This window comes from Grampus griseus, assembly GCF_964374135.1.
Source record: "Grampus griseus genome assembly, chromosome: X".
In the NCBI taxonomy this organism is placed as follows: domain Eukaryota; kingdom Metazoa; phylum Chordata; class Mammalia; order Artiodactyla; family Delphinidae; genus Grampus; species Grampus griseus.
In genome coordinates, this window is record NC_138999.1 from 11,882,002 (window position 1) to 12,026,180 (window position 144,179).

The 144,179-nt window shown below is 39.9% G+C and overlaps 2 protein-coding genes and 1 long non-coding RNA gene across 4 annotated transcripts; 1 reads left to right on the top strand and 2 right to left on the bottom strand.

The window, feature by feature from the left end:
• Positions 1-21,709: 21,709 nt before the first annotated feature.
• Positions 21,710-37,765, bottom strand: FANCB (FA complementation group B; the record flags this gene model as incomplete). The annotated part of the gene is made up of 8 exons (XM_082681480.1): positions 36,812-37,765; positions 33,485-33,637; positions 32,338-32,424; positions 26,868-26,996; positions 24,341-24,507; positions 23,232-23,674; positions 22,874-23,111; positions 21,710-22,124 (listed from the first exon to the last, which is right to left on the bottom strand). The coding sequence occupies exons 1-8, from the start codon at positions 37,742-37,744 to the stop codon at positions 21,710-21,712; spliced, it is 2,565 nt and encodes an 854-aa protein (XP_082537606.1). The 5' UTR covers positions 37,745-37,765.
• Positions 37,766-45,134: 7,369 nt separating this feature from the next.
• Positions 45,135-105,203, top strand: MOSPD2 (motile sperm domain containing 2). Of its 2 annotated transcripts, XM_082681108.1 has the most exons (16): positions 45,184-45,245; positions 45,403-45,472; positions 56,006-56,133; positions 59,888-60,043; positions 61,907-61,993; positions 63,424-63,578; positions 67,215-67,275; positions 70,001-70,039; positions 75,286-75,410; positions 84,582-84,758; positions 89,289-89,401; positions 91,908-92,004; positions 92,784-92,880; positions 93,510-93,639; positions 102,026-102,128; positions 102,712-105,203. In XM_082681108.1, exons 4-16 carry the CDS (start codon positions 59,998-60,000, stop codon positions 102,847-102,849), a joined length of 1,368 nt encoding a protein of 455 aa, XP_082537234.1. In that variant the 5' UTR covers positions 45,184-45,245; positions 45,403-45,472; positions 56,006-56,133; positions 59,888-59,997; the 3' UTR covers positions 102,850-105,203. The 2 variants fall into 2 exon arrangements, with proteins under 2 accessions (XP_082537233.1, XP_082537234.1); XM_082681107.1 differs by lacking the exon at positions 56,006-56,133 and having other exon boundaries at positions 45,135-45,245.
• On the bottom strand, positions 92,906-96,666 carry LOC309839361. The gene is made up of 3 exons (XR_014298505.1): positions 96,600-96,666; positions 96,050-96,131; positions 92,906-93,024 (listed from the first exon to the last, which is right to left on the bottom strand). It is a non-coding gene; the product is annotated as an uncharacterized lncRNA (long non-coding RNA).
• Positions 105,204-144,179: the final 38,976 nt, after the last annotated feature.

Consider the following 144,179-nt stretch of genomic DNA (forward strand, 5'->3'; position numbering starts at 1 on the left):
TAAGATTAAGCTTATGTATTCCTTGGTTTTCCTTTCATCACCAAAGATGTTGGGATAATGCAGGGCAATATACTTTTGGGTAGGATTTACATCAATGGAAGCACAATGCCAGCAGAGATGGATGACCTTGTAGTTAGCCATCCAGAAAACACATCAGACTGTGAGGATTTTATGGAATGACAACAAGATGATATTTGGAAACTTGAATTTTCCCCAACACAAAAGTCTTGACTTTGACAATACCATAAAGTTGCTTATCACCTTGCCTTTCAGAGTGTGACCCATGAACCAGAAGCATCAATATCACTGCATGTTAGACATGCAGTCTCAGGTCCCACTCTAGACCTGCTAAATCAGAATGTAGAGTTGAACAAGATCCTCAGGTGATTTGTACATACATGAAAGCTTGGGAAATAACGGCATTATTACACTGTGAACAGAAAGATGACAAAGAGAAGTCTGTGAAGACATGTCCCCTGAAATGGTCAAGCTGATTTGCTGCTTGTTGTAATGCACTGGCTCTAGCTATACATCAGAATAACCGCAGAAGCTTTTAAACTGATGCTAAGGCCCAAGGCAGAACCTAGACCAACTGGATCAGAATCTTCGGGGTGAGGCTTAGGATCAGCAAAGCCCTTTAAGAAGTCCTCAAGTAATTCTTATCAAAAACCATGGCTGAGAATTATTAGTGTAAAGCAAGGGCTAGGGAGAGGAGGACTGAGAATTCATGTTTAATGAATATAGAGTTTTGGTTTCACAAGATGAAAAAGTTCTAGAGATCTACTGCACAACAATGTGAATATACTTAACACTACTGAACTGTACACTTAAAAATGATTAAGACGTAAATTTAATACTATGTGTTTACCAGAATAGGCAAAATCATTCAGATAATCAATTTTAAATTATTTGCTTTACTATACACAGATATGTTATTTGAATTTTTAGAATAAATTTGGTTTTCTAAAAGGGTTTTGAATGTAATTATAGTATGGGTTCACCAATACAGTAAAACCAATTTTTCGATCAATAAATATTTCAAAATTGCATGATTTAAATGCTTTAGACCCCTGTTTACTGTCCCAAGTGCTCTGGTTTGAACTTCTCTCTTTGTGTATACGTATCTCTCTGGGCCTTTCTTCATGGGCAGCAACAGGTCTGGTGGAGGCTCCCTGAATCATCAGGCAAAATTCCAGTATATTATAATACCACTTTAATCCACAACCACCCCAACATGAATATCCTTAGAGTTTACCAGATCCCCGAAGAGTCCTGTTATGCAAAATTAAGAACTCTTGCTTTCAGATGGTGTCCCTGCTGGGTACAGTGCCCCATAAGGGTATTCCTATGAGACCCCAGGAATACTTTTATGAATTAGTATAGCATATAGCTCTGTGCCACTGTCTCTCCCATTAAGACTGCAAGCTTTCTGAAAGCTGTGGAGAGTCATATTTATCTTTAGATCTCTAGCACCTACTTATATATTTGGGCATGACAACGTATTCAATGGAACATCAATAAACACATGACTGGATGAAAGATCTCCATATCCTCTTCCACTTCACACACTATTGATATTTTGAAAGAGACAAAATGTTTTCTATAGGCACATCATTTGGAAGGATTAGAGCACACACAGGATGAAAAAAGAAAACAGAATTCCATTCCTTTTCTTCTCAAGTAATGTACTCATGTGGAATAAAGACGTAGTTTTCTAAAAGGGCTAACTTTTCCTGGAATTCCAAGCTCTACTGCACTGACTCCCAGCCAATGACAAACACTTCAGAGAATCTCAAGACTTCCTAGAGACGTCTCAAAGAGAAGTTACTTAAGGGTTATTTAAAGAACTAACAATTTCATTTAAGAAACTCCAAAATATAAATGAGCAATGGTAAATGCAATAATTCTGGAGAGTGATAGTTCTAACAAAGACAACTGAAAGGTAATAAGAAAGAGAGACTCAGGTATTTAGATATAGTTGGAGGCAGTAGTCAAGAGATAAAACTCAGCTGGGGCCAGCAATCACCTCTAAGAGCTCACTCATAGGATTTAAGATAACATGGTGCACAGCAAAGGAAACCATAACAAAATGAAAAGACAACCTACTGAATGGAAGAAAATATTTGCAAATGATATGATCAATAAGGGATTAATATCCAAAATATATAAACAGCTCATACAACTCAATATCAAAAAAACAAACAACCTGGTTAAAAAAAATTAGGCAGAAAACCTGTATAGACATTTCTCCAAAGAGGACATGCAGACAGCCAACAGGCACATGAAAAGATGCTCAACATCGCTGATCATCAGGAAAATGCAAATCAAAACCACAATGAGATTTCACCTCACATGTGTCAGAATGACTACCATCAAAAAGAACACAAATAACAAATGTTGGTGAGGATGTGAAGAAAAGAGAACCCTAGTACACCGTTGTTGAGAATGTAAATTGGTACAGCCATTGTGGAAAACATTATGGAGGTGTCTCAAAAAATTAAAAATAGAACTACCATATGACCCAGCAATTAAATTCCTGGGTATATATCAAAAAAAACCCCAAAAACACTAATTCAAAAAGATACATGCACTATTATTCATAACAGCACTATTTATAATTGCCAAGATACGGAAGCAAACCAAGTGTCCATCGACAGATAAATGGATAAAGAGGATATGGGTGTGTGTGTGTGTGTGTGTGTGTGTGTGTGTGTGTGTGTGTGTGTGTGTGTGTGTGTGTGTGTGTGTGTGTGTATACATACACACAATGGAACATTACTTGGCCATAAAAAAGAATGAAAATTTTTCCATTTGCAATAGCATGGATGACTTGGAGGGCATTATTCTAAGTGAAGTAAGTCTGAGAAAGACAAATACTGTATGATATCACTTATATGTGGAATCCAAAATAATACAGCAAACTAGTAAAAATAACAAAAAAGAAGCAGACTCACAGATATAGAGAACAAACTAGTGGTTACCAGTGGGGAGAGGAAGGGGGGGAGGGACAATATAAGAGTAGGGAATTAAGAGGTACAAACTATTATGTATAAAACAAGCTACAAGGATATACTGTACAACACAGAGAATGTAACCAATATTGTATAACTATAAATGGAGTATAACCTTTAAAAATTGTGAATCACTACATTGTACACCCATAACCTACATAATACTGTACATTAACTATACTTCAATAAAAATATTTAAAAAAATAACATGGCCCAGATCGTATAAATCTTTCGCCTTTTACTAAAAAAAAAAAAAAAAGGCCCACATTTCCCAATGTCTCAATATTAATAAACTTATACTTTTATTGAACTATACATTTTTTGTAAATTTTTAAAACAGTAAGTGCATTTTGTTAATATAAAACTGTCAGAAGACATGGCACTATATTATTACAAACTGACTTTATTACAAACTGACCTTTGCTCTTTCACCACGAAGAGCATAGTGGTGAAAAAGCAAAGGTCCTGGAGCTACACTGGATGTCAATCTTGGCTCTGTTCCTTACTATAGCTATATGACCCTGGGTGTAGTACTAAACCTGTGTGGGTCTCAGTTTCTTGATTTGTAAACAAGAGATAGTTAATAGAGCACATCTTATAGCAGCATTGTCTAATAAAACTTTCTGAGACTAAGGAAATGTTCTATTCTGTACTGTCCAAATAGTAGCCACTAGCCACATGTAGCTATTGAGCATTTGAAATGTGGCTAATGCAAGTAAGAAACTGAATTTTTAATTTAGTTTTAATTCAGTTAAATGTAAATAGCCACACAAGACTACTGGCAATGTCCTGGAAAGCACAGTTTCAGAGTTGTAAGGATCATATGGGGTAAGCATTCAAATCCATGTCTGACACACAATAATCAATATATGTTAGCTAGTGCTATTGCCCAGCATATCACATTATAGAAAACTAGTACCCAAGCGCAGATTACAGTTTTATTCAACTCTTTCCCTAAATTTTATGTAATCATTTTTCCTACTATTTATAGTTCCAGACTAATTCTTTCCCCTTCCAGGTGGCACTGGCTTCAGGAAACACAGACCAGTCTGCAAACCAAGCCCCATCTCCCCTTGTTAGGCTCAACACATGTACTATATGGTCACTTTCTCTGAAGGTTTTGAAGACTGTCAGAACACATTTGGTCCTGGCTCCCTTCGGATGGTACCCGCTGCCCCCACTCCCAATGTTTTGACTACATTTACCAGAATCTTTCAAGTGTTACAGCATATTAATTTCCTTTTTGGATAATGTATCAGAGGATTTTATTGTCACACTTGACATAACCAAATTAGTCATTCTACACCTTAAAACATTTTATCAGGCTTATAAAAACGACACTAAATATTTCCATCATCTTGTTTTTTGTATGAGGCTACAGTGAAGTTTAGAAAGGTTATCTTTTGCTCCCTGGTATATATTAAAATGCAACTACTCATGTTCTAGCACATATTTGTTACCTTGAAAAAGGCTGCAAGCTCTAAATCAATAAGGCTGTTCATCTCTTTTGATACAGCAATACTACTCTATTTCCAAAACAGTCTCATAATATCACATTTGTTTTTCCTAACACAAAGACTCCAGAACAATCAAAATTGGTAAAGATTCCTTTCTCTTCCCATTGGAGAAGATATAGCTGAGAATATGAGAAAAGATGTCAGAAGAGAATTATAAGTCTGAATTCTCCTGCTAAGTAACACAATAGATGTGGTTCTTACATTGATAATTTTATATTCTAAAACACGAAATATGGAGAAATAGTTAAATAATCTGACATATACCTCTAACCCAATGAGGAAGGCATCATTAAACAAGTGGCCTGGTGTAATACCAGAGGAAAGCTAAGGAAGACAGAAAAGATAAAGAATTAAAAAAAAATACAGCTTATCTCAGATATAAACTACTATCAGGTATGGACTAATTTGAGTTGTAAACTTACAAAAAAAAAAAAAAGAAAAGAAAAGGACAAAACAGGAAAGAAGCCTAGCAAGCCACTGCCCAGAAATAAACTGTGGGGAGTGGGGGCAGGGAGGGGCAGCTTTTGCCTACACTGCTTTTAGCAGGTACAAGCACCCTGTTTCTGCAGGAAACTCTTCCTGTCCTGGGACTGCACATGTGTGGACAGTCAGCTTTGTTCTCTGGGATTCTTTACCCCATTTCAAGCAGTGAGAAATGATTTCAGCTGCAAGTAACAGAAACCTTGACTTCTGTTACAAGGAATTTTTTTTTTTTCCTGAAGTAATGGGCAGTCCCAGGAAACGGTGAGCTTACATTCAATTCAGTGGCAAAATAAAACAATTTTTCAGTCTACAGTGTCAGATTCATTCTAAAGCCTAATTTCCTGTGATTCTCTCAACTTCTCAAGTTAGGGCCACCTACTTCCAGCAGGACAGGAAAAACCTCTTCCTAATTGGACTGAGGGGAAGAACCAAGCCCTTCCCCTCAGTCTGATTCGGCCCAATTTAGGTTTTGTGCCCAGCCCAGTAACGGCTGCCTGGGAAATGTCCTGCACTAACTGGCTTAGACTCGTCAGGACTAACCTCTGGAACTGGGGATGGAGTCCACTTACCCAGTCACATGAATGGTGGGAAGGAAGTTTCCTGAGCAAAATGAGAGCTCTGCTATGAGAAAAGGAGGAAATTGATGTGGACCAGGCAATCAACCGATTGCATCACACTTACCTCCCACTCCTGGCGGACTTGGTATCTAGTGCTAAATGCTTTGGCTGGATACTAAGAGTATGTTTTACTGGCCCATAACACTGCTTATACTTTGTGGGTAAGTGACTGCTGCTGTGGGGAAATGGATAATCCAAGACGAAGTTAAAGATGCTAAAGAAGTTTCCTAGCTGAACTCAGGACTATTATGTTGACCTCCAGTTAGGCACACAGGCACTTGTCCAGTATAGCTGCTCACAAGTGTAGCACAGGAAAAATCTGCATAGTGAGGGCACAGCAGGTCTGATTTTCTGCCCTTATGAACATTCACTACCTCAATAGTGCCTGCCATGCTACTGAACAAAAAGGCAACACAGGATTATTGAAATAAGATCCTAGGAAATGGCCACACTATTAGCACTGTGAAGAAACTCAACACAGTAGGATTTTACAGGACAGGACTATTTTGTAGAGTCCATAAGCAATTCAACTCAAAAATTGAAAACAGAAAAAAACTTTGAAGGATTCAATTAAATACACTGTTTACAGATTAGCATTCTTTCCATTGCACCATACTGTCTTTAGCAGTAAAAACCTCAAGTTCCCCAGAGAAGATTAACCAGGAAAGAGCTCTCACTCTCAAATTCTTAGGATGTTAAGTAATGTTTTCACAATTTGAATAGAAGAAAAAGGATACCTTTCAACATTTGGTATTAGCCCAGTTTTGCGGAAAAAAAAAAAAAGGAAAGGATACAAAGCTTTGCTTTTACTGAGAAGGGCAGGCAAAGAAGTTAACTGGATCTTTTCCTTCCTGAGACGGGGAGAAAACTGAGTGGTCAATTCTATGTAGTACAAAGAGATGTTATCAGGACAATAGAAGATTCACTTGTACATTATTAGAATTCTTAAAGGGTTTGCTGATTTAAAAAAAAAACCTCTAACAAGGTTATAGGATCAAGTTGCTTGCATGCAACCCCTTAATTTGGTTTAACATTTTTTTTCATACTGGGGACAACATTAATGAGCTGCTATGAAGGATTAAACCATATATATGTATAGGTATGAATATTACTGTGGGAGGGGTATGTGTGTGTTTTCAAGCTGTTTGGTATACAGTTGAAGGAAACAATAGCATAATAACTGAGGCAGAAGAATGGGTAAGGGACCTGGAAGACAGAATGGTGGAATTCACTGCTGTGGAACAGACTAAAGAAAAAAGAATGAAAGGAAATGAAGACAGCCTAAGAGACCTCTGGGACAACATTAAACGCAACAACATTCACATTACAGGGGTCCCAGAAGGAGAAGAGAGAGAGAAAGGACCAGAGAAAATATTTGGAGATTATAGTCGAAAACATCCCTAACATGGGAAAGGAAATAGCCACCCAAGTCCAGGAAGCGCAGAGAGTCCCAGGCAGGATAAACCCAAGAAGAAACACACCGAGACACATAGTAATCAAATTGGCAAAACTTAAAGACAAAGAAAAATTATTGAAAGCAGCAAGGGAAAAATGACAAATAACATACAAGGGAACTCCCATAAGGTTAACAGCTGATTTCGCAGCAGAAACTCTACAAGCCAGAAGGCAGTGGCATGATATACTTAAAGTGATGAAAGGGAAGGACCTACAACCAAGATTACTCTACCCAGCAAGGATCTCATTCAGATTCGATGGAGAAATTAAAAGCTTTAGAGACAAGCAAAAGCTAAGAAAATTCAGCACCACCAAACCAGCTCTACAACAAATGCTAAAGGAACTTCTCTAAGTGGGAAACACAAGAGAAGAAAAGGACCTACAAAAACAAACCCAAAACAATTAAGAAAATGATAATAGGAACATACATATCGATAACTACCTTAAACGTGAATGGATTAAATGCTCCAACCAAAAGACACAAGCTTGCTGAATGGATACAAAAACAAGACCCATATATATGCTGTCTACAAGAGACCCACTTCAGACCTAGGGACACATTCAGACTGAAAGTGAGGGGATGAAAAAAGATATTCCATGCAAATGGAAATCAACAGAAAGCTGGGGTAGCTATACTCATATCAGATAAAATAGACTTTAAAATAAAGACTATTAAAAGAGACGACGAACAACACTACATAATGATCAAGGGATCAATCCAAGAAGAAGATATAACAATTATAAACATATATGCACCCAAAAAAGGAGCACCTCAACACATAAGGCAACTGCTAACAGCTCTAAAAGAGGAAATAGACAGTAGCACAATAATAGTGGGGGACTTTACAACCTCACTTACACCAATGGACAGATCATCCAAAATGAAAATAAATAAGGAAACAGAAGGTTTAAATGACACAATAGACCAAACAGATTTAATTGATATGTATAGGACATTCCATCCAAAAACAGCAGATTACACTTTCTTCTCAAGTGTGCATGGTACATTCTCCAGGATAGATCACATCTTGGGTCACAAATCAAGCCTCAGTAAATTTAAGAAAATTGAAATCATATCAAGCATCTTTTCTGACCACAATGCTACAAGATTAGAAATGAATTACAGGGAAAAATATACAAACACATGGAGGCTAAACAATACGTTACTAAATAACCAAGAGAACACTGAAGAAATCAAAGAGGAAATCAAAAAATACCTAGAGACAAATGACAATGAAAACATGACGATCCAAAACTTATGGGATGCAGCAAAAGCAGTTCTAAGAGGGAAGTTTATAGTTATACAAGCCTACCTCAAGAAACAAGAAACATCTCAAGTAAACAATCTAACCTTACACCTAAAGGAACTAGAGAAAGAAGAACAAACAAAACCCAAAGTTAGCAGAAGGAAAGAAATCATAAAGATCAGAGCAGAAATAAATGAAACAGAAACAAAGAAACAATAGCAAAGCTCAATAAAACTAAAAGCTGGTTCTTTGAGAGGATAAACAAAATGGATAAACCATTAGCCAGACTCATCAAGAAAAAGAGGGAGAGGACTCAAATCAATAAAATTAGAAATGAAAAAGGAGAAGTTACAACAGACACCGCAGAAATACAAAGGATCATGAGAGATTACTACAAGCAACTCTATGCCAATAAAATGGACAACCGGGAAGAAGTGGACAAATTCTTAGAAAAGCACAACATTCCAAGACTGAACCAGGAAGAAATAGAAAATATAAACAGACCAGTCACAAGTAATGAAATTGAAACTGTGATTAAAAATCTTCCAACAAACAAAAGTCCAGGACCAGATGGCTTCACAGGCGAATTCTATCAAACATTTAGAGAAGAGCTAACACCCATCCTTCTCAAACTTTTCCAAAAAATTGGCGAGGAGGGAACACTCCCAAACTCATTCTATGAGGCCACCATCACCCTGATACCAAAACCAGACAAAGACACTACAAAAAAAAAAATTACAGACCAATATCACTGATGAATATAGATGCAAAAATCCTCAACAAAATACTAGCAAACAGAATCCAACAACACATTAAAAGCATCATACACCACGATCAAGTGGGATTTATCCCAGGGATGCAAGGATTCTTCAATAAATGAAATCAATAAATGCGATACACCATATTAACAAATTGAAGAAGAAAAACCATATGATCATCTCAATAGATGCAGAGAAAGCTTTTGACAAACTTCAACACGCATTTATGATAAAAACTCTCCAGAAAGTGGGCATAGAGGGAACGTTCCTCAACATAATAAAGGCCATATACGACAAACCCACAGCAAACATAATTCTCAATGGTGAAAAACTGAAAGCATTTCCTCTAAGATCAGGAAAGAGACAAGAATGTCCACTCTCACCGATATTATTCAACATAGTTTTGGAAGTCCTAGCCACAGCAATCAGAGAAGAAAAAGAAATAAAAGGAATACAAATTGGAAAAGAAGAAGTAAAATTGTCATTGTTTGCAGATGACATGATACTATACATAGAGAATCCTAAAAATGCCACCAGAAAACTAGTAGAGCTAATCAATGAATTTGGTAAAGTTGCAGGATACAAAATTAATGCACAGAAATCTCTTGCATTCCTATACACTAATGATGAAAAGTCTGAAAGTGAAATTATGGAAACATTCCCATTTACCATTGCAACAGAAAGAACAAAATACCTAGGCATAAACCTACCTAGGGAGACAAAAGACCTGTATGCAGAAAACTGTAAGACACTGATGAAAGAAATTAAAGATGATACCAACAGATGGAGAGATATACCACGTTCTCGGATTGGAAGAATCAATATTGTGAAAATGAATATACTACCCAAAGCAATCTACAGATTCAATGCAATCCCTATCAAATTACCAATGGCATTTTTTACAGAACTAGAACAAACCATCTTAAAATTTGTATGGAGACACAAAAGACCCTGAACAGCCAAAGCAGTCTTGAGGGAAAAAAACGGAGCTGGAGGAATCAGACTCCCTGACTTCAGACTATACTACAAAGCTACAGTAATCAAGACAATATGGTACGGGCACAAAAACAGAAACATAGGTCAATGGAACAAGATAGAAAGCCCAGAGATAAACCCACACACCTATGGTCAACTAATCTATGACAAAGGAGGCAAAGATATACAATGGAGAAAAGACAGTCTCTTCAATAACGGGTGCTGGGAAAATGGGACAGCTACAGGTAAAAGAAGGAAATTAGAACACTTCCTAACACCATACACAAAAATAAACTCAAAATGGATCAGAGACCTAAATGTAAGACCGGATACTATAAAACTCTTAGAGGAAAACATAGGAAGAACACTCTTTGACATAAATCACAGCAACATCTTTTTTAATCCACCTCCTAGAGTAATGGAAACAAAAACAAAAATAAACAAATGGGACCGAATGAAACTTCAAAGCTTTTGCACAGCAAAGGAAACCATAAACAAGACCAAAAGACAACCCTCAGGCTGGCAGAAAATATCTGCAAACGAATCATCGGACAAAGGATTAATCTCCAAAATATATAAACAGCTCAGGCAGCTCAATATTAAAGAAACAAACAACCCAATCCAAAAATGGGCAGAAGACCAAAACAGACATTTCTTTAAAGAAGACATTCAGATGGCCAAGAAGCACATGAAAACCTGCTCAACATGACTAATTATTAAAGAAATGCAAATCAAAACCACAATGAGGTATCACCTCACACACACCAGTCAGAATGAGCCTCATCAGAAAATCTACAAACAACAAATGCTGGAGAGGGTGTGGAGATAAGGGAACCCTCTTGCACTGTTGGTGGGAATGTAAATTGATACAGCCACTATGGAGAACAGTATGGAGGTTCCTTAAAAAACTAAAAATAGAATTACCATATGATCCAGCAATCCCACTACTGGGCATATACCTGAGACAACCATAATTCAAAAAGACACATGCACCCCAATGTTCTTTGGAGCACTATTTACAATAGCCAGGTCATGGAAGCAACCTAAATGCCCATCGACAGACGAATGGATAAAGAAGTTGTGATACATGTACACAATGGAATATTACTCAGCCATAAAAAGGAAAGAAATTGAGTCATTTGTTGTGACGTGGATGGATCTAGAGACTGTCATACAGAGTGAAGTAAGTCAGAAAGAGAAAAAGAAATATCGTATATCAACGCATGTATGTAGAACCTAGAAAAATGGTACAGATGATCTGGTTTGCAGGGCAGAAGTTGAGACACACATGTGGAGAACAAACGTATGGATACCAAGAAGGGAAAATCACAGTGGGGTGGGGATGGTGGTGTGCTGAATTGGGTGATTGGGATTGACATGTATACACTGATGTGTATAAAATTAAAGACTCATAAGAACCGTCAGTATAAACAAACAAAGAAAAAAACAACTAATACTAAACTTTCTTTGGGTTATTTGTATTGAAATATGTTAATATAAATGTTTCAGACATTACATGAAATTTCTAAAAATCTTATATGTTTTGGTATAATGTTATAAGTCATACTTCTACTTATTACTTTAAAATGTATGTCTCAGAAATAAGTAAATTTCCTTGTCAATTGCATTATTATGAACTTTCATCAGATCTTTAACCGTGGTCATTTTTAAGTCTTTTGTCATTCCCAGACAGTTCTGGGTGTACTGTGATGCTTTTGCAAAAATGTTCCTATAAAAGGGTTTCATCTTCAAGAAATTCATGGAAAAGACTCTGACAAGTACAGGTTTCTGGTAACTGACTATACTGGTGAACTGAATGAATAAGCATTTTCAGAACTCTAATGGAAAACTGAACTCATGAAAGTGCTAACAGAAGATCAAGATGAGAAAAAAATGATTATATGGGACTGAGTGAACTGATGAGGATGATTAAGATTTTTGTGACTTTCTGTTTGAATAAAAAAAAACCCCACAAGGACTCAGAGGCAAAAAATATACAAATCAATGTTCACTGGAGGGGGGCAGAGGGGAAGATGGCGGAAGAGTAAGATGCGGAGATCACCTTCCTCCCCACAGATACACCAGAAATACATCTACACGTGGAACAACTCCTACAGAACACCTACTGAACGCTGGCAGAAGACCTCAGACCTCCCAAAAGGCAAGAAACTCCCCACGTACCTGGGTAGGGCAAAAGAAAAAACAGAGACAAAAGAATAGGGACAGGACCTGCACCAGTGGGAGGGAGCTGTGAAGGAGGAAAGGTTTCCACACACTAGGAAGCCCCTTTGCGGGCGGAGACTGCGGGAGGCTGAGGGGGAAAGCTTCGGAGCCGCAGAGGAGAGCACAGCAACAGGGGTGCAGAGGGCAAAGTGGGGAGATTCCCGCACAGAGGATCGGCGCCTACCGGCACTCACCAGCCCAAGAGGCTTGTCTGCTCACCCGCCAGGGCGGGTGGGGCTGCGAGCTGAGGCTCCGGCTTTGGTCGGAGAGCAAGGAGAGGACTGGGGTTGGCTGCGTGAACACAGCCTGAAGGGGTTAGTGCACCACGGCTAGCCGGGAGGGAGTCCGGGAAAAGGTCTGGAGCTGCCGAAGAGGCAAGAGACTTTTTCTTCCCTCTTTGTTTCCTGGTGCGCAAGGACAGGGATTTAAGAGCGCTGCCTAAAAGAACTCCAGAGACACGCGCGAGCCACGGCGAGAAATGCGGACCCCAGAGACGGGAGCGAGCCGCGGCTGAAAACGCGGACCCCAGAAACGGGTGCGAGCTGCATCTAAAAGCGCGAAACCCAGAGACGGAGCACAGGTCACTATCCACACCTCCCCTTCCAAGAGCCTGTGCAGCCCGCCACTGCCAGGGTCCCGGGATCCAGGGACAACTTCCCCGGGAGAACGCACGGCGGGCCTCAGGCTGGTGCAATGTCACGCCGGCCTCTGCCGCCACAGGACCGCCCCGCACACTGTGCCTCTCCCTCCCCCCACCCGAGTGAGCCAGAGCCCCCGAATCAGCGGCTCCTTTAACCCCGTCCTGTCTGAGCAAAAAACAGACACCTCCAGCGACCTACATGCAGAGGCGGGGCCAAATCCAAAGCTGAGCCCCTGGGAGCTGTGAGAACAAAGAAGAGAAAGGGAAATCTCTCCCAGCAGCCTCAAAAGCAGCGGATTAAAGCTCCACAACCAACGTGATGTACCCTGCAACTGTGGAATACATGAATAGACAACGAATCATCCCAAACTGAGGAGGTGGACTTTGAGAGCAAGATTTATGATTTTTCCCCTTCTCCTCTTTTTGTGAGTGTGTATGTGTATGCTTCTGTGTGAGATTTTGTCTGTATAGCTTTGCTTCCACCATTTGTCCTACGGTTCTATCCGTCCGGTTTTTTTTAAATTTTCTTTTCTTAATAATTAAGTCTAATTTTAATAACTTTACTACACTTTACCTTCTTTCTTTCTTTCCTCCCTTCCCTCCTTTAGACAACGAATCATCCCAAATTGAGGAGGTGGACTTTGAGAGCAAGATTTATGATTTTTTCCCCTTTACCCCTTTTTGTGAGGGTGTATGTGTATGCTTCTGTGTAAGAGTTTGTCTGTATAGCTTTGATTCCACCATTTGTCCTAAGGTTCTATCTGTCCCCTTTTTTTTCCTAAACAATTATTTTTTAATTTAATAACTTTATTATACTTTATTTTAATTTACTGTATCTTCTTTCTTTCTTTTTTCCTTCCTTCCTTCCTCCCTCCCTACCTCCCTCCTTTCTTTCCTTCTTTCCTTCTTTCTTCCTGCCTTCCTTCCTTCCTTCCCTCCTTTCTTTCTTTCTTTCTTCCTACTTCTACTACTTCTTTCTCTCTACTTTTTCTCCCTTTTATTCTGACCTGTGTGGATGAAAGGCTATTGGTGCTGCAGCCAGGAGTCAGTGCTGTGCCTCTGAGGTGGGAGAGCCAACTTCAGGATACTGATCAACAAGAGTCCTCCCAGCTCCACATAATATCAAATGGCGAAAATTTCCAAGAGATCTCCATCTCAACACCAGCACCCAGCTTCACTCAATGACCAGCAAGCTACAGTGCTGGACAACCTATTGCAAACAACTAGCAAAACAGGAACACAACCCCACCCATTAGCAGAGAGGCTGCCTAAAATCATAATAAGTCCACAGACACCCCAAAACACAACACCAGACGTGGACCTGCCCACTAGAGAGACAAGATCCAGCCTCATCCACCAGAACACAGGCACTAGTCCCCTACACAAGGAAGCCTACACAACCCACTGAACCAACGTTAGCCACTGGGGACAGAAACCAAAAACAACGGCAGCTATGAACCTGCAGCCTGCAAAAAGGAGACCCCAAACACAGTAAGATAAGCAAACTGAGAAGACAGAAGAACACACAGCAGATGAAGGAGCAAGATAAAAACGCACCAGACCTAACAAATGAAGAGGAAATAGGCAGTCTACCTGAAAAAGAATTCAGAATAATGATAGTAAAGATGATCCAAAATCTTGGAAATAGAATGGACAAAATGCAAGAAACATTGAACAAGGACCTAGAAGAATTAAAGATGAAACAAAAAATGATGAACAACACAATAAATGAAATGAAAAAGACTCTAGATGGGTCAATAGCAGAATAACTGAGGCAGAAGAACGGATAAGTGACCTAGAAGATAAAATACTAGAAATAACTACTGCAGAGCAGAATAAAGAAAAAAGAATGAAAAGAACTGAGAACAGTCTCAGAGACCTCTGGGACAACATTAAACGCACCAACATTCAAATTATAGGGGTTCCAGAAGAAGAAGAGAAAAAGAAAGGGACTGAGAAAATATTTGAAGAGTTTATAGTTGAAAACTTTCCTAATATGGGAAAGGAAACAGTTAATTAAGTCCAGGAAGCACAGAGAGTCCCATACAGGATAAATCAAAGGAGAAATATGCCAAGACACATATTAATCAAACTGTCAAAAATTAAATACAAAGAAAGCATATTAAAAGCAGCAAGGGCAAAACAACAAATAAAACACAAGGGACTCCCCATAAGGCTAACAGCTGATCTCTCAGCAAAAATTCTGCAAGCCAGAAGGGAGTGGCAGGACATACTGAAAGTGATGAAGGAGAAAAACCTGCAACAAAGATTACTCTACCCAGTAAGGATCTCATTCAGATTTGATGGAGAAATTAAAACCCTTACAGACAAGCAAAAGCTGAGAGAGTTCAGCACCACCAAACCAGCTTTACAACAAATGCTAAAGGAACTTCTCTAGGCAAGAAACACAAGAGAAGGTAAAGACCTATAATAACGAACCCAAAACAATTAACAAGATGGGAAGAGGAACATACATATTGATAATTACCTTAAATGTAAATGGACTAAATGCTCCCACAAAAAGACACAGACTGGCTGAATGAATACAAAAACAAGACCCATATATATGCTGTCTACAAGAGACCCACTTCAGACCTAGAGACACATACAGACTGAAAGTAAGGGGATGGAAAAAGATATTCCATGCAAATGGAAACCAAAAGAAAGCTGGAGGAGCAATTCTCATATCAGACAAAATAGACTTTAAAATAAAGACTATTACAAGAGACAAAGAAGGACACTACATAATGATCAAGGTATCGATCCAAGAAGAAGATATAACAATTATAAATATTTATGCACCCAACATAGGAGCACCTCAATACATAAGGCAAATACTAACAGCCATAAAAGGGGAAATTGACAGTAACACATTCATAGTAGGGGACTTTAACACCCCACTTTCACCAATGGACAGATCATCCAAAATGAAAATAGATAAGGAGACACAAGCTTTAAATGATACATTAAACAAGATGGACTTAATTGATATTTATAGGACATTCCATCCAAAAACAACAGAATACACATTTTTCTCAAGTGCTCATGGAAAATTCTCCAGGATAGATCATATCTTGGATCACAAATCAAGCCTTGGTAAATTTAAGAAAATTGAAATTGTATCAAGTATCTTTTCCAAACACAACACCATGAGACTAGATATCAATTACAGGAAAAGATCTGTAAAAAATACAAACACATGGAGGCTAAACAATACAGTACTTAATAACCAAGTGATCACTGAAGAAATCAAAGAGGAAATAAAAGAATACCTAGAAACAAATGACAATGGAGACACAACGACCCAAAACCTATGGGATGCAGCAAAAGCAGTTCTAAGAGGGAAGTCTATAGCAATAGAAGCCCACCTTAAGAAACAGGAAACATCTCGAATAAACAACCTAACTTTGCACCTAAAGCAGTTAGAGAAAGAAGAACAAAAAAACCCCAAAGGTAGCAGAAGGAAAGAAATCATAAAAATCAGATCAGAAATAAATGAAAAAGAAATGAAGGAAACGATAGCAAAGATCAATAAAACTAAAAGCTGGTTCTTTGAGAAGAAAAACCAAATAGATAAACCATTAGCAAGACTCATCAAGAAAAAAAGGGAGAAGACTCAAATCAATAGAATTAGAAATGAAAAAGGAGAGTGACAACTGACACTGCAGAAATAAAAAAGATCATGAGATTACTACAAGCAACTCTATGCCAATAAAATGGACAACCTGGAAGAAATGGACAAATTCTCAGAAATGCACAAACTGCCAAGACTGAATCAGGAAGAAATAGAAAATATGAACAGACCAATCACAAGCCCTGAAGTTGAAACTGTGATTTTAAATCTTCCAACAAACAAAAGCCCAGGACCAGATGGCTTCACAGGCAAATTCTATCAAACATTTAGAGAAGAGCTAACAACTATCCTTCTCAAACTCTTCCAAAATATAGCAGAGGGAGAAACACTCCCAAATTCCTTCTACGAGGCCACCATCACCTTGATACCAAAACTAGACAAGGATGTCACAAAGAAAGAAAACTAAAGGCCAATATCACTGATGAACATAGATGCAAAAATCCTCAACCAAATACTAGCAAACAGAATCCAACAGCACATTAAAAGGATCATACACCATGATCAAGTGGGGTTTATTCCAGGAATGCAAGGATTCTTCAATATACGCAAATCTATCAATGTGATAAACCATATTAACAAATTGAAGGAGAAAAACCATATGATCATCTCAATAGATGCAGAGAAAGCTTTTGACAAAATTCAACACCCATTTATGATAAAAACCCTGCAGAAAGTAGGCATAGAGGGAACTTTCCTCAACATAACAAAGGCCATATATGACAAGCCCACAGCCAACATCATCCTCAATGGTGAAAAACTGAAAGCATTTCCACTAAGATCAGGAACAAGACAAGGTTGCCCACTCTCACCACTATTATTCAACATAGTTTCGGAAGTTGTAGCCACAGCAATCAGAGAAGAAAAGGAAATAAAAGGAATCCAAATCAGAAAAGAAGAAGTAAAGCTGTCACTGTTTGCAGATGACATGATACTTATACATAGAGAATCCTAAAGATGCTACCAGAAAACTACTAGAGCTAATCAATGAATTTGGTCAAGTAGTAGGATACAAAACTAATGCACTGAAATCTCTTGCATTCCTATACACTAATGATGAAAAATCTGAAAGTGAAATCAAGAAAACACTCCCATTTACCATTACAACAAAAAGAATAAAATATCTAGGAATAAACCTACCTAACGAGACAAAAGACCTGTATGCAGAAAATTATAAGACACTGATGAAAGAAATTAAAGATGATACCAATAGATGGAGAGATATACCATGTTCTTCGATTGGAAGAATTAACTTTGTGAAAATGACTCTACTACCCAAAGCAATCTACAGATTCAATGCAATCCCTATCAAACTACCACTGGCATTTTTCACAGAACTAGAACAAAAAATTTCACAATTTGTATGGAAACACAAAAGACCCCGAATAGCCAAAGCAATCTTGAGAACGAAAAACGGAGCTGGAGGAATCAGGCTCCCTGACTTCAGACTATACTACAAAGCTACAGTAATCAAGACAGTATGGTACTGGCACAAAAAGAGAAAGATAGATCAATGGAAAAGGATAGAAAGCCCAGAGATAAACCCACACACATATGGTCACCTTATCTTTGATAAAGGAGGCAGGAATGTACAGTGGAGAAAGGACAGCCTCTTCAATAAGTGGTGCTGGGAAAACCGGACAGGTACATGTAAAAGTATGAAATTAGATCACTCCCTAACACCATACACAAAAATAAGCTCAAAATGGATTAAAAACCTAAATGTAAGGCCAGAAACTATCAAACTCTTAGAGGAAAACATAGGCAGAACACTCTATGACATAAATCACAGCAAGATGCTTTTTGACCCACCTCCTACAGAAATGGAAATAAAAACAAAAATAAACAAATGGGACCTAATGAAACTTCAAAGCTTTTGCACAGCAAAGGAAACCATAAATAAGACCAAAAGACAACCCTCAGAATGGCAGAAAATATTTGCAAATGAAGCAACTGACAAAGGATTAATCTCCAAAATTTACAAGCAGCTCATGCAGCTCGATAACAAAAAAACAAACAACCCAATCCAAAAATGGGCAGAAGAACTAAATAGACATTTCTCTAAAGAAGATATACAGACTGCCAACAAACACATGAAAGAATGCTCAACATCATTAATCATGAGAGAAATGGAAATCAAAACTACAATGAGATATCATCTCACACCGGTCAGAATGGCCATCATCAAAAAATCTAGAAACAATAAATGCTGGAGAGGGTGTGGAGAAAAGGGAACGCTCTTGCACTGCTGGTGGGAATGTGAATTGGTTCAGGCACTATGGAGAGCAGTATGGAGGTTCCTTAAAAAACTGCAAATAGAACTACCATATGACCCAGCAATCCCACTACTGGGCATATACCCTGAGAAAACCAAAATTCAAAAAGAGTCATGTAACAAAATATTCATTGTAGCTCTATTTACAATAGTCTGGAGATGGAAACAACCTAAGAGCCCATCATTGGATGAATGGAAAAAGAAGATGTGGCACATATATACAATGGAATATTACTCAGTCATAAAAAGAAACAAAATTGAGCTATTTGTAATGAGGTGGATAGACCTAGAGTCTGTCATACAGAGTGAAGTTAGTCAGAAAGAGAAAGACAAATACCGTATGCTAACACATATATGTCGAATTTAAGAAAAAAATGTCATGAAGAACCTAGGGGTAAGACAGGAATAAAGACACAGACGTACTGGAGAACGGACTTGAGGATATGGGGAGGGGGAAGGGTGAGCTGTGACAGAGAGAGAGGCATGGACATATATACACTACCAAACATAAGGTAGATAGCTAGTGGGAAGCAGCCGCATAGCACAGGAATATCAGCTCAGTGCTCTGTGACCGCCTGGAGGGGTGGGATAGGGAGGGTGGGAGGGAGGGAGACGCAAGAGCGAAGAGATATGGGAACATATGTATATGTTATATGCATAACTGATTCACTTTGTTATAAAGCAGAAACTAACACACCATTGTAAAGCAATTATACCCCAATAAAGATGTTAAAAAAAAAATTTTCACGCAAAGTAAAGGAGCTGTTACAGTGGAGGATTACTGGACTGAATGTCAATATTATGACATAGTATGAGTGTGTTTGGTAATTGCAATCATTGTTGCTTTTGTTGTAGTCATCCATTTACAATGCTTGTTGTCAGTTTATTTATCTCTTGTAAAAATAAAATACAGTGTGTGTGCGTGTGTGTGAAAAAAGAAAAAGAAAAAGAAGAAAAAGAAAAACAAATTATACTGGAGTACAAAGCTCACTTGTAAAGAGGTTATTTGGTACATACAGATTAACACCTTTTGTTTGCTTTTATAAATAAAAAATAAGCAATATGCTATTTTTTTTTTACTATCCTAGCTTTTCTATAGATAAACTATTACAATCAAATTCTGTTTAGTTTTTTGACAGCCTCCATTTTACAATTTAGTTCCTATATTTTCTACCTGGTTGTCCTTCAGAACATGTCATGGGAAGTTTCACTACACCTACTGACACACATTGCTTTCTGACTTCCACAATTAATCCTGAAATTATCACATTTTCATTTCCAGAAAGTCTGAAATATTTTTCATTGAAATTTCATAGAAATCGAGCTATAGAGCTATAGAACTCAATTTGCAATGGATTACTAAAAAAAGAGGTAGCATATTATATGGACAACCATAAAAACCGAGACAAGACAGTAATAACCTAGCTTCTCAAAAACCCACTTGCATCACCAGATCATTAGGGACAAGCACTTCTGAGGCATGGGGTGGGGGGATTAGCACTTCAGTGCTGCAAGTGTGAAATGCCGGTTTCTATAATCATCTTTATGTCTCTCAAGTGAGACAGAAACTTCCATCTCACTTATGGATTTTAGAGCAAAAAGGATCAGAAACATTCCTTTTGGCCCATATCCTTTTGTGTCTTTTTCCTTCTCCTGACATTCTCTTATTACTTCAGAATTCTTATTTTTTCCAAAAAGAAAAGAGAATAGGTTGAATTTTTATCCCTTTGAAATGCCTCACTGGACCCCTTAAAAAATCACTTAACTGAAGTGAATTTTCACTTATTTTTAAATTTCTCAGTCCCTAAGGAGTGCCATATTCTTTAAGTTACTTTAGTTAGGATTTTACATTTTAGCTTTGCCTAGAGTTGGAATTTCAGATGGCTTAAAGGCAATTTCAATTTTTTAAAAATAGTGGCCTATGAGGTATGCTTAGACTTTTGAAAGAGAGATGCTTTTCAAAGAAATGCCCCCAAATTTTCACATGCCTATAGACTTACACAATTTCATAGAGGCTTTCTAAGAAAATTTAATTTAATAAGGGTTTCCACCATAATGGTCTCACCTAGACACTCTGCCATTTAAACTTCCACAGGGGCTTGATATTTACAGAAACTTCTGAATCGTGACAACCTTGTTTATCTGTTTGAAGCTTTTTTTTTTTTTTTTTTGCAGTACGCGGGCCTCTCACTGTTGTGGCCTCTCCCACTGCAGAGCACAGGCTCCGGACGCGCAGGCTCAGTGGCCATGGCTCATGGGCCCAGCCGCTCCACGGCATGTGGGATCTTCCCGGACTGGGGCACGAACCCATGTCCCCTGCATTGGCAGTCAGACTCTCAACCACTGTGCCACCAGGGAAGCCCTGAAGCTCATTTTTATATGCTAGGTTTTACTAAGCAGAGTATAATAAAAGGGCTACTTAAGGTTTTTTGAAGATTTAGAACAAAATATTGTTCCATCACCTATGTCTTAAGTGGAAACACTAAGGCAGGATTTCTCCACCCCGGGCATTATTCACATTTGGGCTGGACCCTCCCCTGTCGGGGGCTGTGCTTTGCTGTGTAGGAAGTTTAGCCGCATCCCTCGCCTCAACCCACTAGATCTGAATAGCACCCCTCTCTTGCCCTCCCCACCTGCCACTACTCCTGACAACCAAAAAATATCTCCAGACATAGCCAAACGCCCCTGGGAGGCAAAATGAGCCTAGGTGAGAAGTGCTGCTCTAAGGCATGCTATTTTGTGCATCTTCAAGATTCTACACTAAGCCTCAATCTTTACTTTTACAGAGAAGGCATATAATGTAAGATGAAAACAAGTAGGACCAAAACATTCTGGCAGGGAAAAATATTCTAAAATATAACCAAGCCGAGATTGTAATTATAAATCAGTCACTTTCTGGGCAGCAAGGTCTGATTTCAGCTGAACCTCAGCTAATTTCAAAGTCATTTCTCTGTAAAGGGCACCACTCACTTTTAGGTTCGTCCCCAACTTTTGCTTCTTTTCTCTCTGAAGTTCTTTTCTGTAGGCATGGATGCTTTCCTCTATGTCTGATAAAGCAGCCACATCACCACTAGTCTTTTCTTTGCTTGCTTCACAACTCTGCACCAAGTTGCTTTCAACCTTAACTAAGGCAGAAGAAAAAGAACCAAGGATAACCAATTCCTTCTCCAAAGCTAATCCCAAATGACCAATTAGGAAATCCTCACTTCCTAATTTTAGATATTTGAAGAAACTGTTTATAGGGAGAACACTGCTGAGATTATGAAGGCACTGGAACAAAACTGTTTGATTCCTGGAATAAAAAACCAAACACAATATTACACAACTTAGGACAGTGAAAAATGGTCATGTACAACATACTGTAGTAATCAATTAATATTCATTTCTAAACTCTCTAGTAATCATCAGAACCAATAATGCATTCATGTGGTCACTGACATAATTCAGACTGTAGCAATCAAATACGGTCAGCCCCGTGGTTGGTTGAATTGCAGATGTGGAACCCATGGGTATGGAGGGCGGACCATACTACGCCGTCCTCTAGGACTCGAGCATCCGTGGATTTTTGTGTCCACTGGGGTCCTGGAACCAATCCTCCATGGATACAGAGGAACAGCCGTATACATATCCTAAACCAACTCAGTTAGTATTAATCAGGTTGCTTCCTGATTAAAGTTCTTTTTCTGAGTAATAAGATCAAAATTATATTTTTAAAACTTCACTGTGGGGGAGCAGTAAGGGGAAATCTTAAAGTCATTATTAGGCCCTAATCAACCCCACCAAAAAGCCAAAAACAAACATAAAATCAAAACGGCTTCAGTTTCTAAATGAGACCACCTGTTCATTCACGTTGTACCAGGCGATGACCTGGACATGTCCCACAGTGGTATAGAACACTACCACGGGGATCCCTGTTGGCACGCACACACACGCACGCACACACACACACACACACGCACGCAGGCGCGCGCACACACACACACACACACACACACACACACACGCACTTCCCTGGACCAATTCCAATTTGATGTGCATTACCTGGAATAGACTATTAAAATCCCTTCAAATGGTGTTCTTTGTTTCCAGTTGAAGAGTGTCCCATAGAAGCTTCCTGGTCTTTTGCAAAAGCAAATTTCTGGAAATTCTTTGATAACTTCACATTCCATGTGTTCTAAGAGCCATACCTTCATTGAAGTCAGAGCATAGCTGGGTGATATGATTTGAAAACAAGCTCTCTGCCAGGCCGCGAGAAGCGCAAAGAGATCTTCCATGTGTTCTATGGCAAAAACATGTCACAAGTGCTGTCATTAAACTCTGCCCATTATCACATAAAGGGAGTTCTTAAAATTTTCTGATTCTATTAGGTATATGATTAAAAAGGACCCACAAAAATTACCTATAGGTTTCTTCTTTGGAAATGTCAGCAGGTATTTCCCACTTGAAAGATCTTCTAGACTTAAAGCAATTCTGCCACACTGAACATAACGAGTTGCAGAACGGTTACCATTCTCTCTCTCTCTAATTTGTAGCAGCACAATGCAACAAAAATTACCGAATGCTAAAAGTGGTGAAAGAGATGTTACAGCAGTAATCATCTGCACATACTCTTTCTCAGATGGTTGTACAAAAACAACGCTTTCCTCTTTCTCTTCCTCTTCCTCACTATCAACACTCAACTTGATTTTTTTTACCTCTGATCCTATTTCATATGGCACTGAGCCTGGTACTGGGGAAGATTTCCTACTCAACTTGATCACCCTACTTTGACACTTAATGAGCAGAAAGCTGGAGTTAGGGGCTTGATCCATTGACAGCGATAAAGTCACATGATTCAGGGACCTGTAAAAAATACAGAGTAAAAGCTCATTCTTTAAAATCAAACAGATGATTAAATGCCATACAAACAACAACCAAAAAGTTTTATTCTCTGCTTTCCTAGGAAACATCATTTCAAATGTAAAATATATCAGAAAATTAAGTGTAAAAGCCAAACACATTTTTTTTTTTTTCGGTACGCGGGCCTCTCACTGTTGTGGCCTCTCCCGTTGCGGAGCACAGGCTCCGGACGCGCAGGCTCAGCGGCCATGGGTCACGGGCCCAGCCGCTCCGCGGCATGTGGGATCTTCCCGGACCGGGGCACGAACCTGTGTCCCCTGCATCGGCAGGCGGACTCTCAACCACTGCGCCACCAGGGAAGCCCAAACACATTTTTAAAGATTCTGTAATAGCACTTCTCTTGAAATAGGAAAGCAAAGACATTATAAATATGCTGGACTTAAGGAAGTAATTTTTTTAGGAGAAAGGAAAGGTAAAGTAATGCCTGTATTTTATTTTTGAGGTAGATTTTTCTCCTTTCCTCTTAAACAAGAAAAAAAAACTACTAAGTTTTTAAAAGAGTCGATTTTGGTAGTTATTTAGAATGAAATACCTCCATGCACTATATTTCTGTTGGACAGTGCTGTTGTAGAGCATCAAGATAATGTTATCATGTTAGAATTTACTTACACCTTCAAAGAAGATGTGGTTTTCACTCCAACAACCAAGCTATCTTCTATTACACGATACCATATCTTCTCTACTAGCTGTTCTGAATCTTGAAAATTATCTGATAACTTTTCATCAAAGGTACAGACAGGATTTTCTTCTTCGCCACAAAGAGTGGCAAGACATTCCTTATGGAAAAATGTTTAAATAACTGATTACAAAAAAAAACAACAACAAAAAAACCTGCCAAATGTATCAAAACTAAAAAAAATAATATAAACCAGCTTTTGGCTGGGCCTTATGGTTTACATATTTAAAAATAAATTATCATCAATAATATATTATAGATTATACATAATTCACTAAAATAAAACTTATAAAACATATAATTAACCATCTATTTGGATTAAGAAGCATGGCCTGACTGTAAACAGGGCTCTGGGTACCCAACACAGAGCCAGCAGGGATGTAAACCTGGAGTCCATTTTGAAAAATAATCTCACAATATGTGCTCAAGGCATGCTGAGAACAATCCAATCTTTATTTTAGCAGTGACTAACTCTAAACTGTAACTGGAAACTTTTGTATGAATAACAGTGATTAAACTATCTTAGGACAGCTGATCGATTATTGCTAAAATTTTCTTCTTTTATTTTTCCTTATTTAAAAAAAATTCTAGTAGAGTTGATGCCAAAATTTTCTTCTTAAAGACCAGGCCACTCACTTATTTCCGCACACATATGGATTTATAATAGAAATGGAAATAGGAGGAGGAGTAATGATAATAATAATACACAACCCTTACTGAATGCTTGCTATATGTTAGGCACTGTTCTGAACGCCATTCATGCGTCAATTTGTTTAATCATCACAATAACTCTAGTACCCTAGGTCGGTAGTATTATTATCTACATTTTCCAGATAAGGAAACTTGAGGCACAGGGAGGTTAGGTACCTCCCCCGGTCACCCAGTTAGCAAGACTCAGAGCTGGAATCTGAACCAGAGGCAACTGCTTCCAGAGCCCATGTTGCACATTAACCATTACTCTATACTGCCCCTCTATGTGGTAATTACTGAAAAAAGATATGGGCACTTACATTATAGTGAATGAAACATGTTCCTAGGAATCTGACACTTCTGCCAGTAGCTGTGAGATTTGAGGCAGGCTGTTCACCTGAAACCCGCAGAAATTTTTATTACCTGCCAGAATTGCTCTTAAAGTTAACAATGTAAAGGGCCCAAAACAGTGCCTTGCACGCAGTGGCTTCAATGCACTAATTTGTAACATTTCTTCCCCTTTTCTAACACCGGCAAAATCACCGGGGTCAAGTGGGGAAGGGAAATGGGAAGACTTTGAACAGTGACTTTCTACAAGGACTCGCATGAGGTTTCCCAGGAGATGAGAACAGTAATACAGAAATGCAAGACGATGTGCTTTTGTTTTTTACGTTAATGGAATCATATTTTGGGGCAAAATGATCATATGGCTAAGACCAAAATACAGACACAAGGCAAAGAGCATTACAAGAACAGTAAATCTTAAAGGGAGTCAAAGCAAGGCACTAAAGTGATTTGAGGGAAGAAAATGCAACTTCAAGTGTATCTATGTCCAGCTTTTCTTGATTTATCTGTAACTCTGCTATGCTATCTTTCTCTGTAGGGAACGAATGTGCATAAATCCTATTTTTTATGAAGTCAAAGCAGTTTTTGCTCACTTTCTACATTACTATACTGGCACAAGTAACTGCAAGGTACCTGAAGAGGTTCTTATGATGGTCAACCACAAGGGAAACTAGAGTAAAATTATAAAAAGCAGATATGAGGACTAGAAGAGCATAGCAATTTAGGGACATTAAGTAGAGGAATAAATATCCTTAGAAATGAACCATGCAACAGACTAAAAGAATAATTATATTAATGATGGAATTATGTCACCATTAATACAAGGTAAAATAATACTCAGTATATTGTTTAAGAAGTCAGAAAACATATACAATTGCCCCTTGAACAAAAGGAGTTTGAACTGCGCAGGTCCACTTATATGTGGATTTTCTTCAATAGTAGATACTACAGTACTACTTGATCGCCAGTTGCTTGAATCTGCAGATGGGGAACCAGGGATACAGATGGCCCACAGTAAAGTTACTTGTGGATTTTCACTGCGTGTAGGGTCGGCGCCCCTGACCCCCATGTTGTTCAAGGGTTAACTGTAATTCACTTAGGAGTAATTTCTATTCAAACTATACAAAAAAAACAGTTTAATATTTAAACCTTGTTTAAACAAAAGGACTTGTTCCCCGAGGTTCCTGATAACTGAGATTTTAATATCCTACAGAACAATTTGCAAATTGGTAAAATATTGGCTTTTTAACCAAATAGTTTTCAATGTCATAAAAGCCCACCATTACAGAATCCCTGCCACTTTGCTTCTTGATCCATTGTGCAGCATTTTCTAATATATTCCAATATTCTAATTTAAAGAACTCTTCAATAGCTTATAGGTTTTCAATTCATAAAATGATAAAACGGTCACATGATCAAGTTTACCTCCTCTGCACTTGATGTACTATCATCTTTCCTTTGAAACAGGTTCATTAAAGCCTTGTAAGATTTTGAAATAACTTTTTCCTTAAGCAAGAGATGCTGCTGTAATTCCTGAACAGAAACCAAACCAACCTGTAGAGTATAAAGAAAAATCATTGCCAGAGACATAAGTTCAAATGAAACCGAACGTACCAATAATTCAGTAAGTATTTTCTCCAAATTTGCTTATTAATTCATTTTTCTATAGACAAGTAAAGAATACGTGTCAGAGCAAAACTACAAATTTTGAGTCTCTAATTACAAAGGAAAATAAACACAGCAAATAATTATAATAGTTTACATATCAAATTGAGAGAATGCCAATGTATTTGCATCTGTTTCACTAGTGAGTTAAGTAATGAATCAATATGAATAAGTCCAATCAATATTAATAAAAAGCAAGGCCTACCAACACTCCTACTCCAACAAGAAAACTGTTTTGCTTGTTGAAATAATTTCTGCTTCAAAAAGCAAGACGTATCATTATGAACAGAAATGCTTACCTTTGATTTGATACTGCCTGAAATCCTCTGTTCATATGACCTTTACAGCAAAATTTTAACGGTAACATGTAACTGTCACACGTTAATTGTTGTGCAAATAAACTCAGTGCTCGGGTCCAGTCTTAACTATCGGGGGGTAAAAACTGGCTCTGAACTGGGCATACAGCAAACCGTTCCTTTTATTATACTAGATAAATAGATTTCAGCACTAAGGATGAAACATTCATGAAATATATTTTACTCCTGAAAATTTAAAAAGAGTCGCGTCACTGAACATTTAGAAGCTGCTTCATTTCAGGTGGATATCTGAGACTGTTTAAGTATTAATTCAGCTTTTAATATAACATGTTCTTCTAGACTAAAAAAAACAAGATGCAGCCTGTATTTGCCTTTCTTTTAAATTACATTTTAAGGCAGATAAATTCTTTTTCCTTTTATCAATGAATAGAAGTTGGAGAGTAAAGACTGAATTCTATCTTCCCTCGGTGCACAAAGCACGTCAAGTGTCTACCTAACGTTTTAAAACTTCATCTGTTAGCCTACCTCCGAGGGCTCCACGTCATGCACGTCCCATCATTCATTGGCCGAGTAACTCACGACTGTGAGGCCGTGAGATGTACCTGTCTGGGGTGGAGAGCCAAGTGTGAGGCTGCTGGAGGGGCAGGGAGTGGAAGAGAAGGCTATACGGGCAGAATGACAATGAGGGCACCCTCAGAAATTATCCGTGGTCTCTCTTCCCTACTCTCTTCAACATGACCCCCACTCCAGGAATAAATCGTGTGTCACTAGACTTCTTAAATATTCTATGTTGTTACAAGTTTTGTTATAAAATTATGAAAATAAGCCCATGATAACAAATTTAAACAACATAAAAAGATATCTCACCTTCCCTTCCTAGACCCTCAATCCCATTTGCACAGCCAAAAGATTGCTTACCTTTCCAGAACTTTCCCATGTATATGTTAAGGTATGCTTTCATTCTCCTCCTCATAAACAAGACCTAACCCAAACCAAACAGAGGAGCACACTGCACTGCGTGACACCGAATGTTGCTTTCCTGTTCTTATTGTGATCTCTTTCATACGTGCAGAAGAGTTTGCAAGACAAAAAAGCAGTTCATAGACTAATGATGAAGTAGATACCCCTGGAATCACACCCAGGTCAAAAAAGCAGCACTTTAGGAGCAGCCCATGGGCCCTCCCCAATAGAGAACCTCTCTCTGCCGGAGGCAACACTACCCTGGCCTTTCAGGATAACTTCCTTGTTGATCTTCATCATTTTACCATCATCATATGAACTCCTAAAGAATATGTTTAGTCTGTGTGTGTGTTCTGCTTCTGAACTTTTATAAGTGGAATCATTCTGTACGTAATCGCTTTTCGAGTCATCTATTTGTCGCTAGTAGCTGCAGCTCGTGCCTTTCACTGCTCTGTAGCATCCCATCGGCTCACTACACCAGTTCCCCTCTCCTTCCTCCCGCTGATGGACAGCTGGGTTATGCCCAGCTGTGGAGCACTACAAACAATGCTGCTGTGAACATTCCTGTACCTAGGCACAAGTGTCTCCAAGGTCCTGGCCTCTCCTTATCCCTTCCAACAAGTGGCTGGAAAATAAAATGCATAGGGGAGAGAACAGTGAGCCGAACTCTAGCTGTAGCTCTGCAAGCCACCTCACATTTCTGGCTCTCCATCTGCTTCCTTGTATGCAAAATGGCGGAGAGGGTAGATTTGTTCATCTCTAAAAGGCCTTCCAGCGCTTAGAAATGTTTTGAGCCACATTGAGAGCTAGTGGTAACATGTGGATACTTGAAACAACATGGACGCTCAGCTATTTCTCGTACATCCCTGCCTTCCCTCTCCGTTTCTTTCATATTTTCCTTCTTTGTCTCTGTTGATACCTTCTAGATAATTTTCTTAACAGTCTAGTTTGCTTATTTGCTCCACATCTCTGAGTCAACTGTTAAACTCATCTGTTTTTTTAAATTTCAATTTATTTTTAGTTTATAGAAATGGTTATTTTCTGTGAATAATTAATCATGATGCCTTGTTTCTTCATGTGCTTAGTTATTCTGTAGGTGGCTCATTTTCTTTAAAAAATTACTTGTGAGATTCAGAAGAGACCTAGGATAAATGTGTATTCCTAGAGAGCATTTTATGTTGTTTCTGCCAGGTGACTAGGGCACTCTTGCTTTATGTTAAATACAAATGCTCCCAGGGCAATAGTAGCATCAGTGTTCTGCTTGCCTCCCTGGGTTCCAGCCTTTAGAGTTTGGCCTGCTAATTTATTCTTATATTTTCAGCTTTTTGAAGCTTTTAAGAATATATTAAAAACATATTTCATCTATCATTTTAAGTTGTTTTTATCATCAAAGTTGATCCAAATAAATTAAATGACATATTACCAGAAGTAGAATTTCTAAAAGTCATGCTTTCATAAATTAAATTATTTTGGCATCATTTAACAATCAGTATAAAGAGGTACCTTAATCTTTCTGACAGCTGCACACTATTCCATGGTTCGGTTATATCATATTTACCATACTCCTAATGATGGATATTTAGATTTTGATTGAACTTTGTTTATTAATACTACTTAAACGTTCCTGTAAAATCAGCTTTGCTTACATGTATAAGTATATGTTTAGAACAGATTTCTAGAAGTGAAACTGCAACAGTAAAAAGATATGTGCAATTCACATTTTAATAGCTATAACAAGTTTCCTTCTGAGGAGGTTGGACCACTTTACATACTCAACAATACTGTTTTAGGGCTTCCCTGGTGGCGCAGTGGTTGAGAGTCCACCTGCCGATGCAGGGGACACGGGTTCGTGCCCTGGTCTGGGAAGATCCCACATGCCATGGTGCGGCTGGGCCCGTGAGCCATGGCCACTGAGCCTGCGCGTCCAGAGCCTGTGCTCCGCAACGGGAGAGGCCACAACAGTGAGAGGCCCGCATACCGCAAAAAAAAACCCCAAAACTCAATACTGTTTTAGAATAATGCCTATTTATATTAAGAAAATTAATCCTTTGTCAAATATGTTCCAATTTCTTTTTATATAATTTGCCTTTTTATTTATTTTACTTTGTTTGGAGCAAAGAAGTTTTTAATGTAATCAACCTTTTCCTTTATGGTTCTATGTCCATTATGTTTTATTTATCTACTGTTTACATTCGCATCTAATACGTGTTCACTAAGCATTTACTGAATTCACTTTAATATTAAAATACTTGCAATAAAAACTTTTAAAGGGCCTGCAAAGTACAAATATTTACTATCTGGCCCTTCACCAAAAAAGTTTGCCAGGGATAAAGGAAAAAGATAAATGACAACACAAGGAAACAGACAAATCAGAAAGGAGGGACAACTGGCCTGGCCTCCTCATTAGTGTCACTTTTTTCAAAACGGGGAGAGGGCATAATTCTAGATGAAAAGACCAATGAGACATATAATAATCAAGTGCAAGTGTAAACTGATTGGATCCTGAAAAAAGCAGCCATATAAAAACATTTTTGTGGCAATTGAAGCCATTTGAATATGGACTGAATAGTAAATAAGATTAAGAGATTATTATACTAACTTTCTAAGTGAATAATGGTATCGGGGTTACATAGGAGAATGTCTTTATTTTTAGGAGATTCCTGCTAAAACACATAGGAGTGAAGTATTAGAAGATGTGCAACTTTCAAATGGTTCTGCAAAAACGTACAAATACATGTACATACGCACAAGCAGAAACAGATGAGGCAAATGTGATTTTTTATAAAGTAACAATAGTTGAATCTACATGGGGACTAGAGATAATCACTGTTTTATTCTATGAATTTTCTGTATATTGGAAAATTTTTATGAATGAAAAAAGGCAGGTTACATAAGAACAGGCATCTTATAATCACATTTCCATGTAAACTTGTATATATTCATTAAAAACATCAACAAGAATACGCAAGTCAAAGTGTTAAAACTGGTTATATCACAGTAGTGGAATCATAGGTAATTGTGAGTATCTCTTGAATATTTCTTGGCATAGTCTGAGTATTTTACAGGGAATGTGTGTTACCTTCGTACATTTGGGAAAAAATCAAAAACTTTTAGAGAGCTTTGTATGGAAAACTTGAAGGTAAACTGATCATGTTTAGAACATATCATGATTCATCATATTTGCTGCTCCTTTAAAAGAGTTATGGTATGCTGATCCTAAAAACTAGGAAGAATGTGTTTTCAAAAGTCAGTCTCTATTTTATCTTATAAGGCTTATTAAATTTACATAATCTTACGACAAAAAGGTATCATGTTTAGATGACACATTTATAAGTAATGTCATAATAGCTTTTACAGAGGTACCAAAAAAGGAAATAGATTCTTTGAAATACAGGTTTCCCCACTACCCAAAAGTAGAGCATGCCTATGAAACCTTTTGAAAGCCATTATGAAATGATGTAAAGCAAAGAAGCAATTACCTTAGGACACATCTTGCTAAGGGATGCACAAAATAAATGGGAGATAAAGCACGGGTGCTCACAGACACAGGTCAAAGCTATGGCAGCTGGATGCTGAGATGCCGAACTCAGTCCCCAGGAAGGAGCTTGGCGGGGTTACTCTCGCTTCTCGGGACGTGAGGTATAACGGCTCATCGCAAAACAAACGCTGAACGCTATTTTCGCTTTCGCCTTTTCTCATAAAAGTGAAAGTCCTCTTTGGATTTCTTTCTGTTAGCAAAAACAGGTGCTAACGCAGGTCTTTCGTAAAAGCAAAGTGGCATAAAGCAAAGTGGCATAAGGCGAACTTTCAAAAAGCAGGGGATACCTGTACCATATTTTTCCCTCCCAATCACTCAGCTTCTTATACTGTAAGGACCTTTCTTTCAATGTTCTTTCCTTCATTTAGAACAGCACTAATCCAAAAAAGCAAAAGCAGAAAGCAAAGACACTAACTTTCAATCTTCTTTCCAGAGGTGGAACCACCAAATAATTCTCTTTGCCGTCAAATAAGTCATCTTCATTGTAATCCAATGATTCACTCTAATAAATAAAACAATACACTAAAACTGAAATTTTGAAAGAAACTGAAAATTCTTAAGATTAACAAAATACAATTAAAGTTTATCCAAAAGGCAGTGTGCCACAATACACATTGTTATATAAAAGACAAGATACATATTTTCCCCCTCATCTTCTCATAACTAGAAAAAAACTTATTATTTCCACTATTACCACCCACCTAACATTTGTATACTGCTTCAAAAAGTATCAGCTTGGGCTTCCCTGGTGGCGCAGTGGTTGAGAGTCCGCCTGCCAATGCAGGGGACACGGGTTCGTGCCCCGGTCTGGGAAGAGCCCACATGCCGCGGAGCGGCTGGGCCCGTGAGCCATGGCCACTGAGCCTGCGCGTCCGGAGCCTGTGCTCCGCAACAGGAGAGGCCACAGCAGTGAGAGGCCCGTGTACCGCAAAAAAAAAAAAAAAAGTATCAGCTTACTAGGCTTTTATAAAATCCCATAACTAGAGAAAATACGAATTATCCTCATTTTACTAATGGAAAAAGAAAACAGAAAAAAAAAAACCCTGAGGCTCAGAGATGTTTTATATAGATCTGAAACTTCCAGAGTATTATTTTCCTTATGCTCAAAATCTTAAGATATTATGAACTGTTACTTCTTTTAGTAAAGCAGTTTCGCTTTATTTTGTTCCTTAATTAATCCAATATTATCATGTTTATTGGTATAAAATGTGCTTTTCAGAAGCAACGATAGTTAATTTACAGTATTTGTCACTTGAGTGAATACCAGATATACTATATTCCAAATTTATAACAAAAACACCTACACTAATATGTATAAAATAGATAACTAATAAGAACCTGCTGTATAAAAATAAATATTTTTAAAAAGTCAATTTGTATAACATTTGTTGAAAGAAGAGTCAATGTACTATTTAAAAGATTCAATGTATGTATTTTTAAAGTTCTAAAAGCTTACTTTAAGTATGAAATCAAAAATATTTAAAGGGTAAGTCAAAAGCTTTAAAGTGCTCAAATTTTCTAAAATATTCTTAAGTAATGCATAAAAAGTAAACAGAACTTACTGAATAGTTTAAGTTGTCCAGGTCTGTTATTTTAAAGGAACTGAGGCAATCTGAATTCAAGGGGTCCTTAAAAAGTAGCAGTACTTGTTCAGTTCCAGTTCCAAGAAAGTCATCTATCAGTACTGAGCTAACTTTCTCCCACTTAGCAGCAACCTGAAAGAGAGTGTTAAAGAAGGAATAGAGAAAGAAAAAAATCAGATGTGAAGTAAGCTAAATCCTTTTGTTGCACGTAGCTCTAATTTGTCATCTTCAGTCTTACAAACAAGCCATGAAAATGGTAGGGTAAACACTGAAAACTAAACTAAAATAAAGATATTGGGAGATGAGAAGACATAAGCAGTCATCAATTTATAAATAGCAAGGTACTGACATTTCTTTATCAACATCTGTCCAGGGACTGTCACGTTCCTGATTTGTATATTAAAATTTTATAATTTATAAATTCTAACACTTCTCATGACTAACTCTAGTGAAGATTCTTTCTCTAACCGGTTAATTTAAGGATGACCCTCACTCCCATAAGCCTTAGTGGATATGTATTTATGATCAAACCAATTAAACAAGGAATTCAGTGGCATTAGGTAACTAGACGGTACTAGCAAACACTTTAAGAGCTCTCAAAGCAGAATAACGTTTAAGAGTCCATATAAAATTAATTAATACCCTAAACTCTGGTAGGACAGAACAGTCATTATGAGGGGCACAGAAGGGGAGGGATCCTAATAGTAGGGCACCTAGAATCATCCTAGCCTAATGAAATGATTTCTTAGGTTTATACAAGAACGTGAGACCCCAAGTTTAAAACAGAAGACAACTTCTTAAAGATCCATAAAGCTGAAAGCTTCCAGATTGGTTCCCTAGAAAACTAACACCATGGGGATCAGAAATCCCTTTTCCCTCAGGCAGAAAAGCTGAAACTCCCACTTAGAATCCCGCATGGATACATCATCCTCTAGGTGGAGGGTAGCCTGCATTACAGCAAGAACATAAGACTCTCAATCTATATAATGAAATATCAATCTTTCCCCTATAAGGTTAATTCCAAAGCAGTGATTTTTCACTCATGCAGGGAGAAAGCTGTAAACTCATATCCTCCCTTCCTCCCACTGCCCCACCATGAATAGCATGGACTATAATGAACCACGTGAAGAGACACTGGTAATAAGAATGTGCTCAGCACGCAAACACCATAGAGCTGTGCACGCATGCATGCACACACACTCCTGCAATCTCTAGCTCTAGAATAGCGTCATCCAAAAGAAATATACGTGAGCCACAAATGCAAGGCACATATATAACTTTAAATTTTCCAGTAGCCAATAAAAGAAAGTTCTCTAGTAGCAGTAAAAAGGTGAAACTTATTTAATCTATCTAAAATATTATTTCAATTCAATATAATCAATAAAAATTATTAAAGAGATATTTTATTTCCATTTTTTACTAAGCCTTTGAAATCTGGTGTGTATTTGACATGGACAGCATGTTCTAATTCACACCAGCCACATTTCAAATGTTGAATCACCACCTGCGGCTAGTGGCTACCGTATAAGACATCGCACCTCTAGAATATATTAGCCTCTTTCTATCTACAACACACCACTATCTGTTTCACATATACCTGACAATGATCTCAATTTTGAAATGCCTGCTACATAGAATACTTGTCAAAACTTGCAGAGACAATTTCTTAGTTGTGGCATGTGGTATCTTTAGTTGCAGCATGCGGGATCTAGTTCCCTGACCAGGGATCCAACCCGGGCCCCTCGCATTGGGAGCACGGAGTCTTACCCACTGGACCACCAGGGAAGTCCTGTGATAGAAAATTTAATTGAGCTTCTAATTAAATGGACAGGGCACATCAAGTAAGGCAGTATCTGCTTTTTTTCCCAAAGCAGCACAGGAACTTAAAAGATTGTATAATGTATTAAAAAAAACTACTTTGGAAGATCTTAAACTATAAACACTTCATATCACATAAATGAATGTGCTGATAAACATCTTAAGCCAGGAGGACGCAATGTTAACAAAACACCAGGGTCAGAGAAATATTATCGGAGACGCACAGTTACAATCCTCCAACTTCCTTTTCATTTTCTGCACCTTTTTACTTGTTATTGAATGCTCAATACCAGTGAGTATTTTAAAGCAATTTCCCAACCTTACGTTAAAAGACATGACTACATGTAGATAAAATGTGAATGCTTGCTCAAAGGACAACTCTGAGTTTCAAAATGTAACATTCTCTAAGCAATGGTTTTTAGAAAAATTAACCCATCACTTTTCTCTGGAGAACAATTATTTGTCTCTAAAGGAACAATGATAGATTTCAAGGAATTCCTCTAGATTTCATTTTAACTTTAAAACGATAATGACCAACTTTTAAAAAGCTCAACAACTGGGCTTCCCTGGTGGCGCAGTGGTTGGGAGTCCGCCTGCCGATGCAGGGGACACGGGTTCGTGCCCTGGTCCGGGAAGATCCCACATGCCGCGGAGCGGCTGGGCCCGTGAGCCATGGCCGCTGAGCCTGAGCGTCCGGAGCCTGTGCTCCGCAACGGGAGAGGCCACAACAGTGAGAGGCCGGCGTACCGCAAAAAAAATAAATAGATAAAAATAAAAAAAGCTCAACAACTGATTTGAGTTTTCTAGAAAGGTTTATGATCTTATTCTAAGTAAAAATACAAAGCCAATTATTACCAACTTATGAAAATTAAAAAGTTATAGTAAAAGACAAATAAATAGATAATAATTGTAGTTATGTATTTATGTATTCCCCAAAACTCAAGGGTTTTGTGACTCAAAATCGCAAGGCAAAATCCTTATCAAGTAATATTCAGATAATTTTAAGAAAAAGGACTGATGTAACATATATGATTTTCTTTTTAGTGCAGCACTAAAAATTGATTTGGATAATAAGACTCCAGGATGAACCCTATGAAGCACAGGGATGCTTAGTAGGTCTAAGACTATGCCAACTGAATGATTAAAAGTACCATACCTGGGGCTTCCCTGGTGGCGCAGTGGTTGAGAATCTGCCTGCTAATGCAGGCAACGCGGGTTCGAGCCCTGGTCTGGGAGGATCCCACATGCCGCGGAGCAACTAGGCCCGTGAGCCACAACTACTGAGCCTGCGCGTCTGGAGCCTGTGCTCCGCAACAAGAAAGGCCGCGATAGTGAGAGGCCCGTGCACCGCGATGAAGAGTGGCCCCCGCTTGCCACAACTAGAGAAAGCCCTCGCACAGAAATGAAGACCCAACACAGCAAAAATAAATTAATTAATTAATAAACTCCTACCCCCAACATCTTCTTTAAAAAAAAAAGGTACCATACCTGAAAGTTCTTTTCCCAAACAGCACAAGCATCACTGGCCCTAAAGGATATGACGAAAAGGAGGTCTCCTCCACCTGAATCCATAAGTTGAACTGCACAAGGATCTCCAAATGGAAGCTGGCACACACTTTTAGGAGTCCCATCTTGGAATGAAATCAGCTGATTCTTTTGAGTAAGAGCAATCAGCGACATTCTTAACCGGTTGTTGACAATCTCAGTTGCACAGACATGCACACATGTTATCACACTGGTATAAACAGGAGGGATAATGTATGTATCACTTATTACTTCTTCCCTTTCGAGCGAGTATACACAAAATTGAGTATTCCAAGTTGCATAATCTGATTTTGAAGGCTGTGGGGTACATCCTTCCTCAGATAAGTTACATCTCTTTCGTCCTAACAAAACCATACCTACATTTTCAATCTCCCCTGCCCACTCAATAGAGGAAAACTTAATGGACATAGTAACAACTTTGCCAGTTTGGGAAGAGATATAAAAGAATGTTTGGATATGTCTCCATAAAACTAAAGGGCCATTAAGGACCCTTATGCTGTCCTTCAACTCACAGTGTAGGCTAAAACTCAAACGCTTTTCAAATTTATTGGTACTGTGAAGAAATAGTAGAAAATATCTGAAAACGTTACTCTTTTTAATGCACTGTATCATAATATAAGGCAGATTAATTCCAGTTCTGAAATCTGAAACACAGTCGCAACCCATAATTCTTAAATGAGAGTATTCTTCTTTTATGCTGAAGGATCCAGTGGATTTCTGAACAAATACTCCTGTTCCTCTGTCAAATACCATTCTTCGGACATGTAACACAGTTGTTTTTGTAGGCCCTTCATCTACAAAATTTCCTTTAGACAAACGAAAAACAAGGACTTCTCCATTATAACAGAAGAGCCTTTCTTGTTCATTAGATGACATTGCTTGTTTGCTAGTAAAGCCACAGTATCAAGTCCAATTTTCAAATGTAAATCGATTCCAGTTGATGCTTCTAAACCTAAAAATGAAATGAGGGAAACTGCCATCCAGTAGGCAGAGCTGAAAAGAAAACACATGTTTTTGTTAGAGAACCATCACATAGGTAACTATAAACTTTGACATTTTTAAGCTTTTTATGCTATTTTAACAACGTCACACTTATCAAAAAACTGTATCCCAAATGTTATTTCTGTACAGCCGTTAAAAAACACAGTTTGCAAAGAATGCAAATAACCACACCACAAAAGATAACCGAATGTGTTAACAGCACCTATTAAAAGGTGTGGGTGCTCTATTATAAGGAACTGCACACATTCTCTCTGGCTCAGGGAATTTCTTAAGGGTTCTACTTCTGTCTCTCAAACCTACCAACCTAATCTGGTTTCTCCCTGTCGGCCTGAGTCCCTCTACAATGACAACTCAGTCAGTCAAGGATTCAAATTAGAGCACTCCCACAGACCAGGCGCTTGGGTTCCTGCTTCCCTGAGAAAGGAGTTCGAACGGACTCGATGGCCAAAATGAAAGCCCAGAAAGAAAAACAGGAGATGCTGTAACATGGCTTTAAAAAAATCTCCATAAGCGTAACAGAAATAAATCTTAAATCTTACTTTGCAAAAACAGTGCAGTTTTACACCCTAAAGAAGTCACTATCCTCATTCAAAGTAGAAGAAAATAGAGATTATGGAGGATCTATAAAATAGAGGATCCTCTATAAAACAGAGGATTAAAATAGAGTATCATTGTTATAATGAACACAAGAATTAAATAATAGCTATCAATTATTCACGCTTATTATATGCCAGGTACAATACATGCATTATTTCACTTAAGGCTCACAACTACTCTTTTAAAGTAAGTATTCTTATTATCCCATCTTATAAACAAGAAAACCGTAGTCTAACAAAGGTCAGAAAATTCTTCCAAGCTTACAAAGCTAATCAGCAATGGCACTAGATTTGGAAGAGGGGCCCAATGCCTCCTGAACCTACACTTTTAACCACTACACTGTCCTGGCACACATTCCCTTACTCTGAACACTGGTTAAGAAAGGCAACTTGAGAGAATTAGTAAAGTAGAACACATAACAAAGGAACACCCCCTCCACTGAACACATGTAAGAAAACATGTAAGAAAAAGATGTTGATGTCTCTTTATCCAGTGGCTATATATGCTGAGTCACTCCTGTAACAGTTACCAAATGCTCAGCATATGCTAAGAACCGTGCACCTTTAGAACACCCTCTGAGTGTTGGGCCTGCCTTGTACTAGATGTGTGATCTATGGCAAGTTTCTTAAGCCCTTTATGCCTCACATCCACATCTATGTAATGGGGTGTAGTAACAGTATCTACCCCACAAGGTGCTGGAGTTAGCTAATATAACTCACTTGAAATAGAAGCTGGCACGTAGAAAGTGCTAATAAAGGCTAGCTACTATCATTCTCATCATCATGGCTGGCTCTGGTTCATACAGTACCTAATCTTAGAAACATCAGAATAGTTGCATACTTAATGGTCTGTGAATGCTGAAATGTCTCTCGTCACTCACTATAAGTAACTCTAACTCATACTCTCTCTTTTCTCTTATTTGTGGATCACTTAAACCAGGAAAATAAAGTACTTTAGAAATAAATGAAAACTAGGTCATGTACAAGGAAGTAATATTGTTTTCCTCTTTCAAATGAGAAGCAAACTCCAAAGGCTTAGGTTTTGTTCTTTTAATATAAAAATCTACCAATAGTCCAATTAGAAAAAAAGTCACTGAACCATTAATCTATAAATTTAACTTAATATAGCCTGCATTTTATTGAAATGACTTGATTTAGAGGCAATTCTACTTAAAAGCAGACTAGTCAGCATCTACATTCGAATTGGAGATGCTGCACCTTATTGTCTAACTTCCAAATACATGTGGTTTTAAAATAGGTTCACAGCAACTAAGTCCATGCGCCACAACTACTGAGCCTGCACTCTAGAGCCCACGTGCTGCGACTACTGAAGCCCACGCACCTAGAGCCCGTGCTCCGCAGCAAGTCACCGCAATGAGAAGCTGGCGCACTGCAACAAAACGTAGCCCCAGCTTGCCGCAACCAGAGAAAGCCCGCGCGCAGCAACGAAGACCCAATGCAGCCAAAAAAATAAAATAAAATATGCTCACAAATCTCTTTGAAATTCCTTCCATCAAGAAGGAACTCTCCTCCCCTTGAGTGAGGCCTGGTCATTATGACTCACTTCCAGCCAACAGAATACAGCAGAAGACTGGGTGACAGAGCATGGTGGTTTCCTCAGTGACCTGTTCCTTGGCTCACTTGCACTGGGGAAAGCCACCTGCCGTATCATTAAGACACTCGGGCAGCCCCGCGGAGATGTACATGTGGCAAGGAACTGTGGCTTCCTGCCAACAGCCAGCAAGGGACTGAGGCCTTTTGCCAAGAGCCATGTGAGTGAGCCTTCCAGGGATCCCATCTCCCAGCTCCAGTCAAGCTTTCCTGAGCAGACCCACCCCAGCTAAGCGGCTCCCAAATTCCTGGTCCTCAGAAATTTTAAGTTAATAAATGTTTGTTGTTTTATGCTGCTCAATTTCGGAGTAATTTGTTATGCAGCAACAGATAAATACATTCCTCTATGGCATTTGGGGTTTTTTTTCAAATCAAATTGATGATATTGCTTTTGAGAATTTCAAGAAGTATTAGTGAAGTAACTGGAGATACTAGATCATAATACAAACTAGCAGAAGCCAAACAGTTTCCTGGCTTGTTGTTAAGCAATTCATGCGAAGATCTGGGACAACAGGTACCCCAGAGTAGTTTCAGCTTCATCAGTAAAGAAGATACGTAGGGTAACCAAAGGTGTGGCTTTTAATTACGAAACTACGTTTTACTTGAAAGGAAATACACATATTGGTTATATTACATCAAAATGTATGACTACTAATTTATTTCAAATTTCCCACAGACATCTCAGACCTCTTAGAAGACTTCTAAGAAAGTTTCCTTTTTTAGCACTAAATGATATATTCTTTTTTAGCATTATATATTATAAATATAAATTATATATTGAGGTAAACATCTAAAAACTCATTGTCTTTTACTACCTACTCACTTCAAAAGGTGTTCAGATTTCTTAATACTAAAAACAACCAAAAATACCTTCTGTCCAGGAAAGGATTTTGTTATTTTAATATTAAATGTCACAACTAATGTGTCATCAACACAATGCTCTTGTTCACCAACACCCAAGTGTGACAGGAGTAAGGAGGATCTTAGTGGTAAGACCACTAAGTAAAAGGTCACAGAACCGCCCCCTTCAAAAATCTTTGGAGTATGTATTGTTGCACCTTCATAAAGTAATGAGTTAGGAAAATCAGGCCCCTTACATTCTATTCTTTTAATGCTATCACCAAGTTCCTTAACTTAGAAACTTCTTTCTTCCAACTCTCTGATCCAACTGCCACTATGATGATTCAGGCTTTCATCTCTCATTTAGGTTGCAATAAAAGCCCTTTAATCAGTCTTCCTTAATCTAGTCTCTCTCCCCTGCAATATATCCATTCATTTATGCTACCTCAGTTATTGTTCTAAAACACAAACTTGACTGGGTAACTGTCCCCTAATTTAAAAGCTTTGCATGCACTTACCGCCACTCCCCCACACCCCCCAGATCTACGATCTATGATCCCTAAACTACTACCTGGAAAGACAGATGCGAAACAGTGTACTGACCATATGAATGACATAGAGATAAAAGGGTGCAAGCCACTGCTAAATTATAATCCTATTATCCTATTATAATCCTAACCCAACATGCTTTTAGCATGAGCTCTAGGCAAAAAGCAAACTTCTTCTCATGGACTTAGACTCAAATAGATTTAAAAAACATAACTGTTATATAAAAGGTCATTATTTTTTATTTTTAAATACTACTGCAAAAACATGCACATTTTTAAGGTAAGTTATTCTAAATGGACCATCTTCAGGGTTAAAAATTAGAAACTATAATATATTTATAAAGATAAATTTTTTCCTCAAACTTTCTGTAATCTCAAGGCTTACTGAATTCACATATCTGTGAATACCTGTTTTATTTTATACTATGCAACATCTTTTTTAAAAGTAAAAGTTCTGAGTATATGTACATAAGACAAACCTTTAAGTCTATGGAATAAGTGGTAATGTTCTTTTTTCAGATAGAAATAATCTGGAAACAAACCCAGGTTCAATTTAGAGGTTCTTAAACCAATATAAACAAGCCTTGATTAATCAAATCAGGACACCAGGCTTAGTATTCCAGCCTATTAGTCACTTGACTTTTTACTTGGTACTCTTATAACAGTGGCTGCAGAATAAAACAGGTAACTCAAACCAGTTAAGTTTTACCTCCTGTTTCAGCTCTGGAGGAGGGCGGCGGAGGGAAGGAGGGAGGGGAGATTTGGATGCAGATTATTTGTAAAATACTAGGTAGTTAATTTGAGCTTTTCCTGTTCTGTATTACCACACATCAAAGTTGACTGTATATATTTCACATACAAAATGGAAACAGATGTGTGAGTATACTAGAAAAACAATACATGCTAACCTAAATATAGTAGATGGGCAACGAATTATCACCCTTCTCTCCCAGCCTCCCACCAAATAAACAATGCTCCCGTTCAATGCTAATAATAACATCTGGCATTATAAATTTCAGAACTCTTAAATAAACTACAAGTCTGGTTCAGGAAGATCCTAAAAGACACTATATTATCTGCAGGTGAAAGCTATAAAACTCTTAAGAAACCAATCGATAGATTGCGACCAATGGAAAGTGTCTTTGGAATTCTACCCTTGGAAAAAAGATAGAATTAAGACTCCCAACTAAAAACTTCACCTAATAATATTAAACATAAACGTATGAGCGTAATACCCATAGATATCACTTTTCCAACATATAGGACATTCTTTACCTAAGTAGATTAACTTGGCTACAGAATGGGTCCACTGTTAAAACTTTTTCTACCTATATACCTAGGTCATTTGTTGGGGCTTGCCCAGAATCAGTCTCCCCTTTCCCTTTCCCAACAACACTTAGTGAACCTGAAATGTAGATGAATGTGGGGGGATGGTGGTCCACTAAGAGAATCAGGAAAGATTAAATTAAAGGTTCTTGATACCATACTAAGGAATTCTAGCTTTCTCTAAGCAGTGATAAATCACTGAAAGATTTCAAAAATAGAAATCAGAGGGGCTTCCCTGGTGGCGCAGTGGTTGGGAGTCCGCCTGCCGATGCAGGGGACACGGGTTCGTGCCCCGGTCCGGGAAGATCCCACATGCCGCGGAGCGGCTGGGCCCGTGAGCCATGGCCGCTGAGCCTGCGCGTCCGGAGCCTGTGCTCCGCAACGGGAGATGCCACAACCGTGAGAGGCCCGCGTACCGCAAAAAAAAAAAAGAAATCACAGGATTGTACTTCTGAATAATAAAGATCCTGGTGACAGTGTTGTACTTCTGAATAATAAAGATCCTGGTGACAGTGTTGTACTTCTGAATAATAAAGATCCTGGTGACAGTGTTGAAGATGGGGGAGTGAATTGAGATTGGAGGAGGAGCCATCAGTTAGGAAATCATTACAAGTATTTAATTAAAGGGAGACTTTGGGAGGCAATTTGGCAGTAAACAGAAATGCATATACCCAGCAATTTCATTTCTAGATATGAACCCAGAGAAATAATCCTACATAATAATGCACAAAGACATTGCTCTAGAATGTTCACTTTGCCGTTATTTGCAATTTTTTTTTTTGAAAAGCAAGAACTTCAATGACCACCAATAGGGGAATGAATACAGATGGAATATCATACTACAGTTAAAAGGAATGAATTAGATGCGTATCCTTGGGGCTAGACTTCAAAAGTCAAATGAAAAAAATTAAGTTGAAGAAAAATGTATACTGTAGTACATTATGTATCAAAATCAAAACACATAAAACAGCATGAAATATTTTGTTTACCTGCAATGGCTGTATTCCCTGACTGCTCTCTCTATGCCAGGCACTGTTCTAAGCACTTTGGACTAATTCATTCCTCAGAACGTCCTTATGCTGTATGCAGTATTATCCCATTCTACAGATGGGGAAACTGAGGCATGGAGTTTAAGGCCTACAGATAGGAAGTGATAGAGCCAGGATTCAAACCTAGGCAGCCTGGTCCAAAGCAAAAAAAGTAAAGGTGCAAAGGTTCATGCCAAATCCCAATGACTACTGATTTTGGAGAAGAGGAATATCAGAGTAGGGGAGTGGAGCCAGAGAGAGGCTTTAGCCATATCTGAAATACTATTTCAAGGGTGTATTCAAATACTTTTTAAACAATGTTCATTTTTCCCCCATTAAAAACAAGTGAACATATAAACAAAGTTTGGAGCAAAGAGTGTCCATCGTGGTTGACTATGGCTGGTGGGAATACGGGGACCGTTCTTACAACTTCTTGGTAGTCTTCTGTTGCGAAAACCAAAAATGTCTCCAGACATGGTCAAATGTCCCCCGGGGGGGCAAAATTGCCCCGGCTGAGCACTTCCTTAATTAATAAACCGTAAGACGCTTTACATCTTTTAACTCTATATACCTGTTTTAAAGATGTCAAAGATATATTCTCTGTTAAGTATTTCACCCTCCAAGTGAGAAAGATGCTGCAGAGGTGAAGAAAGTGTCAAGCGAAATAATCCTCGAATAGAGTAACCACTTGGAATAATCTAGTTATCCTTCCAGAGAAGGGTGCGCACAGGCCCCGGATAGCCCACTTCCTTCGCGCTCTTCCGCAATAAAGGGACTAGGGGAGCAAAACCCTGCGCCGCCGCCACCCCCTCGGCGAAGGCTGGGTCAGGGAACACGCCGCCGGCCCTACCTCAGCGTGTGAGGCTCTAGCACACCACAGCCGCCACGTCCCCAAAGTCGCAAAACCGCTCAGCGCCAGGAGGCTCCAAACCTCCCGCCCGCGCGCTGCATCTTGGGAGGCCCAGGCCGGAGGCTGCGTCCAGCGCAGAGAAGGCGGAGCCTGCCTAGCGGCCAGAACCGGGTTGCCAAGGGAGGCTGAGGAGGCGAGGCCTCCGGGGAATGTTGTGAAAGCGAATAGCAGGAGGAGCTAGTCAGGGCTGAGCTTGAAGAGGGAAGCGCCCGCGATCCGCCGGTTGGCGGGGGCGGGTCCGCAGTGCAGGAGACGTCAGGGGGCGGGGCCCGAACAAGAAGTGAATGGGAAGCCAGGTTGAGGGCCTGGTCCCGCCTCCATTCCCAGGCGGCCGCACCGGATTGGGCGGTGCGGCGGCGCTGCTGCCCGCCTTCCGTTGTCACGCGACCGCCTCCACCTCCCGCCCTTCCCTCTTTACCTCCGGGCCGGCTTGCCCTGTGATGAGATAGTCGGACCGCAGTCGTGGAAGTGGCGACGGCAACTGCAATCACGTCCACGACCGCGACCATGGCCGAGGTGAGGAGCCGACCGCACCGCTGCCGAGCCCCTCCAACTCGGACCCCGAAGCCGCCTCAGCCTCGGGGGCCGTGCGCCCAGGTGCAGGTGGGCTGGGCAGCGGGGAAGTGGGATGGAGCGCGTAATGTCTAAGCGTCCCTTCGTGTCTCCCTTATAGTGTCAAGCCCAGAATAAAGCCAAGCTCATCTCTGACGTCCGACGGAGGTTCGAAGCTGAGTATATGACAGGTGGGTACCGCAATCTCGGTGTTGAGGCAGGTGTGAAATGAGCGTCCCCAACTTTGCTGGGGTGTTTGCGGGAGTCATTAGGGACCATTTCGATCCTCACGGGGTTAGGGACCGTGCCCTCCACGTTTCCCAGGTTTTACTCTCCGTAATATGGCAAGGACACTGCTCCAATTGGGCAAGTGATGCGTCCATTGATTCCTAAAGGGTTAACGTAAGTTGGAAGTGTTTTGAGCGTCTCGAGTTTATGGAACTTGCAGGACACTTGTCAGGCCCTCAGCTCAGGTGACACTGTACCTCTAATGACCTTTCACGAGCAACAATCTAGAAAATGAACCTGGAAACAGCTGTAATACTACTCACGTGTGCTTAATTGGGGATCTGAATTCCTCGGCCATTTTGCCTAATTGCACTTCCTACAACCCAGCAGGCTCCCCGCGAAGTAGGCCCTCTCGTGCTGGAGCGAGTTCTTATCTTTTTATCCCACATGTACATAGCAAAGTACCTGTGAGTCCAGAATTGATTTATTGGGTGAACGTTCTGTGTCCAGATGTCACAGATAACTTGAGCTGTCCAGTATTTGATGATTTAATCTTTGTACAGTAATTTTCAGAAGCCTGTAGGATAATGTATTATAAATATGGAATAAATAGTCTAATCCAGACCCTGCCACTTACTAGCTTGCTTGTCTTCTCTGAGCCCCTGATTCCATAAGTGTGAAATGTGAATAATTAGGTTAGGAGAATTAAATGAAAAGGCATATATCAAACTGTGTAGCACGGGGTTAGCATATAGTAGGCTCTCAGTATTTTTCCTCAGTAGTCTTTTTGGTTATGTGAAAGGAGTTCAGCTTCTACATCTTGATTTTAGTGCTGAGCGGAGGTTCCCCACAGCTTTAGACTGCCCTAGATGGTATGTCAGTTAATGACCTAGAACAAATAAAGAAATATGTTTGGAATAACCTAGTCAGTAAATCTTTCATCCCTCCCTGTCAGTTTTCTTCACATTCCAAACTTTGTACCAGAGAGTTGCAAAAGCACTTGATTCACTTGTAGCCCAGAGATCTCATTTCTAATAAGGTAGCTGGTTCCAGTAAAGAGAGAATTCTAAAATTGCTTTCTGTGGAAATGTAACTCTTAGAGCTACGTGGTTTATAACATTGTAAGAAGTAACCCAGAACTTGACCTAATGAGCTAGTTCTCCCTAATGGTCATTTACTTAGGCCCGAGGGAGGAAGCAGGATGTAGTCATGGAATTTAGCGATAGATAAGATCTTGAAGGTCATCTTGGTCCAACCTTCTCATTTTTACAGTGAAGAAAGTGAGCTCTAGAGAGATGAAGTGATTTGCTCAAACGCCCTAGTGTTAGTAGCTAGGCCGGGGCTGGTGCTCAGGTCTTCTGAATTCACTCTAGTGATCTTTTGGCAGCACCGTCATGTCTAATTAGATCATGGCACTCCCCAGCTTGAAACCCTTCAGTACCTTTCTGCTGTGTTTAGCGTAGACCCCAATTCTTTATGGTGGCCTACACTGTGAGGCCATGTATGCACGAGCTGGATGAGCTCCACCCTCATCTTTTACTACTCCTCTTGCTTAGTACAGATTTCACCACTGCCCACAGTAAGAAACGTATTATACGTTGTAACTTAGTACACACGCACACACATAACTGAAGCAGAAGTTCATTAAAGAATACTTATGCTGAAAACCTATGACTCCCTGATACAATGACCCATAAAATTGACATCTCAACCTACAAATGTGACCCACAGTTTGAATAACATGGCCAGCCACACTGCTGCTTTTATGCACTCCAGATGGACTGAGTCTGTTTCCATCTCGGGACCTTTCCAGTTCTCTCTGCCTGGAAGGCTCTTTATAGGGAGTGAGCATGGCTACGTTCTTCTTTTCTTTTCCATCTTGGTTTACATGTATACGAGAGACCTTTGCCAATTATTAAGTAGCCTCCCTGTCTTGTCTCCTTTACGGCTCTTACCATAACCTGTAATTTCCTGTTCATTTGTTTCCTTATTGTTCATTTCCTTCAGAATGTCTGTGGGTCTGGGGCAGCCTTTGGGCCTTGAGGGCAGGGTCTGACTCGCCTCTGTATACTTATCACAGCTCTGAATACATAGTCATTGATTGAATACAGCAATGCTTAAATACATACATATGAAGATGAGTCCAAGTCTATATTAAGAGCTGTCCTGACCTTCTCCCCTCCCCCACCAAAATCTGGCAAAGAGCAGCCCTCACAAAATGTCTCCTAAAGACCAGTGTTATTTCAAATTAAAGCACCGTCTGGCATTAAGTATAGGGAGGGTTTTGTCACACCTGGGGATGTGTGAATGTACGTGGGTGAGTTATCTGCACAGCCATTGCAAATATTAATTAATTTAAAGACTTGCGTTGGAAAGGAAAATAAAAGTTCTTTAAAGACTTTCTCCCCTTAAAGTTTCAGCTGTTTCCTGAAATACAGCACTGGGTAAAGGTAGAGTAGGAAAGTGGTGAAAAGGGTTTTTTGATTTGCCTGTGTTCTCCCTTTCAAGTTTACTTTTTAGAAGTTAGGTGTTGAGAACATCCACTTTCCTCCTTCCTCTGTCTTTCATTTTCCCCTTTCTCTTATTGTTAACAATATTTTGTTTCAGAAGAGGCTTAAGGCAGGCTTAAGCAAACATGATGTTTTTCCTAAAGGAAAATATTATTTGCAAGTATGTTACCTTACACACTGGCTGTACTCCAACACGTCCTTGGGGGGTAGGTTCTTGGGAATTCTGAGCATGTTTTTGTTTCCACAGAAATTAAGTTACCAATTATGGATAGATTTGTAGCTGCAAAAAGAATAAAATCTAAGTCCATAATTGTTGTAGCAGTACTACTGTTTCTGTCCTCATTGTTTCTGTAAGAAATTTCATGCTGAGCCTCGAATGAGGAACATTTTCCCTTCTATCTTCCTCCTTCTTATGGCCAAGGAAAGAGACTAATCCCTTGTGACAATAATGTATTCAGTTCCTCACATACTATGTGCTTAATTCTGGGAAAGTGTGTCAAAATTAGAGAAAGCGCCGAAGAAGGATAGAGCCCCTTCCTGAACGACTACAATCTAGTAGAGTCATCAAAACAGAGCTCTATCAAGAGGAATGAGTGCTAAAATCATTTCTGTAGGAGTCAAAGAGCAGGAAAAAAATCACACCTAATGGGGGTGACTGGGTTAGCACCGAGTTAGGAAAAACTTCTTAGAAAAGGTGGTGTTTCTCAAGAACTTTGGAAGATGCTAGAATTCGGCTAGGTAGAGATTGTGATCCAGGTGGCTCAAAGATGCTTAAGTGAGAAGGTGTGGGGCTTGTTCGGGTGGTGTTTCTCAAGAACTTTGGAAGATGCTAGAATTCGGCTAGGTAGAGATTGTGATCCAGGTGGCTCAAATAGTCCAAGCTGAGATGCTTAAGTGAGAAGGTGTGGGGCTTGTTCGGGAAGCCATAGGAAGTCCGCTTTGATGAGCCTTAAGGAGGGTAAGCATACCTGCCTAAAAACAGTGGGAATATAGCGTAGAGAGCCTTGGCCACCAAAGCGATGCATCTGTACTTTATTGAGTTTGAAGAGCAACTGAGAGGTTTGTGGGTTTTGTAATTTTAGGTTTGTTTTCTGACTCTATAAGTATATGAATTCATTTAAATAAATTTGGGTGATACCAGAAACAGTCTGGAGAATCTCTCATAAGCTTATCATCCAGAGATAGCTCTTCTAACAGTGGGTGCATTTTTTTCTGGCCGTTTTTTCTATACATTAAAAAAATAGTTAAAAGGTCATCATGTATGTAGTTTTTCTGTGTTGCATTTTTTATTGACGTGATCTTATTTCCCCATATTATGAAGTAAGCCACGTTTTACATTACTACTTAATATTCAGTTCTATAAATAAAAGAGAATTTTCTTATCTTTTATCTGAAGTAGTCCCTTTTGGACATTTAGATTCTTTCCAGTTTTTTGTTAATACAATGTTTTGCACAGTAGTTCAGATTTTTTCCTTAAGAGTCATGTGTAGAAGTAGAATTGTTGGTTTGAAGAGTGTGAATATTTTAAGATACTTCATATGTATGCTTAATTCTCCTCCATACAAGTTGCACCACGATTCATTCCCAGCAGCAGATATGAAAGTGTTAGTCTCGCCACAGCTTTAGGATCATTTCTTAACTCATGCTTCTTTGTTTGCATTTGATTACTAATGAGAATAAACTTCTTTTCATATGTTTACATCCATTTGTAGTTAAAAAATTTTTTTTCTTTAGTATGGCTTTTAAAATTGGTTTGGGCTTTTCTTGTTTATGTCATTTGGACTTTTTTCCTTTTTTGAATGTATTCAAACTTATCCATTCCTTTGTGGTTTCTCCCATTGCTGTTAAGTTTAATAATTGTCTCTCATCCAATAACTTTTTCTAGTCTTTTTGTTTTGTCTTGGCCTCTTATTTTTAACTTTGAAATATCTTGTATGTACAAAATGTATAAAACGTGAATGAAATAAACACCCATGTACTCGCTATTCAACAAAAGAAAAAGAACTTTGTGGGTGTCCTCAACCCGGCCATTCACAGGGCAGCTGCTTATCCTACATTTGCCGTTACTCGTTCTCTTGCTTTTCATTAGCTTTACCACCTGTGACGTATTCCTCACCAGTACTCTATTAAGTTTACCTCTTTTTTGAACTTGAAATATCAATAAAAGCTGAATATTCTTTTTCCATGCCTTGCTTCTGTTGCTGAAGAGTCATTCATACTGTAATCGATTCCTTTTTATAGCTGTGTTGTAGCTCACAGAATGAAAATACCAGTTGATGGATTTGAGGTTCTTTCTAGATTTTACTATTATGTACAATGCTGCTTTAAACATTCTTAGATATACCTGGGGCCTAGACTTTCTCTAGGGCAGCGGTTGTCAAAGTTGGTATAGGAATTAGAGTTCCTTGAGCCCATTTCAAGGGGCTTGAGACTCCAAAACTGTTTACATAATAACACTGAGACATCATTTTCCTTTTTCACTGGCATTCTCTCACAAGCATACAGTGGCGTTTCCCAGAGGTTACATGGCATGTGATATTGCTGTGACAGATGATAGAATGTGTGCTCATGTGTCCTTATATTTAATTGTTTTCTGTTATAATACCTAATATAGTAACTACCAGTAAATATAACCCATATAAACAAACAAACAAACTCTTTAGAGCCCTCATTTTTAAGAGTGTAAAAGGGGTCTGGAGACCAAGAAGTTTGAGAACTGCTGCTCTAGTTTGTAGCCAACAGTGAAATGGGTGGGTAGTAGAATAGGCACATGGTCCACTTTACTAGATGATGCCAAACTAGTTTCCAAACTGATTGCATCTGTTTTCATTTTAACCAGCACTTTTTGAGTGTCCTTATTTTTCTACATCCTGAGATCTGGCATTGTTAGTGTTTTTTTAAATTTTTGCCCATCTGATGGGAGTGTTGGGATATCTCATTGTGGTTTTAATTTGCATTTCTTTAAGTACCAGTGAGTTTGAGCATCTCTTCATATCTTTATGGGCCATTTGGTTTCTGCTTATGAAAATCACTTCTTCAGGCTCTTCTTGGCCCTTTGTTCGTCCATATAAATTTTAGAATCAGTTTATCATGTTTTTGCAAAAAAAAAACCCCAAAACAAAACAAAACAAAACCTCTTTTGGGATTTTGAGTGGAATCATGTGAAATCAGAAGATCAGTTTTGGGGGACTTGACATCATCTTGGTTAAATTTTCTAAGAACCTGGTATACCTATCTGCTGAACTCTTCCTTCTTGAAAGATTTATAATTTTCTCCATAAAGGTTAACCCATTTTTGTTCAGTTTATTTCCAGATACTTTATATGTTTTATTTTTATGGTGGTTTAGACAGTATCTCTTCAGAATTTATTTTCTAAATGATTGTTGCTGGTTTATAGAAAGTACATTTGACTTTTTTACATTAATATTGGACTCAACCTTACTAACTCTTATTAATTTCAATAATTTATCTCTAGATAAGTTGTATTTCTATGTAGACAATAATATCACCTGGAAATAATGATAGTTTTCTTTCAAACTTTGCAATTTTTAGAGCTTTAAGTGCTTCTGTTTTATACTCACTGGAACATTTAGAACACTGTTGAATTGAAGCATTGATAAAAGCCTACTTGTCTTATTCCCGGTCTTAGAGAGATACCCCCGAACACGATCTCTGTAGATATCTTTTATCAAAATGAAGAAGTTTCCTCTGTTCCTGCTTTGCTAGTCCTAGGGTTTTGTTTGTTCTTTTGTTCCCATCACAGTTGCGGGTTGAATTTTACTAAATGCATTTTCTTCATCTATTGAACACATTGTATCGAATGAAATGTTCACTTGGTTTTTCGCTTTTAATCTGTTAATATGGTGGCTTATATTAATCAGGTTTTTAAAATATATTGCTGTAGTCGGTTAGGTGATACTTTGTTTGGGCGTTTTACATCTGTATTGAAAAATTGGCCTGTAAATTTCTTTTCTTGCACTTTTCTTGTGTGACTTTGACATTAAAATTATGCAACCTTCATAAAATGAGTTAGCAGTGTTTCCTCTTTTCTACTCCCTAACAGGTATGGTCATTGTGGAGTTCTAACCTGGTTTCCCATAAATCACCCCTCCTCCAATTGATTATTGTTGTTTTATATATTAGTGGTTGCTTACATACCATGTATTTGCCAATATCTTTATCTATCATTCCTTAAGTTTCAGATCTTTTATCTGGTATCATTATTGCTTCATCTTAAGTATAACCTTGAGATTTTCCCTTGGTGAGGTCTTGGTGGTAAACTTAATTTTGAAAATGTCTTTATTTTCTCTGTTTTCTTTAAATTGTGCAGCTAACCTTGCAGAATGCCTTCGTCTTATTAGGCTGAGGGAGACAAAGTAGTTAGAGAAGTAGAAGAAGTAGGAAATGTTAGTATCATAGATGATCTCTGAGAGGAGAATTTCAAGGACAGGAAGATCAGTGAATAGAAGGAAACTCTGTACGTAAAGGTACATAAAAACGGGATTGTTCTTATCAACTGCCCTCTCTGGAAAGGAAGGGTGTAAGGAAAATGGCATTTAAAGTGGAATTAGTATAGCAGATTGACTTTGTTATAAAGCAGAAACTAACACACCATTGTAAAGCAATTATATTCCAATAAAAATGTTAAAAAACACAAAGTGGAACTACACTCCTGGACATTTTACGTAAACTCTCTGGATTATGAACCATCAGGGATCAGCTCAGGCTTTATTCATCTTTGCGTCTGCAATTCCTAGCTCTCTTTTGAGCTAACATATGGTGGGTGATAATAAATTAGTCCTCATAACTAATGAATTATGTATTATCCCCAAGAGAGGAAGCCTTTAGAAGATAGGTAGGTAGACAGACAGATAGACACACACACACACACAGGCACTTGGATTTCCTTAAATTCTACTCCAACATTCTCCAGGTCAACCTTTTAAAGTTGTCATGATCACAAGAAGAGGAAAAGATGGGTTAAGAGTTTATCGAGTTTTGTCCTTAATACATGTCTAAAACTATCAAGCCTTTGATAATAGAGAGTATAATATGATGTTGTAACTTTATGTGGGTACAATATATATTTGTGCTCTTGGAACTTTTGCAAACATTCACCGCATATTAAGTCATAAAGGAAGTCTCAGAAATTCCAAAGCAGCTAGATCATACAGACCATATTCTCACCCCATTAAGCAACTAAATGAGAGGTAAGGTACTTAAAAAGAAATCAAATGTTAGGAAACTAAAATAACACCTCTAAATAACCCATGGGTTAACAACTTTCCTGCAATGTGTGTAATTCTTACTTCTGCTAAATAACTCATAGGGTAAAGAGGATATCACAATGGAAATTACAAAATACTTAAAAGCTGAGCAAGAGAATATCTGTGGTCTCATTTCATTTATTAGAAAACAAGGCCCAATAAAAATCAGGTAAAGATTCAATTCAAGGAGCTAAAAAAATGCACACGAGTAAATTAGAGAAAGTAGAGGAAAAAAGAGCAGATATTCATGGTATAGGAAAGAACGATAGTAGGTATAATAAACCTAAGTTGGCCTTTTGAAAGAACTAGTAAAATAAACAAACCTCGGATGACTGATTAAGAAGATAGCGAGAAGGCAAACACATACACTAGGAACAAAAAGCAGATAGAATTATAGATGTGGTAGAGATTTAAAAAAATCATAAGAATTCAATGACCAGCTTTATCACAGTAAGTTAGAAAACTTAGATTAAGTGGAAAACTTTCTGGAGAAAAGAAAAATCATCTAAAATTGTCTCAATGAGAAGTAAAAAACCTAAATACATCAATGACTATTAAAGAAATTGAATTGGTAGTCACAGACCTCTACCACTCTTCCCACCCCACCATCACAAAGGCACACACATACTTGTAAGGCCCAAGGTCTTTTGTTAGCCCCAGGAATGCAAAGATAATTCATAATCAGAAAATGCAGCAGAGGAATTTACCACGTTAACAAAATGCTTCTCAGTGAAATTTTTGAACAGGCACAGTTCACAACCAAAACTATAAAAAGGTACACATTGCAAAGTCTCTTACATCTCTTGTGCCTCTTCACTCCCTCTTCCTCTTCCTTCTTTAGCTAGCCATATTTGTTTTCTGTTTCTTTTTTCTATATTTGTTTAAGCAAATACAAACATTTGCAGTAACCAGATTAAATGAGGGGAAATGTTTATTTCAATAAAGACAGAAACCACACTGGCTATAATTCACCTTTATGAAAAACGAACAAATCTTTTACCAAACGATAAACTTTCTTAGCTCTGAAGTGTGCCTTCTAAAATTCTACAGCAAAGGTCATGGTTAATTGTGAACCTTCAAAATGATTCCCAGAGTGTCAGGAAAAAGACAGTGATCTACAATATTATTTCTGTAATTCTACTGGATATAAAATAACCTAGTTATCAATATGGCAAGGAATATAAGAGGTATAACGTTTGCCAGTCTTGTCAGTATTGGCTCATGGTAGCAACACAAAAATCTCTAGACTACTTAATAATCTGATAGAAGAAATATACAACTTTTTTTCTTTTATGGAGAAAATTATAAAGTATGATTAAAGAACATTGAAAACAATAGATCAAAAGGGAGATAAGTCATCCAAGATACAATATCTCGTACATATCCAGCATATGAATTGAGCTCTTCAAGGATAGGAGCTGAAGCACAAAGCACCTCCCCTCTCTACAACAGACCAGAGGTCGGCTCAGTCCTGTTGTCATTGTTGTTGTTTTTTAATAGCCCTTGAGCTAAGAATATTTTTTGTATTTTTAAAGTGTTGCTAAAAAAAAAAAAAAAAAGAGGAAGAATCGGCAGCAGAGGCCATATGTGGCTTCAAAGCCTAAGATACTTAGATGTTTACCATCTGGCCCTTTACCGAACAATTTTGCCTATCCTTGTAATAGCCCCGTAGTTCTCAAAGTGTGGTCCCTGGGGCGGCAGCAGCATCCTGTAGGAATTTGCTGTAAGTGCAGATTCTGGGATCCCACCCATGAATTAGACACTCTAGAGGTGGGGCCCAGTTATCCCCGTTTTAACAAGCCTTCCTGCTGACTCTGAGAGGTGCTAAAGTCTGAGAATCGCCGCTATAGGCCAATGGCTTAATCCCATCGTAGATGATCACCTGCCTCTCAGTCTCTCACCAGCTAGCTTCACTGGAAAGAGAAGATTCAGGGTAGGTTGTGGCCAACCAGCAGAGGATGCCCTAAAGGGAATATTCCATTATTTCAGCCTGATCACTCCCATTGTTGACATTTACATGGTCCAGCCAATAGAAGTGGTCCATCCAGTACAAATGCTCTTCCGGGGTCCCACCAGGACTTTAAGTGGATCAGTGCTCAGAGTCCTTGGAGAAATAACAGATGCTAAGAGGTTTTAAAACTACTGTTGATGTTTGATAGTTGTATATTTGCTGCATCTGAACAGTATGACACCCAGTTAATAAATTTTCTGGTTTTCATTGTCAGAATACTTTTGTATTTTTTCAACCTTTCTATATGAATTCTAGGCACATTTATAATATCTATAATATACTTTCAAGATTTTCTCAACCAACTAATAAGTCAGTTAGAATTTAATATTCTGTTCATAGGGAGAGTTCTACCGTATGTTAATAAAAATTCATTGGCGTTGTGTTTAAAATTTTCAAAGTGCCCTTGATCTTCATTAGACTGTGGATAGATAGGCAGACCTTATCTCCATTGTACAGAGAAGAAAATCAAGCCCAGAGTGACTTGCTCAGTCTCCCTGTACATAGTTAGTAGCAGGGGTCTTCTGATTTCATCACTGTGCCTGGTATCCTGAATCAGGCTATGAATTTTTTTCACACTTGTTAACCTTAAACCACAGTTTCTGGCTGGTTGGTAATTTCACCAGCCAACAAATGCACGAGGGAAGAAGGAAAGTTAATAATGGAATTCTCTGTTTTATGAGTAAGCACTGTATTCTGTTTATCCTGCAGCACTTAAAATTGTGTATGTGAGAGAGAGCGTGAAGGAGGTGAGCATGCACACGCAGGGAAGAGAGGAAGAAACAAAAAGCTGAGAGGTCATCTTTACCCTGGAACATTTAGTCCTGTCTGACCCGGAGGTGAATTACCATTGCCATTTATTTAGTTCTTTCTCTGCAAAATTAGGAACTTTCCACTTTGTTTGGTGGGGATACACTGTATAAATATAAGACCAATTTACAGAGCAAAATTGATGGAAGAAGAAATAAATAGTAGAAAGAGACAGTGAACCATACAGGTGTGGTGATGGTTCACTGAGGTTTCTTAACAGAGGAGTGGCCAAAAATGAGCTTTGAGCTATTTTGAACAAATGTAAGGATGAGGCTTAAAAGTCCACCACTTGAGATTAATGTTGGTTTGTGGTGAAGTTTTCACTGGTCCTCAGCAAGATGAAAGTAATAAGGACAAGGTATTATGAGAGTATACACATATATATCTGTGTGTAAGGCAAATCTCTTCCTCATCGCTATGCTTTAATCACTGAGAGGTAAAGTCTTTCAAAGTGATGTGTCCTAGGTGGTGGGGAGGGGTGTGCGCACATGTGTGTTTTGATATCTTCAGATACCTTTTGAGTGTACATGTTCAGCTTCTTCCTGTAACATCTGGATTTACTGAAGGACTGGTTTTCAGAAAACTCCCTAACACTTGAGGGTTCTGTGGAGGGGAAAACATTTTCCTTTTACCCTTCTAGGTTCTTTGACTGGCCTAATAAATTGATATAAGACAGATGAACCGGAGAAAAACACAAGTTTAACATGTGTATCCCTTGTATACGTGGGAGAGACCCAGGAGGACTGAGTAACTCTCCGAAGTGGCCCAAGCCACCACCTTCAATACCATCTCCAGCTAAAGACAGAAGATACTAGGGTGGGGAGTCAGTTATGAGAGGTGACCAAGAAAAGCTCAGTGAACAAGGGTATGGTTGTGCAGATCTACGTCCTGGCCTTTCCCGTTGATAAGAGTTTCTGGAGATTTCCAATCCTTCTCCTCTTCCTGTCACAGAGAGGGAGGCACTTACAAATGGAGACTTCCTTTATACGTGTAAATGTTTCTTATAAAAGGGTGACTTGTACTCACTCTAAAGATTCCTGTATGTGCTGTTTGTTAAAAATATCGGCCTAAAATAATCAGTATGCCAAAGAGGTATGTTTTGGGCTGTGTAGTTTGCTTCCCCTCAGTTCAGTTGTCTGGGAGCTGTGTTTGAAAGCGGCAAATGGTGTTGTCATAAGCAGTTATTATTACACTTGGCCTTGTGGTCCCAGGCCAAGTTTTCCTTACCTTGAATGCTCAGTTTTCTCTCTGTTTCTCCCTGTGTGTCCTTCTGTCTCTCCCTCTCCTCCCCTCAGCCCTCTTCTGTGTCCTCTTCTGCCCCTACTTTTCTCCAGCCTCTCTCCCTCCACTCCTACATGACCTCCTCCCCAATCCTCTCTTGCTCTGTCTTTTCTAGCTGTTTCCATCTCTACCTGTCTCTAGGGGTAAATGTTTAACAAGAGGTGTCTCATATGTAAGCACATGTCCTATTAATAACAATGATTAATCATTTTAATCTAAATGGAGATTTCTGATTTCAAAGATCTGTATCCCTAAAAGCTATCCAAGAGCAATAAGCTTTACATTTCTTGGTAATGGGCACTGTCTTGTTTATGGTGTCCGTAGTGGTAATATCAGCAGTGGTAGGAGTAATGATAACAATAATGTTTGATTCTTCTTCTTATGGCTAATATTTTTTGAGTTTTTACCACTTGCCACATGTTGTCCTGGGGAAGTGGTAGTCTGCGGACCCTTGGAGATGCCCAGGACTCTTCAGGAGCCCATGAGGTCAAAGCTGTTTCCACAGTGATGCTAAGAAGCTTTTTTCCCTTTTTTGTTTGCTCTGATTACGCAGAAGCAATAGTGGGCAAAACTGCTGCCTCGTTGGCCCGAATCAAGGCACTTGGCCATTATAGTCTTCACTGTCAGCACTCTCAGTTAAAACTTTTTTTTTAAGTCAATTTTATTTTAGAAAGCCCCCGATGAAGCAGTAAATTTTATTAAATCTTGACCCTTGAGTACATGGGCTTTAAATGTTCTGGGTAACAAAATCAGGAAGTACACATTAAATACTTATGTGTATTTGAGTTGCTAGCTAAATTAGTCACATTTTTCATGGACCACCATTTTTATTTGAAAGAACAACTGTTAAGTAAACTATGGTTATTCAGATTGGGGTATTTGGGAGAAATTTTCTTGAAGTCAGACAGTAATTTCAAGGAAAACACTATATTGGTCCAGTGGAGAGTGCTGTCCAGTGGCCAAACTGGATGATCTGACTTTAGGGGCAGGTGCTCCCAGGGTCCTTTTTGCTGCTAAACAGTATATAAATTCTTTTATATCTCAACTCATGTTTATAAATCATAATTAAAGAAAAGTTGTCCTTTGAATACTGATGAACTTTTGAATAGACAGAGCTAAAATACCATTTTCCAAGGTTAACTTACAACAGAACCACTCATTGTAAAGATTAGAAAAATAGAGCCCAGATATTGAAAGCCATATCCAAGGTAACACTCTACAAATACATGATTTATGACCTCATCTTATATTTTATAGTGCTTGAAACTTTCAAGTACTTTCATATATACATTTTTCTCTGATCCTCACACAACCCTGTGAGTATCTAAAACAGTTTAAAGGTAAGGAAATTGGGACTCGAGGATAATTCCACGGATGCTCTTTATATTTCCCCACCCTTTCAGCTGTTATCGCTGAGGGCCTGAAATAACTCAGAACTACTGGAGAGGAGAGAGAATCTATACAATTTGGCAACTAACTAGGGGGAAAAAAAAAAAAAGAGATGAAGGAGCCGGGCAATTTTCTGAAGTTTCTTCTTTGGGTCCCTGGGAGGGTACCATTGACAGAGAAAATAAAAAATAGAGACGGAATAGATTCAATCAACAAATGTTTCCTGAAGGCCTTTTCATTGGCACTATGTAATCTGCTTTGGGGGCTTCTTAGGATGTATATAGACTGTGCTGTTACGATCTGTATATGGGAAGATGTGGCATAAACACGAGTAACTCTGATTCAAGGGTGCTAAGTGCGTAGTTTAGGTCCTGTAGCTAGTCACAGGAGGGAAGGAATTACTTCTAGGCCCAGGGAAAATTTTTATGGAAGAGGAAGTATTTGAAAGGACTCTTGCAGAATGGTAGAATTTGGATGTGCAAAGGTGGTTGTGAGGAGACAAGGAAAATTTAGTTACAGAAAAATAGAGCAGGGTGTGGAAGGAGGATATAGAGGTATGTAGAGGTTGGTGAGAACACAGCATGTGTGTAGGTGGATAATGAGAAATTATTGGCAACAATTATTCCAGTGAATTAAGGGAAATGTTGACTGCTACATACATAGTTTTCCATTTTGTATTTAGTTCATTTTCAAAAAAGACACTTGGCAAACATGTCTTTTTAAGTACAACCTAGTTCTTTCTTTATACATAAAAGTTCATTTTTCATTGTCTAGGGTGAGTATTTTAAGTTCACATAACATAATCGATCTTCCTAGATGTTGGTTTATGGTTTTAGAGGGTTATGCAAAATATTTTGCTATGGTCTTATTTTTTAACTCTGTGGTGGCTTGTCTTAAAATAAAGCTGCAATTTTTAGATAACTTTATTCTAGTCATACTTAGAAATTCCATCAATCCTTTAAATTGCATTTTCATCTGAACTGCATCCCTGTGTCTATCTTCAAGTAGCTTAGCTTTATCTTCCAGGTCTTTCTTCTCCTTTGGTATTAGTGCTGGTTATCATTCACTGCTGAATTTATCTGACTTGGATATTTATTACTGTTTTTCCCCTAGATAAGTCAGATAAGTATGATCTACGTGATGTTGAAAGACTACAACAAGATGATAACTGGGTTGAAAGTTACTTATGCTGGAGGCATAATGTTGTAGATGAAACACTGAAGATGCTTGATGAGAGTTTTCAGTGGAGGAAAGAAATGTCTGTCAATGGTAAGCTGTTCGGGCTTCCCTGGTGGCGCAGTGGTTGAGAGTCCGCCTGCTGATGCAGGGGACGCGGGTTCGTGCCCTGGTCCGGGAAGATCCCGCGTGCCGTGGAGCGGCTGGGCCCGTGAACCATGGCCGCTGAGCCTGCTTGTCTGGAGCCTGTGCTCCGCAACGGGAGAGGCCGCGGCAGTGAGAGGCCCGCGTACCGCAAAAAAATAAAAAATAAAAAAAGTAAATGGTAAGCTCTTCAGTTTAACCTTGACTGTGTACTATATCCCCTGCATAAATGTTACTATTTTACACTTATAGCGTATTTGCAGATATTCTTGGCAGTCATCAGAAATATCAGAATATAATGTTTTATAAAGACACAGTAACATTTGAAAGGAACATCTTATGAATAAATCTTAAAATAGGATTATTCATAAGGAAATCAGATCACCAAGGAGCAGAATCACAGATTCTTCACTGACAGCAGAGTCTCCTGTTCTGTGTCTATTTGGTTTAGAACCATTAAAATATCAAGACAGCATCTTCGCTACTAGGCCTAGAAATAAGGGGATACTATTTGCCTGTTTTTCTCAGTTGTTGCCTGGTGTCTGTCTCTATTCCCAGAGTTCCTTGTGCTAATAGGTGCTCCATGTGGAATTACTATACGAATGGGAGTCCCCAAAAAGCCGGCTTATCCCCAAGGATGCCTATAGCAGCCTCCTCTTAACTTCTTGATTTCAAGGCCCAATTCTAGATTGCAATTCCCCACCTCCCCCAAAAAGGAGTTTTAAATCTTAGAGGGGATTTTATAATAGTGTTCAAGTACATGGAGAACTCTTTTCAGGAGAGGTTACCCGTTATCTCTCTCCTCCTAAAAAATTTAACAGGAAGAAACTGGCACAACTACTAGTTTCGATGAGGTATAAAGAAGGATTTCCTGACCTTGAGGATTATAAACTCTGGAGTGACTGAGTCTGGAGACTTAATACAAAATAGTCAACAAATAAATCCAGAGCAGATACTCTCCGCAGTCATCCTACTTGGAGAAGGAATCTATCAGAAGGAGAGTATTTAAAAAATAATTTGATTGGAGATATAAAAACTGTAGGTAATTTCAACAGTGAAGCATTTATTAGTCAAGCAAAGAAATGTAAACCTGATGTTTCTAAATCATTTAAGTACAGAATAAACCTTTAAACTCAAGAATAGTTTTCTCTTACATAGAATTGCTAGTTTCTAGTGGCAGACAGCAGAGAGATGATGAAAGGTGGCTGGGGAAAGATAAAGAAACCTTTGAGAGTTCTCGGAGAAGTACTAATGAATGACACAGAAGCCTTGACATTTGCTGCCTTGCTGTGTTGGTTCTCGGCCTCACTAGAGAGTGGACCTCCTGCTGAAGGATCTAGCATTTTTCTTGAAGTATTTCCCACCTGCCCCAAGATTATAAATGTATTAGACTCTACTGGTTATCAAACTTTGATTTCTTATACCACTTCTGAGGCTATAATGTGGACATTTACTGCCATGTTCTTTTGAAATTGTCCAATCGTGATAATATTTGTTTGCAAGTCATTAGGTGAAATACAACTAGAACATGGAGATGTGTCCACATCATAATGGCTGATATGTAAGAGGAAATGGATTTTTTCCATTTCTGTCATCTGTGTCTTTATGTAGTTTTTTTTCTACTTAGTAAGAAACACCATTTTTTATTGTCAGAGGTTCTTTCCAGATGTTTGCATAACCGTTTTCTTTTTTTAGTAAGTTTATCTTTTTTTATGTCAGAGCTACTATATTAACAGTAACCTTTATGTTGTAAGTTTTGTCTTTAAAAGGCGTCTAAGTTACAATTACTCATCCAACTTTATCACTTTTTAGACCTGACTGAAGCCTCCATCCCCAGGTGGTTACTGGAAATTGGTGGTATTTATCTCCACGGTTATGACAAAGAAGGCAACAAGTTGTGTAAGTATAATGTACGTACTGGCTTTTCAGGATTTTGAGATGTAGCCATCCATCTCAACTGAATTAATAATAGGCAGATCTTTCTACGTATGTACCACACGTCAGGTTTCCTACAATAGGGATTGTTAGGGTCAGCTGGACCAAGCGTCAGACACTTAGTAGTTGAATGTACCGTTTGCATTATAATAAAGTAGGCTGTAAAGGCAAGTGCCACATCCCATCACACAGCCAAAAGGATGTAACTCAGAGTCATTATCTTCTTTCTAATTTACTGATGTTAAAATTCAACCCAGTATCTTTATGGAAAATCTTTTTGATAGTCACTAAGGGTGGCTAAATGGGCCAAGCCGAATTTGGGGCAAAGGGGATAGAGGAATAACTTGGTTTGTACCAATGCTGGGACTCAGCAGGAGTGTCAGAGCCCCATCCTGAGCAGATGTCCTGCCAAGGCAGTTCGCTGCACGGTCGTGCCCGCCTTGCGCACCCTGTGTGTGGCCCGTGGTCGGCTCCTGTTGTAACAGTGCTCTCGTAGCGTTTTCCTCCCATTGCTGGCTCCCCCTCAGTCTTCCTTTCCCATTCCTCTTATTCCACCTGTATCTCACATGTGCTTCCCAGGCTTTGTTCCTTTCTTGGCCTCTTTTCCTTTCCAGCTGATGCAGTCTCCTTGGGTGATCTCAAGTACGTTGGCACCTTCAGCTGCCTTCTCCCCAACAGCGGTGACCCCAGGCTGTCCCCAGGCCACATGCATGTACACATCCAGCTGCCCACCGGATTGATGGTTGGCCGCCTTCAATACAACACACAGCTGAACCACATGCGTCCCACCACCCGCCCTCCCTGTACTCCCAGCTCGGGCCCACAGCCGTCGGCTCTTCCTCTGACAGAGCTTCACTTTAGCCCCTCCTCTGATTTCAGTAGCACTTCCTCAGTTCACTCCCAACCCCTACCCCCTTAGCATTTCATGCAGATTTCTTCAAGCCCCGCCTGTCTCTCTGTTTAGCTGCTCCTCTCACCACTCGTCACATCTTGTCCTAGCTGCCATCACTCTGAATGGTTGCCAGGCTCCGTCCCCACACACGACACCCGCTCATGCTGCCATCGTGCTTCTGTCTGGGCTTTTCCTCTGGACGGAACATTTTTCTAGTGCTCTGTTTTTTGTTAACCACAGTGTAGAGTACTTTTAGGTTATTACCAAATATTGTTTTTTCCCTTACTAAGGGGGGAAGTGTATTTTCTAAGGGGGGAAAATAGTTTACCTTTCTGCTACTCTTTAAGGTTCCCTAGTATATACTATTTCGAAGAGATGTTTTTAATCTGAGAAACAAAATAAAGACAAATGTTAAGGAAAAGGAATGATATAATATATGCATAAATAATATTATAATGCCATAAATATTTTTTCTTATTTTTATCTTATGACCTGCTTAAAGTCTGGATCAGGGTGAAGTATCATATAAAAGACCAGAAGACCATAATGGACAAAAAGAAGCTTATTGCGTTCTGGTTGGAACGGTATGCTAAGAGAGAAAATGGGAAACCTGTAACAGTGATGTTTGACCTGTCAGAGACTGGAATAAATAGCATAGTAAGCATTTTTCATTAATTCTAAATCATTGTTTATCATGACATCCTCCCTCTCTCCTGTCCTCCCTGCCACTACCCCCTTGACCAAGTTGTCCTGTAAAATAGAGCTAACCAAGTCATGTTTGGGATTTATTTCCAACCCCTGCATTGTGAGTGGAGTCAAACGTGGAATAGGATTTGCAAAAAATTAAATGTGCTTCAGTATTTGGCATTGAAACTGTAGATTTCCTAGAAATGTTCCTTGTCTGATACATGGGATATGGAAGGAAGACGTCGAGGCTGGCAGAGTAATGAGTAGATGTGGTAACAGTGAACTTTTCTATCAGAGCTAATAATACCCTATACAGCACCTCCCCGTGCCTGGCACAGAGTAATGCACTCAGGAAATGTGGAGTACAGTAACGTATGCTCTCCAGCGTACCATTACCCGCATGCCATGTTTTGCAGCGGCGAGATGTTCACCTGCATTTTTGCACATCCAGCACTTTGTGATTTTGTTGAGGTTTTTTGTTTGCTCGTTTAGGTTTGCTTTCTGTTTGATTTGGTTAGCTTTGGAAACCAGTTTTCTTCAGGTGATTTTGCCAAGCTTAAAAAATAAATAAAACCTACTGGTCTTTAATTTGGGCCCTTGTGACCTTAGTGCCAACTACAAACCCTTCAGCAGCGATGGGAATTTGTTGGCGCATTTATTAGAGCTGTTGTCTCTTAACACTCAAAGCTGGGCTAATTCTGGTAGCAGTGAAGTGGTGTTCGGAGACATGCCTGGGGCAGCGTTGAAATCTTTTTCAAACTCCAGTTGGCAAAGTATGTTAATATCCCTGAAGTGTTCGTATTCATACTCTTTGCCTGGTAACTAACTTCTGGAAATCTATTCTAAAGAAATAAACCTGAGTATAGAAAAAGTGTACATCAAAATGTTTTTTCAGAGTGTCATTTAAAATGGTGAAAAAGTAAAAAAAATGTAAATGTCAATACAGTGAAGTGAATTATGGTGTATCTAATTGATGGAGTATGTGTAGCTATGTAAAATGGTGTTTGTAAAGAATTTGTAGTAATATTGGAAAATAGCTTTTTTTTTTTAAGAGAAAAGGGCGACAGGGTTATATCATAGTGATACATAGCCCCCAAAAGGGAAGTCTTAGACATTAAACAAACAAACAAACAAAAAACAGGCTAGAGTTTTTTTAGGCAGTGGGACTACAAGTTTTTTTTCATCTTTCTTTGTCTCTAAGAGTCATTTGCCCTGGGTTATTTTTTCAATCTAGTTTCCATGTCAATGAGTTCTAGATTACAGAATAAACCATTTTATACCCAAAATCTAAATCAAAATGCCTAGATAAATAAATATTGCATAATAATAAATTATGATTCTGTTATTCTTTATGTATGATAGTTTTCTATTAACCCAGAATCATAAAAAATAAATGTTAATGTTTTTTATTGACAAATACAGGGGCAAGGAATTGAGCTGATTATTTTTCAAGCTACTTATATACTGTTTCATTATCTTTAATTTATAAAGTTTATTTGCATTACTAAGTAGTTAAATCATTAATGTTTTCAAATACTAGAATCTTACTGAATTATGTTTATACATGACCCTCGTAATTCAGAAAAGATTTAAGTCAACCTTTAAAGATGTATACATAATTGCAAGTCAAAATTTAAATTATTTACTAGAGTTAGGCCACTAATTTGGCTTTAAGCTTGCCTGAAAGAAATGGAATCATTTAAAATTACTCAGTGAACACAACATCATAAAGCAATTATACTCCAGTAAAGATAAGACAAATAAAATAACTCAGTGGACATACTTTAAAACCAGCATTTTAGGGAAGTTTATCTATTGCTGATACTTGAACCAGAAGAAAAGTCTTTCTTTTTTTTTTTTCAAGTTTTATTCTTTAATTAAAAAAAATTTTTTTGATTGACTGATTGATTGATTTTTTGGCTGCACGCATGTGGAATCTTAGTTCCCCTACCAGGGATCAAACCTGCACTCCCTGCATTGGAAGCATGGAGTCTTAACCACTGAACAGCCAGGGAAGTCCAGAAAAGTCTTTCATGGGTCTTCAAAGGGAAGACATTTTACAAGATAATGAATAGCATCCTTGAAAACATCCTCACAGAACGCAGAGCAGTGGGTTTCACGGAGCTTCTTTATGTAGTACCCACCAATACACGTACACCAGTGGCATCCTATCAAATCGGCTTGAATTAGCAGTAATTTGGGATTTTATAAGCAAGGTTATTCAATTAAAGATGAAAAGAATATTGGACAGAGACTTTTGGGGCAAAGGCTGGAAGCCACAGATCATATACTAGGTAACCAAATCTTTACATAACTAGTTATTTTGAGATACCTTCTTTGACTCTTACTTAACTACAAATTATTCAACTCTGTGCACAGTGGATATAATGATTAGTTATAAAGGTATTGTTATATGCTAGGATTTATCCCATAATAAATACGTAATATAGTTATGGATGCTTATTTTCAGTTTATTAGCGTTAAAGATGCTACAACTCACATGCTAGGAATAACTTTATAGACTCAGATCTCTAGGGCAGCTCACCTTTGAGTAACTGATAGATTTAAGTTTGCCTGGTTGTATCTTTCATCCTACAGTCCTTATAAGATGGTTGATCAGTAAGTCAGCCTGTGGCCAGTGGAAACACACGGAATGAAATGATCCATGTGAATAGTAACCCTAATAATCTAGTTTCATGTTGCTGTGTTCAGTGCAGTAGAACCAATAGTCAACTGTGTCTCCTAGAAATTGAAGTCAATGAACAACCTTTAAATATAAACGAAAAAACTCTAATTCTTATTCTAGGCTCCTACACAAGAGGAAAGAAGCTAGAAGTGAAGTAGATACAGCACACCAATATGATCAGATTAACTGTTGTATAAAAGATTAATAAAATATATTTTATTGACTATTATGAGGTATAGAAATTAGGTTTAAAAAACAAACATATCAGAATTAACATGCATATATATTGTCGTTCCAAGTAGTCAGGTTGAAAACTATATACTTGTTCTAATAATTCTTTAATTGTTCGACAGATGTTTAGAATTTCTTTATGGGGTTTCCTGTTTATTTTTTATTTATTTATTTATTTATTTTTGCGGTACGCGGGCCTCTCACTGTTGTGGCCTCTCCCGTTGCGGAGCGCAGGCTCCGTACGTGCAGGCTCAGCGGCCATGGCTCATGGGCCCAGCCGCTCCGCGGCATGTGGGATCCTCCCGGACCGGGGCACGAACCCGTGTACCCTGCATCGGCAGGCGAACTCTCAACCACTGCGCCACTAGGGAAGCCCAGGGGTTCCTCTTTAGATCCGTTTTATAATGCCACATTACCTTAGCAGCCTGAAGTATCTAACTAGTCTGGGGTAACATGAATGATGTTTAAGCTAATTTCTTTAACTCAGTTTTAGGACTGATTATTATAAGTAGCTTAATGACTTAAAAACTAACTCCTGGGAATATAAATATTTATTTATGAACTATTTTTTAAAGAATTTAATAATTACCTCATTTATATTTAATAATTTATCACTTTTAGAAATATGCAATCTAAAATTCTCTAATGTGGACACTCTTAAAGATTTAAATGTATAATCTTTCTTTTAGGACATGGACTTTGTACGCTTCATCATCAACTGCTTTAAGGTTTATTACCCTAAATACCTCTGTAAGTAACTTCCTCCTTTATAAAAATACAATATAGCGAAACTGTAGACAGTGTCTAAGAATTGTGGAGCTTTGTATTATTTTAGACTTTAATACCTGAGACATTGTTTTCTGGTGAAGAGCTTAAATATGTTCTAGAAGTTGAAGTACATATCCTAGTAGATACAGGAGAAATTTTTCATAAATAATCATTGTCCTTTACAGTTAGTTTTAAGAGTTCAAGTTATAATCTGTGTACATGCCATCCTGTCACACACACACACACACACACACACACACACACACACACACAGACGTAAAAACGTACATTTATTTCCAAGATTATCCCATTTTTACTAATTTTTCAATTGAGGAATTAATTTTAAATATTATTTGGAACTTCTTACATGCAAGAAACAGATGAGCAATATTGGTAAGTAAAGTATACTGTGTGATAAGCAATACTCATACATAAAGTACATTGTGTTTCTAGTTGCTTTTTTTAAATTGTCATTAAGAAAGCACTTGACTAGTGTGCACGACATTTGAATCTGGTTGCATTTGGAGTTTGTTTTTTTTTTGCGGTATGCGGGCTTCCCACTGTTGTGGCTTCTCCCGTTGCGGAGCACAGGCTCCGGACGCGCAGGCTCAGCGGCCATGGCTCCCGGGCCCAGCCGCTCCGCGGCATGTGGGATCCTCCCGGACCGGGGCACGAACCCGTGTCCCCTGCATCGGCAGGCGGACTCTCAACAACTGCGCCACCAGGGAAGCCCTGGAGTTTGTTTTTAATTGTGACTCTTCTATTAATTACCTGAATGAAGAACTCCTAAATATTATATATTCATTTTTGACTTAATAGATTTACATGATGGCTTCCCCCTAGGGAAATCAAGATGCCATTCCACATAAACAGTCAAATATTTTTAAAAACCCCAGTGGGTTGAAAGTGAAGAGACAGAAGAGAGGCAACAGGGACATCAGAAGTGGAAACTCACAGGTCTGCCTGGGCACACCCCTGGCAAATACCACAATTAGCGTCTTTGGGGACTTGTGACTCAGGTGACACTGCAGCATGAAATGCCTAAGTCATTTTATTTTGACGTGCTTTCACATTAGTGTTAATGTGATGTGAGAAACAGACAGAAAGCGTGGTGGATATCGAGGATCATTGCCACTCCTAGCCCTGTGCTCTCGTGTCTTCAGAGAGAGTGTTGATGAACATTTTTAGGTAAAGAGAATGTCTAGTTTGGGGAACCTGTAGGATCTGCTGTTCCTTCTGAATTCTTCCTGGATCTGGCATATACCCTGATTCACTAAGACTTGCTGAGTGGTGCCAGTCATTGGTCAGTAGGGAATCACTGCCCTGGATTATTAGATTTTTTTCTTTCATGTACAAAATGAATATAAAATATCCACTTGTTTACTGAAATATCCAAAGGGGTTTGTGAAGAGCTATTTATAAAGAACATAAATATTACTATTACTTTATAAAACACATCTAAGATTCTTTTGAGAAAACTATTAATAAATTCATGGGTGTATATCAAGATGAACTGAACACTGTCATTCCAAATAACTAGAGATAATATATTTATTCTAGCTACATAATGTTTTGCAGACATTGAATTTTTTTTTTTTTTTTTTTTTTTGCGGTACATGGGCCTCTCACTGTTGTGGCATCTCCCGCTGCGGAGCGCAGGCTCCAGACGCGCGGGCTCAGTGGCCATGGCCCACGGGCCCACCCGCTCCGCGGCATGTGGGATCCTCCCGGACCGGGGCACAAACCCATGTCCCCTGCATCGGCAGGCGGACTCCCAACCACTGCGCCACCAGGGAAGCCCACAGACATTGAATTTTATAGAATCTTAAGTTGATCATGTTTCAAAATTTGTCATGAAATATAATATTCTTAAAATCTTGAGTCAAAATCTTTTTAGGCATATCTCAGATGAAAACTGAGGTATTGAGCACCAGGGTACCTCTTTGCAAGTACCTTGTTCCTTACATGTGCATTATTTGTCCTACATTAATATAATCATTCTAGGAAGTTCTCTGTTCAGGGAAGAATGAAATTATGTTTTGATTCATCTGGAATAGAAGAATGAATTTGTTATCAAAAATCCCCTCTGTGGGTTCTGATTCTTTCTCACAATTGTTAATAGGGCTGCTTAATATCTTCATCTAAGTATACAAATAAAATTTCTGTATACTTTGGAATTATTGGTTTCCTGAGGCTCATAATATTAAGAAAAGTTGAAATCATTTTTGTTTCTTAAAACATAATGATTTCTTAAAAATGGGGCAACTGTCAGAGTGGGTTTAACAATATAATATCTAGAAAACTAGAATTGAAGCCATAAATTAGACATTGAAATCATTTTAAAGCTCAGTGGACTTCAGCACTAATATGACATGCCACATCCAGAGTTTCCACTTACCCACTTACTATTTTGTTTGGTACCTTTCTGCAAACAACAAAAGCAATAAATGAATAAAAGAACACGCTATTTGCCAAAGGGCAGTGATAGTACATTATTCATTTCACACAAGCCATCCTCCTAGGTGAGCCCCTCACCATTGTGAGAAGTCAGTTTAGTTCTAGCACCACTCACACTTTATGGAATTAAAACTGAGTCATCCATCTCAGTTTTTAGATATATTTAGATCACTAGTTTTTTTTAGGCCAGGTATAAGTGACTACTATTGTGGTACTAAGTCACAGACAATGAATTTTTTTTATCTTTCAGCAAAAATGGTGATCTTTGATATGCCTTGGATAATGAACGGTGAGTATATTACTTATACTTTCCTAACATAAAACGTCTGATTTTTTTTTTCTTTGCCAATTTAGCCGTATTTCTGTGGTTGTTTAAAAAAGAATGTTATTGTGTTTGGTGTGTAATTTTAAGAGGCTGGAGCTAGAACATGCAAAGGCTGTTCCTAAGCAAACTGGGCCAGCGTTGTACCCCCAGGCTCTGGGGATACCCATTAGTCTTGTCTAAAAACAGTTTTAAAATGTTCGGTCATTCAGGTAAAACTATAGCCAGAAGACCTGTTTGTCATCTACAGATGGGATATGTCACAGAATGCAGACCTTGGCTAGGTTCTCTCATGGGCTTCAGGTGTTGAGGAAGAAAATGGGATGAATCTAAAATTTAGTCCAAATCTCTATAGTCACATAATCCTTAGGACAGTCATGGTATATATTTTTGGCAAAAAAAAAAATTTAAACCATTGAAAAACATTCTTTACCAACTCGGATGTGGTTGTAAATTTAATGTTATTTTCAGAATGTGCATTTTCATTCATGTTTGCCAATCAATTGTTACATAGAAAGCAGTAGAGAAAACCAATGAAATCAAAACTCGGTTCTTTGAAAAGTTCAACAAAATTGACAAAACTTTAGCTAAACTGATGAAAAAAAAAAGACTCAAATTATTAAAATCAGGAATGAAAGAAGAGACATTACTACTGACCTTACAGAAATGTAAAGGATTATAAGGGAATACTGTGAACAGTTGTGTGCCAAGAAATTAGATAACCTAGATGAAATGGGCAAGTTCCTAGAGAGACACAAACTATCGAAATGGACTCAAGGTTCTGAATAGAAGTATAACAAAAGAAATTGAATTAGTAATCAAAAAACTTCTCACAAAGAAAAGCTAAGACCCTAAATGGCTTCACTAGTAAATTCTACTAAACATATAAAGAAGGATCAACACCAGTTCTTCTCAAACTCTTCCAAAATATAGAAAACACTTCCCAACTCATTTTATGAGGCAAGTATATCCCTAATAATAAACATCACAGAAAAAGAAAACTAATATCAGACTAATATCCCTTATGAATATAAATGGACCAGCCCTCAATAAAGTAACAAACCGAATCTAGCAGCATATATAAAGGATTATATACTATGATCAAGTGGGATTTATCTCAGAAATGCAAAGTTGGTTCAACATATGAAAATCAACCAGTTATCCAACATATTAATAGACTAAAGAAAAAAAACCACATGATCATCTTAATAGACACAAAAAGTATTTGACAAAATCCACTACACTCTCCTGATAAAAGCACCCAAGAAACTAGGAATAGAAGGTTCAAAGAGTTGGGACAACTGCCAAGTTAGTTGGATCACAGTAGTTCACACAAGACTACCCTCACTTATGACACTAATTGTAAGTTCAAGGGGTTTCCAAAACTACCCTCAGGTTTACTGGAATCATTCACAGAACTCACTGAAAGCTATTGTACTCAAAGTTATGGTTTATTACCAGGAAACAATTCAGATTAAAATCAGCCAAGGGTAAAAAAAAAAAAACATATGGTAGAATCCAGGGAAGTACCAAATGTGGAGTGTGTTACTTTCACGTCATCAATATGTGACAGTGCTCATGAAGTATTTTCAAACAGGGAAGCTCACCCAAACCTCAGTGTTCAGAGTTTTTATTGGGGCTCCATTTCCTAGGCCTGACCAGTTTATCACATGGTTCATCTCAGTCTCCAGTCTCTCCAGAGATCTACAGATACTGTGTGACCCAAAGCCCCCACCCTAAATTGTATTGTTCCAGTGTGACTCGGGGTCCCTAGGCAAACAAAGACACTCCAACAGGCATGAAGGTTACCTCCAGAAGCTGAGGGTAAAGGCCAGACCTTTCTTTGGGTAAAGTTAATTTTTCACAGAAGAGAATTTCCTCACCCCGATAAAGGGCATCTATGTAAAACCAACATCTATGAAAACCCACGGCTAACATCATACTTAGCAATAAAAGAATGAATATTTTCCCCCCTAAGATCAGGAACAAGATAAGGTTGTCAGCTCTTACCACTTACATTGCCAGGGCACTTTGGCAAGAAAAAGAAAGAAAAAGCATCCAGATTGGAAAAGAAGAAGTCATACTATCTATATATGCAGGTGACATCTTCTATATGGAAACGTTTAAGGAATACACACACACAAAAGCCTATTAGAACTAATAAATGAGTTCAGCAAGGTGGCAGGATACAAAGTCAATACACAAAACCAGTTGTATTTCTGTACACTGGCAATCAATAATACAAAAATGAAATTAATTCCATTTATAATAGCATCACAAAGAACAAAATACTTAGAAATAATAAAAGAAGTTGAAGACTCATGCTGAAAACTACAAAACACCATCGAAGGAAATGCAAGACCTAAGTAAATACTCATCTCTTGTTAATAGATTAGAAGACCTAATATTGCTAAGATTCAATGCAGTCCCTGTCAAAATCCCAGCTGCCTCCCCTTTTTTTTTTTTTTTTACAGAAATTGACAAGTTTGTCCTTAAATTCATATGGAAATGCAAGAGACCCAGAGTAGTAAAAATAATCTTGAAAAAGAACAGTGAAATGGAAGGACTCACACCTCTTGTTTTTTTTTTTTTTTTTTTTTTTTGGCTGGATTGGGTCTTAGTTGAGGCACACAGGATCTTTTGTTCTCATTGCAGTGCGCTGGCTCTTTGTTGCAGTGCACAGGCTTCTCTCTCGTTGTGGCGCACCGGCTCCAGAGCACATGGGCTTTGTAGTTGCGGCATACGGGGTCTCTAGTTGTGATGTGTGGGCTTAGTCGCCCCACAGCATGTGGGATCTTAGTTCCCTAACCAGGGGTTGAACCAGCGTCCCTTGTGTTGCAAGATAGGTTCTTAACGACTGGACCACCAGGGAGGTCCTGTACCTCTTAGTTTGAAAACTCACTACAAAGCTATAATAATTAAGATGTTGTGGTGTGGACATCAGAATAGACACATAGATCAGTAAAACAGAATTGAAAGTCCAGAAATAAACCGTAACATTTATGATTAATTGATTTGTTAATGGTCAGACAATTAGGTGGAGAAAGATTAATCTTTTTAATAAATGGTACTGGGACAACCGAATATCCACATTCAAAAGAATGAAGTTGGACCTCTACCTTCCGTCATATACAAAAATTAACTCAAAATGGGTCAGAGTTAAAATTATAAAACTCTTAGGAAAAAACATAGGAGTAAATCTATATGACTTTGGAGTAGGCAGTGGTTTCTTAGGTATGACACCAAGAAAGCACAAGCAACAGAAGAATAGATACATTGTACTTCATTAAAATTGAAAACTTGTGTACCTCAAGGGACACCATCAAGAAGGTAAAAAGACAACTCTCAGAATGGAAGAAAATATTTACACATAAGACATCTGATGAGGGACTTAGGTCTAGAATACATAAATAACTTTTATAATGCAACAGTAAAACGACAAATGGCCAAATTAAAATGGGTGAAAGATTTTAATAGACATTTTTCCAAAGAAGATATGCAAATGGCAATAAATACATAAAAGATGCTCAACATCATTAGTCATTAGAGAAATGCAAGTAAAAACCGAATGAGATACTACTTCATACCTACTAGGATGGCTGTAATTAAAAAGACTAAAGTAACAAGTGTTGATAATGATGTGGAGAAATTGGAGCCCTCATACATTGCTGGTGAGCATGTTAAATGGTGCAGCCACTGTGGAAAAACAGTTTGGCGGTTCCTGAAAACATTAAACATAGAATTACCATGTGACCCAGCAATTCCACTCCTAGGTATATCCCCAAGAGAATTGAAAACATGTCTACACAAAGAGTTGTACACAAATGTTCTTGGTAGCGTTATTCATAATAGTGAAAAGTGGAAACAATCCAAAGTTCATCAGTTGATAAATGGATAAACAAATGTTACATATCCATAAAATGGAAAGTTATTCAGCCATAAAAAGGAATTAAATACTGATACATGCTACATCATAGATAACCTTAACATGCTGAGTGAACAAAGCCAGTATGAAAAAAAAACACATGTTGCATGATTCCATTTATACAAAATGAGCAAATCCATAAAGACAGAAACTAGATTAGTGGTTGCCAGGGAATGGGAGAAGGGAGGATAAGGAGAGATTGCCAGTGGGGGCAGATTTCTTTTCGGTGTGATGACAGTGTTCTAAAATTAGATAGTGGTGATGGGTTACACAACTCTGTGAATATACTAAATAAAAAACATTGATGTGTATACTTTAAAAGCGTGAATTTTATGATATGTAAATTTTATCTCCATAAAGCTGTTATAAAAAGTCAGATTTTGCACTTCAGTTAATTCAAGTAGCATAGCTTCAAACATGTCAACTCAGACTTTTTAAATTGAAATTAATGAAAATGTAAATGTTATGTAAAAAAATTTTAAGCACAATTAGCCAAAGTAAAAATGCAATTTTCTGAACCACTGTTTAATCTTTATCATGCGGTTTTATTTCCTGATTTTTTTTCATTGACACTTCTGAAAATTTAATGCTGGATTTCTCTTTTAATTCCTTTAAAATGTGCTGAGAAAGTCATGATGGAAACGAGGTTTAAAAGTTTAAGTAAATCAGAATGGCATGACAGAACAAAATTGTAATTACTAAACAGCTGTGTTTGATAACAGTTTATTCTTGCGGATTCTATAAGAACGTCACAGTTCTAAGCTGCAGGGCTTGGGAGAAAGGCACAGAAGTTCAGGCTTAGGATGGAAAGTCTGGGTCTGGCTCACGCATAATGAGGAAGCCCGCTTTTTTCTCTTTCTGACTTCTCATTTGAGAAGGTTTTTCAGATTGGGGGTTTATCAGAGAGGCATAAGGCAAACGACTCTTCTCATACTATTGTACATATTAGTGAATCACAATGCTGTTTGATTCATTGTCTGGAAATCTTAGTAGTTGGGATCATTGATGGATTTGTACAGAGGCCAAAACCCTGATAGGTTTATTAATGAACATCAGGATAATTTAATCTTCCTGAATCTTCCTGGAACATTTGAAACCCACAAGGGACAGTCAAAATGTAGATGCCTACAGAGATTAGAGAATGTGAATTAAGTACTGTGCCATGGAAAAATACATATTAACAGATTTTAGCCTGAACTAATTTCAGAGGACGTGGGTTAGCACATACAGTAAGTAAATCGAGAAAGAGAATGAAAGGAATTTAATGAAGTGACTGTTTTTTCTTCAGCTGCTTTCAAAATTGTGAAATCCTGGCTTGGTCCAGAAGCAGTGAGTTTGTTGAAGTTTACAAGTAAAAATGACGTCCAAGACTATGTCAGTGTAGAATACCTGCCTCTTCACATGGGCGGAACTGTAAGTACAGTACTTGAAACCTGTTTCTAAAATAAGACTGGGTCATGGCACATGAGGCTGTATTCTTTCCTCAAGGAAAAAGGAAAAGCAATATCTTACCATCCTAAGAAAAATCATAGATATCGTAAAATAGCAAGCAGTGTTACAGACACTTTTTATTTAAGTTTTCAAGTTGTTAAATGTTTATTTGTGAATAGGTCATGTCTTTACATGGTTCTAAACTGAAACCTATGGAGTAAAAGTATTCAGAAACAAGTATTCAGTAAAAAGTCTTTGGACTGCTATGCCAACCACACTGTTCCCCTCCCTAGTTTCATTTCTTATTTTTATTTCCAGGGATCTTTGTTACCTATATAAGCAACTATAGTAAATATGCAATACATATATAAGCAACTACAGTATATATATAATTCTTTCTCCCTCCCATCTGTTTTAAAAAAGGAGTGTATTTATACACTATTGTGTATCCTGCTTTTTTCTTCACGTCTTACAGATCATTCTAAATTAATATGTGATAAGCTGTCTTACTATTGTTTATGGCTGCATAGTATTCCAGTGTCTAGAGATGAACCATAAATTGTTTAAGGAATAACCATAAGTTATTTAATTTCCTTTTGATGTGTCTTTAGTTTGCTTCCAGTTGTTTACTGTTGAACAGTTTTTAATATATACTGTCATTTCCATTTTTTGGAAATGATCTTACTACTTAGAAGTAAGAGACCAGGAGTAAGTAGATATATGTTAAATTTTTAATACTCCATAACAATGAAACATATTTGGATAATGACTTTTTTAAATAAACTGTGAAACCTATGGATTTGGTATGCTTTGGGTTAATTTGATTAATATTTCAATTATTTGATTTTTACAATCTACTTTGTACTGGCAAAATTGTATTCAACTAGAACCAAAGGACTAGCAAAATGAAAAGTTTTCGTGTGTGCTTTTCTTTGTTTTCTTTCATTTTAAAAAAGTTGAACCAATATTTTTGGGGGGGAGCTATCAATCTTTTATTTTTATAGTACGTATTTTATTTGTACAATACATCTGGAACCTATCAAAGATCATCTCTTAGCGACTGAATAAAATATCTGAACCACAATTTACTCTTTTTTTTTTTTTTTTTTTTTTTTGCGGTACGCGGGCCTCTCACTGCTGTGGCCCCTCCCGCCGCGGAGCACAGGCTCCAGACGCGCAGGCTCAGCGGCCATGGCTCACGGGCCCAGCCGCTCCGCGGCACGTGGGATCCTCCCGGACCGGGACACGAACCCGCGTCCCCTGCATCGGCAGGCAGACTCTCAAGCACTGCGCCACCAGGGAAGCCCCACAATTTACTCTGACTCTCCATGAGGATGATGTGTTATACAGAAAGTTCTCAGCAGCTTTTGGCAACCAGCTAAAGATGATTTTAAAAAGGAAAAAAAGAAAAGAAGAAATAGTACAAAGTCCTTAGACAACACTTATGATCTGAGACTCAGATTTATTTTAAAGGATAACAAATATATATTATCCTTAGGTCTAAGATTCTGTTTCCAGACTATCAGAACTCAACATAATCCTCCACAGAACTCCCAACACACTTCAACTCACTGCAAGAGAAACTGGGTGGGGTGGGGGTAACAGAAAATTGAATTTTTCCTATACAGACATGCACAATAATTTCTTCAGCCAAATTGGACCTTAAACTGGTTATGAGTATCTTGATTCCCAGACATCTGAAAAAGCAAATGAAAAGTCTCTATTATTACTGAATGATGGTCATTAAAGGTGGCTGAAAATATGTTTCTTTTTTCCCCCTTAAACATCCAATTATTTCTTTTTTTTTTAACTTTTATTGGAGTATAGTTGCTTTAAAATGTTGTGTAAGTTTCAGGTGTACAGCCAAGTGAATCAGTTGTACATATATATACATACATATCCATTCTTTTTCAGATTCTTTTCCCATATATTACAGAGTGTTGAGTAGAGTTCCCTGTGCTATACAGTAGGTCCTTGTTACTTATCTGTTTTATATATAGTAGTGTGTATATGTTAATCCCAATCTCCTAATTTATCACTACCCCCATGTTTCCCCTTTGATAACCGTAAGTTTGATTTCGAGATCTGTGAGTCTGTTTTGTAAATAAGTTCATTTGTATCATTTTTTATTAGATTCCACATATAAGTGACATCATGTGATTCTTGTCTTTCTCTGTCTGACTTCACTTAATATGATCATCTCTGAGTCCATCCATGTTGCTGCAAATGGCATTAATTCTTTCCTTTTATGGCTGAGTAATATTCCTTTATATATATGTAGCACATCTTCTTTATCCATTCCTCTCTTGGGCATTTAGGTTGCTTCCATGTCTTGGCTATTGCAAATAGTGCTGCAGTGAACGTTGGGGTACATGTATCTTTTCAAATTATGGTTTTCTCTGGATATATGCCCAGGAAGTGGGATTGCTGGATCATATGGTAGTTCTATTTTTAGTTATGTAAGGAACCTCCATACTATTCTCCATAATGGTTGTACCAACTTTCATTCCCACCAACAGTGCAGGAGGGTTCCCTTTTCTCCACATCCTCTCCAGCATTTATGATTTGTAGATTTTTTTAAAAAAATGATGGCCATTCTGACCAGTGTGAGCTGATACCTCACTGTAGTTTTGATTTGCATTTCTCTAATAATTAGTTATGTTGAGCATCTTTTAATGTACTTCTTGGCCATCTGTATATCTTCTTTGGAGAAATGTCTATTTAGATCTTCTGCCCATTCTTTGATTGGGTTATTTTGTTTGTTTGTTTTTTTAACTGCATGAGCTGTTTGTATATTTTGGACATTAATCCCTTGTTGGTCGCTTTGTTTACAAATATTTTCTCCCAATCTGTGGGTTGTCTTTTTGGTTTTGGTTTCCTTTGTTGTGCAAAAGCTTGTAAGTGTAATCAGGTCCTATTTCTTTATTTTCATTTTTATTACTCTAGGTGGTGGAACAAAAAAGATATCGCTGCAATTTATGTCAGAGAGTGTTCTGCCTATGTTTTCTTCTAAGAGTTTTATGGTATCTGGTCTTACATTTAGGTCTTTGATCCATTTTGAGTTTACTTTTGTGTATGGTGTTAGAGATTGTTCTAATTTCGTTCTTTTACATGTAGCTGTCCAGTTTTCCCAGCACCATTTACTCAAGAGACTGTCTTGCCTCCTTTGTCCTAGTTTAGTTGACCGTAGGTTGGTGTGTTTATTTCTGGACTTCCTATCCTGTTGCATTGATCTATATTTCTGTTTTTATGCCAGTACCATAGTGTTTTGATTACTGTAGCTTTGTAGTATAGTCTCCAGATTGCTTTGGATATTTGGGGTCTTTTGTGTATCCATACAGATTTTTTAATTTTTTGTTCTACTGTGGAAAATGCCATTGGTAATTTGATATGAATTGCATTGAATCTGTAGATTGCCTTGGGTAGTGTAGTCATTTTGACAGTATTGATTCTTCCAGTCCAAGAACATGGTACATCTTTCCATCTGTTTGTGTCATCTTCAGTTTCTTTTATCAGCGCCTTATAGTTTTCAGAGTACAGGTCTTTTGCTTCCTTACGTAGGTTTATTCCTAGGTATTTTATTCTTTTTGATGTAATGGTAAATGGGATTGTTTCCTTGATTTCTCTTTCTGATCTTTCATTGTTAGTGTATAGGGATGCAAGAGATTTCTGTATATTAATTTTGTATCCTGCACCTTTACTGAATTCATGGATGAGCTCTAGTAAGTTTTCTGGTAGCATCTTTAGGATTCTCTATGTATATTATCATTTCATCTGCAAACAGTTGACAGTTTTACTTCTTTTCCATTTTGGATTCCTTTTATCTTCTCTGATAGTTTTGGAAGTCCTGTACACAGCAGTGTTGTATAAAAGTGGTGAGAGTGCACACGCTTGTTCCTGATCTTAGAGGTAATGCTTTCAGCTTTTCACCATTGAGTATGATGTTAGCTGTAGGTTTGTCATAAATGCCTTTTATTATGTGGAGGTATGTTCCCTTTATGCCCACCTTCTGGAGAGTTTTTTATCATAAATGGGTGTTGAATTTTGTCAAAAGCTTTTTCTGCATCTATTGAGGTGATCATATGGTTTTTATTCTTCGGTTTGTCAGTTTGGTGTATCACACTTATTGACTTGTGGATATTAAAAATCCTTGCATCCCTTTGGATAAATCCTACTTGATCTTGCTATATGATCCTTTTAATGTATTGTTGGATTCAGTTTGCTAGTATTTTGTTGAGGATTTTTACATCAATGTTCATCAGTGATATTGGCCTGTGATTTTCTTTTTTTGATATCTTTGTCTGGTTTTGGTACCAGGGTGATGGGGGCCTCATAGAATGAGTTTGGGAGTGTTTTTTACTGTGCAGTATTTTGGAATAGTTTCAGAAGGATAGTTGTTAGCTCTTCTCTAAATGTTTTATAGAATTCACCTATGAAGCCATCTGGTCCTGGAGTTTTGTTTCTTGGGAATTTTTAAATCACAGTTTCCATTTCAGTACTTGTGATTGGTCTGTTTATATTTTCTATTTCTTCCTGGTTCATTCTTTGGAGATTGTACATTTCTAAGAATTTGCCCATTTCTTCTAGGTTGTCCATTTTATTGGCATATAGTTGCTTGTAATAGTCTCTTGTGATCCTTTGTATTTCTGTGGTGTTTGTTGTAATTTCTCCTTTTTCATTTCTAATTTTATTGATCTGAGCCCTCTCCCTTTTTTTCTTGATGAGTCTGGCTAAAGGTTTATCAATTTTGTTTATTTTCTCAAAGAACCATCTTTTAGTTTCATTGATCTTTTCTGTTGTTGTCTTCATCTCTATTTCATTTATTTCTGCTCTGATCTTTATGATTTGTTTCCTTCTGTTAGCTTTGGGTTTTGTTTGTTCTTCTCTTTCTAGTTGCTTTAGGGGTAAGATTAGGTTGTTCCTTTGAGATTTTTCTTGTTTCATTAAGGTAAGATTGTATTGCTGTAAACTTCCCTCTTAGAATTGCTTTGCCGCTTCCCATGGGTTTTGGATCTTTGTGTTTTCATTGTCATTGTCTCTAGGTATTTTTTGATTGCCTCATTGATTAATTCAGTGATCCATTGGTTGTTTATTAGCATATTTAAATTCCACGTGTTTGTGTTTTTTACGGTTTTTTTCTTGTAGTTGATGTCTGTCTCATAGCATTGTGGTTGGAGAAGATTGTTGATATGATTTCAGTTTTCTTAAATTTACCAAGGCTCACTTTGTGGTCCAGCATGTGATCAATCCTGGAGAGTGTTTCCCGTGTACTTGAGAAGAATGTGTATTCTGCTGCTTTTGGATGGAATGCTCTATAAATATCAGTTAAGTCTATCTGGTCTAATGTGTCATTTAAGGCCTGTGTTTCCTTATTGATTTTCTGTCTGGATGATCTGTCCATTGATGTGAGGTGTTAAAAGTCCCCCATGATTATTGTGTTACTGTCAATTTCCCCTTTTATGTCTGTTACATTTGCCTTATGTATTGAGGTGCTCCTAAGTTGGGTGCATATATATTTACAGTTGTTATATCTTCTTTGATTGATCCCTTGATCATTATGTAGTGTCCTTCTTTGTCTCTTGTAACAGTCTTTAGTTTAAAGTCTATTTTGTCTGATATGAGTATTGGCACTCCAGCTTTCTTTTGATTTCCATTTGCATGGAATACCTTTTTCAGTCCCCTCACTTTCAGTCTGTATGTCCCTAGATTTGAAGTGGGTCTCTTGTAGACAGCATATATATGGGTTTGTATCCATTCAGCCAGTCTATGTCTTTTGGTTTGAGCATTTAATCCATTTACATTTAAAGTAATTATCTGTATGTATGTTCTTATTGCCATTTTTTATTTTATTTTTTTGGCCATGCTGCATCACTTGCAGGATCTTAGTTCCCCAACCAGGGATTGAACCCAGGCCATGACAGTGAAAGCACCAAGTCCTATGCACTCGACCGTCAGGGAATTCCCTTCTTAATGCCATTTTGTTAATTGTTTTTTCCATTTGTTTTTGTATGTCTTTTTTCTCCCCTTCCTCTTTTGTTCTCTTGTGATATGGTGACTTACTTTAGTGTTGTGTTTGGATTCCTTTTTCCTTTGTGTATGTCTATTGCAGATTTTTGGTTTGCGGTTACCATGTTTTGATATAGCAGTCTATATACGAATAAGATTGTTTTAAGTTGCTGGTCTTTTAATTTCAAATGCATTTCCAATATCCTGCGTTTGTACTTCCCTCTTCTCATGATTGATGGTTTTGATAGCATATTTGTGTGTGGATTATTTCCTACCTTTACTGTTAGTTTGCCTTTACCAGTGAGCTTTTCCATTCATAATTTTCTTGTTTCTAGTTGTGGCCTTTTTTTCCCCCATCTAGAGAAGTTCCTTTAGCATTTGTTGCAAAGCTGGTCTGCTGGTGCAGAATTCTCTTAGCTTTTGCTTGTCTGTAATGCTTTTGATTTCTCCGTTGAATCTGAATGAGATCCTTGCTGGATAGAGTAATCTTGGTTGTAGGTTTTTCCCTTTCATCTCTTTAAATATATCGTGCCACTCCCTTCTGGTCTGCAGAGTTTCTGCTGAAAAATCAGCTGATAACCTTCTGGGAGTTCCCTTGTATGTTATTCATTGCTTTTAATATTTTGTCTTTGTGTTTAATTTTTGTCAGCTTCATTAATATGTGTCTCGGGGTGTTCCTCCTTGGGTTTATCCTGCGTGGGACTCTCGGCACTTCCTGGACATGGGTGACTATTTCCTTTCCCATGTTAGGGAAGTTTTCAGCTATTATTTCTTCAAACATTTTCTCAGGTCCTTTCTCGTCCTTCTGGCACCCCTTTAATGTGAATGTTGGTGCATTTAATGTTGTCACAGAGGTCTCGCAGACTGTCCTCATTTCTTTTCTTTTTTCTCTATTCTGTTTCGTGGCAGTGATTTCCACCATTCTGTCTTCCACTTCATCTGTTCTTCTGCCTCATTTATTCCACTCTTCATTCCTTCTAGTGTATTTTTCATTTCAGTTATCATATTGTTCATCTGTGTTTGTTTTTTCTTTAGGTGTTCTAGCTCTTTATTAAACATTTCTTGTGTCTTCTTGGTCTGTGCTTCCATTATTTTTCCGAGATCTTGGATCGACTTTACTGTCATTACTCTGCATTCTTTTTCGGGTAGATTGCCTATCTCCACTTCATGTAGTTGTTTTTCTGGGGTTTTTATCTTGTTCCTTCATCTGGGACATAATCCTCTGCTGGTCTCATTTTGTCTAACATGCTGTGATTGTGATTTCTGTTCCACAGCCTACAGGGTTGTAGTTCTCCTTGCTTCTTCTGTCTGCCCCCTGGTGGATGAGGCCAGTCTAAGAGGCTTTTGCAGGGAATTCCCTGGCGGTCCAGTGGTTAGGAGTCCATGCTTTCACTATTGAGGGTGCACATTCAGTCCCTGGTTGGGGAAACTAAGATCCTTCAAGCCACACGGTGCGGCCAAAAAAAAAAACCATTTATTTAAGAGGCTTGTGCAGGTTTCCTGTTGGGAGGTACTGGTTCCTGCCCATTGGTATACAAAGCTGGGTCTTGTCCCTCTGGTGAGCAGCTGTGGGCTCAGGAAGACTTTAGGCAGAATGTCTGCTGATGGGTGGGGCTGTGTTCCCACTGTGTTGGTTGTTAGGCCTGAGGCATCCCAGCACTGGACCCTGCAGGGTGTTGGGTGGGGCCAGGTCTTGGTGAGAAAATGGCAGCCTCCAGGAGAGCTCACGCCAATGAGCACTCCCCAGAACTACCACCAGTAGTGTCTTTGTCCCCACAGTGAGCCACAGCTGCCCCCCACCTCATAAGGAGACCCTCCAGTACTAGGAGGTAGGTCTGGCCCAGGCTCCTATGAGGTCACTGCTTTTACCTGTGGGTCCTGGTGCTCATCAGACCTTATGTGCGTCCTCCAAGAGTGGAGTTTCTGTTTCCCCCAGTCCTGTGGATTCCTGTGATCAAACCCTGTTGGCCTTCAAAGCCAGATGCTTTTGGGGGCTCCTCCTGATGCCAGACCCTCAGGCTGGGCAGCCTGATGTGGGGCTCGGGACTTTCACTCCTGTGGGAGAACCTCTGCTATCTAATTATTTTCCAGTTTGTGGGTAGCCCACCCAGCAGGTATGGAATTTGATTTTATCGTGATTGCACCCCTCCTATTGTCTCGTTATGGCTTCTTGGTTTTGGATGTAGAATATCTTTTTTGGTAGGTTCCAGTGTTTTTTTGTCAATGTTTGTTTAGCAGTTAGTTGTGATTTTGGCGTTTTCATGAGAGGAGGTGAGCTCATGTCCTTCTACTCTGCCATCTTGTCTCGGTCCTCAATCACAAACGTTTCATTTTGGTGTGCTCATTTTTTGTCCATATTTTTATGCCTTCTGGGTTTCATGTTTTACTTAGAAAAGGCCTTCCCTTACTTAGTTTTTGTGTTTTGGGGGTTTTGTTGTTTTTTTAATCCTCCTATGTGTTGTTCTGGAGCTTATGTCGTTTTTTTAAAAATACACATATACATTTAAAGCTTTCATACATCTGAAATTCTTTTTGGTATAAAGAATGAGCTAGGGACTTCCCTGGTGGTCCAGTGGTAAAGAATCCACCTTCCAATGCAGGGGACACGGGTTCGATCCCTGGTCGGGGGACTAAGATCCCATGTGCTGCGGGGCACCTAAGCCCACGCGCCACAACTACTGAGCTCGTGTGCCTCGATGAGAGAGCCCACATGCCGCAAATTACAGAGCCCATGCACTCTGGAGCCCGCGCACCACAACTGCAGAGCCCGTGCACCCTGGAGCCCGTGTACAACAGCTAGAGAGAGAAAACCCGCACGCCACAACTAGAGAGAAGTCCGTGCACTGCAACGAAAGATCCCACATGCCACAACTAGGACCCGACACAGCCAAAAAAATAAAAAGTAAATTTTTTTTTTAAAAAAGAATGAGCTGAAGATCCAATTTCGTTCTTTTACAGATGGCTGGCCAGTTGTCCCACACCACATCCTGCTTTTACCCTTGCTGTTTCAAAATGCTTGCTTTGTTTTAAATTTCACTATCTAATTAGCTCTGTTTTCTTGGCCAGAGGAATGGATTTTAACTTTACTAAGAGAATTATTTCTCCACCCACCTCTTAGCAAGCTGATACAAAATTCTTTTCTCTCAGGATCCTTTCAAGTATAGCTATCCACCACTTGTAGATGATGACTTCCAGACACCATTGTGTGAAAATGGGCCTATTGCCAGTGAGGATGAAGCTTCAAGTAAAGAAGATATAGAAAGTGATGGCAAAGAAACCTTGGAAACAATTCCTAATGAAGAACAAACAGCTCTTCTTAAAAAGGTAAGTTTTTTAACATCTTTATTGGAGTATAATTGCTTTACAATGGTGTGTTAGTTTCTGCTTTATAACAAAGTGAATCAGTTATACATATACATATGTTCCCATATCTCTTCCCTCTTGCGTCTCCCTCCCTCCCACCCTCCATATCCCACCCCTCTAGGTGGTTACAAAGCACTGAGTTGATCTCCCTGTGCTATGCGGCTGCTTCCCACTAGCTATCTTTTTACGTTTGGTAGTGTATATATGTCCATGCCTCTCTCTCACTTTGTCACAGCTTACTCTTCCCCCTCCCCATGTCCTCAAGTCCATTCTCTAGTAGGTCTGTGTCTTTATTCCCGTCTTACCCCTAGGTTCTTCATGAACTTTTTTTTTCTTTTTAGATTCCATGTATATGTGTTAGCAAACGGTATTTGTTTTTCTCTTTCTGACTTACATCACTCTATATGACAGACTCTAGGTCCATACACCTCACTACAGATAACTCAATTTCGTATCTTTTATGGGTGCGTAATATTCCATTGTATATATGTGCCACATCTTCTTTATCCATTCATCTGTCGATGGACACTTAGGTTGCTGCCATGTCCTGGCTATTGTAAATAGAGCTGCAATGAACACTGTGGTACATGACTCTTTTTGAATTATGGTTTTCTCAGGGTATGTGCCCAGTAGTGGGATTGCTGGGTCATATGGTAGTTCTATTTTTAGTTTTTTAAGGAACCTCCATACTTTACTCCATAGTGGCTGTATCAATTTACATTCCCACCAACAGTGCAAGAGGGTTCCCTTTTCTCCACACCCTCTCCAGCATTTATTGTTTCTAGATTTTTTGATGATGGCCATTCTGACTGGTGTGAGGTGATACCTCATTGTAGTTTTGACTTGCATTTCTCTCATGATTAGTGATGTTGAGCATTCTTTCATGTGTTTGTTGGTAATCTGTATATCTTCTTTGGAGAAATGTCTATTTAGGTCTTCTGCCCATTTTTGGATTGGGTTGTTTGTTTTTTTGTTATTGAGCTGCATGAGCTGCTTGTAAATTTTGGAGATTAATCCTTTGTCAGTTGCTTCATTGGCAAATATTTTCTCCCATTCTGAGGGTTGTCTTTTGGTCTTATTTATGGTTTCCTTTGCTGTGCAAAAGCTTTGAAGTTTCATTAGGTCCCATTTGTTTATTTTTCTTTTTATTTCCATTTCTGTAGGAGATGGGTCAAAAAGGATCTTGCTGTGATTTATGTCATAGAGTGTTCTGCCTATGCTTTCCTCTAATAGTTTGATACTTTCTGGCCTTACATTTAGGTCTTTAATCCATTTTGAGCTTATTATTGTGTATGGTGTTAGGGAGTGATCTAATCTCATACTTTTACATGTACCTGTCCAGTTTTCCCAGCACCACTTATTGAAGAGGCTGTCCTTTCTCCACTGTACATTCCTGCCTCCTTTATCAAAGATAAGGTGACCATATGTGTGTGGGTTTATCTCTGGGCTTTCTATCCTGTTCCATTGATCTATCTTTCTGTTTTTGTGCCAGTACCATACTGTCTTGATTACTGTAGCTTTGTAGTATAGTCTGAAGTCAGGGAGCCTGATTCCTCCAGCTCCGTTTTTCTTTCTCAAGATTGCTTTGGCTATTCGGGGTCTTTTGTGTTTCCATACAAATTGTGAAATTTTTTGTTCTAGTTCTGTGAAAAACACCAGTGGTAGTTTGATAGGGATTGCATTGAATCTGTAGATTGCTTTGGGTAGTACAGTCATTTTCACAATGTTGATTTTTCCAATTCAAGAAATGGTATATCTCTCCATCTATTTGTATCATCTTTAATTTCTTTCATCAGTGTCAAAATTTTCTGCATACAGCTCTTTTGTCTCCTTAGGTAGGTTTATTCCTAGATATTTTATTCTTTTTGTTGTAATGGTAAATGGGAGTGTTTTCTTAAGTTAACTTCAGGATTTTTCATCATTAGTGTATAGGAATGCAAGAGATTTCTGTGAATTAATTTTGTATCCTGCTACTTTACCAAATTCATTGATTAGCTCTAGTAGTTTTCTGGTAGCATCTTTAGGATTCTCTATGTATAGTATCATGTCATCTGCAAACAGTGACAGCTTTACTTCTTCTTTTCCGATTTGGATTCCTTTCATTTCCTTTTCTTCTCTGATTGCTGTGGCTAAAACTTCCAAAACTATATTGAATAAGAGTGGTGAGAGTGGGCAACCTTGTCTTGTTCCTGATATTAGTGGAAATGCTTTCAGTTTTTCACCATTGAGGATGATGTTGGCTGTGAGTTTGTCATATATGGCCTTTATTATGTTGAGGAAAGTTCCCTCTATGCCTACTTTCTGCAGGGTTTCTATCATAAATGGGTGTTGAATTTTGTCAAAAGCTTTCTCTGCATCTATTGAGATGATAATATGGGTTTTCTCCTTCAATTTATTAATATGGTTTATCCCACTGATTGATTTGCGTATATTGAAGAATCCTTGCATTCCTGGGATAAACCCCTCTTGATCATGGTGTATGATCCTTTTAATGTGCTGTTGGATTCTGTTTGCTTGTATTTTGTTGAGGATTTTTGCATCTATGTTCCTCAGTGATATTGGCCTGTAGTTTTCTTGCTTTGTGACATCCTTGTCTGGTTTTGGTGTCAGGGTGATTGTGGTGTCATAGAAGGAGTTTGGGAGTGTTCCTCCCTCTGCTATGTTTTGGAAGAGTTTGAGAAGGATAGGTGTTAGCTCTTCTCTAAATGTTTGGTAGAAGTCGCCTGTGAAGCCATCTGGTCCTGGGCTTTTGTTTGTTGGAAGATTTTTAATCACCATTTCAATTTCAGTGCTTGTGATTGGTCTGTTCATATTTTGTATTTCTCCCTGATTCAGTCTTGGCAGTTTGTGCATTTCTAAGAATTTATCCATTTCTTCCAGGTTGTCCATTTTATTGGCATGTAGTTGCTTGTAGTAATCTCTCATGATCTTTTGTATTTCTGCAGTCAGTTGTTATTTCTCCTTTTTCGTTTTGAATTCTATTGATTTGAGTCTTCTCTGTTTTCTTTTTTTGATGAGTCTGATTGAGATGAGTCTAATTGATTAATGGTTAATCAATTTTGTTTATCTTCTCAAAGAACCAGCTTTTAATTTTTTCGATCTTTGCTGTCATTTCCTTCATTTCTTTTTCATTTATTTCTGATTGGATTTTTATGATTTCTTTCCTTCTGCTAACTTTGGGGGGTTTTTTGTTCTTCTTTCTCTAATTGCTTTAGGTCCAAGGTTAGGGTGTTTATTTGAGTTGGTTCCTTTTTCTTAAGGTAAGATTGTATTGCTATAAACTTCCCTCTTAGAACTGCTTTTGCTGCATCTCATAGGTTTTTGGTCATCGTGTCTCCATTGTCATTTGTTTCTAGGTATGTTTTGATTTTTTCTTTGATTTCTTCAGTGATCACTTGGTTATTAAGTAGTTTATTGTTTTGCTTCCATGTGTTTGTATTTTTTACAGACCTTTTCCTGTAATTGATACCTAGTCTCATAGCATTGTGGTCAGAAAAGATACTTGGTACCATTTCAATTTTCTTAAATTTACCAAGGCTTGATTTGTGACCCAAGATATGATCTGTCCTGGAGAATGTTCCATGAGCAGTTGAGAAAAATGTGTATTCTGTTGTTTTTGGATGATGTGTCCATTGGTGAAAGTGGGGTGTTAAAGTCCCCGACTATGATTATGTTAGTGTCTATTTCCCCTGAAAAAGGTATTTTTCACAAAAAAATGAAATTGAGACAGAAGCTGTGACATAGCCCCAATTCTACCATAGCTGGCTATGTAATTTTAGGTAATGCACTTAACTTGCTGCCCTTCCATATCTTTGTACGTAAAAAGAAAGAGGAAGGATGGCACTAGTTGACTGGTAGTGTGCTACAGTATATAAAAGGTTGATTCCTTGCTTTTGTATAGAAATTGGCTAAACACATCTTACAAGAGTCCTTTTTTTCTAAAGTATTTTTTATCTATCTAAAATAAGTAAAAGTAATTAACTCAGAACATTACCTTGATCTACTTTCTCTTTTTCATTTTTAAAGAACACTTAGTTATGTTTTTATGAGATATCAGGGACTTGATAGAGGGATAAATATATTGCAATGTAGAACAGATTTTAAAACGCTTAAAAGGGAGGGGAATTCCCGGGTGGTCAAGTGGTTAGGACTCTGCGCTCTCACTGCTGAGAGCCTGGGTTCAATCCCTGGCTGGGGAACTAAGATCCCACAAGCCATGTGGGGTGGCCAAAAAAGTAAAAACTCTTAAGGGAATGACCATGTTACATTTTCTAAAAGGGCCTATTTACATAGTAGGCACTCAAATATAGGTCAATCATCAGGTTACTATATGTTAAATATATAATTTAGATATAATAAACCCATGTTAAAGATTGCAGTTTGGATTGAGTCACTATAATGCTTACTTTTTGACCTAATGAACTGCCTGTCAGTGTGAAATTCAATTTATCTGTTTTTCTTCATATATATATATATATTTTTTGTCTTTAGGTTAACATAATTGAACCTACTTTCAAAGCAGAAGAGAATGAAAAAGTTGATTCCAAAATGAAAGCTTTCAAGAAACCATTGAGTGTGTTTAAAGGGCCCTTATTACACATCAGGTACTAGTTGAGGATTTTATTAACTATGCTTTCATAATATATCTTGATCCTTTTGAGGGAACTGCAAAATTAAGAAAACTTCTGGCCTGTTTTTGAAACTGTGGAAATATAAAATTAAGGGTTATCTGAAGACTCACATTGGTTTCCAGATATAGTGGGTATTTGTAGCTACCTTTTTGTTATTTATTCTGTTGAGTGTGTTTAAAGGGCCTTTATCCCGCATCAGGTAATAAGAGTGAATATTCATATATTAACAACAAATCTGAATGACATATATTTTTCTCATTTTACTGATAGTGTTTGACTTGCACAAGTCTGAGGTTGCCAGAAATGACACTGAAGTAGCCATTTATCAGTTTGACCTTCCAAAAGCTAAAGCTGAACCAGAAAAATAGGGTTTTTACCAAAGCCGAATTTCAGCACATCTCTCTTTTTCTGTCTAGGTTGTTCAATCCAAAAAATTCAGTATTGTTTCCTTATCATGATGTAAAGACCTTTCTCACTAATGATGCTTTTGGTTGGTAAATCTGTACAGCCTTATGTTAATACTGCTTTACCAACTTTATTTAGTAATGGCCTACTGTATCATTTTCTATCCCTTTACTTGAAACCTTTGTATGTTACTGTTAAAGACTCATGAACAACAGAGCCAGACATTTTAAACATCAAATCTGAAATTCTCCGACAGGATTGGTTTGTTTACATATATTTTGAAAACTGTTCTATTTGGATTTATCTTCACCATCTGCAGGAGTCTGTGTGTGAGAGGGAAGGAGGGAAACACACGTGCATGTTCTTTTCCGTGGTTTTTCTTTGTAGTTTCCCCCACTTTGGAATTTGTTTCCCATTTTTCCCTCTACTAGTTTGGAAGTTACTGTTTTTTCTCTGGAGGCCTGTCAAAACCATAGGTCCTGGCTTGTAACTATCAAGGTATGGCTAGAAGATCCGGCTAGGGAGAAAGCCAACTCTGCAGTGCCCACCCATCTCTCCAGAAAATCAGCACTCCCTCCCTCTCCCTCCCTCTCCCTCTCCCTCCCTCTCCCTCCCTCTCCCTCCCTCTCCCCCCCCCTCTCTCTCTCTCTCTCTCTCTCTCTCTCACTCTCTCTCTCACACACACACACACACACCACACACCACACACCACACACCCCTAACCAACCTCTGTCTCCCTAGAGCTTTTCATGGTTTTTGTGCTGGATACTGAGAGCAGTTCTGAGATCCATTAACCTTCCTGTTTTTTCTGTGGTATATTTCAGATTGGGTTTTAAAAAGATGCCAGCAACCATGCTAATTTATGTCTTGTCCAAAGCTGGGCACAGCTCTCCTGGGAGAGCACTTTTTTAAAATGTGTGTTCTTTACATGAATAAATATCTCTGATAACGCACATATTCCTGATATAAAATGAATCTATTTAAAGGTGGAGCTTATAGTCAAGGGCTATCTGAAGAATTCACCTTTTTATCTAAAAATCACAGTCTGGGCTTCCCTGGTGGTGCAGTGGTTAAGAATCCACCTGCCAATGCAGGGGACACGGGTTCGAGCCCTGCTCCGGTAAGATCCCACGTGCTGCGGAGCAACTAAGCCCGTGTGCCACAACTACTGGGCCTGCGCTCTAGAGCCCGAGAGCCACAACTACTGAAGCCCGTGCGCCTAGAGCCCCTGCTCTGCAACAAGAGAAGCCACCCAATGAGAAGCCCACGCACCGCAACAAAGAGTAGCCCCAGCTCGCTGCAACCAGAGAAAAGCCCACGTGCAGCAACAAAGACCCAATGCAGCCAAAAATAAAAATAAATTTTTTTTAAAAGTAAGTAAACAAATAAAAATCACAGTCTTCTGCATCATTTGGAGGCACCCGATTTGGCTCATGTAATTAAACTACACAAACTTTGCTTGAGTCTTTTTATTTTTAAAATACAGTGGCCAGTAATAGTAAAATTTGCATTTGAGCCTCACTGATTTTTTGACAGTTTTTTCCTGTAATTCCTGCCCCATATTTTGTGTTTTTCTCCTTCCATATTATTTAGAAAAAACCTTTCTATAGTCAGGACTTATTCTGTTACTTAAATATATCCCTGATGACCATTTTGAGTTATACTCTTTTCTCTTGATGTATAAAAATGTGCCCCATTCTAATGTTTGTAATTAGGTAAAGTTGAAGCAGCAGTTTCTTCTCTGATTTTTATCTTTCACCTACCAAAGAGTTTTAATAAAGAAACCTTAAGATGGTGCTGATTATAGGACTAATTCAGAATCTTCCTAATTTGCTCCTGTACGTCCCTATTTTGCTTTTAGATCTAGGGGGAAACCATAGGACTTTTTAGTGTGCATTGAATCAGTAAGATTAAAATACAAAATATATTAGGTATTGTTTTGTAATCTCCTTTGATGAAATCTCTTTATACAAATGAGTGTAAAATATTAACCAAATGTTTTTCTTCAAGCTGATGATTAGATTGTCATTTATCCTGAGCAATACCATTGGCTTATGCTTTTGTTGTCACCTAGCCCAGCGGAAGAACTGTATTTTGGAAGTACAGAATCTGAAGAAAAGAAAGCTTTAATAACGTTGACAAATGTAACGAAAAACATAGTGGCATTTAAGGTAAATACCTGAAAGATATAAATTGTGTGTGAAAATTGAAAGATTGATAATTTTGAACTTGCACAGTGGTTTTATTTCTGTTTTTAGGCTTGTCATACTGCCTTCTATCTCTGTGTGTCACAGCTTATCTAAAATTTTCCCTAAGGTCTGTATCTTAGTCTTTAATGTGCAGTAATAGGGTACTGTCCAAATTAGTCCCAGGGTTGGTTTGTTTAAAAAAAAAAAAAAAGACACTTTTCATTGTATGAATAATTTAATTCATAGAGAGTGAAAAAATAAAACTATAAAATCTAAAGTGCAGTTTCCCCCAAGTGTAGTATATTCTGGAGTATAGTTTAGTTTATACTGGATACTAACCTGACACTGAGCATTAAGTATAACAGGACTGACTCCACCACTGCCCCTTATTGTAGGGTATTACTTCCTTAAATCACCTACTTCCTAGATGTCCTTTGATTGCTGCTTTTAAATTTCTGGACACTATTGTAACATGTGTTCTAATGTGTGTTGTTTTTGAACATGAATTATTAAATTCAGGTGATTAACAGAATAAATATGTAACAGTTTTTAGTTTAAGAGGAAGGCTAAGTAACAGACTGATGAGTGTTTTTTTCTAGTAGATTGAGATGCTTTTTTCCTGCAGATGGGAAAAGATATATTCTATATATGTAACCACCAAGATTGTTTTATAGACTTTATTAATGATTTTTAAGTCATTTTCAAGCCATTTCCCCCCAAAGAGCATAAAGGTTATGTGACTACTGTTTTTTTGTAAACAGGTGAGAACAACTGCTCCAGAAAAGTACAGAGTCAAGCCCAGCAACAGCAGTTGTGACCCGGGTGCATCAGTTGATATAGTCGTGTCTCCCCACGGGGGTGAGTTGTCACCTGGCTGGCCACAGTGGGGTGTTATGGGAGGCCTGGGGCTGGGTGATGACTCAGCAAAGCTGGACTGGAATCTAGAAATTAGCAGGGTATCAGCAAGTCACCTCGCCACACTCTGGGCATCTGTTTTCTCACCTGTAAAATGAGACGGGTGAATGGCTCTCATTAGAACAAAATTTTTTTAAGAAGTAAAATTGTTTAAACTGATGCCAGTTAAAATTGAATTTCAAACAAAAAAATTATTCATCTTTAGGAGAACTTTTTCCTTTTTTAAGATAGTTCCGGGCTTCCCTGGTGGTGCAGTGGTTGAGAGTCCGCCTGCCGATGCAGGGGACACGGGTTCATGCCCCGGTCCGGGAAGATCCCACATGCCACGGAGCGGCTGGGCCCGTGAGCCATGGCCGCTGAGCCTGCACGTCCGGAGCCTGTGCTCCGCAACGGGAGAGGCCACAACAGTGAGAGGCCCACGTACCACACAAAAAAAAAAAAAATAAGATAGTTCCATATTATTCGTTTTCCTTAGTGTTTTCTAGAATAATGCTTAAGCCACATAGCCAACCCTTTGTCCGTTTGTAAAGGTTCCTGTTTATTATGTAATAAGTTACCCTTTTGGAATGCAGGTTTAACAGTCTCTGCCCAAGACCGTTTTCTGATAATGGCTGCAGAAATGGAACAGTCATCTGGCACAGGCCCAGCAGAATTGACTCAGTTCTGGAAAGAAGTTCCCAGAAACAAAGTAATGGAGCATAGGTATGCTTTTCCCTTACAGGCTCTCAAATTGCAATGGGAAAAATCCCAAAGAGGAATGCACCTACATGGGCTAATAAGCAGGCATCCCTTCCTCCTGGCATTTGGCAGACATCTAGGCTTACACTGTTGGCCCCAACCCCTGCAAGGCTCAGGTACAAGACCTGGAGTTTCTCTAGGAGATTGCTAATAGCAGAGATTTGTTTGCTGGCCAATGCAAGAATCTGAATGTGTCAAAATTACAAACAGATTTTCTCTTACAGCAGTTACCTTTGTAGGAATGCTCACCTTATGTACTTGAATGTTTGCTGCAGTGAAACATTGTTTCACAAAAATTGTCTAGTAGTGGAAAATGGAAAAGAACCTAAATGTTCATCCGTAAAGTACTAGTGAAATGCATTTGAGAAGTACTCTGAAGCCATTCAAGAGTGTAGTGCAGCTGTTTGTTCTGATACCTGTGACATACTATTAGGAAAAGAAAAAAACCTACTCACAGAAAAGTATGTATGACAATTATCCTATTTAAGAGAAAACCCTGTGACTATATAGGCATATACACGTATGTCTGTGCATGTGTGCAAAAAAGATGTATAGGAAAGAGGAGGAGAATAGAGAAGAAGGTTGTGGGGTTTTTTTTGGAGTGTGCCCAGTCTTGCTCCCCAAGGGACGCAATACCTGGAGACATTGTTGGTTGTCATAACTGGACAGTGGGGTGCTGTGGAGACATTGTTGGTTGTCATAACTGGACAGTGGGGTGCTGTGGGCATCTAATAGGTAGAGACCAGGATGCTACTCAATATCCCACCATGCACAAGACAGCACCCCATGACAAAGAATGATCCAGCCCAAAATGTCAGTGGTGCCAAGATTGAGAAAGCTCAGTTGAGGGTAGTTCGGGATGGCCACACTGATGACATTTGAGTAGGACCTGAAGGAAATGAGAGTAGGCCACATAGATAACAGGGAAAACAGCTTTGCAGGTAGAGGGAACCATAAATGAAAAAGATGTGTGCTTGGCCTGGGTGAGGAACAGCAAGGAGGTCAGTGTAACCTGAATCCAGTACGGGATGCCAGATCATTGCCATAGTGAGAACTTCTGGTTTTGAGAGGAGAAACCATTAGTTGGTGCTGAGCAGAGCCATGAGGTGATCGGCTTGTTTTTTTTTAAAGGATTACTCTGGGAGGCTTTGTAGAAAAATAGACTGTGGGCAGACATAGATGAAAGAGTGATACTGAGTTAACAACACTTAGACTAGCGCTGGCATATAGCAAGTTCTATTTAAGTGTGGTACTCTCCTTTATTCATTTAGTCACTAAAACAACCCTAGGTCATAGGTAGTTATTTTTCCCTTTTTATAGACGAGAAGCTGAGAAACCTAGTAAGGGTTGTAGTTGAGTTCAATCTTCAAATAAGGAGTTGAAAGAATACAGCTGTGGCTGGAACCGGGTGTGAGAGGATCCATAGTAAGAAAGCATGTTGGAGGCAGACAGGGCCCAGAGGAGCAGCTTGGGCACCATTGTAAAACCACTGGGAGAACGTCAACCTGCTCTGAAATGCCTTGGGCAAGATTACCCTTTGCGGGCAATTCATAGAGGGTAGGAGAACAAGAATAAGAATGGGCCTGGGAAGACGAGCTTTATTTCCTCTAGGCTAGGTCTAACTTGTACCCAGCGAGAGAGGGTGAAAGTTAGACACAGCTCAGAGGAATATTTAGTAGCCAAATGAAGGAGAACAATACAGGGCGTCAGGAGGGAAAGCAGTAGGTGAGCTGTGTCAGTAAGGCCCGGGGTAGAGTGTGTTTCACAGAGGAGGAACAAAGTGCTACCAACGTCAGTCAAGGATGAGGTGTGAGACGTGGCCGTTGCTGGTGACGTGATGGAGGTAACTGACGACCTCACGGGGAACACTGTGAGTTGGTAGGAGCCAGATGCCAAAGAAACACAGGCAGTAAGACTTCTGGACGTTGGGCTTGTCGGGGAGGGACCAGGGTCATAGTTGGAAGGAAGACTGTGTTGTTGAGAAGGGGTTGTTTGGGATTTTGTAATGGGAGATATTTGAGCGTTGTTTAAAACCATAGTAAGGACCATTTCCGAAGGAGAGGCTGACCTTACAAAATAAACCATTGACAGTGAAATTCCTGAGAAAGTTAGAAGGAACAGAACCTAAAGCCGAGGTAGGAACACGGATCTAGATAAGGCTCATTGTGACAGTTGTGGTGACAGTTGTGGCATGTTTTTAGATGGAGAAGATGTTTAAATTTTCAAGTTACTTTTCAGGAGGGCCTACTTTTGAAGTTCTTATCAAACAGTACCTCAAAATTATGGGGTTTTTTCTTTCTTTTTGGGTTGCTTTGTAAATCAGTTTCTAATGGCTTTCTGTTCTATAACTGTCAAAAGAGAATGAATCACTTACCTCACAGAAACAGGGGGACTTGGTGGTTTGGTACTGAAGGCCCAGGTGAAAGCACTGCCTCCCATCTAGAAAGGGTGGCTTCCTGCAAATCGGAAGATCAGGTGAATTCTACTGAATATCATATAAAAAACTTCTCTTAGGTTATTGAGCACTGTGTCTAATTTATACCTGCATTAAGAAGCTGGAGGATGTAGGAAAGGGAAAATAATTCTCCCTCTACCCTTCCAAGTTCTTGGCTGAGACCCACTGTAATAAAAGACAGACGAACAGGAGAGAAACAGAAGTTTCATAACATGGACGCCTCCTGTATACGTGGGAGAGACCCAGGAAAACTGAGTAACTCTCCCAAATGGCCCAAGCCACCACCTTCACTACCATCTCCAGTGAAAGACAAAAGAAAGATGTTGTGGGGGGGAGGAAGGCTATCACGAAAAGCACGGTAAACAAGGATAAAGTTATTATGCTAATTTAGGCAAATTCCTGTCTTCTTGAGGTCCCCAAAATATTCTGAGGTTCCTGAGCTTGCCAGGAAGTGACTTTCCTTACTCACCTAGTAAGGCTGTCTGGAACCCTGTAAGCAAGGTACCAGGTCAGTTGTTTCCAAGGGTCTTTAGTTCCTTAAAGCCATCTGGTCATACCCGACTTCATGCATTTCATTTTCAAATATGACATTCAAGTCAAAAGCTTGATAATACAACCATATTTCCAATTGTGTCCTGTTACAAGGAGAACAGATTCTCATTGAACTTGTGCAAATAACTATATCACCATGAAAATGAGAACATTCACTAAGAGTTTCTAAATTCTGGAGGGATCAGGTATGGAGAAAAATTGTCTCAATTCTGCTTACAAAGGTATAATTCACCAAATTGCAGTAAATCATAGATAGCTTAAGAGGAAAAGTTCTCCTTAAATCTGGAGAAACAAAACGTGTTTCAATCATTCTCATCAATTCATTCAATCCCACGTTATTAATTTTTGTTCTGCCTGAATTCAGTTTTTTCCATTAGTTCTGGAAATTCTTACCCAGCTCAGTTTTACGGTCTTAAAAGTTATCAGAAACCTGTGTTCTAGAGTACTTGTCAGAGTCCTTTTTGTGAATCTCTTTGAAGGTGAAACATGTATCTATACAAGTACAATCAAGAAGGTTTAGTATTCTTATTTGACAATGTGTCCCACATAATTTAACATATCAAATAAGCCTAAGTGGTTTAGTATCTTTTTATAAAGAGAACACATCTTTTGAGATGTTCCAGGGGCCGTGGGGAAAATCCCAAAGTTAGTTTGAGGTCAAAAAGACTTCATTTAGAATTTGATTTGGGGACGTTTGTCAAAAATATCAAAAGGTTTTGGACACTTGGCTAAATAGAATCATATATCATTATGAACAATACTTAATTATCCAGTTAACCAAAGTGACAGTTAAAAACATTTCAAAGGCAAATACAGAAGGTCACATAGTTGCGAGCAAAACGTAGCTCCTAATCTTAAAACTGAGTCTTTTAATTAAAGACCTGCTGATAAAGATAAGATGAAGCACAGGAAATTATTTTGATAAAATGCAAAATCTTTTCTTTCTAGGCAGATTACTTAAAAAGGTAAAGAAAAACCTTTCACAATCTCTTATCAGGAGCAGACCACACCACACCAAGAGCCCAATAAAACTGTCCCTTTAGCAAAAAAAGAAAATTTAGTTTCATGTAATTACACTGTTGATATTAAGCTTATTTTTAAAACCCTTAAAACAAATTTATTCAATTTTAGCCAGCTTGACTACACAAGGTAAAATTTTCTCTTTCTGTCTCTTCCCAACTTTCTGTATCCATTTATTCTCCTACTTTCTACTCTGAAATAACTATAGCTTTACTTTAGGATAAAATCACTCTCACTTCCCTTAACAAAAATGCACCTCCCTACTTCTCTTGGCCAAAAACACATCCTAATTCTTATGTACAGGGTTGATATACTTATTTCTAGTCGTTTTAATAATCCTTAGAAATGTTACTTTCTAGTGAAAACTGATAAATAAGCACTTGCAGTCTGTTACACCAGCATTCTTTGGATTGGCAAATTTATGAATATATTTCATAATTTCTAGAAATAGATACTTCCTCACAGTATAGTTTTTCATTGTGGCCAAGATATGTTTACTAATATACCCAAATACCTCTCATTCTGTAATAAGAAGCCAGAAGTAGATAAACCTATGTGTAGTAATTAATGTTTCACTATTTTATCTTATTTGGAAATGATCTAGATATTCAGTGAATTTCCTGTCATTTAACTTAGCAAAACTCTTAAAGTTTCAAGTTACCAAAGACATTTGGAAAACTGTTTGTAAGAGATATACCATAAAATATACTCATTGCTGATAAGTTCACCTAACGTTTATCTCGCTGACATTTATCTAAATCACTTGCTACCAACAATTGTTTAGACTCTTCACACAAACACCAGGAGACATTACACAAAATCAGCCATCATGCCAAGGTGTTCTTACTGACAAATTTTGTAACAGAGATACATGAACTTACTTATTTGAATAGTAAGCCCAGGTAGAATAAAGGTTGCATGTCTCTATTATATCAAGACCTGTATAATTAAACCAACCAGTTAACCCAGTTTGTTTGTTTTGTATTGAAGTATAATTGATCTCCATTGTATATTCTTGCCTCCTTTATCAAAAATAAGGTGACCACAGGTGCGTGGGTGCATCTCTGGGCTTTCTATCATGTTCCATTGATCCATATTTCTTTTTTTGTGCCAGTACCATACTGTCTTGATTTAACCCAGCTTTTATTTACCAAAGATTATCCCAGATCCTGTGAACTTGAAAAAAATTTGGGGTTAGTTTCTCTATTTCTGAGTCTTAGGAATATTCAATTTGAAAAGCACTTATTTTTCTTTAAGCCAGTTGAATAGTTTTTATGAATTAATCTTGGCAGTACCATTCAGAAGTAGGAAAATATCACACATTTAGAACATATATATATACACACATGTAAACATACAGATGCAAACCAGAGACCTTATAGCTTTGGTTCCAGAATTTTAGCCATGAATTAAGGTACAGTGACACAAAACTCACTAGCTTATTAAAGAACAGTTGGATCCGAACTGTGTTTCTGGCAGTTGGAATAAGTTTACCTGCTCAGAGTGCTAAAGCTTTTTTTTTTTTAAACTAATATTTGTGGGGGGTTTTGTTTTGCTTTTTTCATTTGCCCAATTTCAAAATAGCTCCTTTTCTTTAACTTCTGATGAGCTTCATTTTCCTAAAGTTTGCATTTCTATGAGCTGGCTATCAGGTCCTACAGAAGGTGGGGTAGAAAATTTACACCTCAAAGGGACAGAGAAAGTAAGGTTTTTTTTCCTGGAGTTTTGGGGGTACTTTACCTATTATCAGAGGTTTAGCGAAATTACCGTTTAAATGTTTTCTTACTTTTCTAAGTACAGAACAGTTCTGTTTCCAGTGATGTGGTCTTTTATAATACCTGCAAGTATTTTGAGATAAACAGGGCAGGTTTTGGAATGGTTAGAATAGGTGAACTTTGAATTGCTTCTAGAGCCGAATTTCTGGTTTTGTGAAGATTTGCAAGACAAAGACAGTTGCTTTTAATTCCTCAAAAAATTGGATTGCAGCCTGAATGGCATCCAGCTACATTTTCTTCAGTTTGCTTTATATCAGGGAGATTTCCAATTACGACGGAAATCAAATGATTTCTATGTTCTGGAGTTTCAGGGCTTAACGCAGCATCTGTACAAAGTCTGTAGAAAGCGTCCAACAAAGGCCTTTGAATGCTCTCCTTTTTCTGAGTGCACAATTCAACCTTGGACCAATTCACCTTAGGGGAAAAAGCCCCTACTTCTGTCAGCCCCTGAATATTGGCCTTCAGCTGATCCATTTCCTGATAATTTGGGAGGAACTCTGGTCATATGCTGCCCGTGTGAGTGTGCCTGTTTTCCCTAGGGGGGCCATCGGGCTTGTCTGATAACTACAGTATAATCATGGGTGTGAAGAACACCCCTTAGCAGCCAATCAAGGTCCCTATGAGTGGGGAACTGAATGGCCACTAGTCTTTTTTAACTCTTCTCTAAATTTGGTAGATATCTTCTGAAAGTGGAGGTAAAAAGAGCTTTGTAATTTCATCTTACTAAGGACGTCCCTAAGGCTGGCCCCCATACTCCTTCACGTCCTCCTTTCAAGTTGGTCTTTCCATAGATACCAAGAAAAACAATTGTTTAGGCTGAGAGCTCTCTAAAAAATGTTTAAACACAGAAGTTTTTCCAATTCAAAAGATCCATCTTTTGGCCATTGCTGAGTAGTATGATCTTATATTAATCTCAATAGCAACTCAAACTTATAAGCCTTTTTATGGCTTAGCCATGGATGCAAGAGGCATCCCGAAACGGGGTGCAAAAGATGCAGCCCTCACACGATTCAGAAAGCTCACTCCCAGAGTTAGCCTAAGGAAGCAAAGACCTTCATTGTCACATGTGGTTAGAATGGGGTCGTGAAAAGTGTCTCCCGTTTCCCATAAGAATGATATGCCTTCAGTTACAAACCTGCGACACGGGGTAAGCACTACTGGAACAGGACTTTTCCAGCCCTAAATAAGACAAGAAGGTGGAGACCACAAGGGGCCCTTATGACCGACGCCCACGAGAGCCGGTAGCATCAGAGAATGCTGCTTATCAGTTAGTGTCCCGGATCCCCAGCCTATTCAGGTGGTCGCCAGATGCACGCAGACACATGCATCATCCCTCTGGCAGAGACCAGAGAGACTGTTCTCCCTGGTCATAAAGCCAAGCTCTCAGGACAGAGTAAAACGAAAGGAAAAGCTCATCTGTCGTCCTGTGGTTCTCCTTCTGACAACACAAGAGACAGAGATAAAAGAGAACAATGACCATCTGTGGGAGGAAAGAGGACCAGTAGAAGACAAAAATACTCATAACAAAAATCTCTACCAAAGTCACAATACTAAGGAACTGGCTGACACAAATATTTTCTCCTGCTAATCTCAATTTGGAAAAGAAGGGACAAGGTGAAATTTTTACCTTCCTCTCTCAACTGCACCAGACTGAGATCCAGGAGAGCTGACTTTAGTAAGAATTCTTACCCTTCTCGGGCTTCTGCCCGTTTTCCAGAATCCCATCTGCAGGCTCCCAAGTGAGTATGGTATCTCAGCAGCTCCCAGGGTAGGTTGCCAAACTGTAGGAGAGGAAAAATAATTTTCCCTTTATTTTTCTACGTTCTTGCCTAAGATCCCCATCCCACCCCCCGCCATACCCCCGTAATCACAGACAGGTGAAAAGAAGAAAACAGGAAAAAAACAGAAGTTTACTAGCATGTATACCTCCTGTATACTTTGAGAGACCCAGGAAAACAGTAAAACTTCCCGCAATGGCCCATGACACCACCTTAAATACCACCTCCAGCTAAAGAGAAAAGATGATGTTGTGGGCGAGGGAGCCAGTTCTGGGAGGATGGTGGGAAAAGCACAACATACACGGCTAAGGTTGTCCTGCGGATTTAAGTCTCTGCCTTCTCCATTGATAAGAGTCTCGAGAGATACAAAGTCATCCTCCTGTACCTGGCAGAGAGGGAGACACCCTTACAAATGGAGATTTCCCTTGTAACTGTGCATGTCTCACAAAAAGGTAACTTCTCTTCACTTTTCAGAGCTTCTACTGAAAAGTGAAAAAGCTTTCCACTTTTGTCTGCTTTTTCTTAAAAAATAACCAGCTCAAGATAAACCTTGTGCCCCAGAGGCACGTTTTGGGGTGGCAAATTCTGCTCCCCTTCAAAGATAAACACACGTTGAGCTAGCTGCTCCCTTAGGTATATCTGGGGAGAGGAATGAGTACTTTCACCTCTGTTACATACACTTCTGTGTTTAACTGTTTTCATTTTACACTTTACTTTTCAAAAATTCATTAAAAACTTTAAGAAGTTATGTTTCCTTTGTACTTTCATAGGTTAAGATGCCATATTGTTGAGAGCATTAAGCCAACCACTCTTACATTAAAACACCATGCCTTTAACATGTCAGATAAAACCAGTGAAGAGCTCTATCTACAGGTAAGTGTTCTTTCTTCCTAACTATAAGTCTTTAGTGTTAATCAATATTAGAAATCCATTTTTTCCCCACTGACATAAAGCAGACCTTTGGCATAGCCACGACAGGAATGCTCTCTTCTTTGTGAAGGGAAGCCAGATCAGAAATGGTAAGTGGTGCGTTACTTTTGGAGATCTTCTAACTAACTTTCTGAAAGCTCTGGCTATTTCAATTTGGACTAGGGACCTTATAGCAAAGCACGTGGTATTTTGGGGGGTATCGAAGAACTTGATCTCATGGAAAAGGTACCATGTAGTGCATTTAAATTTGAAAAAGGTGGAGGGGCTCTCTTTCTGAATAGCTGGTTTCAGTACCTCCAGGAAATGATTGCTTTGTTCCTTTCTCAACTAGAGAATTAGACCTTTTCAAAATGAGAACAGATACACATCCGTTCAGCAACCAAATTGCATTCCCAGCTCCCAGCCTTTCAGAGTAGATGGACTCTATCCCATAAATGTTTGTGGGATTTCTAATATTCCCATTTGTCATGCACTTGATTATTGTACTGTTTTATTGATACCTTTCATCCTTTTCTCCCCTCTTTAGCTCAATCGTTTACTAGAAAGCAATAGGAAGCTTGAAGACCAAGTTCAGCATTGTATCTGGTTCCAGCAATGGCTGCTTTCCTTAACAGTGGTCTCGCTTGCTTTTGTCATCTCTCTCTTCTATTTGTTGTACAGTTAAAGAAGTGGTGCTCGGTAGGAAACATGGCTTTTCCGTTCATTAGTTGGAAAAAGTACCACCCAGAACTTCTCCACCATGCTGAAAGTGTCACACATCTGTGCTTCCTTCCTCCAAGGAAATGTACGGCATTTGGGGGGGGGGGGGACTGAAACATGTCTTGAAAATAAACTGTTAACAATAAGGAAACGCTGAAGATACTGATTACAAGAAACTATAGGTAGTTAGTCAAGTAAGTAAAGGTATATCTGTTGTGTGACTTAATAGAGATAATTTATTTTTCCCTTTTGATTTAATACTTTTAAAGCTTGTTTTATCATGTATATATGTTAGCTGAACGGAAAAGTAACATGCTTTGTTGCAGCCAAAAACTGTCATCTGCTTTTTTTTTGACAGAATTATTATAGCCGAGCCAACTTATTAGCTTTTCTATACTATGTATATAGAAGAACATGTATATTGAAAAAACATACAGAGTAATTTCTGTAACCATGACTTTGTAATTTTGAGAACTACTAACAGATGCTAGTCGATGTTCTTTTGGAATGTACAACTACTTAATGCCAAACCACCTTTAGCCTTTGTTTCTTATCCGTCTTCCTTAACGGCCTGCCTGCCTTTTATTAATCTCAGACTTTTTAATGAACACTCACACTCTCATTTAGCTAGGATTTGGGGAACTAAGTCTGGTTGGATTTTCTCTAAATTCTGTCCGTCAGTAACGTCCAGAAGAAGAACCTCTCCTGTCTTTTTTTACGCAGTTTCACGTTGCTCTCTCTGGCTGGACAGGGACCCTTTTGCTTCACTTATTATAAAGGCCTGATCCTCCATTGGACCATCTTCACCCTCCTTTCTAAACGAAAGGAGTTAGATAAAATTTTTTTGAAAAGTTAGTTTTTGAGATGCAGAGCAGTATAATTCATTTACATTTCAATTCCTTGCTAAAATCAGCCACGAGAAGGGAACTTTCGGTAAGGGTGAAAAAATAAATCGAAAGTGTCACTTCTCGGTTTAAGAGTGAAAAATACTGTAAAAACTTCAGACCAGGGTTAATTGACTCACTTGATATATTCTGCCTTTGTCACAGCAATACTGAGGACGGTTCCTCAATTCGTAACATGATACACCTCGCAGGAGCAGAGCCTAATGCAAGTAGTTTGTTTTCTCATTTAATATAAACAGTTTTGGTCCATGTTGGTTCACATATAAATCTACTTTATATGAAAGAAAAAAATAGTCTGCCTGTAAAATAAATTTTGAGTTTTGATTGAGCCATGTTTGCAGAATGTTTTATTCTGAGGTTGTAGTGTTGGCGGCTTTCATCTTGAGAATGTGATGATTCCCAAATGGCATTATGAAGAATGAAAAAATAGAGTTCCTTCAAAATTGGCCTAGGAAATAAAACCTTAAATGGACACTGGTCTGATACTTCGTCTTAATTTGGGTTTTTCTGTTTCAGTTTGCCACCTCCAGACGTGAAACTGACTGCAGCCCACCCTAAGTACTGTCCATAGTATCTCCCTGTGTGTGTGCACAGCGATTTCCCCTTATATGTTAGATTCCTGGCTTTGTTATAATCTAATCCCGAAGTATCTGTGTATGTGTTTTGTTCTTCAGCAAATAAGCGAGGAAATAGTCAAAATTGGAAATGTATTGTCCTGACGGTGTCCCTTTAATGTTTCACATGAAAATTACATTGACTCACTAAAATGTTTTTCCCTGATGTCTGGCCAGTTGAATTTAATAACATTTCTTGTTAACATTTGTGTGTCTATTAAATGTGACTAAGCAAAATATATTGAAAATTAACCATAAAATCAAAGGCATCTAAACTTCTGTACTTGTCTTAATTGATCACATATATTTACATTTGATTTTATTGTGTCTTTGTTTGATTTTATTTAATCACGTCTGTATGACTGAGTACGCTATAATTAATAATTTTATTTTTTAATATGTCATTACCTGTTCATGACCAAATTACCAAGGACCAACATTCAGATTTAAATTATCTTCACTTGGAATGGAAATTCATAGAGTTTCCATGAAAACATTAATGAAATACTTGGAATGGAAATTCATAGAGTTTCCATGAAAACATTAATGAAATATCATTATAGGCAAGTAGCCTAAAGATACAATTGCTGGTAAACCTAGCCTCAAATTTCATAATAGACCATAACTGTTTTTATATCTTGCCACTAATTTTGACTGGATTTAATAGCACTTTATTGTACAATTGCAAAAAACAAAAATATATTCCTAGAATTGTTGCCGGTGTAATTTCTCTAATGTTCTGGTGCTTTTCATATATTTTCAGTATTTTTATTACTATATTGGTATTTTCTTTGTATAAACTGATCAAAAGAACATGTTTTCTATTTTAATATGTTTTAGAAAAATAATTACATTTATGCAATAAATATCATCAGGAAAAACCTCTGGTCTCTAATTGATAAAGCATCTTAAAAATCAAAGCTCAGGTTCACTCTGACCTTCCAAAGATCACATTAATTTCTTCTGCGCCTACTTATCTTTTTATAAGGATGGCACCACAAACTTCCAAAGGCACAATTGTGTCATCAGGTGAACCCGTCCCTAGTGTGTCCCGTTTCTCCTCGCCCCTGGGTCAGGGTCTGGCTGCTCTTCAGGGGAGCTCTCCATTTTCCGGACCTAGCGTTGGCCTCACTGTCACAGCTGGGGGCTCCATCACAGAACCTATCACTAGAGTGGCCACACATGTCAGAATTGCCCTACATCCCTCAATCCTAGTACCTATACACCTGCCTGCTGACAGGAACCTGCAGGAAGCAGGCTGACAAGAAATCCTACCTGGCTGCCGGGCGCATGGCAGGTGGTCCCGGCGAGAAGGCACCGGAGCACGGCACGTGGGTGTGGTTCAGGAGGGGCGGCCCCGGATAGCGATGGCAAAGGCCCTGGGGATTGTTTGTGTGGTTCTCCTCGCCACTGGAAGACACAGCTCCCAAGTGCAGCTCCATAAAATAGAACGAAAAGGACAGGTCCATCTTCTAAACTGCAAAAGAGGTCGAGATACAAAACCATGGGAGAAATTCAAAAGAGAGCCACAAAGACCGGTAACCTACCAAGGAGCCCCACACCTACCCAGGACTCTGAGGGTGTGGCCTCCTTTCCCAAAAGATGCAACTTTCTAGGGAAGAGCTCCTGTGCGGGGAAGGCTCCAGCTAGGAAAGGATCAGTTACTTTACAGCGACCCGGCTCTTCTCTAAATATTACCAGCAACTCAAGGTTTCTTGATGTCAGAACAACATGGGTCCCCAGAAGCACAGGACTCCCCTTTTCTTCCTGGCCCGAGGGCACGGAATGGAAGTCCTCCCATTTGTCCCAGCTGACGGAGTGGTGGTCAGGAGTGAGGGCTCTGAATGAAGACTGCCCGGGTTCAAGTCCCCTCTCTGACATTTGCTACCTGTGTGACCCGGGAATGTTAATTAACCTCTTTCAGCCTCAGTTTCCTCATCCCTAAGTGCCTCTGATATCAAAGTACAACTTCCCAGGATGAGTGTGAGAGGGAGAGGAAATCTTGCATTTAAAAGCAGCCCTGGGGCTTCCCTGGTGGCGCAGTGGTTGGGAGTCCGCCTGCCGGTGCAGGGGACGCGGGTTCGTGCCCCGGTCCGGGAGGATCCCACGTGCCGCGGAGCGGCTGGGCCCGTGGGCCGTGGCCGCTGGGCCTGCGCGTCCGGAGCCTGTGCTCCGCAATGGGAGGGACCGCAGCGGTGAGAGGCCCACGTAACGCAAAAAAAAAAAAAAAAAAAAAAAGCAGCCCTGGAGAGGCTAGCCCGGCTTTGTTGATGTTGCCTCCACCACCTTCCACTCCAGCTCCCTAGAACTTTTCACACTTGGGTTGATGTCCTGAATATCCCATCTCACTCAAAGCCAAATGTCAATTCTCCAAACTTTTCCCTGCTCTGTACTCCCATCCTTGCCTTCCTGGTACTTCACTCTGAATTCTGGTGCCCAGGTCAAGGGACGCATGTAGATGGCCAGTGATGATCAACTGCCTTGAATCCTGTAAAGGAGTATCCCTTACCAGTCTGAGGAAGACTTGGTTTGATGCTTCCTTCCACCACTGCACCCACACCCCGTCATAACAGCACACCCACACCTGGAATTCATCTTGCAATATTCCACCCATAACAGTTTCCCGTTACATTTGTAACAATTCCATCAAAATATCACATAGGCTCTTTCACATCTTCATAACAATTTCATCCTTAACACTGAATATAATTACTTCCCTCTAATGTCCAAAGATTCTCTTCCCTACCCTACTCATGCCCCCTGCCATGCAAAGTAAAGCCAATCTCTTGCACATGTTAAAATATTTGAGACAGCTGGTTCAACGGGCAAGAATACAGAATCCTTGAAATGACCAGTTGTTCGTGTTCCTTTGTCTGAACAATGTGAGAATACATGATAAGACCTTGTGTTTTACAGATAAGGAAACCAAGAGCCTGAGAAATAATTCTTTTTCCCAAGGTCACAGGCTAGTTGGTTTCAGAGCCAAGAGTTGAACTAGCCTCCCAAGTCCACTGCTTGTTACAACCACTCAGAACTGCCACATCTGAGTAATAGGTTACAATGTTGAAAGGACAGCTCTGAGAACTTTACCTACCCTAAACAGCAGGGGACGAAAAAGAGAAGATAGAATACTTGAGAAGCAGAGGTGACAAAACACAAATAACCACTCAAGACCCTTGGTTGGAAACGTACTTGGAATTCTAAGCTACAGACAGAACTTACTTTGTGAAAGGTTTGAAACGTACAGGTTAATGTACTGTTTACTTTGATGGAGGGCTGTGCTGTGCAGCATCAACCTTCTGAGAGGTTTATCCATCACTCCGTAGAAGGGCACCTAGTAGGGTTGCAGCTACTAGTTGTCTCAGCCATAGTCTCGTCACCTCAAGGAGTCATGTGTTTAATACAATCAGATCATAGAAGTTTTCTATTGCCAAGTAACAAATTACCACAAAGTTAGCATCTTAAAACCACCCGAATTATTTCATAGTTTGTGTGGGCTGAGTCTGGTACAGCATGGCTGGGTTCCCTGGTCAAGGTCTCACAAGGCTGTCAGCCAATGACATCCTCCATGGAGGCTCAACTGGATAAAGATCTACTTCCAAGGGCTCACCTGATTAGATCAGGTCCAGCCAGGACAAATCTCCCTTCTGATGAACTCAAAGATAACTGATTAGAAACTTTACACCTGACAAATCCCTCCTGCCGCGTAAGCTTACCTAAATCATGGGAGTGTTATCCCATCACATTCACTAGCCCCAGCCCCCACTCAATGGAAAGGGTTATACAGAGTGTGTATTGGGTAGAACCTGCAAGCTCATCCAATCTGGTCCCCTCACTTTGCAGACCAGGAGACAGAGGGTCAGAAAGCTGAACCCAATCTTACCCAGTCTGACTGACTGCTTTGAATTCACAGATGTCCTCACATGAAAAGAAATAGACTACAACTTCTGTGTTAGGCATCAAATGATAGTCGAGGAGGACAGTATATCTCTATCCCGGTTGGCTTTCTCCAGTCTCATAACTTCAGTGCACAAAAATATTCAAACTTTTATAAATCATTTGTTAAGGGAAAGTATGTCTCCACTATTTTAAACATTGACTCGATCATAAACACTCAAGAAACATTCTCACGATGAGTTAATGAGCTAGGGCAAAGAGGACTTCCAGTAATTGTGTGCTTTTGTAAATGAAGCTGTAGTGAAAAACAACTAGTTTTTTTTAACTTTCCTTTTTTTTTCCGAAGAATCCATTTCAGTTAGTTTATTTAAATTAGTGTTCTCGGACAGACATATGCTCTGTTAAGGTAGCTATGAGAAAAGATTACAACTAAGAAAGGAAAAAAATCATTTTCTTATGGAGACTTGCATCATGATTCCCAGTATATTTACTATCTAATTTACTTTGTATCAAAGTCCAGTGCCTTGAATTCTAATTATTCCAAAAAGTCCCCTGCAAATTTTCAGGTCATTATAGAGCAGTGCATGTATGTGTGTGTTGAAAATGTCACTAGCTTTTTTAAGTCACCCAAAACTCCTTCTGCATGGATTTGCTGTTGCCCCATGAATTCAAACTTGATTTTACCTTCTATGTATGTTCGTTTCTGACTGCAAGAAACTTTAAAACTACTAATATTATGACTGTCCCCTTTTGCAGGATCTGGGACTATAACAAACTAAGACGTGAATCATCTGTCTTTCCCATTCCAATATTCCTCTCTCTTTTCTGCAGCAAACCCTCACCCTAATATTGTCATACAGATTCATTCAGTACAACTTACTATTTGCAGTTAAATTTGCCCTGAACTGTTTTCACCCACTAACAGGCACATGTGCTTGAGTCAAATACCAAATCACTGTTCTCAGTCATAAACTAAATGTCAAAAATGTGTTTTAGGTACTTTTCCAACACTCTGTGACTCCAGCTACTTCCTTTGGCAGGGGTGGAGAGGGAGAAGGTTATAATTAGGGGAAATAACAATAGTATGATGCAGTCTACCAAGATTTAAATTTTTTTCATGTGGCTGAACTAATAAGTTGCTTAAAAGGAAACTGATGTAAAAAGCAAAGCTTCCTTGTAAACCCAGTATTTACTGCTCTGAGATCTCTGAAACCACTTAAGATCTTAGTCATTAAAGGTGGAGGTGTATCTTATAGAGAAATTATATCCTCAACTCAGTGCTTAGGGTAGAATTGAGTATAGTCAGAATTTTCTTTCCTAAATTCATTGAGAAGGTGCCAAAATAGAGATGGATATAGTAACCATATCTTGGTGAGTCCAAACCTTTCTAACACCAGATAAAGCATTTGGTTTGCTTAATAGTGTGTGTGGGGGGGGTCATGTAGTATAATAAATATATGTATTGTCTTTAAAACTAGAATCACCATCAGCAAGATTCTCTTAAGAGACACAAGAGAACTGAGAATGAATGAAAGGAAAACGTTCATATTTACCATTCTATATACAGTGGAAGAGACCATCTTGATTCTAAGAGTTGAGAGCCAGATATAAGTGAGGTTGCTCACATAGTTAAGGCCAAAATCAGAAGGAAAATATGGGCTTCCTCTTAGACAAACCTCTTTAAGAAGGGTCCTCACCACATCTCCACTTCCACCTTGCTCCCTGCTATCTCACTCCATTCTAGTGTCTATTCCCATCATTCTAGCAAAACGGTACTTGCTACGATCCAGCAACGACCTCCTTACCACTTCTTCCATTGGACTTGCTTCCGCCTGAAACTGAAGTGAGTTCCTGCAGCAGCATTTGGCTGTATCAACCACTAGGTTTCTGCGACAACAAACTCCTGCTTTTCTTTTCTCCCACTTTAGTGTCCTTTACTGGCCAAGTCCTCCACCAAGTCTTCAAGACGTTAAAGTTAGAACTGGACTCTTTCCTTTCTCTCCATAGGTGATCTCCTCCACACCCAGGGCTACAATTAGCAACAGCAAGCCATTAACCCTTCGATATTCTAACCATACCTCCTGTTCTAGGTCTAGATATATGTATCCACCATCAACTCAGCAGTTCCAGGTGTCCATCACAAAATGTCAACAACAACTCATGATCCTCCCCCAGACCTAGTTGTCCAGTTTCTATCTCAATGGATGGTACCACCCTCCATCCATGTAAAACCAAGTACCCCTAAAACTGAGTTCCTCTGCTGAGTTTATAATTAACCTCTCTATCCAAAACTTTATTCCCTTTCTTGTTCCACACCTATTCCCCCTCAAGATTTAGGAGTATCAAGGAAAAGGGAGGATTGTAATCAAGCAGGACCCTATGGGGCCTTCCTGGGACAGACCTTTCCCCTGCCAGGTCCTCTGCCTGCCTCCTGTTTATAGGAAAACTTCAGCCTTTTAGGCCTTCCCCGAGTTACAAAGGGCAAATTTAATCATAGGAATGAGAAAAAGCAGAAACAAAGGAAAACAAGCAAGACAAAATAACAATAGTTTAGCTACAGAACAAATTTAGTTCCTCCTCAAGGACTACAGATAATATTCTGAGCCATATCCTTGAGCTGTTTTGCAAATACTGAAACTCCCACCAGGTGGAAGAAGTTAACTGCATGTTAGCCACAAGCACATAGACCACAAGCACAGATGGAACCAGAACGTTGATGATGCTGAGTCCCAATTACCTCACCACCAACCAATCAGAAGAATGTCCACGAGCTGATCACACACCCTAGAACCTTCTCCCTCGCCTCATCTTTAAAAACTTTTCCCTGAAAGCCAACAGGTCTTTCGAGCCTTAGCCACCCATACTCCCTGCTTGGCCTTGCAATAAATGCTGCACTTTCCTTCACCACACCCAGTGTCAATAGATCGGCTTTACTGCACGTGAGCGAGCAGAACCCAGTTTGGTTCAGTAACACATTTACACCAGCTAGAAACCTGACCTTCATCCTTGACTGTACAGGGCCTCTCCCCTTTCCACTGCCATCCCCCTTCTTCAATCCACAGCATCTCTCACCTGGACTTCTGCAACAATCTCAGGCAGTGTCTGGGCCTCCTCTCTGACTCTCTGCAGTCATTCTTTCATACTGTAGTCAGGGACATTGAGGACTCTTTGAAAATGCACATCCTATCATATCACTCCCCAGGTCCTATCATATCACTCCCCAGGTTAAAACCTTAAGTGTCTTCCATGGCTCTCAGCCTGTGATTAAATTTCCTAACTTGGCCTACAAGCTGCTGAAGGATGACCTTCCCAGCCTCATTTTCCCCCTCTCTCTCCCTCTAAATAGTCTGGTTCCATCTCTATGCCTAGAACTTCTCCCCATCCCAACCTCCCACCTTCACCTCTTCAAGGTGGCTCTCAGCTCCTCATCTGTTCATAAAAGATACCTCTCTGCACACCCTCACCACTTTTCTTCAACATGGTATTGGAAGTCCTAGCCAGAGCAATTAGGCCAAAAAATAAATAAAGTAAAAGGCATCCAAGTTGTAAATGAAGAATACAACTGTCAGATGACATGATACTATATATAGAAAACCCTAAAGACCCCACCAAAAACTGTTAGAACGTATGAATTCAATAAACTGGCAGGATACAAAATCAATATACAAAAATATGTTGCATTTCTATACACTAATAATGAACTATCAGAGAAATTAAGAAAATAATCTCATACACAAGGTGCATCAAAAAGAATAAAATACCAAGGAATAAGTTTAACCAAGGAGGTGAAAGACATGTACAGTGAAGCAATATTAGTGAAAGAAACTGAAGAAGACACAAATAAATGAAAAGATATTCTGTGCTCATGGATTAGAAGAATTAATACTGTTAAAATGGTCCATATTGCCCAAAGCAACCTACAGATTCAATGTAATCCCTACCAAAATTCCAGTCCATTTTTTCACAGAAATTGAACAAGCAATCCTAAAATTATGGAACCACAAAGACCCTGAGTAGCCAAAGCAATCCTGAGAACAAAGAACAAAGCGGAGGCATCATGCTTCCCGATTTCAAACTCTACTATAAAGCTACAGTAATCAAAACAGTAGAGTACTGGCATAAAAACAGACATATAGATCAATGGAAAAGAATAGAGAGCCCAGAAAAAACCCCATGCATATATGGTCAATTAATTTATGACAAAGAAACCAAGAATATGTGATGGGAAAAGGATAGTCTCTTCAGTAGATTGTGCTGGAAAAACTAGATAGGCACATGCAAAAGACTGAGACTGGACCACTATCTTATACCATACACAAAAGTTAACTCCAAAATGAATGTAAGACCTGAAGGACTTGAATGTAAGACCCGAAATCATAAAACTCTTAGAATACATGAGGGTAAGCTCCTTGACAGTGGTCTTCGCTATGATTTTTTGGATTTAACACCAAAAATCAAAGGCAATAAAAGTAAAAATGAGCAAGTGGGACAACATCAAGCTAAAAAGCTTCTTTCTGCACAGACAACAACAACAAAAAAGGCAACTAGAAGAATGGGAGAAAATATTTGCAAATCATATATGTGATAAGGGGCTAATATCCAAAATACATAAAGAACTCATATAACTCAATAGCAAACAAACAAACAAACAAACAAAATACAGTTAAAAAACAGGCAGAAGACCTAAAGAGACATTTTTTCAAAGATGACATACAGATGGCCAGTAAGCAAGGTACCTTAGGTCAACTGTATAAGGCACATGAAAAGCTGATCAACATCACTAATCATCAGGGACATGCAAATCAAAACCACAATGAGACATCACCTCACACCTGTCAGAATGGCTATCACCAAAAAGACAAGTAATAACAAGTGTTAGCGAGGATGTAGAGAAAAGAGAACACTTGTGCACCGTTGGTGGGAATGTAAATTAGTGCAACCACTACGGAAAACAGTACAGAGGTTCCTCAAAAAGACTAAAAACAGAACTACCATATGATCCAGCAATTCCTCTCCTGGGTATTTATCCAAACAGAATGAAAATACTAATTCAAAAAGATATACACACCCCCATGTTCACTGCAGCATTATTTACAATAGCCAAGACATGGAAACAACCTGTGTCCACTGATGGATGAATGGATAAATACACAATATATACATAACAGAATATTATTTAACCATAAAAAAATAAGAAATCTTGCTATTAATGACAACCTTGAGGACATTATGCTAAGTGAAATAAATCAGATAGAGAAAGACAAATACCATATGATCTCACTTATTTCTTGACTCTTAAAGAATCACCAAAAAATGAGCTCATAGCTACAGAGCATGGAGGTGGAGGGTGGGGGGTGGGCGAAATGGGTGCAGGGGTCAAAAGGCACAAAGTTCTAGTTATAAAATAAGTTCTGGGGATGTAATGTACAACATGGTGACTACAGTCAATAATACCGTATTGGATATTTGAAAGTTGCTAAGAGAGTAGATCTTAAAAGTTCTCAACACAAGAAAAAAAAATTCTGTAACTACATGTGGTGATAGATGTTAACTAGATTTGCTGTGATCATTTTGCAATATATATCAATATTGAATCCTTATGTTTTACACCTAAAACTAATATAATGTTCTATATCAATGATATCTCAAGAAGAAAAGGCCTCTCTCTCTCCAAGGACGTGGTTGATCAGTTTCCGCTATCAGATGTTCCCATGATACCACCATGTTTTCTTCATAGTACTTACTGCTGTTCATATTTAGATATTTATGTGTTTTTTAATTGAAGTATATTTAATTTACAATGCTGTTAGTTTCAAATGTACAGCAAAGGGATTCAGTTACAAATATATATATGCACATATATTCCTTTTCAGATTCTTTTCTATAGGTTATTACAAGATACTGAGTATAGTTCTCTGTGCTATACAGTAGGTCCTTGTTGTGTATCTATTTTATATATATTAGTGTGTATATTTTTTTGTTTTTTTTTAATTTTTGGCTGTTTTGGGCCTTCGTTGATGCGCGCGGGCTTTCTTCTAGTTGCCGCAAGAGGAGGCTACTCTTCGTTGCAGTGCACAGGCTTCTCACTGCACTGGCTTCTCTTGTTGCAGAGCACGGGCTCTAGGCACGTGAGCTTCAGTAGTTGTGGCTCGCGGGCTCTAGAGCGCAGGCTCAGTAGTTGTGGTGCACGGGCTTAGTTGCTCTGCGGCATGTGGGATCTTCCTGGACCAGGGCTCAAACCCTTGTCCCCTGCATTGGCAGGCAGATTCTTAACCACTGCACCACCAGGGAAACCCTATAGTACTGTGCCTATGTTAATCCCAAACTCCTAATTTATCTCCCCCCCACCACTTTGGTAACCATAAATTTGTTTTCTATGTCTTTGAATCCATTTCTGTTTGATAAATAAGTTCATTTGTATCATTCTTTTAGATTCCACATATAAGTGATATCATATGATATTTGTCTTTCTCTCGTTTACTTCACTTAATATGATAATCCCTAGGTCCATCCATGTTGCTGCTTGTGTGACATTTATTAATGCCTTTCTCCCCATTAGACTATAAACTCCACAAGGGGAAGGGATGACATTCGCCATCGAGTCCCTAGCACCTAGCACATACCTGCCACACGGGTGGAGCCTACTTGATGAAGGAATTAATTCCTTAGTTTTAAAAAATAGACTCTTCTGAAGTTCAAGGTTAGCCTTCCCCTTCCTCGTTTCTAGCTTTTGTTAATTAAGAATTAATTAATTGTTAATGTCAATTAATTAACATTTACCAAGCACAGCTTTAGGCAAAGCATGTAACTTGGTGGCATAGGAAAAATATCAAGTAAAAGAGACAGCGGCTGTTCTCGAAGAACCTAGAATAGCTGGTTTGCAGCCCTGAGGGGAATTATAGGTCAGCAAGGCCTCACAATGATGGAATTCCTTCCGTCATTCGTCATGTTCAGGCTCACCCAGATGTTGAGTGAGCAGGGAGCTTCCCCCAGCTTTTCTTACCCTACTCGCATCTCAGCAAAAATGACTATAGCTTCATTAATATCATGCCCGAGCAGTTTCTTAAGTGCTGCTTTCTCTCTCCATAGGCCTGCATTTCCCCCCAAGGAGATCCTTCAGAATACTAACTCTACAGTTTACTCTGGGCCAAAAGGCTTCCATCGTCATACAATTTTGAGAAACACTGTACTAAACCAGCCTGAAGTTTCCCCCCATAAACTTCCTCAGACTCTTCAGTGTACTAACGTGCCTGACAAATCTGAGAATATTATGTGTTTCCCCAGTTTTTATAAAGCATGGAAGCCTCTTTTCAAGCAATGTATTTTGGGACTCAGTGTCTTAAGAATACACTTGGGACAACATCGTGTTAGGAGTATTAACACATGTTGAAGGGATCCCGTATGCCTGTAAGCCCAGCCTGCAACAGAAATTTGTCAGTGCCAAAGGTGAGGCTTCCAAGTTAAAATGCCATGACGCATGTAAATATAGAGATCTATACCGTTCAGCCTGGTATAGCTCTTTAGACTCTCATTTTCTAAATTCCATTTGTAAAAGTAACTGAATACGGCAGAAAGTCTATTTTAACTCAATGCTACCTGCACGCTCCAAGACCTTCCTGTGGATTTGCATTTCGATGTCCACTTCCCCCCCTAGAGCTAGTTTATATTTTAGTCATGACCAGACTGCCTATGTCTGACTCTCCCTTCCTTCCTAACCCTATCTGGACCAATATTTGTCTGCAACCTTTCTGTGGATCAAATATGTGAAACGTGTCTGGGACTCCCTTAGATGGAAGCTTATGAATGGCAGCCATTGCTGCTCTCTGCTCCACAGGACCTCAGCCAACCCATGCATGACTTTGGGCCGCAGCTCACAGCCCATAGGCAGCTATGACCTCCGGGAAACACACCCGCTTTTGTTGGCTTTCCTTCACTAAGGGCAAATCCAAATAGACCTCAAGGCCGTTATGAGAATCCTAATTTAGGGGATTTCATTACAGCCATTCAATGTAAGTATGTTTCAAGTTAATGGCATTTTCTAAGTATTGGCAGACTTGGATATAACTGCATATAATCCTATCATCTCAGCCTGCCTCTCTCCCTGTGTTAATGGCATTTCCTTTTTGAGTCTTCTTTTCCATCTTGATGTCTCTCTGAAGACAGAAATTCTGCTGAGTACTTCACTTCATGCCAGTAGTAGTTTCTTCTTCACTTACATCTTTGAATTTCAAAGGTTCTGGCACCGATCTTTGGCTACTTGTACCTATTAACCCTTCCATTTCATGGCTTAAAAATCAGTATACAGGGGCTTCCCTGGTGGCGCAGTGGTTGGGAGTCTGCCTGCCAATGCAGGGGTCATGGGTTCGAGCCCGGGTCCAGGAGGATCCCACATGCCGCAGAGCAACTAGGCTCATGTGCCACAACTACTGAGCCTGCGCTCTAGAGCCCGCGAGCCACAGCTACTGAAGCCCACGCACCTAGAGCCCACGCTCCGCAACAAGAGAAGCCACTGCAATAACCCTGTGCACTAAAACGAAGAGCAGCCCCCGCTCGCCGCAGCTAGAGAAATCCCGTGTGCAGCAACGAAGACCTAACTCAGCCAAAATAAATAAATATGTAAAAAAACAAAAATCAGTATACATTTTTTGTTCAAGGTTCAGGGGAGAAAAGGTGACTGACTCCTGTGAGGTACCTAAGTACAAATGCATTTTATTTACTCCAGGTACATTTTTCTCTAGCTATTGAATCTAATGTTCTTTGACTCAATTATAGGTGAAATTTCCACGTGCCTTCCCTTGCCCACAGGACTCATCATTCAATATTGGATTTACCTGTCCTCCAGTAAAGAGCATGCGTAAAAGTATTAGACTGTTTGCCAGGCACCCCCTAAACAAACACGGCTTGAATCAAACGGACTGCAAGTTCAAAGTTTTATGGTTTCAGGAAGTTACAAGAGATATAAATCTGCTTTGTTGCCCCTCAAACATAAGCTTGGAAAAGCCAATCAATTATGAAGGAGCTATAGAGGCACCAAAGAAATGATCACTTCTCAAGAAGGACCTGGTAACCTGAGAGAGAGAGAGACAGAGAGACAGAGAGAGAGAGAGAGAGAGAGAGAGACAGAGACAGCAAGCACAACAGAGAGTCCTTGGCCCTTTTCAAAGAGTGAGTTTGAAGGAATCAAGAACCTATGAAGACACAGACCTACTAGAGAATGGACTTGAGGATATGGGGAGGGGGAAGGGTAAGCTGGGACAAAGTGAGAGAGTGGCATGGACATATATACTCTACCAAATGTAAAACAGATAGCTAGTGGGAAGCAGCACAGGGAGATCAGCTCGGTGATTTGTGACCACCTAGAGGGGTGGGATGGGGGGGTGGGATAGGGAGGGTGGGAGGGAGGGAGACGCAAGAGGGAAGAGATATGGGAACATATGTATATGTATAGCTGATTCGCTTTGTTATAAAGCAGAAGCTAACACACCATTGTAAAGCAATTATACTCCAATAAAGATGTTAAAAAAAAAAAAAAGAACTTATGAAAAAAGAGCCAGAATCTGATTAAGAAAGGCTGGGCGGGGCTGAAGATTCTGCATTTCTAACAAGCATCTAGGTCATGCTGACGCTGAAGCTCCCGACCACAAGGCTTTAGAAATGTTAGAAAAGACCATCTCAGGGCCTACAGCAGATCCCCTGCATTAGAAATTGCATATAAAATAGACAGCTAGTGGGAAGCAGCCGCATAGCACACGGATATCAGCTCGGTGCTTTGTGACCACCTAGAGGGGTGGGATAGGGAGGGTGGGAGGGAGGGAGACGCAAGAGGGAAGAGATATGGGGACATATGTATATGTATAACTGATTCACTTTGTTATAAAGCAGAAACTAACACACCATTGTAAAGCAATTATACTCCAATAAAGATGTTAAAAAAAAAAAGAAATTGCATATAGACACCATCCCAGGTGGTTCATATGCACATTAAAGTTTAAAAAACACTGATCTAAACAACTCCTTCATTTTGCTCCAAAGTCCTTTTTCCTAAGGGCCTTCCCATTTTATCTGACTTTCCATCGTTCCCTTGGCTGCAGCAGTTTTGGTTAGAAGGTGTTATGCTCTTTTTATGGATTTTGCGAGCTGAAGAGTTTGTGGCCATTTATAAGTGGGCTACGTATGTATATTCTTTAAAATAAGTTAAACATTTATTGACTGTTCTCTAGGTACTGGGTACTGTGCTGGACACAGTGTTACAGAGAGGAGTAAGATGTGGGCTCTATATCCTCAGGGAATCACAGCCTTCGGATGGGGTGGCCCTGGCCCAGGTTTAACACATGGGGTATCACTTACACAAAAGGAGCCATTTTTGTCATGAAACTTATTCATTGTATACTCTGATAATTAAAAGGATGACACTGACATTTTCCAGCTGGCCGTGAAATCCATAGATTCCAGGTACATTTACCATAAGTAATCCTATACAAACTTGATATATCCTGACAAAAACTTTCCATAGGTAAGGACTCCCCATTAGCAAATACCATCATGAAGTGCAGCTAGCAAATCTACAAGATTTGCTCAGGTCATTTTCCCGGGGTGTGACCTCAAGGCGGGAAAAGCTGGATTGCAGATCAGCTGTTAACTCTTTCCTTCCCACTTATACAGCTGTGTCATGCTGGGAGCTGGCAATGAAGCACAATGTTTAGAGAGTGTGGGCTTTTCAGAAGCAGAAGGACAGGAGAGGCAAATTTCTAAAAGACTTATGTGGAAAATAGTTGCCCTTATTCTAACGAAACTCATCCTGGAAATGTAGCATCTGAAGCAGGGGAGGCATTCAATAAATATTTGCTGAATGAATGAAAATGTAAATCTGCCTTAGGGGAAACAGCTTAGAACACTAACCATAACACATCCCTGCACTGGTCTTGAGGCAATTAATGTTTACCCTCTTCCACACTTGTGAAAGCATACCCCTTGTGCAGGGTTCATCTTGCACAGTTAAAAAAAAAAAAAAAAAAGGCAGGGTATGGCCTGACCTCTATTCGGTTGGGTCTAGTTGTTAGAACTGCTGGTGCAATCACTAGTAATAAATGGCTCTAGGTTTATTCTCATTTCAAAAATTACTTTGATATTCAGCTTTGCAAAACGAATTCAGATGTTTAATGCTCCACTGAGAATTAATGGATTCGTTTAATGTTCGAAACCCATTAGCTAAACAATTTATTCTGGGGACCAATTATTCAACATTCTGAGGCTCTCCAAAGCACCTATAAAAGACACACCTTAACAGATGCCATTAACAACTTTCTACCCTCTAAGATGGTCCTCGGAAACAGAAAATACTAAATGAATCCTCTCCTAGCAATCGCTCCTATTAAGTATGTTTTCTTTGGGTACTAATTAAATGGATTTTTGTTTTGCTGGATCTGTGAAATTACTCCATTTCTTATTTAGCTCCTTTAGATAGCCCGTAACCCCACTACTTTATCTCCTTTATTTTCTTTATATCAACAAGGGATTCCCAGGGACTTCCCTGGTGGTCCAGTGGTAAAGAATCCGCCTTCCAATGAAGGGGATGCAGGCTCGATACCTTGTCAGGAAACTAAGATCCCACATGCTTCGGGGCAACTAAGCGCGCGCCCTGGAGCTCTCGCGCCACAACTAGTGAAGAGAAAACCCGCACGCCACAACTAGAGAGAAAGCCACATGCCACAACTAAGACCTGAGCTGTAACTAAGATCCAAAAAATAAATAAATAAATAATAAAATGTTTTTTAAAAGGGGGCGGATCCCTGAATCTAGGGCTAGCTACCAAGTATTGCCAGGACTGGAGAGAAGGGCAAGGCTTTTAGATTATGATTAGAGCCAAGAAATGTCACTGGAAGGCAGATGGGGAAAGAAGAGTTGTTTTGCATACTATAGCAACCCTGCCTGTCACTCGTAAGGAGAGAGTAAAAGGGCAAGTTTGCACCTACAAACAGGTTCTACAAATAGCCACTGAACAAAAGCAGCAACTCCCAGGCTTTGCTGCCAACACAACGATTAGATTCCTTCTTCCCGACTGAGGAAAGTGCTTGGTTGTACTGGAAAGGGCTCTTGGCTCAAAAAGCCCTTTGAGTAGATTGTGGGACGTTCAGGATATTATGTGGGGGACGTGTCTCTCCAGGTTAGGAAATATAGGACCTTTGAAATTCACATGGGTCTGTGCAAATCCAGGCACCTCCCATAAATCCTCAGAATGGTTTTGAACTGTTCAAAACAAGACAGCAGGCCCCAAACGGAACTGCTTATGCTAAGCCTCATGTCACCAAACCAAGACTTAATTACATTTTCGGCTCTCCCAGAAACGGAAACTTAAACCAGTCAATAAGAAAATCACCTGATCAGCAATAGTTAGGTAATCCACCTGATAGACCCCTGCCATCCCCTGAAGGAAAGGAACCTTGCAATAACCAACCTGCTTTTTTGTCCACAATGACTTCCTTGTCCCTGCTTCCTTCTGCCTATAAAAACTCTTTCTCTTAGTACAGCTCCTCAGAGCTCCTTTCTATCTGCTAGACTGGATGCTGCCCTTCATGAATCGTTGAATAAAGCCAGTAAGATCTTTCAAATTTACTCACTTGAATTTTGTTTTTTAACAGACTCAAAACAAGGCAAAGATCACACAATGACAAAGAATAAAGATACAGGACAAAATAAAAACAAATTCTGACTTATGTTAGTTATATGATTTTTTGACACTTTAAAAATGCTAACTATCAATCATCAAAAAACAAAATTAAAAAGAACTGTCACTGGGGCTTCCCTGGTGGCGCAGCGGTTAAGAATCCACCTGCCAATGCAGAGGACACGGGTTCGAACCCTGGTCCAGATCCCACATGCCGCAGAACAACTAAGCCCGTGTGCCACAACTACTGAGCCTGTGCTCTAGAGCCCGCGAGCCACAACTACTGAGCCCATGTGCCACAACTACCGAAGCCTGCGTGCCTAGAGCCCGTGCTCTGCAACAAGAGAAGCCACCGCAGTGAGAAGCCTGCGCACAGCAACGAAGAGTAGCCCCCGCTCACTGCAACTAGAGAAAGCCCGTGCAGCAACGAAGACCCAATGCAGCCAAAATAAATAAATTTAAAAAAAAAAAAGAACTGTCACTGGGTATTAACAAGCAGCATAAACACAATTCTGGCACAGTCTATGACATGTTGTAGACACTCCGTGTTTCCATGGCCGTTCTAGCACTAGGGCCCTTTCATTTTTTATTCATTATAGCCAAGATCTCAAAACTTGAATTACTTTTCTGGTTCTTTAGTTAACGGACCATAAATAATGATACATCTCAAGTCTCTGTAGAAACTACTCAACTCCGCTGTCATAGAAAGCACCTGAAGGGGAGCAGAATATGCCGCCCCAAAATGTGCCTCTTTGGCCTGAGGATTATTTTGAGCTGATTTTCTCTTTTTTCTTTTTTTTTTTTTTGTGGTACGCGGGCCTCTCACTGCTGTGGCCTCTCCCACCGCGGAGCACAGGCTCCGGACACGCAGGCCCAGCGGCCATGGCTCACGGGCCCAGCCGCTCCGCAGCAGGTGGGATCCTCCCAGACCGGGGCACGAACCCGTGTCCCCTGCACCAGCAGGCGGACTCTCAACCACTGCGCCACCAGGGAAGCCCTAGCTGATTATTTTTAAGAAACAAAATATTCAGCAGACACAGGAGACTCTCCAGAAACATGGTAGAAGCTACTCTTTTGTAAAGGATATTTACATTTTTAAGGGAAATCTCTATTGGTTAACATCTCCCTCTCTGTACCAGGAAGAGAAGGATGACACTACATCTCCAGAAACTCTTCTCCATGGAGAAGGCACCACTTAAATCTGCATAACCTGACCCTTGGTGACCATGCTTCCTTTCCTGCTAACCTTCCATAACTGGCTCCCTCCCCTCTCCAACATCTGTCTTCTGTCTTTAACTAAACAGAAGACATTTAAAGTGGTGGCTTGGGGCCATTTCAGGGACTCTTGCTCAATTTGTCTGCGTCTCTCCCATATATACAGGAGGTATACGTTATTATTAAACTGTCTTTGATTACAAGGTTCCCAGCTGAGAACTCAGAAGAATACAGGGAAAAAATGATTGTTTCCCTCTACACAACTATATCTAAGTGTGTGACCTCACTATGATGCAATAAAACTTTCTTTACAAAAACAAGTAGGAGGCCACATTTATTTATTTGTTTGGGGGTTCTTTTGGGGTTTTTTTGTTTTTTGTTTCTGGCCGCGCGCAGCATGCAGAATCTTAGTTCCCCGACCAGGGATTGAACCCATGCCCCCTGCAGTGGAAGTGCAGAGTCTTAAGCACTGGACCACCAGGGAAGTCCCAGGAGGCCAAATTCAACTTATGGCCAGTAGTTTGTCACCCCCTGCCTTCGAGTATTCCCCTGCCTAATCCATCGTTCTGCCCACCTCCAATGTTCTTTCCCTACAACCTGTTCTCCTCACTGCTAGCAGAATGGTCTTCCTGAAATGTCAACCTGACTGTGATGGAATTTTCCAGAGAGGTATGGATATCAAACATCTTCTTCCTCTCACTTACTATGTCATACAGTTCTAGTCTTTAGTTTAGTACATGGCAACCCAGGAAAACAAATACATCACCTAGCCTCCTTCACAGTCAAGTGTAAATACACAGCAAGTCCTGGCCAATGAACTGTATGTAGAAGTATGGTGTGGGATTTCAAGACTCCTGACAAATTAGGAAGTGGTTCACTGACCTGGAGGGGAGATGTGATGGGTGGAATGTCAGCAACTATCATGAGGATAGAAGTCAAGCAGTGAAAAAGACAAATAAACAGAGTTCCTGGTGTTTTGTGGTAAGGAACTGCCATTCTAGTCTAGACTGCACATTGCTCTTTTCTCTACGTGAGAGCGGTAAAGATATATCTCGCTTAAGCAAATGTTGTTTTGGATTTTGTGTATGTACAAACACAACACCAACTGATATATTAATGATGTGTCATTCTAGGCTAGTCATAGGAGGGCTTTCAGTTGCAAGTAACAACAACAAAAAAAACAAATAGTACCTGGAGGAAGCGTCTCCTCACTTCGATTCCACAGTCCAAGAGATCAAGGCTCGCCTAACACTGGCCTTTCTCCCATAGTCAAGATGGCTGCCACAGCTCCAGGAATACAACCTCATTAAAGGCAGAAAGAAACAGCCAAGGGACCTGCCGGCCACACGTTATTTTAATCAGGAAAGCAGTAGCTTTCGTAAAGATCTCCACTGAGGTGCTCTGCCCTTCCTCCAGCAGCAAGGGAGTCTGGGAAAGTCAATATTAAGCTACGTGCACATCTACCTGGCACCTATGGTAAAGGCAGGCAGGAGTGCCTGGGGATACTAGTTTAGCCAACCTCCAGTGCCTAAAAACCTTGTAATCGTTACCTGTATCCCTGAGGATAAAGGCTCAATAAAAAATTCAGCCTTCCTATGTCTTAGAAGTGCTTCTCAGGCTCTACTGAGAATCCCCTGGGGTTCTTATCAAAACACAGATTCTGAATCAGCCGATCCGGGGGCAGGGCCTGAAAGTCTGCATTTCCAGAAAGTTCCCAGGGGATGCCAGTGCTACTGGTCCTTGGCACCATACCTGGCATAGCAAGGGCTGACAAGGACTTCATGATCTGATGCCTGCATTATTTCCACAGCATCATCTTTTTTGCCTCTTCCCCTTCTACTCTCAACTCCAGCCATGTTTTACTTTTAGTTCCCTGGAAGAGTGGTGACTAACTGCTGACTGCCCCGCATGCAGTACCCTCTGCCTGAAACTCACTCCCTGCCTCCTCTGCTTCGTCCTTTGAATTCTTAGTCATGCATTGGGTCCTGCTGGACATCACTTCCTCCAGGAAGGTTCTCTGAATGCCACTACCCTCCCCTCAGAGGTGGAATTTCTTCCTCACTTATCTTTGGATCCCCAGTGCCCAACCCAATGCCTGGTACACTGTGGATTGTTGAACAAATACATGTTGAATTAATGAATCAATGAATGAATCAAAGAAATGATGTACTATCTACAAGACAAATGCTGTATTTCAGCGGGAGTCTTCATAGCCAGCTTTCTGATGGATAACAGCTATAAATTATCATGCCAAAAAAACAAAACAAACAAAATTATCATGCTTTTCCAAAGGCATGTATTCCTTTTAAAAATTAAATAGAAGTCACCAACAAAACCACTAAAGCTAACCTAAATCATCGTATTTATTTATATATTTTTATAAATTTATTATTTTGTTTTATTATTATTATTATTATTGGCCGCATTGGGTCTTCGTTGTTGCATGCAGACTTTTCTCTGGTTGCAGTGAGCGGGGGCTATTCTTCGTTGCAGCGCGCGGGCTCTAGGGCACAGGCTTCAGTGGTTGTGGCATGCGGGTTCAGCAGTTGTGGCTCACGGGCTCTAAAGCACAGGCTCAGTAGTTGTGGCGCACAGGCTTAGTTGCTCGGGGCCCTGTGGGATCTTGCCAGACCGGGGCTCGAGCCCATGTCCCCTGCACTGGCAGGCGGATTCTTAACCACTGTGCCACCAGGGAAGCCCTAAATCATCTAATTTAAAGGTGACGAAATGTTGGAACATGATATAAAGACTTCAGAACAATTTCTTACTATGCTGCAATTACTTGATTCAATGCATTTTTTCTTAGTCGAACTTGCTCCAAATGAGTACTACTGAGGACTGAAGCCAGTCTACTGGTCATTACTCATCCATATAAGTACAGAAATGGAGAGTAAGCATTTGGAAACCTTTTTGCCAACTTCATAGAGTAATTTTGTTTCATTTTGAATCTAACCATTAAAAAATTGGTTTGTATTTTACGCCCTTTTGTTACTTTACTTTTTTTAAGTAATTCATTTTTATCGTGTTTCAGAATGTCTTGGTTCACAATGGATTGGAAATGTTTTCAAAACCGGTTTTCTCTGCAAATCATTTGGGGGCCACTTCGAAGTTTTCTCATCTGGGTCAGATCTAAAGCAGTGGTTCTCAACTTGGGGGTCACCCTGCCTCCCAGGGAACACCAGTCAATATCTGTAGACATTGCTGATCCTCACAACTGCAGAGGAGGGGCAGGTTCTACTGGCATGTAGTGGGGAGAGACCAGGGACGCTGTTCAACGGCATCCCACAATGCACAGGACAGAGGGCCCCCCTGCCCCCCAAGAATGACCCAGCCCCAAATGTCAGTAGTGTGAGGTTGAGAAACCCTGATCTAAAGATCTAAACCCACAATCTGAAGCCAGTTTAGGGCCCAAAACGTTTTTTTCCTGTGCCTCTTCTCAGCTGCTGAGTTGCTTCTTCCCATCAGAACCACCAACGGAAAAGTCACATGCTCACAGGGTTAGATTTGATAATGATCTTCTGCCCTTCTTCTTCTTTGTGTCAAAGATTCTTCCCTCTTCCTGACACCCTTGATTCCTTCGAGGCAGAGCAAAAAGAGAAGCACAGTCTGATGATTTTGCTGCAACAGGGCCTCGTGACTCTTTTCCCCTCTCATCGGTGTTTTTTTTTGTTTTTTGACAGCTGGCTCTTTGGTTTCTCAATCTTGCACTTAGAATGTGTGCGAGCGCTAATGTGAACGCAACGCTTAGATGTCCATGTTACACAAAATTCTCTGCTGATTCTTCTGGCAACCATCTCGAACAGGACTAAGTGAAAACTCTTTTCTTGTTGGACTTGTAGTTGCTGTTTAAGCTTCGTTGAATATAACTTTCCAAACACATATCAATAGGCTCTCACAAGTTTTGCTGAAGAAAAATAGGAAGCGATGGATCTAAAGTCGTTCATGCTTATTTGCACTGCTCCGAGAAATCATTTCATTTCAGAGAGTTTTCATTCAATGACCTGATCCTTTTTTCACTCTGGCAGGGTCAATGACTCTGGCGATAAACATTGGCAACTGGGCCAATGCATGTGAACAACTCAACCTAACAGATTTCCTGAAGTTCCTGGAAATGAGGTCTTTGCAATCTTTACTGAAGCTCTTCTTAAAAATAATCTGCCCTCTGCTATTGCCTGGTATTTTTTTTTTAAATAACGAACATGGTTGATTTTACTTTGTTGATTTATTAAAATGCTGCTTATAAAGCTTATACTCCATAATAAGAGTTCTGACTGGGATGCTATAATAATAAGAACTAATACTTTGGGAGAGCTCACTATGTGTGGGTTACAGTGCTAAGCACTTTAAATATATTATCTCACTTAATCATTGTGACCAACCTACACAAGATGTACTATCATTGTTCCCTCTTTACCGTTGAAGAAAGTGAGGCACACAGAGATGACAATAGTTGGCCAAGCCTATAAAAGTAGTGAGCGACCGGGCTAAGATTCCAAGCCAGGCGCAATGGATCCAAAACTGCAATTCTACCCATCTCCCCTGTCTTGCAAGGTGAGAGTCACTTAAACAAGAAATGCCAGTAGAATAAGAAATTGGAAGGTATGATTTGTGTGCTCTCAGGCTGGTCATGAGAAGCACCATGAAGAAACTAATGTAAAGAAGTTCCGTACCTTTAGGAAATGCATCTTACCCATCCTTGTTTCTCCCACAGGCTTGTTGGGTACCATAAGAGTGCCTCTCACAGAATGAGCGGGCAGTCAGTACTGGGAGCGTTGCCCCACACTAGAAGCTGGTCACTCACATCCTTGCTCTCCACTCACTCCATCTTCACCCCTCTGTAATTTGCAAGTCTGGTCTGGAACCAGTAGCTACGAAACCGGGCATTCTCTCCCCGGGCAGACCCTGAGGACAGCCCATGAGCCACAGTCACACATCTGTGCTACGCTCTGTCACTATCTCTAGCTGCCTGTTCATCCTCAGCAGGGATTGTGGAAGCTGATGTTCAAGGTAGATTAAAAGACAAAATCTTGAGCACCTTTGCTGTTCAGCCGTGGGATGGGAAGTCTCAGGCCCCTTTCCGCAGAAGAGGGGAGGGATGCTGAACAATGGTTAGGATTGCCTCCCCTCTGTCCTGGTGAGCTTTTCATTCCTTCAAGTCAACGTATCTAAAGTTTTTTGTTTTTGTTTTTTTGGTCTTTATTTTACTTATTTAAATTTTTTTTTAAATTTTATATTGGACTACAGTTGATTAATAATGCTGTGTTAGTTTCAGGTGTACAGCAAAGTGATTCAGTTATACATACCCATGTATCTATTCTTTTTCAGATTCTTTTCCCATTTAGGTCATTACAGAGTACTGAGCAGAGTTCTCTGTGCTGTACAGTAGTTCCTTGTTGGTTACCCATTTAAAATATAGCAGTGTGGGGCTTCCCTGGTGGCGCAGTGGTTGGGAGTCCGCCTGCCGATGCAGGGGACGCGGGTTCGTGCCCCGGTCCGGGAAGATCCCACATGCCGCGGAGCGGCTGGGCCCGTGAGCCATGGCCGCTGAGCCTGCACGTCCGGAGCCTGTGCTCCGCAACGGGAGAGGCCACAGCAGTGAGAGGCCCGCGTACCGCAAAAAAAAAAAAAAAAAAAAAAAAAAAACTGAGTAAAATATAGCAGTGTGTACATGTCAATTAAAGTTTCTTCCTCTCTTCTCCTTCATGTCGTCAGGACTATTTGTAGCTTAGCAGTCTCAAAATTAAAATCGCAGATCAGAATGAGACCAAAGAGTGAGAATTACTTTTCAATGCCTCCCAGGACAGCCTGGGAACTTGCAGAAATGCAGATTCTCAGATCCCACCCAAGACCTACTGAGTCAGACCCACTAAGGGTGGAGGCCTGCAATCTCTGTTTTTAATGTTCTCCTGGTGATTCTGGCATGGATTCATGATTCTCAACCCCGATTGCATATTAAAAGTCACCTTGGGAGTTTTAAAAGTCCCAAATTCCAGGCTACATGACAGACTAATCAGACTTTCTGGGGCTGAGACATATGCGTACGAATCTCTTAAAGCTCTCCAGGTAATTCCAGTATGGAGCCGAGGTTCAGAACCAGTGGGTTTGCACAGGGTTCCTCAACTGGGACAACACTGACATTTTGAGGCAGATCATTCTTTATTGTCGGGGCTCTTCTGTTCGTTGTAGGATGTTTAGGAGCACCCCAGGGCTCTGTGCAACAGCACCCCTCTCTCAGCTGTTACAGCCAAAAGTATATCCAGACATTAGCAAACGCCCCTGGTGGAGGAATGGGGGTGGGGGCAAAATCACCCCCCGCTGAGAATCACTGGGTTAGAGGTCATCATTCTCTCTGCAAGAACGATTATAGGCCAATGCACAACACAATTATCTGCAGGGCTTATTTAAAAAGCAGATTATTAAGCCCCAGCAGGCCTCCTGAATCAGAATCCTCCAGGAAATCAGGCAGCTTGAGCGTCTGAAATTCTCAAGTACCTTCAAGGTGGAGAACAACTGAATTGAGTATTTCTTCTTAAAGGCAAATTGAATTTGATGTCGGTACTTAGGAAAGCAAAATTCGGCGTGTTTGGAATCCTTGTTCTTGATCACAGGTGGAAGTGAATTGATTTATGTTTCTTCCAAACATTCCAGCTTAGCCAGACAGAACTACTTGGAGAGTTTAGCCATGTCTCTGATGTGCAGTGAGATAAAGTAAAACTCTAAAATTTCCATCTGGGCTTCCCTGGTGGTGCAATGGTTAAGAATCCGCCTGCCAATGCAGGGGACACGGGTTTGAGCCCTGGACCAGGAACATCCCACATGCTGTGGAACAACTAAGCCCGTGCGCCACAACTACTGAGTCTGCGTTCCAGAGCCCCCGAGCCACTACTACTGAGCCTGAGTGCCACAGCTACTGAAGCCCGCACGCCTAGAGCCCGTGCTCCGCAACAAGAGAAGCCACCGCAATGAGAAGCCTGCACACCGCAACCAAGAGTAGCCCCCATTTGCCGCAACTAGAGAAAAGCCCACGCACAGCAACGAAGACCCAACACAGCCAAAAATAAATAAAATTTATTTTAAAAAAATTTCCATCCAGTGACAGTAGTGTCATGTTTTGTGTAAATGAGTATTTCAGCATCTGCACAGTAACTTTTTATAGAGATTCTTGACTGTTAAAGGACATTTACTGTGAATGTCGATTCAGACATCTTGAAAGTCACAAATTACAGGGCGAGAGGAGTTTGCAACACTGATTCCAGTTTACTTAAGGGTATGAACAGCACTGATGACCATTTTTCTTAACAATTCTGGTCCTGGGTGTTCTCTTTATGGATGCTATCACCCCCTTAATTAATTTTTTAATATGTTTGGAGAGCTTCTCGGCCATGTTCCAAGCACGCATCTACTTCTGATTACTTTTGCTCTGTCCATTGACTGTGGGTGCATGAAACATGCTTCTTGGTTTAATAAGAGTTGGCTAGGCCTCATCCTCCAGCTTCTGCCCATAATGTCACTTGGAATCATTCCTTCATTCACTCACTATGCAGGGATAACTGTAATAACAAATAGATGCTTTTAGCGGAGCTTCAGACCTCTGACAAAGGCGTCATTTTTCTTTGGAAATTACCAAAGACTTTACAAATGAGGCGGCATTTAGGCTGGCCTTACAGGATGAGCGAGAATTCATCAAGCAGCCAATAGAGGTCTTTTTCGAAGATAAATCTTACATCATAGAGTAGATGAGAATCTGTTTTTGTGTCTCAAAGAGTCCACAGTACCGTGGCCTGAAACTAAGGGGGCCATTTTCCCAACGATTAAAGCCTCTTATAGGTACATTTAGAAACATAGTTTCTCCCAAAGAAGAAAACAAACCGGAGAATGAAATATTCCATAATTTGAAGTGTTACAAAACCAGACAACAGGCCCCAAATGAAGTGGCTTATGCTAAGCTCCACATCACCAACCCAAGAGTTAATTACAGTTTTAGTTCTCCCCAAAATGGAATCTTAAACCAATCAGGAATCACCTGATCAGCACTAGTGAGGTCATCTGCCCGAAAGGAAACTCACCTTGCAGTAACCTGCCTGCTTTTTCCCCCTACGTAACTTCCTTGTTTCCACTCCCTTCTTTCTGTAAGAGTCATTTTTTCATTTTGTACAGCTCCTCAGAGTTTTCTATCTGCTAAATTGGACGCTCAGTTTGAATCATTGTTGCTTAAATAAACTCAAATTCTTTAATAAGCCTCAGTTTATCTTTTAAGAGTTCGAACACAGTCATGTAAAATTCCAAATTAGGCCAGAAAAACCCCAAATAAAACCAAATCCACCAAAAAGGCCATATATGACTCAGAAATTCATTTCATTCCAGCCCAGTGATTCTCAGCAGGGGGCGATTGTGATCCCTAGGGAACATCTGGTAATGTCCGGAGACACTGTGTGCATTCACACCTGTGGAATGTGTGGATCCTAGAGACGCTGCTAAACATCCCCCGGTGCAGAGAAGAGCCCCACCAGCCCCCATACAAAGAGCGCTCCAATCCAAACGGTCAACAGTGCCGAGGATGAGAAACTCGGTTCTAGCCCACACCGTGTGGCAAAGGGGACATTTATTTAAACTGCCGTGCTTGGTCGAATGGAAATCAGTCCGGCTCTGCTCTTTGTTCCTTAGGCGGTTTAAATGATGACATGTAAAATTTACCTTGTTCCGCCCTCACGGCTGCACAGTTCCATCTATAAACAGGGTCCTCGTGAACTTAGGACACTGCACACTCATGTGAACTTACTAATTTGAGTTGAGGAAAAATAAGAAGAATCCAAGGGTGGGGGGAGAGCATCGTGACTCCAAGGCTGGGGGCCCATCAGTGTTGGCGCAACATAAATATTTTTGAAAGTACATTCCACTGCGAGTGCATGTGTCTAGAAGAGAACTGTTTCATGCGGCTGTAAGAAGAAGCAAAGTTTTCTAAACACAGCCTGTATTATTTGAAATGAGTAGCCTTACATTTGTGCCAGGTAGAAAGAGGGCAAGAATTTCATATTCAGTCAGCAAACATGCAAAGAACGGGGCGGGGGGGGGAGAACAAGAGTGTCCCTGTCTAAAACTCTATTTTTCCGTTTAGTAGTAGCTAACCACATGTGGCTGTTGAGTACTTAGAATGTGGTGAGTCCAGCTTAGATGTGCTATAAATATAAAATACATACCGGCTTTCAAAGACTTAGTCCAGAAAAAAGAATGCAAAATATCTCAACAATATTCAGTTTGATTACAAGTTGAAGTAATTTTTCAATATACTGGGTTAAATAAAATATATTATTAAAATTAATTTGGCCTACTTTTTAATGGGGCTACTAGAAAATTTTTAATTTTGTATATATATATAAAATATACTAATAAATTATGTATTTCTATTGGACAGCACTGTTCTAAAAGCACACATTTCTTCCTGCCGTTGCTTCTAAATCCTATTGTGACGCTGCTCCTGAAAAATCTGAGAGTTCAGATTTCTAACAGGTGTGTCCTTCTATCACCAGGCCACTGGTTCTCAACCCTGGTTGCACATGGAAATCACGCTGGAGACCTGTTAAAAATTACTGATGCTTGGACATCCATCGGCAAAAACAAAGCAACAAAACTCTAGACCTAAATCCCACATCTTATACAAAAATTGACTCAAAATGGATCAACAGAGTTCAATGTAAAATGTCAAACTATAAACTTGTAGAAGAAAACATAGGGGAAGAGTTTCAGGATCCAGCGCTAGGCAGCAAGTTCTTAGACTTTATACCGTAAGCGCCATCCATAAAGGGAAAAATGGATAAATTGGACTCATGAAAATTAAAAGCTTTTGCTCTGTGAAAGCCCACTGAAGAAGACAAACTACGGACTGGGAGAAAATGCTGGCAAACCGCATATCTAGACTAGCCAGAGAAGACGCAAACTCAACAGTAAAAACACAAATCATCTAATGAGAATATGGGCAAAAGACATGAACAGATATTTCACTGAAGGAGGATACAGAGACGGCAAATCAGCACATGAAAAGACATTCAACAACATCTGCCATTAGCGAAATGCAAACTAAAACCATTGCGCTGGGATCTACAATGATCTCAATACAAATTTCAATTTTAAAAAGTACTACCACCCCCCTTCCCATCCTCCCACTCCTCTAGACTCTGATACTCTAGAGTATGGCCCGGGCATTGGGAGTTTAAAATCTCCCCTCGTGATCTTAACGTGTGGCTAAGGTTAAGGACAATTCTTCGGGGATGAAGAATGTCGCTTAATAGGAATTGATAAAATAAGAGCCTGAAGGGAGGTGAGGGAAGGTGCTGACTTGGAGCTTTCTGATTGAGGGTTATCTTCACACTGAGTCCCCGAATACGAGAACGCGGCTTATTCTCAGGATGTTTTATGTTCCAGCATTAATGTCTAGCCAGAGACACAGCTATTTCTATCCACTGGAAAGAACAGGATTTGGGCAAACTGACCAGGTGGGATTAAATTGTGATGCCTTCTTATATTCTCTCACCTTCTGAAACCGAGCGGGGCCCTGTGAGGCTCCCAGGCATGGGTCCCCCTTTTGGTCCCCCTTTCTTGTAGGCAAGACACCAGCCTCCATGACCTTCCCTGAGTTCCAAAGGACACATTAGAACAGTTCCTAATCAAGAGAGGGACCAGCCAGGAAAACACCTGAGGCAAGATTAAAGGGACCAGAGAAGCTCATCAATGTTAGAAGACCCACCACCTGAGACCCTGCACACACCCTCATCTTGTCAGCAACCCCACCCTTGGGAAGCATTGCTATAAAACTCCTCCTCAAATCCTCCTGGGTTGGGACACATAGGTTTTCGAGGCAGGAGCCTGCTGTGTCCCCCTTTGCCTGGCAAAGCAATAAAGCCATCCTTTACTACTTCACCCAAACCTCTGTCTCCAAGATTCGATGTGGCACCGGTGTACAGAGAGGCTGTACTCTTTGGCACAAAGATTATTTTGAGAGACAGCAGGCACAGGAGACGTTCTGAAGACAGAGTAGAAGTTACCTTCTTGTAAGGGGCATTTACATTTACAAGGGAAGTCTCTATTTGTAAGGGGGTCTCCCTCTGTCTACCAGGAAGAGAAAGATGACTAAATCACCAGAAACTCATCAATAGAGAAGGCACTGCCTTAGTAACAAAACTTACCCTTGTTTACCGTGCTTTTCCTGGTCACCTCCCATAACTGGACTCCCTCTCCCACCACTTTTCTTTTGTCTTTAGCGGAAGGTGGTATTTAAGGTGGTGACTTAGGCCATCTTGAGGCCACCTCAAGGAGTTAGTCATCCTCCTTTGGTATTTCCCATGTGTACGTGAGGTATACATGTCAATAAACTTCTCTTGGTATTTCTCTTGTTAATCTTTATCACAGGGTCTCAGCTAAGAACTCGGAAGGGTTGAGGGAAATTATTTTTCCTCCCCTACAGCAAGGAAATTTGAGGATCACTGTTTTAGGCCACTGGCTCTCAACCTTGCCTGCAAGTTGGAATGACTTATGGGACCTTTTCAGTATCCTGACGCCTGAAAGCCAAAGACCCTGATTTAATTGCTCTGGGGTGCGGTCAGGTCAGCTGGAGTTTTAAAGCTCCCCGAGGGCTTCTAACATGGAGTCAAAATCGAAAACCACTAGTTTAGGTATTCATCTTCGCTTATCTTCAACAACTACATCCTTAAGGAGCAGGACCCTGTGGAGCTCCTGGGCACGAAAGCCCTTCCGTGTCCCCCATTTCTTGATTACAGGCAATAGGCTTCATTCAGCCCCCCTGACCTTCCCTGAGTTCCACCAGGTCGGTGCTAATTAGGGAAGGAAGGGGATGCGGAGACAAGGCAGGAACAATCAAGAGAAACAACAGTGCAGCCTTGGGGCAGGGTCCTGGTTCCCCTCAAGGGACACACACACATAACAATATCTTTGAGCTGTTTTGCAGATGCTGAAACTCCACCAGGTGAGAGAAGTTAACTGCATGCTGCCCACAAGCACGTAGACCCCAGACCAGCTGGAACCAGAAGGTTGATGATGCTGCCGCCCACTTACCTCCCCACCAGCCAATCAGAAGAACGTCCACGAGCTGATCACGCCCTCTGTGAACCATTACTATCAAACTTCTGACTACCCCCTCCAGGTGGGGACACACAGTTTTGAGGGCATTAGCCTGCTGTGGCCCCCTTTGCCTGGCAAAGCCATAAAGCTATTCTTTTCTACTTCACCCAAAACTCTGCCTCCAAGATTTAATTCGGTGTTGGGGTACAGAGGCTGGATTTGGCTTCAATATCAGCTGTGTTTAGGCACACAGGATTCAAGAGTGAATGCTTTCATAGGTAGGAGAAAACTTTACAGGCTGGGGGGCGGGAGAGAACCCTGTCTGTTCCTCCAAAATCACTGATGACCTGTTTTTAAGGCTGGGCAACTTTTGCCACTTAGCCTCATTACCAGAGCATAGCACAATATCCCCTTTCCCTTGTGAAATGGATTCACCTATCCTGAGCTCACAAGACCCTTCCCAACCACCCATCCAATGGCCGTGTAAATTGCCTAAGTCAGTGGTTCTCAATTTGCTGCGTTTTAGAATCTCCTGGAGACTTTTAAAAAATACCGATGCCTGGCCCCCACCCACAGATGGTCTGATGTAACTGGTCTGGGGTGCAACCTGGGCCTTGGGTTTTTGTTTTTGTTTTTTTTGCCGTGCCGCAAGGCTTGTGGGATCTTCGTTCCCCAACCAGGGATTGAACCCAGGCCCTCGACAGTGGGAACGTGGAGTCCTAACCACTGGACCGCCAGGGAATTCCCAGGGCCTTGGGATTTTTAAGAGTCTCCACGGATCCTAAGGTTCAGCTAAGTTTGAAAACAACTGATCCAACTGAGATTTGATTTAGTGTTGGGAAACTGACTTTGCACCAAAAGATCCTACCAAAAATAGTCAACAAGGCAAGCAGGCATGCAGAATGTGTCGTATGTTCAAGCTAAGGACTCCTAAACAATGGTGAAGCGTTCATAAACGCAACAGAGAATGCTTGTAGGGGAATCATTCCTGGGAACACCGTATGCCAAGTCTAAACCGCCCCCTCCCACAGCTAAGAGCCCTACAGTGTATCAGAGTCTCTGGCATGATCTATGCAGGCTTCACGTGCATGCCCAGTTCTACAGATGTGAAGGCAAAGTAGTTCTTCTGCAAAACAGTGACTCTCAACTCATCAACTCTCTACCTCCTGGTGGGCCAATGTTATACCAACATCAAATGCAAATTAAAGATAAACTAATTTAAGTCCTAACTGCCTCTACCTCATCTCCCGAGGGGGGCTGGTGTTTGTGATCACACGTCCAAAGCGGTGTGCCACCTGCGGACTGTCATTTTCATCAGACGTGCCTAATGACAGCTTCATTTTGAAGCTGTCCGCCAGCATTCACTCCTAGGTTCCACAGTAGTGGAAGACATTTTCCCCAGTTAAAATATCCTCTCTGCCCCTTTTCAGAGGACACTTTCAGTTTCCAGATGAGCATCCGAGAGAAGATGCCACCCCTGGCAGCAATCTTTAGGGAGATTTGGAAGAGAAGTTTAACTAAATGTCATAAGAGAGAATCGGGTGTTTTGCACTGTGGTTAAAAGTCCATCCTCTGCCTGCAAGGGATGAATGCCAGAAGATGAGTCACACCGAGTGGGATGTGAATGTGAATAGCAAGGAACTGCATGTAACAGGGGCCTTCTGAACCATGGCTAAAGGCAGACAAGTGGGATGAAATCTCGCTGCCTCAGATTTTCTTGGGCTGAGCCATCTGGAAGCAAACACACAGAACATCTGGGAGACACTGTGGTGGTTCCGCCCAGCTGAGCCCCCTGGAAGCTCTCACCACATGCAGATGGAGATGTGGACTCGAGGAAAATGCGGGTTAGAAGGAAAATGTTACTTCTAAACGTCCCACTGGTTTGACATGGTCCTCTTCCCACACAAAGGGCAGTCTGTCCTGGGGTAAACAGATGACTCAACCAGGGAATAGAATGACTCTGTTAGGTTCAGCCAGGAAGCTCAGGAGATTCTGCTGGCAAACCTGTGTCTCCAGGTTACAGCCAGAAATAGAGAGACGAGAAGCAATTGCATTTCATGAAGCCCACTGGCTTTTCTGTACTGAGTTTCAAATTCCAGTACAATTAAAAATCTATACAAGTGGTTCTCACACTTCAGCATGCATCAGAATCCCCTGGAGAGCCTGTTAAGATGCACCCCCAGTGTCTCAGTGTTTCTGGTTCTGCAGGTCTGTGCTAGAGCCTGAGAATTTGCATCTCTAACAAGCCCCCAGAAGACGCTGATGGCCCAGGGATCATACTCTTCGAGCCACTGCTCTGAGGACAGCTCTGGGTATTTCTTAACCACAAAGGATGACTTACACATGACTCTGAGCACTTACACCCAAGTACCTCTTTCTTTGTAGATATTTGGGACCCCAGCAGGTCAAGTGAGCACAGGATTTGGAGTCACATGGAAGATGCTGACTGTGGATGCCCGTGATGTGACTGGTGCGACAGCAACTTCTGGTTTCATAAACAAAACAGCAGCTGACTGCAAAACAAGAAAAATAACATTAAACAACTGCTGGGAGCATAAAGGGAAATACCAAACCCCACATGCAGAATGCAGAGTGTGTGTGGGACTGGGGAAGGACTCGGAAGATGAAGGGATGTTATTTTGTGGATGAGATGCTCATCTTTTATATGGAAGACAGAGCAGCCTTGAGAGATGCAGCAGGAGGGTTTTGGTTATTTATTTACTAATTTCATGATTATTGATGCCCGCTGGGTGCACAGGGTTGTGCTGAGTTACACATCTGAAAGAATATCATAGTTGGGAGGTTTGTGATGTTGGGATATGGTGCCAGTGGAAGTGGAGTTCATCTTCCCTGAAGATTTAAATTTGGGACTTGACCACGGTTTATTGGTCAGCCAGAGCTGGTTTTAGTCAGACTTGCCTAGATGCAGGAGAATGGATTTAATGATGTCTCAAGTGCTATTTCTTCTTTAGGTAAAGAGAGCATGTAATGGAAAGTCAGCGCTTCAAGGGGAAGCTCTGCTATGTCCATAGCCCACCTTTCCCCATGATCTCATTCTGAGTCTATGAAAGCCATTTAACAACTCTGTAAGCTGGAGGTAACTGATAGCAAAACAATTATTGCCTATAGAAATGCAAATGGAGGGTCCATCAACTTCCCTCCCCCACGGGAAGAAGGAAGAAGCTGGTTTGATCTCTACCATTCAGCAATACCATTCTGATGCTAGCCACCTGGAGTTAGGGTGGACTCAGCAGGCTAAGGGCACGGTCCGCAACAAGACTGCCCTCGTTTCAGATGCCAGCTGCAAGTCTGGGGGTCCTCAAGCTACCAGCGCTTCTGACTAACTGGCTACAAATTCAGGGAGGCCCACTACTCCTTCATGTTTGAGAATTCATGAGAATGACTCATGGAACTCGGGAAACCTCTATACCTAAGATTACAGTTTTATGATAAAGGATACAAATGAGGACCAGTCAAATGAAGAGACACATAGGGTGAGGTCCGAGAGGGTCTCAAACACAGAGCTACTGTGTCCTCTTCCCGTGGAACCAGGGCATGTCATACTCAGCACACGTGTGTTCACTCACCAGGAAGCTCACTGGAGCCTGGTGTCCTGAGTTTTTACTGGGGTCTCATGACATAGGCATGATTAATTGGATAATTGGCTACATGATTGGACTCAATATCCAGTCCCCCTCCTCTCCCTGAAGGTCCAGCTGACATCACCTGGCTCAAAGCCCCAACCCTCTAATTACCAGGTTGTGTAACAGGGAAGAGCCAATTCTGACTGCATATTGGATCTGTTTCTTTGACTTGAACCTTTGCTTCTCGTTGCTTTTGTTATTATAATCACTGTCTATAGCTGCAAGCATACATAATAGCCTGTCACAGGGAACCCTGCCCCTCTGCCTGACTGTTAAACCAAAAGGCCTTTGTTCAACTCACACAAGAGACATTTTGACCCTGCCCACCTGTGAATGGCTGCAGAAAAGAAAAAAATTAACACATCCCCTCCTAGTTCGCAAGATAAACGGCCTTTTTACTTTACTTCCCCACCTCCTCCCCCTCTCTGTTCTATAAAAGAAACTGGTGTCCAGACCCCAATAAGACGATTTTTGGGGGACCCTAGTCCGCCATCTCTCGATCTGCCGGCTTTCCGAATAAAGTCGCTATTCCTTGCCTCAGCACCTCGTCTCTCCATTTATTGGCCTGTCGTGCAGCGAGCAGAGCGAGCCTGGATTCGCTAACGGTTGGTCTAATCACATGAGTCGTCTCCTTAGCATAAACCCAGTTGTGGTCCAAGGACCCACCATGAATAACAGATGCTTCTATCACTCAGGAAATTCCAAGGATTAAAATTTCCCTCCCAGGAACTATAGGGAGTCAGTCCCCATTTGCATATTCATTTTAATATTCTTGATCCATAAACGTGTCTGTTTTTCAGATGGGTGGTTTAAGTGGTTACAACATCACTGGGTTCCTTTGTTTTTAGTTTTAAAACTTAGATATCTGTAGCGGGAGGACACTTGGAACTGATCTTGGATCACCCTATCATTTTGTGGTTAAGTACCCAATGCCAAGAGATAAGTGACATGCCCTGGGGCCTCACAGCCAGGCGGAGCTGACCTGGTGTTACCGAGACCAAGCTCGCTCTGCCCGCCACATGACAGGCCAATAAATCAGAGATGAGGTGTTGAGACAAGGAAGACGACTTTATCCAGCTTTGGAAAGCCGGCAGACCGAGAAGATGGCAGACTACAGTCTCAAAATAATCGTCTTATCAGGGTTTGGATGCCAGTTTCTTTTATAGCAGAGAGGGGGAGGAGATGAGGAAGTAAAGTAAAAAGACTATAAGATTTGCAAATATCTCCTGGAATAGCCAGCCTCGGGGAGGGGATGTGTTAATTTCTTCTTGCCTGTAGCCATTCACAGGTGGACAGGGTCCGGATGCTTCCCTGAACAAAGGCACTTTGGTTTAACATTCAGGCAGAGGGGAAGAGTTCTCCGAGGCAGCCATTATGTATAGACAGGATCCTTTTAGTGAACCAAAGCGATGGGAAGCACAGGTTAAAGTAAAAGAAACAGATCCCACACGTAGTCAGATCTGTCTCTTCCCTGTTACACTGGGATTGGAATTTCTGCTTCCAGACTCAGACTCTAAGTTGTGTTTGTAGAAGGGAAAAATAATTTTCCCTCTGCCCTTCTAGGTATTGATTCTTGGCCCCGTAATAAAAGACAGATTAACAGGATAAAAACAAACAGCAGTTTAACAGCATGTATACACCTCCTGTGTACATGGGAGAGACCCAGCAAAACTGAGTATCTCCCCGAAAGGGCCCGAGCCACCACTTTAAATACCATCTTCAGCTAAAGACAGAAGATGTCGGGTTGAGGGGAGTGAGTTAAGGGGAGGTTTTCAGGCAAAGCACAGTAAACAAGGGTAAAGCTGTTACGCAGATTTAAATTGATGCCTTCGCCACTGATAGTTTCTAGAGATTTAGTCACCCTTCTCTTCCTGGTACAGAGGGAGACGCCTTAACAAATGGAGATTTCCCTTATAAATGTTAAGGTCGCTAATAAAAGGGTAACTTCTACTCTGTTTTCAGAGCTTCTCCTGTGTCAGCTGTTTCTTAACAATCATCAGCTCAAAGTAATCCTTATGCCAAAGAGGCATATTTTGGGGTGGCATATTCTGCTCTCCATGTTCCTCATGAACAAAGTGTTCCCCTCTCTACCCTCCCCCAGACTCCCTGAAGAGAACACCACCCAAGGCCTGATGTACTCCAGTTAGGAACTCTGTTCGTCCTGACTCTTCCTTTAGATCAAGAACTTGTAACCGAGCAGGACCCCACGGGGGCCTTCCCCCACGTCCTCTGCCTTAGCTCCTCTCTGAAGTACCTAGAAAATAGCATTCGATGCACATTCCCTGAGTTGTTTTGCAGATGTAAAAGAACCCTCCCCCTCTCCAACAAATGGAAGAACTACTTGACGACCATGGGCACAGAGCCCCAGGCCTCCTGGAGCCTAAGGACCGATAATGTTAACCCCTGTGACACCGCCCTGCTACTGCACCATCAGCCAATCAGAGAACTGTGCACAAGCTGATCACAGACCCTGCGACACCACCCCTCACCCGGCTTTTAAAAGTGCTTTGCCGAAACCCTTCGGGGAGCTCAGGGCTTTTTAGGGCCTAAGTCACCTGTCTCCTTGCATGGCCTTGCAATAAACCTCTCTCTGCTCCGAACTCCTACGCTTCAGTTTGTTTGGCGTCACTGTGTCTCTCGGAAGCACGTTAACAAACCCCTTGGCGGTGAGTGTGGGACCTCGTCCCAGCTGGCATCTACATTACCTAAGACAATTGCACTAGCACGTGGAATGTACTTAAAACTGTTTACAAATATATAAATGATACTTAATACAAAAGCACGTAAGTGAATAATAGCAAACAATGATGATTACCATTCATAGGACATTGGCTATCTGCATGCAAATAACTTTCCTTGCACTAACACATTTAAAACTCACATCAACTCCACAGATTAGGTACCATTATTATTATCGCTACTTTACAGTTGAGAAAACTGGTTCACAAAGTTTGAAAAACTTACGGAGACAGAAGATGGCAGAGCACGGTCTGTTTGCTTCTCGAGTTGAACTCAACCTCTAGCCCAGCAGTTCTCAAACTTGAGTGTTCATTAGGGTCAGCTGGAAGGCTTGTTAAAACACCTGGGGTGGGTTGTGGAATTTGCATTTCTAGCAAGTTCTCAAGGGGTAATGACGATGCAGGCTTAGAGTCCACAGGTGAGCCACTGCTCTAGGCTTTGCCCGCCAACCCTGAATAAAAATAAACACAAGGCAACACAATCTAAGAAGAAATGCAGGCCAAGTTTTATACACCGCGAGCCATCTTCTTGTACATTTTACATTTTTCCCAAGCAGACAGGAGCGACCCAGGTCTACTCTTTCATTGTTTTTTAAGCATATGATGGGATTGGGGCGGAGCGTGAAATTAAAGGAAGGGATGTCTTCTAGTGTTATTAGGATCTTTCAAGAAATGGGAAAAATGCCAGTAACCTATTTCTGTGCAGATTTCAAACCTGAAATACAGGACTGCCTTCAAATCACAACATTATATCAATTATGTGTTCTGAGAAAATGATACAGAGGAACAGAAAAAAATCTGTAACTCTTTTCTTCTATCCAAGCCTGTGCCAAACAAGAAGAAGGTGCTGGTGGCGGTCGTGGGTACCTGCAGTGGCCTTTAGGGGAAAAAATAGTCATTGTTTATCAGCCCAAGCCTTTTGTAACATAGCCCCCAGCTGTGACATCGGGGTCAGCTGCTGCTCTGCTGACCACGGTCCACACAATACCTCTAGTCTTTTTCAGTTTCAGGTGAATGGATCTGGACTGTTGGATTAGCTATCAAACACGCACTGGAACAATCCTTTAAACAAGCGCCCACACTGACCAAGGAGGAATCTTTGGAGAGGAAGAGTGGGCCGTTTAAAGTGGTCGTTCTCGAACTTCACTGCAAAATGGCATCACTTGGGGAGCTTTTATAAATCCAAAGCCCAGGCCCTAGCCCAGACCTATTACAATACAATCTCTGCAGGTGGATTCAAGCATTAGCTTTTTTTTTTTTTTTTTTTTTGCGGTACGCGGGCCTCTCGCTGTTGTGGCCTCTCCCGTTGCGGAGCACAGGCTCCGGACGCGCAGGCTCAGCGGCCATGGCTCACGGGCCCAGCCGCTCCGCGGCATGTGGGATCTTCCCGGACCGGGGCACGAACCCGTGTTCCCTGCATCGGCAGGCGGACTCTCAACCACTGCGCCACCAGGGAAGCCCAAGCATTAGCATTTTTGAAGCTGCCCAGGTGATGCCAATGTGCACCCAACTCAAGAGTGTCCTGAAGGGCACTTCTAACATTTTACATTGCATAGGATTCCCCTGGGGATCTTGCTAAAATGCAGATTCCAACTTAGTAGGCCTGGGGTGGGGCCTGAGATTCTGCATTTCTAGCAAGCTCCTAGATGGAGCTGATGCCGCAATGTATCTCAAGTGCAAGAAAAGCAGCAAAATGACCGGCAAAGTTGTGCTCCATTGAATGCAAAGATCTCCTGTTGCTGAGACCCTCCTGCTTGCCTGGAGTCAGAGCAAACCCCAGATAATGTCAGGAGGATGTCTGCTGTTCAGCCCCATTGAGCGTGTTAATATCCTGTCTTTGGCGAGGAGGCAAGGAAACTCCAGAAACAGCTGAAATGCTAATTTCTCTTACCTAGCCTCACTGCATGAAATGCTCCGGATTTCCTGGTATAGAATATCGTGCCCCTCTGGACAGACTGAGGGATTCAATGAGCCCTTAGCAATCCTATGTTTAGCACTGCTCAGTGAAATCAGATTTCAGAGGACATGATATTCTTCCACGTGATGTGCATCGGCCTAAGCCTTGCAAATGAATTTCTAAGTCGTCAGGCATTCCCCTTTCCCTCCACCACCCAAATTCTGTGAAATGTGTGATTTGCGTTGGACATGTTATTCAGTGACATCCCCCCCCCTTTCCTTCCCACACTAGCTGTTCACCAAATGCCATCATCTTCTTCCCTACTGGTCTACCAATCACAGCCTCCTTTGCTCTTAGGTATGGTCATGTGGCTGGATTGTAGCCAATGGAATGTAAGTAGAAATAATGTGCGTGGCATGCAGACCAGGCCTATAAAAATCTCTCCCCATGTGATCTTCTAAGTGCTCTCCCCTCTGCCAACTTTGTGCAAATGAGTTCAGCAACTTGGAAGCCATGTGTTGCAGATGGCAGACCCACAAGATGGAAAGGGAGCTTCCTGCCGATTAGGAACGCTTCTTTTTGACTTTATGGAGAAATACAGTTCTTTTGTGTTTGAATCATTCCACCTTTTGTAATTCTTTACAGCAGCTAGCCATATTTTAATTAGTATACCTTGCAACCAACACGGTCTACCTTCCATGGAGCAGAACTTGGGGATGTGGAGAGAGAACCATGGGTCACCCAGGTCACAGCATAGCCCCCATCCCATCCTAGAGAGCAAGGTATTTGTCGCAGGACTGGAAGAGGGTCTCTTCCTCCTTGTGGACCCCTCTTGCTATGCCTCTCTGCTGCTAGACTGTTGCAATAGGGCTTGGGAGAGTCCCTCTACTAAGAGGAGAGTATGGGGAGCCAAAGAAGGAGCAAGGAGAAGCTGATTGCTTAGGTCTACTTCTTGTGTTGGTTTTAAGAATGAGAATGATGATACATGCACCAACAATGTCCACAGCAGCACTATTTACAATAGCCAAGACATGGAAGCAACCTAAATGCCCATCAACAGATGAATGGATAAAGAAGCTGTGGTACACATATACAATGGAATACTACTCAGCCATGAAAAAGAATGAAATAATGCCATTTGCAGCAACATAGATGAACGTAGAGATTAATCACCACACTAAGTGAAGTCAGTCAGACAAAGACAAATATCATATGATATCTTTTATAGGTGGAATCTAAAAAAAATGATACAAATGAGCTTATTTACAAAATAGAAATAGACTCACAGATATAGAAAACAAGCTTACGGTTGACAAAGGGGAAAGGTGGGGGGATAAATTAGGAGTTTGGGATTAGCATATACAAACTATTATGTATAAAATACATGAACAACAAGGTCCTACTCTATGGCACAGGGAACTATACTCACTCTCCTGTAATAACCTATAATGGAAAAGAATCTGGAAAAGAATATCAATATAAATAATTAATATATATTAGTTAATAATTAATATATTAATTTTAATTGATTGATAGAATGATTATTAATATATCATTTATTAATATATTAAGAATATGTTAGTAATATTATAACTATATAATTTATAATTATTAATTATACAGCAAACAATAATTAATAGTAATTATAT

Excerpts from the sequence above, each read along its gene's own strand:
- MOSPD2 (XM_082681107.1), top strand. Across the intron at positions 61,994-63,423 it reads CAAAGAAGGCAACAAGTTGT|TCTGGATCAGGGTGAAGTAT; the intron begins GTAAGTATAATG and ends ACCTGCTTAAAG. Across the intron at positions 102,129-102,711 it reads GTGAAGAGCTCTATCTACAG|CTCAATCGTTTACTAGAAAG; the intron begins GTAAGTGTTCTT and ends TCCCCTCTTTAG.